The following is a 144,179-nucleotide window of genomic DNA, read 5'->3' as shown; positions in this document are numbered from 1 at the left end:
GTAGGAAATCCATGATCACATCTTGCCAGTATTTTTGAAGTCTAAATTGTAGCTGCTAGACTGAGAAAGGAAGCTGAATCCTTTCAGTCTAATCATATCAAGATTGAAATTGCCTTCTGCAGGTTGCTATTTTTAAAATATATATATATAAATATATAAGTCTTTTGTTAAGAGGAAGCTTTTTAGGCAAAGGAATGTTCCAGACTGGAAACCATCAGCTGCAGTTTGTAGAGTTACCCGACCTCAACATTCAATCCTCTAATTTCCTGCATCAGTTTCTCTTCTCCCCCCCCCCCCATTTTTTTGGGGGGGGAGAGATTTTCAGGTGGCAACCCTAATTATTCCTGTACAGAGACCATACAAATTTATGTATGCCACCACAAGTGAAGACTGATTGGTCTATCAGACCTCTCTATCACCCTCTTTCTCAGATTGCTTACCTGGGGGCATCTTATTTCATTCCCACAACATTGCTCTCAGGTAAGTTAAGGTAGCCAGTGATTCCACGTCAGGGAGAATTTGCTCCACATTCCCCCAGGTCTAAATGCAACACTTCAGCCAGTATGCTGCATTAGCTCTAAGAATGGGTACATGATAAAATGGAAGCCATGATTAAGGATTCAGGATAGGCATGAGCAGGCTGACAAACGAAAGTTCATGATGATTTTTAGCTGGCTCGTTGTTTGCCAACTGAAGTTCATGGCAGGTCAACTGGCACAAACTTTCCATGAACTTTCAGACGGTTCATGGCGGTTTGTGAATGGACACATTTCTCAGAAAGGTTCAGGAGCTACGTTCCTGTGAGCTTCCACTGAATCAGAGGCCTGTGAGCACCTCTGTGTGTCTTAAGGGTAAAAGTGTGTGCAAAGGGTGCTCGCTGTGGGGAGGAAAAAGTCCTGCACCCCCTGCACACCACAGGCCCCTGTCACCAGGCACCATCTTGCCAGCCCGCTGGAGCCTGATCCTAGCAGGGCATCACCAGTGGTCTCTGAGCCTCCTTCCAGTCTCTCCCACAGAGGCAAAAGAGTTGTTAGAACTGCCCATACACCAGCAGTTACTAACACTCTCTGGAGAGGAGAACTCTGACAGCAGTGATTCAGAGGGAGGGATGGGAAGCATCTTCCCCTTCCACATCCCAACTCCCTGTTGCTGCTCCTGCCTTGACTATACCCCACTGCGGCTCCTTCCAGCCCAGCACCAGAAAGCAGCTGTGCCTCCCACCTTCTCCAACCCTGGGGCCCACAGTCTGGAAACATTTCTGCACCTTCCCTAATGACCCCTGTGTAGCAGAGTGCCAGGTGTGCCATGCCCATGTCTGGAGGAATGCAAATTCCCAACACTTGTCCTCCTCCATCCTCTGCAGGTTCCTGAAAAGGATGCACCCAACTATGTTACCGCCCCACTGAGAAATTTCCTTACTGAGGAAACCACTTTACCACTTTATTTTTACCCTCCAAAGAAAATCTCCCCCTTCCTCAACACTTACTTCATGAAACAACACCTACCTCATAACAAAGCTACCTCATGAAAGAACATTTACCTCATAACACAACACTTAACTGGGATCCCAGAAATGAAATCTGCCCCCAACTTGAAGAGACTGTAGAGGAGAGAGCAGCAGGGTAAGGTTCTCTGTGTATTTGGTTTGTGAAGCTTGCAGGGGTTCTATTTGACACACTTTTGCCTGACATTTCCCCAAAAGCACTTTCCTGGGGGCACCTTCTTTAGGGGACCATAACTTAGACCTCATGAATACAATCATGGAGGTCAGGTAGAGGTCACTTAGCCAATGATCCTAAGAGTTTGGTGTCTAGCACATCAGGGGAGGTATTCTACTGAATAATGAACCAAAATGGTTCGTTTGGTACCTAAAAGTTCATGATGGTTTGTGGCTCACAAACTGGGTGTGCCATGAACCACGAACCAACAATGAAGCACATTTTCCCAGATCATGACCCTCCCTATTAAGAATAGCTTTTCAATGGATGTACATGTGGCAAAAGACATGTACATGCATATATGTTGGTGTCTCTTCTCCTTCCCACCCCCTCCCCCATAAAAGGCCATAGAAGCCTTAAAGGAAAATAATTGCAAGGTAGAAAAGTATAACGTACAGCAGCATGTGGACTTATTGTTCAGAAACAACAAGGGACTATTTCTGAGCCTTTCAGTTTTCCAGGCTTTGCATTCATCACTTGCAGCTTTTGTAAGATACTAGCACTTTCACGCATGCTGAAAAATACACTTTCAATTCACTTCAGTGATCATTTGCAAGTGGATTTTGGCTTTTCACACAGTGAAATCCAATTGATAAGTGCATTATTCAGCATGTGTGAAAGTACCATGGGCTTCATGTTTGAGCACTACTCCACTCTACCACCTGAGCATTCTTGAGCACTAGCCCAGAAGTGCAGGAAGCAACAACAACAAAGGCAGGGGTTGTTTTGTAGAAAAATAGGTGGTGGAGCTCATTCAGGGATTGTTATGCAGCTGCACATACTACTCAATGGACAAGGAGGTGGAACTCTCAGAAAGGTGCAGGAGCTGTGCTCCTGTGAGCTCTCACTGAATCTGAGGCCTGAACAAAGGATATTTCCAATTACGTCCTTTTTCTGTGTATCATTCCTATGCTTGGGCTCGGTTACTTGTCTCCACGGTTCTGCTGGTCTGAGTTCTAGTAGAGTTCAGCAACAGTAGGTTGTGCATAACTGCAAAGAAACAGTTAAGAGGGGTTTTATTTAATTTTAATAATTTCATTTTTTTACTCCATCTTTCTCATAGAGATTCATGGTGGATATGGCTGATTCAAGTCCAGGAGCACTTTAAGAGACCAACATGATTTTGGGGGTATAAACTTTCACGAGTCAATGCTCCCTTTGTCAAGGAGGATATATAAATGAATAAAGAAGTCCCTGATTAAAACTGCATCTGAACCCTGACCTCACTCAGGTTGCTTTATGCAAATCAGTGTTTTTTCAACCCCCAGTCTGTACAACTATAGGGTTGCTGCTAACCATGATTTTATCAATGGATAGATCTTGAGTGGTGAGTTAGATGTGAATCTGCAGCCCTGCCATTTTAGACAGAGGTACAAAAATTCAAAACATATCAAGGTCCCAAACAACCATTTATTTCTGTTTCCAGGAGAAACCAGTTGCAGAGAGCTGAATGGATGAGCCTGTGTATTTATAACTTTGCACTGGCTATGTGAGTATTGATTGGGTGGTACTTTCATTTAACAGCTGCCAAAACACAAGAGCTTCGGGGGGGGGGGCTTACAACCAACCCAGTCCTGCATAGCAAAAGTAAGCACACCTTCCCAATTGCACTGTGTAGTGGTGGAACCAAATCTCTTTGGATCTATCAGAGCCCCTGACAGCTTATCCAGGTGAGCAAGTAATAATGGCAGCTAGCAGTAGGAACAGCAGCTGCAAAAAGTCTCTTAGATGCTCAATTTCTCTGAGTCATGGTGTTAGCTGCTGCTCCTAGTAACTTGCACTTTTTTGTTTGCTGGCTGAACCAATCAGAGGAGGTGGTACTGACCTTGATGGATCAATAGTTGGCATAAGGCAGTTCCACATGATTAATGCCTACCTCCTACCTCTGTCTGAATGAGGAAACAACAAATGAGGTGGGGCAGGTGAAATGATGAAACCCGCATCGTATTTAGTGAAAAGAAGCCACCAGATGGTCTTTAGATCAGGGCCCCCAAAACCCAGAGCTTGCCTTGACTCATCTCCCTGTATCCAGATTTGTTTTAAAAGTCTTGAAAATAAATTTTTATTTTCTTTAAAAAGATGCTGGAAAAGTGCCTTTAAAGTCAAAAGCCTGTCCAAAGAATCAAGAAAATTCTCAATGAAGTTGTAGTCAGGTATAAGTGCTGAGATATACAACACCCCACCATTTTGGGGAGGGGAGAGACCTCAGTGGGGTATAATGCTGCAGAGCCCACCCTTCAAAGCTGCCATTTTCCTTGGGAGAACTGATCTCTGTAGTCTGGAGATCAATTCTAATTCTGAGAGATCTCCAGGCCTCCCCTGGAAGTTGGCAACCCAATGACCAAAACTGCAATCAGGTAATTTAGCCACAAAAAGCAGCTGGAGAAGAGGAGTAAAGAAATGCCTAGAATGAGGTCATAGTGCTAGGTGAGGTGGGGTTAACTCTTTTCTCGTGCACAGCTGACCCAGTGAAAAATCTGCATACTCATGTCCCCAGTGGCTTTCAGCCCCAATAGTGAGTGAAAAGGGGAGGAACAATATGCATCTTTCCCCCTTTCTAGAGCTTGAAGTAATCAGGGGAGGGGCATCTCTCATTTAGAAATGGCCTGTTCCTAATGTTGCCAACTCTGGGTTAGAAAATATCTGGAGATTTTGGGAGTAGAACCTGGAGAGGGCAAGGTTTGGGGAGGAGGCTCAGCATAGTATAATGCCATCGAGTTCCCCCTCCAAAACAGCCGTTTCCTGCAGGGGAACTGATCTCTGTTGTCTGGAGATCAGTAGCAATAGCAGAAGATTGCCAGTTCCCACCTGGAGGTTGGCAATTATATGTGTTCCATAATATGGCCCTCATTACATCCTCCACAGCTGTTTTTAGCATATCTGGAGTTCCAGTTCCAAAACTGCAGAATCACATGCAACCATTAGGAACAGTCTGGCTTGGTCATAGTGAGTGTCTCTGGGAAACACCCCGAGATACCTTTTCTGTCTCTGCAGCTGCCTGACCTTAAGCTGGCTGGTGATTTCATTCCCATATCTTTCCCCAGGCTTTGCTTATCTTGTCCCTTTGGACCATGAGGTTTCCAGAGTCTGGATGACCTCCAAAGGGCCAGATCTTAGTTGGGTTCATTTAGGCCCTTCCTTCCTCCTTATCCAAATAATGACACTAATAATTGTCTTTTAAGGAAGAGTTATGCATATAATTAGAACCTGATTAGTTTGCGAGTGAGAATTTAATGATGATCACTATCTCTGTGCAGGCATGTGGAACCTCCCAGGATCGTGCCATTAATAATTGCAGAGCAGTTCCTTGGAGAAATGCCTTAGAAGAGGGAACCCTTGAGTGGTTAAAACAACAGCTCCGTTCTTATTTTACGAATATCTGCGCAGCCATGCTGAGTTTGTGAATCCATTGAGTATTTTTTTTTATTATGTGTGACTCTGAAGAATAATATTTTCTTTGTGAGAAAATGAGATTAAACTGAGAGCTGGTCTGGTCCGATGAATAGCATGTTGGACTCGGGAAGCATTATTTCAAATCGCAGCAAAGCCAGCAACTAACTGGGTGGCCTTGGGCGATTCACTGCCTGGCAGTCCCAATTCCCTTTCTGTCAAATGGGAATAATAGGGATCTACCGCACAGAGTTATTGCGGATGCATAACAGCAAGATTGCAACTGACTCGGAAGGCTATAGCTACAATCCTCTGCATGATGGACTGGATACCCAGATCTCCACGACTTGTTCTGCGCACCCGAGAGGGCTTTGGGGGCTTTGGGCTTCCTGGAACAGGCTCTTGCCAAGCATTACGGTAAACGGCTTTTGAAACCGAGGGGGACTTATCAAAGCAGCTTGTGATGTGAGCGTGCCATTCAAAGAAAGAAAGAAGCCCTAATAGGCTGGCTCCAGCCCTTGAGTTATGCCTAAAGCAGTTCTTTGGAATCCAGGCTCCCCCCCACCCCGGCCCCATGTCCTCACACAGATAACTAACAGAGCAATCCTGTCCCCATGCTCTGCTTGCTGGCTGGCTGGGATAGGATCACTCCTCAGTCTCCCTCCCCCTGCCCCCCCCCCGGGACAACAGTGCTGTACCAGCAGGAAAGAAATGCTGCTGGCAGCACAGTCTTCTGCCGCTGGAGGAGGGGGAAAGCTACTGCCTGCTGCACACCACCAGTGTGAAGAGCAATTAGTGGGCAGCACAGTGTCATAATATGTGGCAATCGGGGGTGGCAATCGGGGGTGAGCTGTCCCAGAGTGCACACTAGATTGTGGGGTGCCTCAGGGAGCAGTTCTCTCACCGATGCTATTTAATATCTATATGCGCCCCCTTGCCCAGATTGCCTGGAGGCATGGGCTTGGGTGTCACCAGTATGTGGATGACATCCAGTTCTATCTGCTAATGGATGGCCGGCCTGGCTGCACCCCAGGGAATTTGGACCTGGCACTGCAGGCTGTGGCAACTTGGTTAAGGCTGAGTGGGTTCAAGCTGAATCCAGTGAAGACAGAAGTCCTTTGCATGGGTCGGGGCACTCTGGGGAGGGAAATATCTCTCCCAGTTTTTGATGGAGATGGGAGCACCGGGTCAGGAGCCTGGGAGTCCTACTGGAGCCTTCACTATCAATGGAGGCCCAGATAGCAACCACTGCTAAGTCAGCCTTTTTTCATTTGAGGTGGGCAAGGCAGTTGGCCCCCTTCCTAGAGTGTCAGGACCTGGCAACAGTGATTCATGCAATGGTCACCTCGAGACTGGATTACTGTAATGCCCTCTACATGGGGCTGCCTCTGTGCCTAACCTGGAAGCTGCAGCTGGTGCAGAACGCGGCGGCTAGGCTGCTATTGGAGCTCCCAAAATGGGAGCACATACAGCCAGGGCTGCGCAGACTGCACTGGTTGCCAGTTATATACCGGATTCCTTACAAAGTGCTGGTAATCACCTTTAAAGCCCTATATGGCCGAGGACCTGCCTACCTGAGGGACCGTCTTTCCCCATATGAACCCCAGAGAACACTGAGGTCAACAGGGAAGAATCTGCTGACCATCCCCGGGCCGAAAGAGGTAAAACTACAGAGTACCCGCACGCGGGCCTTCTCTGTTGTGGCTCCACACCTATGGAACCAGCTCCCGGAAGAAATGCGAACCCTGCGGGAGTTTGAACAATTTCGCAGGGTCTGCAAGACCATCCTTTTTGAGATGGCCTTCACCGATTAAAAGAGAGAGACTGCTTAAGTAATTTTACCATCTGTTGAAATAGCACCAGGATGTTAATTTTATTAATTTTAGAATTTTAATTAAATTGTTAAATCAGTTATTGTTTTTAAACATTATTGTATAACTTAATGTATTGATCTAATGCTGTTAGCCGCCCTGAGCCTGCTTCAGCAAGGAGGGCGGGATATAAATAAAATGATTGATTGATTGAAAAGAGCAGAACCAGGGATTTTATGTTCTCTCGGGGCTCATTTCTTCCCCCACAACGGAGTAATATTATACATGCATAAGGTGTTGCACAAGTTAAAGCACCACCACTGGAGTCAGTGAGTGGCCCCAGACAATTGCTTCCTATCTCCTCCCTACCTCTCAGTTGCAGTGAAGGAACCCAGCTAATTCCACAGCCAACCACAGCACAATCACTGCATAGCATCACTGCAGATTGTCTCCCCACATCCCTTAGAGGCTGTCAGAATGAAAGACTAGAGCCTGGGAGTTTCCAGGTCTTTGGGCTGAAACTGGAAAGGGATTTTGTGCCACGTTCCTAAAGAACAGGATGGGTAGGAGCTTTTCAAAGGTAGCCAAGCCTCCATTTTGAGCCTTCTTGTTCCCTGGCTGCAATCAGAAAGGGTCTTGACTACCTTTGGAAAGCGCTGCCTTCAAGGGAGTCCCTTTTGCCACTAATATCAGAATACAGCAGAGCTCTGTGGAGATACCCAAGTCCCTCTCTGATTATGGCCAGGGAAGGGTGGAGAAGCAGACAACAATCACTGCTGGAAGCAACCAGACCATGAGACCAAGTGTTTGCATTACACACACACACACTCCACAGCAATTGCTCATCCCCTTCTCCTCCCCTTCATAGCCATAATCATAGAAGGACTCCACTATTTCCATAGAACCAGTGTTGATATTAGGGGTGAGATGGTATTTTCCATAGATAGCATTTTCCAGTTGCAGTCAGGTAGAGTCGTGTCAGCAGATAGCAAAAAGGGCTGAGATCAGGTTGCTGTTGTTCTTTTTAAATTGCAAAGCCTTTACCTTTAACTTGTCCTGGTTGTGCATGGAAGTGGCATGGATGAGGAAGGGTAGCAGAAGCCTCCTCCCATCTTTGTTTCTGCTGCTCAGATCCAGGACCTTCTTGCAGGGTCTTCAGGAACACAGAGGAGTCTCCTGTTATCCTGGCTGCCTTTGCAGCCTGCCCTGGATTCCAATGGCAGCAGCACAAATTGAAAGAAACTCCTCCCTTTCCCTCCATGCCACTATTGCTGTCATTGCTGTGGAACTCACTGAGATGGCATGTGAGAGTGGATATTGTGAAACAGCTGAATGGCTTGAGGAGGCCCTGGGCACCCAACATAGGTAAACTAAAGAATGGAAGACCAGACCTTCAAGAGGAACAGCTCTATCCCTCACCTCAAGCAACCTCCAATGGGCAGAGCACACATATGCCCTTTGACCTATGGGCCATCAATTTGCAACAGAAGTATGGTGACTCCAGTAAGATGCTTTCAAGGTGTCATCCGCAAACATAGCCCCTTTACTGCTTACTCCCAACTTCAAATAATTAACAAGTTAAAAAGCATCAGGTCCAGTACTGAGCCCTGTGGTACCCCACTGTTTACCACCCTCGTCCAACTGATGGACGAATTAAAAACTAATAAGTCACCGAGTCCGGATGGCATACATCCGAGAGTTCTGAAAGAACTCAAAGTTGAACTTGTGGATCTACTAACAAAAATCTGTAATCTTTCATTGAAATCTGCCTCCGTTCCTGAGGACTGGAAGGTACCAAATGTCACTCCCATATTTAAAAAGGGTTCCAGAGGAGATCCGGGAAATTACAGGCCAGTAAGTCTGACTTCGATACCGGGAAAGTTGGTAGAAAGCATTATCAAGGACAGAATGAGTAGGCACATTGATGGACACGGGTTATTGAGGAAGACTCAGCATGGGTTCTGTAATGGAAGATCTTGCCTCACTAACCTGTTACATTTCTTTGAGGGGGTGAACAAACATGTGGACAAAGGAGTCCCAATAGATGTTGTTTACCTTGACTTCCAGAAAGCTTTTGATAAAGTTCCTCATCAAAGGCTCCTTAGAAAGCTTGAGAGTCATGGAGTAAAAGGACAGGTCCTTTTGTGGATCAAAAACTGGCTGAGTAATAGGAAGCAGAGAGTGAATATAAATGGGCAGTCTTCGCAGTGGAGGACGGTAAGCAGTGGGGTGCCACAGGGCTGGGTACTGGGTCCCATGCTCTTTAACTTGTTCATAAATGATTTAGAGTTGGGAGTGAGCAGTGAAGTGGCCAAGTTTGCGGAAAACACTAAATTGTTCAGGGTGGTGAGAACCAGAGAGGATTGTGAGGAACTCCAAAGGGATCTGTTGAGGCTGGGTGAATGGGTGTCAATGTGGCAGATGCAGTTCAATGTGACCAAGTGCAAAGTAATGCACATTGGGGCCAAGAATCCCAGCTACAAACACAAGTTGATGGGGTGTGAACTGGCAGAGACTGACCAAGAGAGAGATCTTGGGGTCATGGTAGATAACTCACTGAAAATGTCAAGACAGTGTGCATTTGCAATAAAAAAGGCCAACGCCATGCCGGGAATTATTAGGAAGGGAATTGAAAACAAATCAGCCAGTATCATAATGCTCCTGTATAAATCGATGGTGCGGTCTTATTTGGAGTACTGTGTGCAGTTCTGGTCGCCACATCTCAAAAAGGATATTATAGCATTGGAAAAAGTCCAGAAAAGGGCAACTAGAATGATTAAAAGGCTGGAACACTTTCCCTATGAAGAAAGGTTGAAACGCTTGGGACTCTTTAGCTTGGAGAAACGTCGACTGCGGGGTGACATGATAGAGGTTTACAAGATAATGCATGGTATGGAGAAAGTAGAGAAAGAAGTACTTTTCTCCTTTTCTCACAATACAAGAACTCGTGGGCATTCAATGAAATTGCTGAGCAGACAGGTTAAAATGGATAAAAGGAAGTACTTCTTCACCCAAAGTGTGATTAACATGTGGAATTCACTGCCACAGGAGGTGGTGGCGGCCACAAGCATAGCCACCTTCAAGAGGTGTTTAGATAAAAATATGGAGCAGAGGTCCATCAATGGCTATTAGCCACAGTGTGTGTATATATATAAAAACTTTTTTGCCACTGTGTGATACAGAGAATTGGACTGGATGGGCCATTGGCCTGATCTAACATGGCTTCTCATGTTCTTATGTTCTTACCCTCCACTATGAAAATTGCCCATTTATACTCATTCTTTGTTTCCTATTACTTAGCCAGTTTCTGATCCACAAGAGGCCTTGTCCTTTTACCCTATGACTATTGAGCTTACTGAGGAGCCTTTGATGAGCAACTTTATCAAAGGCTTTCTGGAAGTCAAGGTAAACAACATCTATTGGGTCCCCCTTGTCCACATGTTTATTCACCCCCTCAAAGAACACTAACAGGTTAGTGAGATGAGCTCTTCCCTTACAGAACCCATGCTGAGTCTTCATCAATAGCTTTTGTTTATCAATGTACCTACTAATTCTTTCTTTAATAATGGTTTCCACCAACATACCTAGTATTGACATCAGACTGACTGGCCTGTGATTTCCTGGATCTCCTCTGGAACCCTTTTAAAAGATGGGGGTGATGTTATCTATTTTCCAGTCTTCAGGAATGGAGGCAGATTTTAATGAAAGATTACATATTTCTGCCAGGAGACCCACAAGTTCACATTTGAGTTCTTTCAGAACCCTTGGATGTATGCCATTTGGGCCTGGTGATTTATCAGTTTTTAGATTGTCTATCAGTTGTAGGACCTCCTCTCTTGTCACCTCAATCTGATTCAGACCTTTCAACACCCCTCCCAAAATTAGTGGTTCTGAAGTGGGCAAGCATTTCTCACCTTCCACAGTTAGGATTGCCAATCGCCAAGTGGGGGCAGAGGATCCTCCAGTTTGGAGGCTCTCCCCTCACTTCATGGTCATCAGAAAGCAGGGGGGGAGGGAAATGTCTGCTGGGAACTCCATGATTTCCTATGTAAACTTATTCCCATAGAAAATAATGGAGAATTGATCCATTGGTATCTGGGGCTCTGGGGGGAGTGTTTTTTGAGGTAAAGGCACCAACGTTTTGTTATAGCATCCAGTGCCTCTCCTCAAAATACCCCCCAAGTTTCAAAAAGAGCAGACCAGGGGGTCCAATTCTATGAGCCCCCAAAGAAGCTGCCCCTATCCTTCATTATTTCCTATGAAAGGAAAGCATTGAAAATGTGTGTGGTTCCTTTAAATGTGATAGCCAGAACTCCCTTTGGAGTTCATTTATGCTTATCACACCCTTGCTCCTGGCTCCACCCCCAAAGTCCTCAGATACTTCTTGAATTGGACTTGGCAACCCTGTCCACAGTGAAGACAGAGACAAAAAATGCATTCAGCTTCTCAGCCATTTCCCTATCATCCTTCAGTAATCCTTTCACCCTTTGGTCATCCAAGGGTCCCACTGCCACCCTGGCTGGTTTCTTGCTTCTAATGTATTTGAAGACATTTTTATTGTTGGTCTATGTTTTTTGCAATATGTTCCTCACATTCCCTTTTCACCTGCCTGATCACAGACTTGCATTTTATTTGACAAATCCTGTGTTCCCTTTTATAAACCTCACTGGGACTAGCTTTCCACTACTTAAAGGAATTCTTCTTATCTTTTACAGCTTCCATTACTTGCAGGCCTTTTTTTATACCTATTTGTGCCTTTCTACACCTGCAGTATATATTTTATCTGAGTTTATAAGATTGTAGTTTTAAATAGTCTCCAAGCTTCCACAAGGGTTTTGACCCTTTTAACTTTTTCTTTCAGTTTCCTTTTCACATGCTCCCTCAAAGAAGTTACCCCTTTTAAAGTTAAAAGTGGTTGTGTTGGTCTTTTTGGGCAACTCCCTGTTTATACAAATGTTGAACTCAATAACATTATGGTCACTGTACCCAAACAGTGCAATCACTTTTACATCTCTCACCAGTCTTGAAAATTACTTAGGATCAAGTCCAGGATCGCCTCTCCCCTGGTAGGTTCTGTGACTATCTGTTCCATAGCACAGTCATTGAGTGTCTAGAAACTCAGTCTTTCTCCCAACTTGAACACATATTGACCCAATCAATGTGTGGATAGTTAAAATCACTTATTATAATACATTTCATTTAGCTGCTATCTTTAATTCTTTCATCATTTTATAATCATCCTCTATCTTTTGATCTGGTGGGCAATTACAAACTTCCAGAGTTAAGCTTCCTTTTGGGTCCACTATTGTGGCCCATAGCATTTCCAGAAGCAAATCTAATTCTTTTACCTTCTCAATCTTACTGGACTGTATACCCTCTCCGACATACACAGCCATGCCACCTCCAACCCTTCCCCCCATCCTTCCAATCTAATTTCTATCCAGGAATCACTGTGTCCCACTGATTTTCCTCATCCCACCAAGTTTCTGAAATGTCTATGTTTCCCCCAAAAACTAAGCATTCCAACTGTCTGATTTTACCTCGGACAATTCTAGCATTTGTATATAAAAATCTATAATTTCCCAGGCATATTAGGCCCACAACCTTCCTCCGGCTGCTTCAAGACCTTGCCAGGCAGTCCATATTGTTTATCACCATCTCAGTGGACAACTCTAATTCATTGCACTGTAGAAAAGTAACAACTAACCCTTCATCTCTTTGAGATGAGCCATCCCAAACCAGAGACATTTCATTTCCTGTTGGCTTTCCCCTAAGATTCAGTTTAAAAATTGCTCTGCCACCTTTTTTATTTTAAGCACCAGCAGCCTGGTTCCTTCTCGGGACAAGTGGAGACCATCTCTTTTGTATAGCTCTCACTTGTTTCAAAAAGCATCCCAGTGCCTAACAAACTTGAACCCTTCCTCCCTACACCGTCCTCTCAGCCATGCACTGAGACTCCTAATTTGTACCTTTCTCTCCGGCACTTCTGAGAAGGCTACCTTGGAGGTCCTGGCCTTGAGTCTCCTGCCTTGTAGCCTAAATTTTTCCTCCAGTACCTCATGACTGTATTTTCCCACATCATTGGTGCCAATATGTACCACAACCACTGGCTCCTCCCCAGTACTGTCTACCAGCCTATCTAGAACACGTGTAATGTCCACTACCTTTGCACCAGGCAGGCAAGTCACCATATGGTCAGTAGGAAGGTTGCCACCAAGCTGTCTACCAGCCTAAGGATCAAATCACCAACTACCAAGAACCCCTCTCCCTCCCTGTCCAGAGATTGTTCCTTGGTGTGAAAGGATACCCATTCACCAACTGAAGAAGAGGCCCCTTCTGAGGGCACATTCCCTTTATCCTTAGCACAGGGCCGTTTCTTCTTGATCCTCACGTTTCCTGACCGCAGCAGAGCTGCCATTTCCAAATGGGACACATCCAACAAGTCCCCAAAAGTCTTCTCCATGTGCCTGACTGTCTCTGCTTCTCCAGTTCAGCCATCTCATCCTCAAGGGTGCGAACTCATTCCCTGAGAACCAGTAGCACCTTGCACCAAGCACACACCCAAGACTTCTGTCCAGCAGAAGATCAAATTCTTGACCCTTCTTTGGAAATACAGAGATTATCAGTGTCAATGGATAAAGTTCACTTAGCCCAGCTGGATGATACTTCTATTGAAGCTTTATCCCCTTTAAAGCGGTGTCCATCTGCAACACAAGATGTGGATCCCTTTACAGAGTCTAAGGTCAGCATGGGCCATGAAAGGAACGTGCAACAATTGGTTCTACAGCCCAATAAGGTATGCATCACAGTTTGTCCTCCATGCTGGAGAAGTAAACTTTTAGTTATATCTCATCTCTGTGAACTTCTTCATCTGAACTATCACAAAATTGACTTGATTACCATCGAATCTCTTAATGATCAGTCTCAAATGCAGAGGGTTCTGCTTACCTTTCAATCTGCCAACATTCCTTCACTAATTTTGAGGCGAAAGAATTACTTATGGTCGAAGGGGGTTTTCCCTGTGCGATCCTTTATTGACTCTCAAACTAATGCTCTGTTGCCTAGCCTGTCCGCAAGAGACAGTACGCGAAGTAATCCTCATCTTTTGAAGAAGGCATCATCCTCAGTGGCAAAATATAAGGTTTCCATGTGTTTTAAGGTATCCAGAGCATGCTCTGGTCAGTCCCAATCAAACCCCGAGTTGGATAATAATTCATCAGTGCAGCCCTCTATAGATGTGATGCTTAGTCCCCTTAATGTTTCAATAGAAGATGACTTTGTGCAGTCATTGGGAGCCTTTCAGCAAAAGAACAACAGGCGATCCTCATAAGACTTGAATGTACTAAGCGGCAGCTGCAAAGGTCTTTAGAGCTGGGGAAATCAGTTCCTTCAATCAACCTGGATCCTGCAGGCAACCCTCTGTCCCCCTTGTCCCCCATCGGCTGACTTAATTGATCTGACTATGGAACCCTCTCTAACTGGCTCAAGGGCACCCCAACATAACAGCTGTATTTTCACTGATGACGCCAGGGTACTAGAAAGGATATCCATTATCGATTGACTACCAGCTAGGGAAGCCACAAGGAATATCCACATTGTCTCCTGGAACATAGCTGGGTGGAAGAGTAAAGTGAATGACTCAGATTGTTTGGACTTTTTGAAATCCTTTGTGTCTTCCTTCAGGAAACATGGACAGTTTCAGTCCGATGGATTTAAAAGTTTTTAATCTCCCTGCTTATAGAACTCATTCTAAAGGTCGCAGTAAAGCAGGCCTGGCTGCTTTGGTGTAATCTAATTTACCATTTAAGGTGGTCCTTTTGAATCCTTGCCCACCATTTGCCCAGGCTTTATTGCTGTCCTCTCCAGCACTGACTCTAATCATGATTAATGTTTATTTAGTTCCTTTTAATGGAGCGCTGGAGTTTGATGCTGTCTGGGAGAAATTTTCTGATTATGTGATGTCTTTGTCTAGGAAATTCCATATTGCTCAGCTCATGATTTTTAGTGATTTTAATACTCGGATAGGCAGTAATAATCAGAAATGGATCTCTCATTTTGGCTTTGAAGTGGCTGAATCCCTTCCACTACAATTATGTTTGCCCCGTTGTTCTAAAGATACTTTAACCAATAAGGCGGGTCTTAGATTAATTGAATTCTGCATAGCACACAATGCTATAATATTTAATGGTCTCTCCAAATTTCCAGCTGCAACTGATTTTACTTTTTTTTCCACATGGGGTTGCAGTGTGATAGATTTTTGTTTGGGTTCACCCAGCCTTCTGTTATATATCGATAACTTTTACATTGATTTGCGCACAGAAAGTGACCACTTGCCCCTAATTCTATCTTTAAGAGTGGATCTGAAGGTTAATATGGTATCATCTTCCCAATCTGTGAAGGCCTCTGAGAATATTCTTTAAAAAATCAAGTGGTCCCTGGCCCTAGAAAGGGAGTTTTCTTCCCTCTTTGGCTCTGAAGCACTGTGCAGATTAAAGGATTCAATCATAAATTCCAATTCAGATGATACAATCTTTTCAGGATTCTCATTATTAATTGATTACTGTAGTGCTAAAGCTAAACCTGTGATTTTATCTAGATCTAGTTTCTCTAGCTGGTTCAATACAGATTGTTTAGCTTGGAAACAAGAACTGAGAGCACAATTTAAAGAGGCCTGTCACTCCAAAGACCCAACAAAAATTAAAGCCTATATTGCTTGTAAAACAGCCTACCTGGAGCTTAGTACATCCAAAAAGAAAGTTTTCTTTCAGAATAAATGGGACCAACTTTACCACTTGATAAAATCTAATGATAATAAGGCTTTCTGGAGAATCATTTCAGGTAATCTGAAAAACAATTCTGTTACTGACCCAAATATTTCTGCGCAAACATGGGTTGATTACTTCTCTAACATTTTTGCTGCTCCATGTATATCCCCTTCTATCTTAGCAAACCCCACAGTTACAGATATGCCGGTCTGGCCTCCAGTAACTCTAGAGGAAATCAGTGATTTATTGAAGGATTTAAAAGCGGGTAAAGCACCAGGCTCTGATGGCCTTCCCGCTAAGGTATTCACAAAGTTTGCCGATTTGTGGCTTTTGCCCCTTGCAAAATTGTTCTCTTTCATTGATCTGCAGGGCTCCATCCCAGACTCTTGGCTTGATTCTATAATTATCCCAATTTACAAAAAGGGGGGTTGGAGTTACCAGAAAATTTCCACCCCATTAGTTTATTATCTATAGTGGGCAAATTGTATGCCAAACATTTAGAACTCCGATTAACTGACTGGATGCGCCTAGGCAACATCATAGGTCCTGAACAAATTGGCTTCTCCAAAGGCAAATCTGCTATGGACCATTGCTGCACTCTGGCCTTCCTTGCTGAAAAATATATGCATACCGGGACAAAAAAATTATATGCTGCCTTCATTGACTTAAAGGGCACATTTGATTCAATAGATAGAGCCCAACTATGGATTAAGCTAGGTTACCTGGGAATGGACCCTCGTCTGCTATTTCTCTTGAGGAAACTTCATTCTAATACTTTTTGCCAAGTGAAATTTTCTTCTAGTGGTGATGTGACGAGCAAAATCCCAGTGTTAAAGGGGGTTAAACAAGGTTGCGTGCTGGCCCCGCATTTATTTTTAACTGACCTGATACAATTTTTGAAGCCTATTAATGGTCATCTGCCTAAACTAGCAGGCCGAGCGGTCCCCTTATTACTTTATGCCGATGATACTACCATCTTCTCTTGCACAAGTGTGGGCCTGCAAAGGTATTTGAATGTCTTCTATGACTACTGTAATTGTAATTCACTCTCTATCAATTATGCCAAATCTAAAGTAGTTGTCTTTTCAAATTGCTGGCACCCACAGAGATGGTTTATTGGCAACTCAACAATTGAGCAAACAAAATTTTTTAAATACTTGGGGATTACTTTTAATCACAAGTTAAGCTGGGTTTCACATCATAACAACACCGTCAACTTGGCTAAATGTTCAGCTGCTCAAATTAAACAGTTTTTCTTTGCAAGGGGCAGCCAATTAGTTTCAGCAGCAATTAAGGTCTTCGAAGCTAAAACGCTAGCCCAAATTCTCTATGGTATCCCTATGTGGATCTCAGCATTTACCAGGAAAGTGGAGGGCATTCAAGCCTCATTCTTTAGACAAATTCTTTGTATGCCAAAATGTGTGTCCTGCTTTGCTCTCTGCTCTGAAGTGGGTCAGTCTTTGGTGGAGAAAAAAGCCTGGATTGCAGAGTTTAAATTCTGACTCAAAATTCACTTTAGAACAGATCCTAACAGCCTTCTTGATTGTATGAAATGAGACCCATATATTTCATCCTGGACAGCAGTGCTTATGTCCAAACTTAACCAGTTGGGGATAGAGGTTGATGATTTTTTTACTTCTGATGAGTCATATATCTTCAGATGTATTAAATTGAGACTGTGGGAGTTGGAGGAAACGAAACTATGGCCAACAGACCCTTATATTTGATCCCCAGCTTCTTTAGGTCTTTATGCTTTCTGCGGCAAAATGCCCCATTATCTATCAGACTTAACCATTCCAAGTCATTGCAGGACATTTATGTTGGCTAGATTAAATGCGTTTCCCTCCAAAGTTTTACAAGGAAGCTATCGAGTCCCTTTAGGCGACAAACTCTGTTCCTGTGGAGCGAATATTCCCAATTCAATTCAGCATATATTGCTTGATTGTTCCTTTTTATCATAATTTTCGTAAAGATTTATTTTGCAAGCTTTTTTTCTCCCCAGATTTATCTATTTTGCCACCCTGTTATTATTTATTGAATGATACTGAGGGGGATGTTAGCGAGGCTGTGGCAAAATTTTTGGCTGACATCCTTAAATTTAAATCTGACTATGTATGAATGCATCTGTAAGCTCGGTTTCATTTTGATTTTATCTCCAATGTTTAAATTTTTATATTCTGTGTATTTTTTATTTGCAACTGTTATGCCATTAAAGGTTTGGTATGGTATGGCATTACCTTTTAGATCTCACAAATCATAATGTAGGATAGCATTTTTATCTTGATATAGCAGATGGAAGACTAAGTTTGGGGGAAAGTATCCACAGCAGATGCAAGATTTCAACCAGGGGCTTCCTAGTTCACACCTCACTGTCTTAGCTGGAGTTCTACATCTGTGTGCACATATATCACTAGTAGGACTCATTCCACCATAGTAAACACTATCCTTGTTCCATCTGATCTTCTGGCAGCCAACAGCTAGGAACCTCCAACCTTGTTACTCACCTCCAGATAGGACAGTATACTCAGAAAGGAACAGTGAGTTTTCCGCCATGGTCTCCCATTGGAGCTGTAGGTCATCATCATGGGCATGAACTTGTCAGAGAATGAAAAAGGGTATGTAAAGGAGAGCTCAACAACTTGATGCCCTTTGATACACTCTCCTCTTTGTTACTTCCAGTAAGATACAAAGTCAAGCATTATCACTGCCTTGATGATGCAGGAGAAGGAGAAGGAGGAGATTGGATTTATACCTGCCCTTCACTCAGAGTCTCAGAGTAGCTGACAATCTTCTTCTCTTCCTCTCTCCACAACAGACACCCTGTGATATAGTTGGGGTTGAGAGAGTTCTGAGAGAATTGCTCTTGAAAGAACAACTCTGAAAGAACTGTGACTGGCCCAAAGGCATCCAGCATGTGAAGGAGAGGGGAATCAAACCCAGCTGTGCTTCTACATTGGCTTTCATTTCTCCAACTATTGTTTTTTTGGTGCTGTTTCTGCTGCCGACTGAGTATAAGATTGGGACTATCTGATGGTGTTATTAGCTCTGACATGGTAGCTGTGATCCCATTGGATCACCTTGTCCCACTTCAGTTCTGGCACAAGACAAAGATATTTGTGCTCTTGCTGGACCATTTGGCAATGGCAGAAGCTGCAAGTCTAGGGATACCAGGCTCCTGTATTCTGATGGTACAACTTCTGGAACTGTAAACTGATGGCAGTGCAACCACTGTGCTAGAGTAGCTGTTGGTGGGTCCCATCCCAAATATTTAGTTGCTAGCACAGAAGTTCATGGACATGCTTTTAAAGAACTATAACTGTAGCAGCTCTCCTTTAAATAAAAGGTCTTGGATTTGTAGTGTAGTTGCACCCTTGTAAGCCCACGGACTTCAATGGATTTAGAGAGATGTAAATGTGTTTACAACACTTGGTTCTCGCCTCTTGGTTCTTGCTTCACAGCCACAATGAAACTTAGATGGAGGCTCATTTCTGGCATATTTACAGTTCCTTAAAAACAGAAGAAATTTGATAGAACCTTTCTTGTTCTATTCCATAAAATGAGATACTTCCTTAAACAGTCCTATAGCATCAACCTGCGGAGACTGCCAGTTATTCTAAACCATCCACAATCCTTTTAATATCTTGATATTATATTTAAGGTCTGCCCCATTTGCTGCTTAGAGTTTCAAATCTCACCAAAGTCCTAGTATCACTATATAAACCTGAATGGAAAAAAATTCTGTATTCTCAAAATCTGTATTCTCAAAATCTCAGTTCTCAATAATCTGTATTCTCAAAATCTTCAAGTACCTGCAGATTTATTGGATGTGCTCATCCAATATTTCTTGGTTGTGCAAGAACCATAACCAACCAAGTTGCACATGATTTTTTAACATTTTGCGTTTCATGCGGTCCTATTATTTCAATGTCATAGGATGTTCACATAATGGCTTTCCCAACTTCCTTTTAAAAATGACTTGACCATATGCTGCCATTGAATTCTGCACTCAAGGCCACAAAATCCAACAGAAACTTGAGCATGCTCCTGTTTGTTGAAATCAATCGGCTCAAGTGCACTCAATGTTATATTGGATTGTGGCCAAAGACTTTTAAACTGTTTGAAGTTCTTCCAGGTGTTGGTAACCACAAAGGATTTACAAGGTGTAGGAACCTGTTTCTCCTATCTCCAGGGAGTTTACAAGGCATCTAGCAAATAGGACTTTGAACTCAAAAGCAATAAAACAGAGGAAAATGTTACGGCTAGTGTAGAAACAGAAACTTTCATAGTCCAAAATATTTTAAGAAAATAACAACATATAATTTAATTTGAAGTACAAGATGCTTTCTATACTTTTTCGTGGGTAGATTTCTCCAATAACTATCAGTTTTCCATCATCCCAACTGGCAGCACTGTGGAATTAATTGCATAAAATTCTTTATTTCCCTTTAATATACACTTCTCGATCAGTAACTTCTTGTTATCAAGAGATTTATATCGTATCTTTATTTTTTAAAATGAAGTTATGATGCAGATGGCATATACAATTCAAGACACTGCTGTCAAATGCTAATAAAGAACAGAAACATTATGCATATATTGTACCAAAGCCTTGTTGTATTTATTGGAATTATGTATGATTTTTATTAAGAATTCAAACTCTTTTTTGTTGTTTTCTCAGGGTTATCAAGGACAATCATTTTATCTTATTTTTTAAAAGATCCCTCAAACAAAATTTGTTCATGGAAAAGTAGAGATCTGTAGAGTACTAAATTCCTTTATTTAACAACACAGAAATATCACAAAAGAACAGTTTTACTGGGCAAATTAAATGGTTTTATACAGTTTTGTACATGCCCCATAAGTGATTTGAAATAAATACACCATTTTCCAAAACTGTTTTTTTTTTCATAATTGCACAAGCATACATACACCTGACACAAAGATCTATTAGAAAATTTAATAGATAACTGCACAGTTCAGAAATAGGAGAACAGTGTGAAAGGAGTACATTTTTTGTGGCCCATGTGTCTGAGGGGAGAAAAAAAGTAATCCTAGCTCCCTGCAATTGTGAAAATGGAATATTTTCTCACATTTGAGCTGTCTCTTGTACGCTAGGAATCAGCACATCTCAGTGTGAAACTGCCAAATTTAATAAAAACAAAATCTGAAACATTTAGCGGTTACATGAGAACCAACTGTTTGATAGCACTGTGCATCCAGCCATGATCAAAGACCCACCACTGCCTTTTTTGCGGGATGTATTCAACCCTGGATGGTATGTTCATTTAATTACTTTCTTTTTTTCATTATTTGATTACAGACATAGCCCGGTTTAAAGACTTCATATTCTTTAGTGTTAATTGTATGACTTACATACCAGGGGTTCCAATCAAAAAGGGAATCTTTCCTTTCTCTTGCAGAGTTGTCTATTATTAAATCCCATAATGCCTATGTGTGCTTTCCTTGCAGACTTATAATTGAGCAGGTTTATCTGGGGGATAGTAAAAAATATCATATTCCAGTTTGGCATACTTAGCGCTCAGTTCAGCAAGACATCTGAGTTAACATGCTCTTGTCCCAGCTGTGAGCCCTCCACACATTTTGAAGCTCATACTGAGCTCCTGCATGAGACATGCTTTGCTTCAATGGAAGAGGAAACCCTGAATGTGCGTCCCTTGGCCCATATAGAGTTACCCTTTTGACTGAAAGAAAAATAGAGTCCATGCAAGGAACGGCTAAATCGGGAGACTGTATATTTGCTCTTAACAATGCAAATAAAGGATTAGCATTTCATATTAGATTTTCTAGGTTATTTAAGGAGGTTTTGAGCAACACAAATGAGATTAGACCCTGACAATAATCTAGGTTACAAATAATCTGATGCCCGAAACATGAGAAAAGAGGATAAGAGGCCAGAAAAGAGATTTCCTTCTTCAACACCAATAATCAAAATATGCTAAAATACATCATACAAATATTGTGCCAGTAAAAGGGGAGGAAAAATCTTTGCAATGTTGTGAAACGATACTCAAAGCTTTTAAAAACATTTTGGGAATCAAAGTAAAGATATCTGTGTCTTTTTTTCCCTTTTTAATAAACAAGTTTGGTATTTTTAACAATTCAGATCTGACATGTAAAACATCACAATTTACAATATACAAATTCATCAGTTCTTTAAAATCAAACCAACCCTCCCCCCCTCAGAAATGAATCCACATTCAGACATGCAACATCAGGGTATTAGACAGTAAGTACATTGCTATGAATCATCGTACACCTAATGTAGCCTGGACTGAAGTCTGTCCCAAGATTTGTTAACCCATGATCACTAAATTCCTTCTGACCAAGGCAAACTCAGCAGCCAGAAGGGCAAATAAGGCTTCAGACATTGACTCTACTGGTACTCAGTGATCAGCTTTTTGTTTTCATTATTTTCCTCTGCCAAAAGAAAGAAAGAAAGAAAGAAAGAAAGAAAGAAAGAAAGAAAGAAAGAAAGAAAGAAAGAAAGAAAGAAAGAAAGAAAGAAAGAAAGAAAGAAAGAAAGAAAGAAAGAAAGAAAGGCATTCCAGTTCCCACTGCTCTTCAGTTAAGGTAGAGAAACATTAAAAGGCTTGTCCAGACAGCACACAGCCAGGAGTGCCAGAAATGTCCTGTGAGGCACAAGCACCTTTTCCCTTGGGACATTCTCATGAGCACCAGGGGAAGCCAGTTCTATCATACTGTACAGCCTGATGCAACCCTTTACAGTCAGCCATCCCGACTGGCCAGCTCCTTGGCTAGCCCCACTATGCAAGCATTCCAATCAGTGATTTGGGGTAGTGAACTCTTAAGGGTGGCATGTTTTGTGGACTGAGTTCACTGATGTGATTCAATGTCAGTCTGAGGGTTATAAGGGAACCTACAAAGTTACAGATGTCAGCAGATGCTGCATGCAGTCCAAGAGATGAACTCTAAGATGCCTTCTGATGTCACAGAAAATCTGTGGCATACCTCCTGGATCAGGCTAAAGCAGCAAAATCTTGAACAGGCCCTGGCAGAAGTCAGCACAGGCCCCTCAGGTCAGGATTCCAAGACCAGGCAAGTTCAAAATAGCTCTAGTCTCCCCATTGGCTGCTGTCTGGAAGTGCCCTTCAGCTGAAGGTCTCAAAATATCAGCCAACATACAATGTCCAACTTAGAAAACATAACAATTTTTTATGTATTTTCTTATTGAGCATGGAGAGTTGTTTATTTTCTGCAGTTATGGATGTCATGCCACATTGTCTGCTGCTAAGAACTATATACCAGCTAAAGTTTTGTGCAAGGTAACAGGTGTGTCTAGTCCTGTTTCAGCTCATCCTCATCTTTTGGCCCCAGATATCACACAAACACAAGCTGTTATTCCCTTCCTGTCTACTCATTCTGTGCGGGGTCTTGATCATTTCCACAATTTGTCACATACTGGGACCATTTCCACAATTTGTCACATAAAGGGACATATACATGAAAAATAAGCAAGATGCAGCTCATTTGAGAGCTGAAGGAGGGATGTGGGGACCACTTTTCTTACATTAGAATTTAATATTTTGCAACTCCTCATGAGATGGCTTTCCAGTAGAAAACCATACAACAAATGCCTTAACAGATGTACAAAATTGCTGAGCTATGAAAAGATTCTTGAGCCCCACAAAAACAAAATCATATCAAAAGTTAAGGCCATATAGATCATAAACACTGATAGGTTGTGTTTTTTAAAAACCTTCTAGTACTTAATTTCCATTTATTACAATTAAACTTGAGTCAAATGGTCAAGAATGAACATTTTTAGCTTGTATGGTGGTTTTGGGGGCAGTTTTCTTAACACCCCCCATCACACTCTTTGCCTCTTTGCTAGCTGCTTGTAGTCATGATGTCAACTATGTTCTCCATCCCCCTGCCACTTGGCCCATCCACAACAAAGGCACGAATGACTACCCTCACTCTGATTTGGCTTCAAATATTATCATATCACCAAATCTGATTGGTTACATGGTTCTGCTATGAAGCAAAATCAGGGTGAGGGCAATGATTATTTGTCTTTGTTTTGAGGTAGCATTGTGCTGCTAAAGGGGGGGGGGGGTTAGTATGGAGCAGCACCAAGAGAGTAGTCAGCAACTCTATCTGTAAGCTGGTTGAACACTTCACCTCTCTTGACAGAATCTCCCTGAAGAATGGTCAAAAACCAGGCTGTTACAGTTCAGCCCAAATTTCAGTGTCACAGGGCTAACTTTCTTTGGATGGTACACAGTGTTCTGGCTATGTAGAGAAACAGCACCAATTTCCTGTACTGATGTTCCTTTACAACTACTACTTTCAGGGTTCTAAACTGTCAAAAAACAACAACAGCAACAACAGCAACAACAGCAACAGACAAAAAAAAATCAACCTTGATACAAAACCCAAAACTAATAAATTCTCAGTTTTGAAGGCAATTGAAATTATTTATAGCGATGGCCATTCCTACTGTCCTTAAATCATAAAGCTTCATGGATGTCCAAAACCTGCAATGTTCTTCAAGCATTGGCCCTGGACTAGGACAAAATGAAAAGGGAAACAAACTACTAACATTTGGAAAGAAAATGCTTTGTAGCTGTGGTGCCCTTTTACAGTGTCAGGGTCCACCTCAGGATTCTCTGTTGAAAGTCCCATGTTTTGTGGCAAGGCAGCCTGCATTCCTCAATAGGAATACATTATGCATATTAACTAACTTTGCATATATTTGCATCCCTTGCTCCTGATGCAAAATGTTGGGGTATTTTTTCCCTTCATGTGGGCTGGGGAATGGTCTGATAAGGACCAGGACCACTAACAGAAATATATATATACCTATACATAAGACTACACCCTGTTGCTTTAAAATCAGTTGGCCAGCAATATTTTGGTACTCACTCTTACAAATGTAGATTAGAATCTTTACCCTCAAGTCTGTATAGAAAGGGAGGACAAGCTAATCCTTTGAGCATAATGGGGTGAATTTAAGTAAAACAAAGGAACTTTAAACATAGTAAGAAGTAACTCAGTGCTGCTAAGGAGTCTTAAATATATATCCCTGGAGAGAGCAGGGGTGTAAAAGAAATGTGAACTGTCTTGAATATTGAAACGGCACCATCCATCACTGCCATAGGTACAGAAAACCCCATTCAAACAACTACTGATCTTCAGCAAACTATGAGCATGTTCTGGGGGTGGGGTGGGGGTCACTGCCAGTAACAAGAATTATGAATTTACTCTTTAAAAACAAAACATAATTTGCCTGAGATTTTTCAGGATTCTGTGGAAGTTCTCACACTCCACATTCAAACCACACTTAACAAAACTAAGGCTAGAAACCTTGAATACACATTTCCCTCCATAGCACTACCCTTTCTATCTACTCACTAGCACAGAATTTCCTCATAGGTGTTTTTTTTATCACTTATATAGGTAGCATGTGGCAGGACTTTCTTTTGGTGAGATAGCAAAGGCAATAAAGAGATCTGCATGAGATAAAAGTCACTATCCTACATACCTTTTGTTTTATTTATGAACGATTTAACCATAGCCACCTCATCAACAAAATCCTTTTTAAAAAAATGCACAGCTAAAATTCTGTGTTGAAGAGTTCAAGTGATTGCCAGAGGGGGCCAGTAGGGGAAAACTGGGTCAGGAAAAAATGATCACTCTTTTCAACTTTCGCTTGGTCAAAGGGAAATGGTACACTTTAAAGGCTTTCAGGACCACTGCAGAAAAGATCCAACTCCGTCTAAATTTACAAACTAGCCTAAGAACTAAATGTCATACATGGGGTGAAAATAAGTTCATACTTTATAATTTTTTAAAATTTCCTATTGAAAGGTCTATAAAGCAACTTTCAGCATTAACTTTCAACACTTAGATTCTTCCCCCCACTGATACAATACTCTTTTCATTTTGTAATTTAAAACAAGTGTCATATAACTCTCTGTAAAACTGATTCTGTATGCCCACCTTGCTATAAACTCTACTTCAGGATACAGTATAAGGTCAGCCAATGAATGATAACATGCTTTGGAGGGATCCTGTTCAGTAAAGCTCTTTCTGAAGCAAAGCAAGTGCACAATTGCTACTCTAAGTATAGTGCTCATAAAGATTAACTTTATGTTTTAATTCTTTATTTCATACAACAGTCTGGTCTGAAGGAATCTGGTAGATGCATCTCAATCTTTGCTCTCTTGCAAACCTTTGCATTGAGTTACCATGGGAGGATGCATGATTAAAAACAGTGCTACTTCTGCTGCTGCTATTGATCAACCGGCCAATAATAATAATTAAAGCTTGAATTTATTGCTCTGGGTTTAATCTGCAGAACCACACTGTTGTGTACAAACAGTTTATCTCCATAGACGCTCAGACGTGATTGTCTTCTTGTGTCTAAACACACAAAATACAAGCGGCTATCTGTACAGTTTACAGTACTGAAACACATATATTGGAAAAATGAAGTATAGATATGGTACTTTGTAAAGATACATTATTTTATAGCAGGGGTTTACCCAAACTTTTCTTTTCTTTTTTTTTACAGCCACTTTAAAAATAGACAACAACTTCACTAGTATAGCTAAATTACATCAAAGAAAGAATTGGTGTACTGACTGTGAGTAAACTGGCCAATTCCCCAGGGCCCCAGATATGGTGGTCTCCTGATAAGAGAGTGCCCCTCCTGAAACAGGTGAGGGTTCTCTTATGTATAGTGTTCTCTCATTCAGAGGGCCTTTAGAGAGAAAAGCAAATGAGGGTGAGTCAGAATGGAAGCCAGTTGCAAATAATGCAACTGTGGTCATTTGGGCAGAGAGTAGAAGATTGATTGACTGCAAGAGGCTTGTCTGAATAACATGAAAACAGAAGGCAGTGGACTGTGATGCATGGGGAGGGCACATTGTTCAGAAGAAGTCAGACTGTGAACATGACAGGATAGGTGCTGAAACAGCATTATCTTATGTTCAGGCTTTTCAGCAGGGGAAATTCAGTTTCATCCCAGATGTGTTCTACAGTTCTGCTTTGATTCCCCCTCTTACCTGGAGACCACTCTACTTAAGAATTTGTTTTTGAGGAAACCCCTATACATAAATGAAAATAGTATCTGAATATATTCTTCAGTGGTGGACTAAGCAGTTTCTTAAAACAAGACTTTAGCTTGCCATTCACTTCAGGCTGCCTTGAAAATAAGATATACTACTGCTTAAAAGAACCATCGGAATGCTTCAGCGCTGGGAACAGGTGTTCTCTATAAAAAAAAGCAAGAAAACAAGTTAAGCTTTCTTTCCATTGCATTGAAAGATCTGTTCTTTTTTTGTTTTGTTTTGTTCTTCCCTTACATTTTACTTATATTTTGCTTTTAAAATGTATTACTTTTCCTTGTTTATTGAAACAACTACTGTGAACCCCTGCCAATTACCACAAGCTCCACCAGCGGAACCAAAATGGTACTCAACTGGTGAATCCATGTATTGGGTTGCATTTTTTTTAGCCACAAAACACACATATGGTAAAATATTATTAAAATGAAAGAGCAATTTTTAATGTTAAAAAAAATCACAGTATAAATTCAATCAATCAAAAATCCATGGAAACTTAAAGACAAAGCACATAGGACAAAGTTATTACAGCATGAGCTTCCAGAACATACTTTACCGTATGCATGAGTTCATGCTGTGATATATATGTTAGTCTTTGAGGAACCATAGGATTTGTTGGGTTTTTGCTATTACAGACTTCTACAGCAACTCTTCTACCAAGTAAATTGTGACTCGGTGTCTCTTTCTTGCTCAAGCTAATTCAAAACTTTCAGAAACCAATTAAATTGAATGTTATCCTGACCCAAGAGACAGATTGTTTTCTCTTTCTCAGTGCTTAAGAAGAAAGGCCAAAATGTTCACCATTGACCAGTTCTACTTTGTCAGACTGACCCAGATCCCAATGTGTGTTGTACTTAGAACTTTCAAAGGTACAAATTACTCCATTCACTTCACTGGAAGAAGCAGCTGTGTGCGTACATCTAGAATGACTTCATGCAAAACAGATTGGTGTTCTGCAACCTTTCCACCCAATCAGGGTCCACAAAGTGACAAACACCATTTTTGTGTTGCAGGGGTTCTGAATAGCTGTAGCTGCTGAAATTTGTATGCATTTATGAAACGTATGGAAGTTGCTGCAATCTGACAAACATTATCATGCACTAACATGGTACATGAAGAGTTTAGATTAAGGGGGGAGGGGCTGCTGAACTTCCTCACTTTGTAGGCCTGGGTGATTCATTTAGTTCTTTAGCCCTATCTGGATTCAGCTATAGCAGCACTTCTCTACATCCAGTCCTCAACCACAGGTATCAGGTAAGCAATAAAGCTTCAGAACTCAGCAAAATAAAAAAAACAAATGCCAGATTTCAGCATCATTAAAAAAAATTGGTTTGTATCCTATCACCCCACAAAACAAAGTTTGAAGTCTTCCAGCCTAAGAAACCTCCCACCAACTTAAGTGGCTCCTCCTCCAATGGAAGAATTTCTTCCAGCCTAAGGTAAGATGCCACCCACTGACATCTCACACACTGACATCATAGTACTTCAAATTTCAGCACATCCCAGCAGACGGCAGATATCTGGAAATAGTGCAAGTTTCCATTAAGATGACCTTGGTTAGATACTGAGTGCCTAATCACTGTCAAAGACCATCAAAGAAGTTGCAAGATTAAAAGGATAAGATTTTTGCAAATTTATTTCTTGACATAAACTGTTGATTTAGGCATAATTCTGCTCACCGTTAGACTGCTTAAACCCATTAATTTAACCAGGGTTTAAGTAGTTTAATTATATGGAGGACTTTATTCAGTCCACAAGAATAATACCATTGTAGTCGTTTATTCTGGCCAAAGTCAGGATAGCATATTATTAAAAGCCAGTAGGACAACCCAGCTATTCTTGAAGCAGTTGCCCATCCCCCAAGAATCCCCCAAATGAACATTTAAAAGTTAAGTAGAAGAGGGGACTTCAGCAGGTGCAACTTTTCCAAACATCTGTAGCACAATAACATAATGTGCTCTTCTGAGCAAACATTATTAACAGTGCATGGAAATAGGAAGAAGGTTGGCCAAAAATCTGTGCCAATATCTGATTCTTTCTAGCAGAACCAAACAGCTGTAAGCATGTGTGGTACCTACCCTTCCAAAGGGAAGCACGAGCCAATGGGATTTGGTTTGCTGCTTTGTTGGTTTTCATGTTTGGAAATCAAAAATTAAATACATAAAATTTAAAAGAAACAAGCATTGATATAACCCAGCCAGTAATATTGCCAGATTATCTGCCTGGAATTTTCATTCTAGAGCCTTAAAGTTCTCTGATTTTGCTTAGAACTCATATGGACAAAGGGAACTAAGCATCACCTTTAGCTTCCTGTACATATTTTTCGGGGACAGAAACCAGTTCAGGTAAGTGCTTTGGACAAGGCAAAGTTCCATAACAATCTGCCATTCTCATCTCAAGCAGTAACAACCTCAGTCCTATCCACTACCCTTTATACATCTAGCTGGAATGATTCCCACTTTTCTCATCTGTTGAAAAAACCTCACACTTTCTACTTTGCTAGCAAGCAATCTGCAGTTTACTTACAAGAGTGATCAGGGCCACATCTAGGGGGGGCAGAGGGGGGTGCTTGCTCTGGGTGCCGACGGAGAGGGGGTGTTAAATTGGGTATGGAGTTCATTGTATTCTATGGGATCATAAGATAGAATGGCCCAAAAGGGGGCATTATTTTTTAATTTTGCCCCCCCCTCAAAAAACATGTAGATCCGGTCCTGTATTCAACCTTTCCAGACATGGGCCCCAACTTTGACACTCAGGAATTAGCATGGGATAGGAAGTCACAGCAGGTCTATCAGGTCTCCTATGGTGGTGGGAGAACTCTTGCTATTGGCCCACTGTGCTTGTCAATGCTTGGCAAGCAGGCAGGTGAAAAATGGGTAGGGAAAGTGCCACCGTGTGTCATTTCTGGCACAAACCCAGAAGCAGCGTCACCATAAAAGTGCAATGCTCTATGATTCACTCAAACCTCTATAGTAAAATCATAACATTTTGGTAAGATTCTAGAGTGTCATGATGACCCAGTGACATCACTTCTGGATTTCTGCCAGAAGTGATGTTCTGCATTCCACTATCACTGGTTGCCAAACACAGTGATATGGCAGGAAGAAGCAGAGGCAAAGTATCTGAACCTGCCTGAGCTAAAAAAGAATCCTCTCTACTATTTAGTAACTTCACTTTGACCTCCTGTTCCTATTACCAGCAAGGAGGCATGGCACCTCTATGAACAATTAGCAGCAGGTCTTTCCAAATAGCAAAAACTGCAGTTCTAGAGGGACTGAGTCATAACCCAAAAGGTATGGCTCTGCAATCACCAGTTGGTCCCAGCATATGGGTCGAATATCACTGGCCTACAGAAACTGAAAGGAAATAATGGGAAGGGTCACATCTCACTGGTAAATCATCTGCTTGGCATTCAGAAAGTTCCAGTTCAATCCCTAGCATCTCCAATTGAAAGGACCATGAAATGGGTAATATGACAGACCTCTGCCTGAAACCCTGGAGAGTCACTGCCAATCTGAATCGATAAGACCTTGATGGATCAAGGGTCTGATTTAGTATAAAGGCAACTTCATGCATTCTCCCACACAATCTGCTGGTGCTCTAGTAGGAAATGGATATCCAGCTGAAATTCTCATTTGCACAGCAACAACTGCAGCATAGCAGAGAAACCCCTCTCCAGCCATCTCACATTCTTTCGTTCATGCTGTTGCTCATGCTGTTGCATATTGATCACTCTGGGTACTGCTTTAACTGCTACCATGCTGCTCTCTCCAAAAGAGTTGGCACCAAGATGATCACTGCTGTGAGCAAATTCTTGTGTATTTGATTAGGAGGGCCAAATCAGCCGCCCTGAGTTTGCTTCAGCGGGGAGGGCGGGATATAAATCAAATCAAATAAATAAACAAATAAATGAAATGCTGGAAGTTCTATTAACAGGATTCTCAGCATTAAAAAAAATAATGCACAGGGCCCAATTCAAAATAGAACTATGTGTGAGGAGAGGGATCATTTGAGGCTCTTCCCCTGCACTGTTTTCTCCCTGAATGGTCTAAATTCTTATTACATTTCCCACAACATGTATTGTGAGTTCTATGCTGGAAACTTATTCCAAGGCACATGCAAGCCTAGAATTGCCACATCCCTGCTGGTGGCAGATCTCTTGCCTCCCATTTCCACTCAGCTAGGTGGCAGGAAAAAATGGCAAATGAAATGGGGGGTCACAATTGGGATCCTTGCCATGATGATGCAACTAACAGCATAACATGGAAGTAATGTTATCATGTCAGATGATGGTCTAGTATTCACCCAATAGTCTATGATTACACCCTAAAGTTTGGGAAGAATGCTAGAATGTGGCCCTTGGCACAATGACATAATGTCCTGCTTGTGCGAGAAGCCGCATCAACATGCCAGTGACACCAGCTGTACCATCCTAGCATAAGTCCCTGACTCCCCCATCTCCTGCTGGCTGCCAGGCCATGCTTGGTTGTGTCTGAAAACCCTGTGCAGACCTGATTTCGTCTGGGTCCATGGCACCTGAAAAGAGGGGACTTAAGCCTTCCCCCATGCCATTCTCCCAAGCTGACACTGTTTAACCCTTTGGGGAAACCTAGGGGTACCCTAGCAGTACATGTGGGACATCCAATGGGGCAAACAGGAAACCCAGGGCCATTTCAGGTCAGGAAAACGGCATGGCAGGGCGAGTTGAATCTTCCACCATGGCCCTAATCTGAATTGGGTCCGCTCATATCTGTAATATTGAGGGCAGGGTTTGGGGAGGCGAGGGACTTCAATACCATAGAGTCTAGCTTCCAAAGCAGCCATTTTCTCCAGGTGAACTGATCTCTGTCACCTGGAGATCAGTTGTAATCCCAAGAGATCACCAGCTACCAACTGGCAGTTGGCAAGCTTAAATAACTAGGATTAAAATTCCCAGCATGGAATTTGTAGTATGCGTTTGATCACATGCAAACCCTGAAAACAGCACTGTAAAACTACTCTGCTCCACTGGCGCAACTTTGCAAAAGTAGACAACCTCAGATATATCTCTTATAAAGAGTTTCAGAGAGTAGCCATGTTGGTCTTCAGTGGAACAGTTAAATTTAAGTTCAGTTACACCTTTGAAACCAACAAGAGTTTCAGAATACAAGGTTTTGAGAGTCATCAGACAAAGGGGAGCTTTGACTGTTGAAAGTTTCTACCTTGAAACTCTTGTTGGCTCTAAAGTGCTACTGGACTTGAATTTACCTCTTAAAAATGAAATGCCTCGAATGTGACCTTATAGTTTTTGAACTGTAGTTGACTTTTAAGCTCCTAAATAATTTTTAAATTCATCATGAACCTAGCAAAGTGCAGGTTCACTGCTAGTTGCTTAAACTTGCCTCTAATTCTAGCAAACTGATAACTCAGATACATGGGATTAGCTAAGAGTTCCATGCTGGGCACTTAATCACACACACATGCAGACTTGAGAAAATGTTTCCTTCTCAAAATGTGATACCACGTTAAAGACTGAGGGCAAGCTTTGCAATCTCAGGATCCATTTTGTGTGCAAGTGTGTTCCAGGGTGGGGTTTTAGCTCCTCTCATTATCCCCGTCCAGTGTGGATGCATATACATGTTGGAAGGTAGTTACTGGTAGTAAAGCTTTGTCAAAGCAACCAAGAGGACAGCACACAATGCTGCCAGACTTCTCATACAGCACCACAGTGGCTTTAACATGGCTGCTGACACAAGGCACAGGAACATACAATACATAAAGGAACATAAAAGGAAACTGACTTTAGAATGATGCTGATCAGCTTGTGTGAATTCTAAACAAATTCAAAGGACCTTTTAAAAAGGTACATATCAATGACACTTTTGTTTGAGCAAGTTACGGAAAATAACTACAATCTTCTTCCTCCCTGCCAAAAATGAAAAGATTTAGAAAGGCATTTTCCCTTGCTGCAGAAAATTTAGTTGTCCATGACAAATCAGTTGGGGAGTAAACCACTGACAGTGTGGGGTAGTGGTTACTCAGAATAGGACCTGGAAGACCTTGGTTCAAATTTGGATTCTGCCATGAAACTCTTGGTCTGACCACTTTCAGTTTGCCTAGCCTACCTTACAGGGTTGTTTTTGTAAAGCTAAAATGAGGGAAAGGGAACCATATTTTCTACCCTGAACTTCTTAGAGGAATCCTGGGATTAAAATGTGGCAGATAATTGAAATGCCAATTGGGCAATGCTTGGAATGGTGATGGTTGGAAAGTGCTGTCAGCTCACAGCTGATTTATGTTGATCCTGTAGGGTTTGATGTTCAGAGGTGGTTTGCCATTGCCTGTGGCCAAGAACTCTGGCTAGACTAGGCTATCCAGGCCAGGGCTACTTGGAATGAAAACACCATTATTTCTCTGTAGTAGAGCTAAATGCAGAATGTTTCAATGCAAACTGGCACACGGCAACTTCCGAACCCTCTCCAATTCGTCTCCCTTGTTTATGGAGAAATGACAAGAGCTGGAGGGAGAATGTGTAGATGAAAAAAAAATCCCAGCTTCTTTTGCCTTCCTCCCCTTAGATGGGATGACCAGTGCAGTCACTGCATGATGTCAAAGTACTTAGCTGGAACCTGTGCTTTGACTTTTTTGCATTTTCCCCAATGTGTGCATTATAGTAAAGATCAATTAAACTTTTCATATATGCTGTCTCTGTTTCAGCTCCATGGTACTCAGTTCTGAATAAAGAAATGTACAAAAGAAAGTGGAAACTATAAACCTCTATATTACAAAAGTATGGGTTGGATCCCATAGATTCTGTCCTGCTAAGAGTGATGACTTCTTCAGAGGATAGTAGAAGGGATTGCCATTAGTGGATCCTACCCACGGTAACAGGGCAGTTTCCCCACTGCGATTCAGTCATGGATTCACTAGCTAGCCTTTGGCAAACTGGGGCCAGCCTAGAGACTGCAATTGCTAATTTTGCTCCACAGGCAGTTTGGACATAGCTGGGCCAATTTTCTCCACATCAATAGAGCTGTCAAAGATAAAAAGCTGCGTGCAGGCATAAGGTACAGTACCGCACGACAAGCAAGCAACTTTACCCTCTGATTACAGCTGCTACGTGGTGCGATTTCCTTGTGGCAACTGCAATGTGTAGACTGGCCTGAGGCTGAAGTCACACGTCCTGCTTAAAAGCACTTTTCAGCCCCTGTCCTTCTGCTGGGGTCTATGTGTGAAGAACAGAACGGCAGTTCCAAATGCGTATCAGGTTTCTGACATGGGAAAAACAGGAAGCCATTTGAACTAGCTGACAGTCATGGAAGAAGGCTGATTTATGATTGCATTTCAACCTTTCTCCACTTTAAAATGTACATGGAATTTCAGTCTTACTCTCCTTTCTGCCTTGGCCCGCTTTCAAAATGGCAATCGCAGAGATCTGCCTCACAGGGTTGCTGTGAGCCACAGTCCAAATAACACTTACATGGCAATGATTGACCCAAACATGGGAGGCTTGCTTTCAAGTAAATGTGATCAGAGGTGCAAGCTGAAATTCTGCAGCCACTGACACACACATGTCCTATTGGTTTCTGAAATCCTGCAGCCACTGACACACACATGTTCTATTGGCTTCTGAAATCCTGCAGCCACTGACACACACATGTTCTATTGGCTTCTGAAATCCTGCAGCCACTGACACACACATGTCCTATCGGTTTCTGAAATCCTGCAGCCACTGACACACACGTCCTATTGGTTTCTGAAATCCTGCAGCCACTGACCCACACATGTCCTATTGGTTTCTGAAATCCTGCAGCCACTGACACACACATGTTCTATTGGCTTCTGAAATCCTGCAGCCACTGACACACACATGTTCTATTGGCTTCTGAAATCCTGCAGCCACTGACACACACATGTCCTATCGGTTTCTGAAATCCTGCAGCCACTGACACACACGTCCTATTGGTTTCTGAAATCCTGCAGCCACTGACCCACACATGTCCTATTGGTTTCTGAAATCCTGCAGCCACTGACACACACATGTCCTATTGGTTTCTGAAATCCTGCAGCCACTGACCCATACATGTCTTATTGGTTTCTGAAATCCTGCAGCCACTGACACACACATGTCCTATTGGTTTCAAGATAATTTGCATACACACGCACACACACACAATCTGTAATGGGATTTACTGAGTCCAAAATTCTATGAAAATTATTATTATTATTATTATTATTATTATTATTATTATTATTATTATTATTATTATTATTATTATTATTATTACAACAGCTTCCTGTTTGTGAAACTGAGAATTGTTGCTGCTTTTAGTGTATGGAAGAGGGTACATTTAAAAATAATATCCAGACAGACTTGGAATGGAAAGGACAGACTAAGGTCATTTCATCTCAGTTCAGGAAATGAATTCTTTCGTTCTGCCACAATCAACGGGCAAAGGAAGAGCCAGAAGAAACCTTCGCACATTTCAGTGGCTGAGCACACCAACGTGGGAAGCTTACGTGCCCCAGCCTCCCGGTTGTACAAATTCAACCGTCCCTGCTGGGGAATCAAAGTCTTGATGAGATTACAGTGCGTTTCTGGATTCTCGGCTACGCTTGCAGGAGGATCATTATCCTGAGTGACAGGGAAGACAGATTCCTCTGGAAGTGAGGGGGATGGGAAGTCAGGAATAAAATTGGAATTGATCAGCATTGTTTAAGGCAGCCTTCACTGCTCATGCAGGTGCAAATACTGACAAACAGCAGCATTGTTCCCCAGAGGAAACTCAAAAATCCTGCTGTTCTGGCTTCTGCTAAAAGGTAATGCTGTAAAGCACTGGCATTCGAGAGAATTTGCCACAACAGAAGCCTGATAACCTTCATGCCTGCAATTCCCAGGTCCCCCCCACCTCCCCCTTCTTGATCAGTTTCAATGGAAGGCATCTCCCCACCCCCTACTTAAATAAAAGAAGGGAAGTATAAATGCATACAATTTTATTTATATTGTTCACAAAGCTCACTGGGTGACTTAGAGCCAGTCACTAGGGCTGAAACCTTAGGAGCATTGGGTTAGGGGAGGAGAGAGACTTCAGTGGGGCATATAATGTCATAGGCTGCATTCAGTTGAGCAATTTGGCCCAACCCAGCCATCCCCACTTCCAGATTTAAAAGGTGTATTTACACACAAACATCTGGGCCCCAAGCTGCAAGTGCACCCACTTCATCTCCAGCCACCTCAACTCTGCCTCAAAAAGTCAGTGGCAAACTGCTGAAGAGCTTGCATGGTGCATTTCTGGGCTGTCTGAATGGCCAGGGTATGCCATGCAAGTGCGTTCCAAGTGCACAAGAGATCTCCAGCTATGATCTGGAGGTTGGCAACCCTATTTTAATGGGAGTCTAACATGAGTCTCACCCTGAACTGATCCAAGTGGGTAGTCATGTCGGTCTGAAGCAATAGAATAAAGTTAGAGTCCAGTGGCACCTTTAAGACCAACAAAGTTTTATTCAAGGTATGAGCGTTCGTGTGCACACAGATAAAATGAAATGGAAGAAAAACCATTCAAACTTATAGACAGAGGCTGAACAGCAAATTAGCATATAATATGATGAAGCTATTCTGAGACAAAACACGAATAACAAGTTAAGTGTATAGGGTTAACAATTATTTGGATTTAATTAAGGGGGAAGAAGGTCTATACATCCTCTGTATTTTTATTCATTTCTTCTCTTTTCTTGGAATAATATATTGCAATACTGTTTGTAATGCAATGCAATATATAAGAATAGATTTTCTGACATAACACCTCAAAAGAACAATATATTCATATAGTATTTAGAACAACATATAGTGATGATAATGTAATGCAATGAAACTTGAAATATATTTCCCTAGATAATACTGCACCCCACCCCAACCTCAACAAAAGAGAAAAAAATGCTGTTTGTTACCTTCATGCTTGAGAGGAGATGAGTGGGGCATTGCAAAGGAGTCAATTTCCCCTACGGCTGCCAAGTCCCCAGTCCGGACAGGGAATTCCCTGCTCCAGAGGTTTCCAACCCGCTGGCCCACATTGGGCCAGCGGGGGGAACCTCCCCCTGTGTCGCCAGCGCAATGACATCACCCGGAAGTGATGTCATCAAAACTCTATGGTTTTCCCAGATGCTCTAGCCATTTGGGAGGTAAAACTCTATGAGAGGTAAAACTCTCTTTTGTTGAGGTTGGGGTGGGGTGCAGTATTATGTAGGCAAATACATTTGTTGCGTGGACGTGAATGTCCCCTGCTGGGACTTGAAGAGGACTTGGCAATCCTAACTTCCCCTTATTTGACATATTTATTGGTTTAATTGTTGTACCCCCTTAATAAAATCCATACAGATGCTGGCCCTATACACCTAATTTGTTATTCTTGACTCAAAATATCTTCATTATGTTATATGCTAATTTGCTCTTTAGCCTCTGTCTATAAATGGTTTCCTTCCATATCATTTTATCTGAAGAAGTATATGTGCACATGAAAGCTTTTACAGTGATTAAACTTTGTTTGTCTTAGAAGTGCCACTGGAATCTAACTTTATTCTTCAACTGCAGGAATTTCTTTCATTGGTTCTTGGAAGCTAAACAGGGCTAGTATTTGGATGGGAGACTTTCAAAGAAGTTCAGGGGTTCCTATGCAGACGACAGACAATGGCAAACTACCTCTGCTTATCTCTTGCCTTGGAAACGCTCTCCTCCCTTCTGCTTTCCAGCAGTTCTCACTGGGCTCCCTTTCCTCAAACGAGAGTTTGCTTTTACATCTGAATTGGCAGGCACTGGCTTGTGGCACTGGCTAGCCCTCCACACTATTGTCAAACAATGGTTTGCAGTTCTGCTTTGGATTGCAAACACAAGCCACAGTTGCCAGTTTGGATCTTCTGGCAAACTGCAGTTTGCTTCCAGAAATGAAAGGAGGAAACTGCTGTGCATGAAGAACAAAGAAAGGTAGATCGTGCAAGCCCCAGGTTCTAGCAGGCAGCCCCAACCCATGCTCTGCCATTGTGTCTGACTGGAAACTCTTGCTTATGAGGCATTGTGAGAATAACATAAAACATAAGATCTCATCTGTTCTTTGAGAGAAGGGTGCAATAAAAGTTGAACATAATTAAAGAGACAACTAAATAGGCTGTTTTCATATCAGTTAACCCAGCTATTTTCAAGCTATGGTCTGAGACTCTCAGGTGGGTTGCACACCTCCACCTGCTGGGCTAGGTATACTTATAGAGCCACCAATATTTTTGGAATATTGTGCAATACAATTTCCTTGTCTTTGCTTATATGCTGAGAGAAACAGCAGAGCAAGCAGGTCACTCACTGGCAGAAAGGATTCTTTTATAACGCAGGCAAGATTCTGCTTCCTGTCATATGACTTTATCATGTGACTATGTTATTTCCTTTCACATGCTTGTAGTTAGTGGGAGTTAAAGGTGTGTATCCTGTCTGGACATGCTGGACATTGTAGCTTAAACATCCCAACAATCGATGGAATTACATATGGCTTCAACCTTACAAACTATAGGGAATACAACTGAATTTTCTTTACTGGTATAAACATTATTTTTTAAAAAAACTCTTTTTAAGACTTCTGTTTCTACAGTTCATTCCCAAAAGAAGGCCACACCTAGTTGTACTCCAAAATAATCTATAAATGCTTGCTCTGCTTGAGAGTATGTTCAAAAATCAGTTGAAATATGTTACTCAACTGACTCAGAGAAAATGGTGATATGCCCATCACAGCTGCTTTCAAATTATGTGGTCAGATCCAAAGTCTGTGCCAAACCCATTTTCTCTTCTGTGTCATAAATAATATGCCCAAGAGTCAGGGCTGTCCCATAACAGTCTCTCTCACACACCCCTGCCTCATATATCAAACCAAATGATCTGCTGTCATTATTGTTATTCCTACTCACAGACTTTGCTTCAACCGCACAATAGCTTTGCTGTGAGAAAGCAGGATTTTTAAAGTGCTTATTCTGTACTGGGAGCAGCTCAAAAGCTATCTAAGCCTGTGGCAACAGCTAATTGCCTTTTCTAGAAATAATTATCCATAGCATCAAGGTAAAAAATGTTCCATATTTCAAAGAGATTAGAACAACACATGAGACCTAAACACCCAATAGGGGGAGGGGAAAAAGGACAGGTTTCTTACCTGTAACTGGTGATCTTCGAGTGGTCATCTGTGCAATCACACATATGGGTAATCCGCAGGATTGGCCCCGACCTCGGAGAGTTCAAAGCAATCTTGATCGTAGATCTGGCGCGCCTCCCGCTTGTCCTGGGAGGAGTCAGCTACTGCGCATGCCTGGAGAAGGGGGAGGTGCTTAGCCACTCAGTTTCTTCCCGCCGCCGGGTAGGTGGAAATAACTGTGCTAACTAACTTCCAGCAGCGGGGAAGGCTGGGTGGGTCTGTGTGATTGCACAGATGACCACTCGAAGATCACCAGTTACAGGTAAGAAACCTGTCCATCTTCTTCGTGGTCTCTGTGCATTCACACATATGGGTGATTAGCGAGCCATTTCTTCGGAGGTGGGTGCTGGATCTGTAAGAAAAGGTAGGATTAGAGTGTAACATAATGATAGTGTTACTCACGGTGGTTAGTCGAAGATCGATCGTAGCACCGCTTGTCCGAAGGAGGCGTCTCGCCGGGCACGAACGTCGAGGGCGTAGTGCGAGGCGAAGGTAGATGTAGAGGACCAGACGGCTGCGGCGCAGATGTCCTCTATAGGTATGCCTTTCATGAAGGCGGACGAGGTGGCCACGGCTCTGGTTGAGTGGGCTCGTATATGTTGAGGGATTGGTTGTTTTGCCAGCTGGTAGCAGAGTTCGATGGCAGCAACAATCCATTTGGAGAGTCTCTGGGTGGATATTCTGCTGCCCTGATTATGGGTAGCGTAAGTGATAAAGAGTCTGGGGTCTTTACGGATTTGGCGGGTTCTATCTATGTAGAAGGCTAGGGCTCTCCGTGCATCCAAGTTGTGGAGTGCCCTTTGTCCCGCGTCCGCGGGGTGCTGGAAGAAGGCTGGTATAATGGACTGTCTTCCCAGATGGAAGGGAGAGACGACCTTGGGAAGAAAGGTCGGGTCAGGTCGGAGGACCACCGTACTGTTATGAAATGTCGTATACGGTGGGTCTGCTCTGAATGCGCAGATGTCACTGGCCCTCTTACCTGTGGTGAGGGCCGTAAGTAATGCCGTCTTCCATGACAGCAGGTGCAGTGGAATGGAAGCCATGGGTTCGAAGGGCGGTTTCATGAGTTGGCTCAGGACCAGAGATAGGCTCCAGGTGGGTAGAACTTGTTTGATTGGTGGGTGAAGGCGAATGATGCCCTTGAGGAAGGCTCTAGTCGCATGGTGAGAAAAAACCGTTGTGCCATCGATGCGGGGGTGGAAAGCAGAGATGGCTGCCAGATGTACCTTCAGGGAGGAATACGACAGACCCGCTCTAGAGAGCGTTAAGGTGTAAGTTAGTACCTGAGGTATGGTGGCATAGTTGGGGTCGAAGTTGTGTTGTGAGGCATAGTGTGAGAAGCGTTTCCACTTAAGTAGATAGGATTTCCTAGTAGATGGTTTTCTGGAATTCACTAGGACGTGACGGACCTCTGGGGGGAAATCTAGAAATTGATTCTCCAGGCTGTTAGCTTGAGTGACGCCGGGTTGTGGTGAAGGACCCTGCCGTCCTGTTGGGAGAGGAGATCCCGTGTTTGAGGGAGCTGGGCGAAGGTATTGTTGGACAGGAGCAGCACGGTCGTAAACCAGGGTTGGCGCGGCCACCATGGAGTTATGAGGATGCAGTTTGTGTGGTCTACCTGAATCTTCTGTAGAACTCTGGTGATAAGTGGGATGGGGGGAAAGAGGTAGTGCAGTGTTCCGTTCCAAGTTTGTAGGAAGGCATCCCCCCTGGAGAGGTGGGATGGGGGACCTCTCATGTAGAAGCGGGTGCATTGGGCATTTGATGGTGAAGCAAATACATCTATCTTCGGTTGTCCGAAGACGTTGAAGATCTGTCGGATGTATCGACTGTTGATGGACCACTCGTGGTTGTTGGTCGAGTGGCGACTCAGGGCGTCTGCCTGGGTGTTGTCGGTCCCTGGTAGGTGCACGGCCGTGAGGAAGATGCCCTGGCTTATGCTCCAATGCCACAGTGCGAGGGCTCTCCTGCAGAGTCTGACGGAGGCGGTGCCGCCCTGCCTGTTGATGTAAAAGACTGTGGCGATGTTGTCGGAGGTGACCTGGACGTGCCGGTTCTTTATCGACGGGAGGAAAGACCGCAGGGCCTTGTGCACTGCGATGAGCTCCAGGCAATTTATGTGGAGAGAGCGTTCGTAGTCTGTCCATTGGCCCTGCACCGTGAGGTCCTCTAAGTGGGCTCCCCATCCCCACTTGGATGCATCTGTGGTTACGATCACCGAGGGCGGTGTCTGTTTGAATGGCATGCCCTTGAAGAGGTGATGTTGCTTGGTCCACCATTTGAGGGATGGCACAATGTGTGGTGGGAGGGTGAGTAGTGTGGATTGGTGTTGTGTGTGGGGGCGAAAAGTCCTTACGAACCACATTTGAAGGGGGCGCATGTGCAGCTTCGCAAACCGCAGAACTGCTGTGGTTGCTGCCATGAGGCCTAGCATTCTTTGGAAGGTGAGCGCTGTTTGGGAGCGCTGGGCGATGATAGTGTTGGCCATTGACAGTATGGCGAGTGCTCTGTCCTGAGGTAGGGAAGCCGTTTGCGAGAGCGTGGAGATGTCCGCCCCTATGAACTGAATCCTCTGGGTAGGGATTAGTTTGGATTTTGAGAGGTTGACTCGGAGGCCTAGGGTGGCCAGGGTGGAGAGGGTGGTCGAGACGTCCAGTTGTAGTTGCTCCCTGGAATGGGCGACGATCAGCCAGTCGTCTATGTACGGGAAGATTGATATCTGTTGCTGGCGTAATGTGGCTGCTACTACTGCCATGCACTTGGTGAAGACCCTTGGTGCTGTGGAGAGGCCGAAGGGGAGGGAGCAGAACTGGAAGTGCTGCCTCCCTACGGCGAACCTTAGGAATCTTCTGTGATGATGATTGATTGTTATGTGGAAGTAGGCATCCTGGAGGTCTATGGACGCCATCCATGCTCGTTCTGGGATGAGCGGAAGGATTGCCTGAAGCGTGACCATACGGAATTTCTTGTAGATTATGTGTAGGTTGAGTTTGCGGAGGTCGAGGATGGGTCGGAGTCCTCCGTCCCTTTTTGGTACCAGGAAGTACCGGGAGTAGAAGCCGGTGCGATGGTATTGGGGTGGGACTGGTTCTATCGCGCCCTTGTCCAGCAGAGACGCAATTTCTGTCTGCAGGGGTGCGGACGGGGGTGTGGTGAGGAATCGGTGGTGCCTTGGAGTGGATGTAAACTCTATCAGGTAGCCTCTTTGAATGATGGTGAGGACCCAGGCGTCTGATGTTATGGTCCTCCAGGCAGTGTAGAATGGTTGTAGTCGTGTTGATGGGTTTGGCTGATGAAGGGGGACTGGACGGCTCGGGGCAGGGAGGTCAGAGAGATGGTTTGGATGTGGTTGGAGGTTTCTTGGTTGTTTGGCGTCTGTGCTGAAAGGAAGGCTTGGACTGTGGTGGTTTGCGCTTCCATGAATCCTGTTGTCGTGGGGATCTGGCCCCTTTGTATTGGCTGGACCTCCAGTTCCTTTGTCGGTTGGATTGTGTCAGAGGTTGGGAAACTCCCAGACGTTTCGCCCTCTTCCTGCCATCGTCTACTGACGTGAGGATGTCATCTGTAGATGAGCTGAACAGGCCGAGGCCATCAAAGGGCAGGTCTTCCACCTTGTATTTGATGTCTGGTTGGAGGGAGGAGGATCTGAGCCACGCGTGTCTACGGAGTGCTATGGCTGAGGCCAAGGTTTTGGAAGAACATTGTGCAGCGTGCCGTGCAGTGTTGATTTGCTGTTTGCTCACTCTGGCGATCTCTTGCAGGGTAGTGGCGGCTGACTTCTGGGACGCCTCGGGTAGGGATGGTACCAGTGCGCCGAGGGAAGTGGTCAGGTTGTGGGTGTATGCGGAAAAGCATGCCATGTAGTTGAGGATTTTGGTTGTGGCTGTAGTGAGGGCGTAGATCTTTCTCCCGATCGTGTCGAGTTTCTTGCCCTCTCGTTCTGGTGGTACCGGGTGCCTAGTCTGCTTCGATTTCGAAGACGAATGCACGATGATCGAGTTCGGAGCCGGGTGAGTGAATAGGAACTTGGATTCAGGTGCATGTATCTTGTAGAGGGCTTCGACCTTCTTGGATGTCGGCGGTACTGATGCCGGTTTGTCCCATGCTTCTCTGAGTGTTTCTAGGAGGACGGGGAGCATGGGAAGAGATGAGCTGGATGGAAGATCCGCATGCACCAGATCGAATACGACGTCCGAGACTCTGGGGGCGTCCGTATTGAGCTTCAGGTTCAGCGAACTTGCCATGTTTGCCACGAGGTCGAGGTAGGATTTCGGGCCCTCGGACGGCGATAGGTCTGCTGGCTTGGCTATGTCGGATTCTGGGGATTGTAGGTCCGAACCCGAAGAGTGGTCGGAGTCGGAGAGTTCCTCCTCGGATCCGTCGTCGGTTCCCTGGTGCAGGTCGGGCTGGGGCGTTGTCTTGGGAGCCGTGTGTAAGGACTCGAGTGGCGGCGGGAGTTTCGGTTCGGCGCCGAGATTCGTAAGGTCGTCATGGTGAAGCGGTTCGACCGATGCGGAATGGAGTCTGTGTGAGCGATCTCGGTCGCGAGGAGACTCTTGGTAGCTGTGGTAATGTCGATCGTAGGATGGTGATCGTCGGTGCCGTCTTCGGTTCCGTGGGGATGGAGACCTGGATCTCGATGGAGAGTAGTAGTAGTGTCTCCCCCTGCGGTGGCTGCGGGAGCGACGGCGGCTGCGGGACCTGGTGCGGCGGCGACTGCGGGACCTGGTGCGGCGGCGGCTGCGAGACCTGGTGTGACGGCGACTGCGCGACCTGGTGTGCCGGCGACTGCGGGATCTGGTGCGTCTGCGACTGCGAGACCGCGGTCTGGTCGGGAGGACTCTCGGGGTCGAGGGTTCTCTGGTGAGCGCGTGGGCGTCTACAGGGTGCGAGAGATCTATGAATTTAGATGGGTCGAGGATCCCAACGGATGCGGTAGAGTGCGTATCCAGCAGCTGGTCTGGTGGGGAATTCGGAATGGACGGTGACTTGGATGAAATGCGGATGATTTCCAATGGAGTGATTGATGGTGTTGCTGTCGACTTCGATGTCGGAGTCTTCGGCAGCGATCCGGAGGCAGTGGCGCTCGGGTTCGGGGTCTTCGGCTTGGTGGTCGGGTTCGAGACCGAGTCGAGAGGTCGGGTCTTGTGCTTCTTGGAGCTCACGCTACCCGTCGGGTCCGAGTGGGCGGAATCGGAACGGCGGCGCTTCTTGGGGTCGTCCGACTTCTTGGAGTGCTTGCCGGTCTTAGGCTTACTGGGACCCTGTGCCACGGAAGCTGCCGACTGCGTCTCTCCCACGAGGTGTGGGGAAGATGGCGCGGGTTGTTTTTGTCCGCCATGCGGCATGGCCGGTCGGAGTGTGGTTTCCATGAGGTGGCTCCTGAGTCTCGCGGCGCGGTTCTTGCGGGCCTGTTTGCCAAATTGGCTGCAGTGCACGCAGGAGTCTGGACGGTGGGCCTCTCCAAGGCAGAACAAGCACAGAGAGTGACCGTCGGATGAGGGGATTTTGGATGAGCAGCTGGTGCAGCGTTTAAAGATTATCTTGTCCCTTCCTTCCATCCGCCCGGGGAGGGGGGGGGGGGGAGGGGAAAAGTCCCGAAGAGATAGTAAGAAAAGGCTTTTTTTTTTTTTTTTTTTTTTTTTTTTTATACGATACCAGGTAGAAGTAGAAGATGAAGAGTTGAGGTTGAAGAGAGGTAGTTGTAGAGATTGCAATGAAGAGGTTGGAGATCAACGAGGAAGGTGCGATCCGGTCGGCGGTAAGGAAGAAACTGAGTGGCTAAGCACCTCCCCCTTCTCCAGGCATGCGCAGTAGCTGACTCCTCCCAGGACAAGCGGGAGGCGCGCCAGATCTACGATCAAGATTGCTTTGAACTCTCCGAGGTCGGGGCCAATCCTGCGGATTACCCATATGTGTGAATGCACAGAGACCACGAAGAAGATCCCTATAGATACCTCTCTCCTATAACGCTTGTGTGTTGTTATACTTTGAGGGTGCATTTCCACAAACTCACTGAAAATAATACTAGAATACATTCCAAACAGGTTGGGGGGGGTGTTTTGCTGAAAGTAATACACACATCTAGTTTTAAACCAAATATGCAGGTAATTTTTCCATCCATTGCACATTCTGAAGACTTTTAAAATGTCATTTCTGGTTAAAGCGATGTAAAGTCACATGGACTTGAAACAATGACACATGCATCCTTATTTTTCCAATGGAAAAAGCGGTCATTTGAATGAACACACACACAAAACAAATCCTATGAAATAATTTCTCTTCTGGAATGAGTCCAACACTTTTAAGACAAGTTTTTTACAGAGTAATCTTGTGCAGAACTATTCTAGTCTGAGCCCATTGACTGTAATGAGGTTGGAATGAGTCCCCATAGGATTGCACTGCCAGTTATCCAAAATGCTTTTTAAGAACAGTAGTATGAAGAATTCTAGGTAAGACTATAGCATCTGATAACGATAACTTCTGTGTACCCTATAGACACAGGCAGGGCTTTTTTTGTAGAAAAAGCCCAGCAGGAACTCATTCGTATGCGAGGCCACACCTCTGACATCATCAATATTTGCATACTAGACCACACCTCTGACATCACCATAATTTGCATACTAGGTCACACCTCTGACATCGCCATAATTTGCATACTAGGCCACACCTGTGACATTACCAAAAGTGCCATAATGTCTTTTTTGAGGTGTGGTAACAATTCTGGTCATCACACCTCAAAAAAGATATTCTAGCATTGGAAAAAGTTCAGGAATATATAGCCATATACATATACAAAGCCATAAATATATAGCCATCCCAGAAAAAAAAAAAACCAAATTCCAACATACTACTGGATCACAAGAGCCGGCATGGTGTAGTGCTTAAAGAAAGAAAGAGAAATAAAGCAAATAGACAGGGGAAAAGACTGACTGAAGGAGGGAGGGAGGGAGGGAAGGAAGGAAGGAAGGAAGGAAGGAAGGAAGGAAGGAAGGAAGGAAGGAAGGAAGGAAGGAAGGAAGGAAGGAAGGAAAGGAGGGAGGAGGGAGGGAGGGAGGGAGGGAGGGAGGGAGGGAGGAAGGAAGGAAGGAAGGAAGGAAGGAAGGAAGGAAGGAAGGAAGGAAGGAAGGAAGGAAGGAAGGAAGGAAGGAAGGAAGGAAGGAAGGAAGGAAGGGAGGGAGGGAGGGAGGGAGGGGGAGTGGGAAAAGGCAAACATGGAAAAAGAAATATTGACAGAAAGACTGACAGAAAGAAAGAGTGGAGGAGTGGAAAATAAAGCAAATAGACTGAGAAAAAGAAAGACTGACAGAAAGAAAAAATGAATGAATGAAAGGGGGAGAGAGAAAGAAAGAAAGGAACACTGACAAAAAGAAAGAAAATAATGAATGAATGAATGAATGAATGAATGAAAGGGAGGGAAGGAGGGGGAGACAGTTGGAAACAAATAGAGAAAAAGAAAGAAAAAGAAATGAAATAGGAAAAAAGGAAAAAGGAGGGAAGGAGTGAAAAAGGAGGAAAGAAAGAAAGAAAGAAAGAAAGAAAGAAAGAAAGAAAGAAAGAAAGAAAGAAAGAAAGAAAGGAAGGAAGGAAGGAAGGAAGGAAGGAAGGAAAGGAAGGAAGGAAGGAAGGAAGGAAGGAAGGAAGGAAGGAAGGAAGGAAGGAAGGAAGGAAGGAAGGAAGGAAGGAAGGAAGGAAAGGAAATAAAGAAACTGAAAGAAAGCAACTCACCTGTAAAACTGCTCTACTCCCAAGAACCCCAGGCTCTGCAGCTTGACCCCCAAGCCCCGCCAGCCAGCTAGACGTCGAGAGGCCCTGCACAAGTGCGGCTGGCCTCTCTGAACCCTGCCAGACAGTGGGACATCTGGAGGCCCCCGCGCAAGCGTGGCTGGCCTCCCTGAACCCCGCCGGACAGCAGGATGTCCAGAGGCCCCCGAACAAGCCTGGCTGGCCTCCCTGAACCCCGCCGGACAGCGGGATGTTGGGTGACCCCCGTGCAATCGTGGCTGGCCTCCCTAAGCCGCACCCAACACCCAGACATCCAGAGGCCCCGCACAAGCCTGGCTAGCCTCCCTGAACCTCACACCAACACCTGGATGTCCGGAGGCCCTGCGCAAGCCCGGCTGGCCTCCCTGAGCCCTGCTCAACAGTGGGGGAAGCTGTCCAGGCTGAGCCAGAATGCCGGCCAACTGAGCCGGAACACTGCCCGGGCCAGCCAGAACGGTGTTCCGGTGCGTTCCGGCTCAAAAAAAGCCTTGGACACAGATAACATGTTTTCTAGACTATGACATACTAGAGCAGGGGTGTCGAACTCATTTGTTATGAGGGCCAGATTGAACATAAATGAGACCTTGTTGGGCTGAGTCATGTTGGACCGGGCCATGTGCATACCTATTTAAAATGATAGCAAAGATATAAATTTTATAAAGGACACAGATACTCACAAAGGGTTTTGGGTTTTTTTTAAAGCTAGTGTAGTGTGGAGGTAGTCAATGTTTTCCATGTTTTTATCTGTTTCCAAATCTGTGGATACTCCTTGATACTTATGGGTGTATGATGATGACTATTGAGAAATATGTTTCCTAAAACATTTACAGTTTGTATTTTCAACTTTTATTATTTTCCTACTCCGAACTGGGGAAGAAAACAGATGTATGCAAACTCTGTTTAGTGCAATCCTAAACAGATTTATAGCCTTCTAAATCCATTGACTGCAGTGGAGTTTGAAGGGTACAACTCTATTTAAGACTGCACTACCAGCCACTTGCAATTGCAAATGTCCCAAAGTACAGTTTTATATGCTGAACTTGAGTCTTCTTAAAACAGTAAGTTTCAAGTCCCCCCCCCCGCCCCCTCAAAAAAAATTCAATTTTTTTCCAGGAAATTTTTTTTTACTTCAGATTTTCTGAAAAACATATGTCTCTAGCAAGTAATCACACAAAACTCTCTCACCCCCCCCTCCTATTTCTTAAACTAGACGTACATTGAGACCTGTGGGGTCTGCTTTGGAGAAAACCTTGCCACAAATGCCTTACAGCTGTGGATCAACACATCTGGAATTTCCTCCTGCTTTCTATGGCTTTCCTTACTCACCTTCTGTTACCCTAAGACAAAAATCCTTTACTTCAAAATGCAGTCTCCAGGTAGTGGCTGGAGATCGCCTGGAATTACAAAGATCAGTTCCCCTGGAAAAAATGGCTGCTTTGGAGGGTGGACTCTATGCAATTATATTCCATTGAGGTGAGGTCCCTCACCTCTCCAAACCTGGCCATTCCCAGGCTACAGTCCCCCATATTTCCAGGGATTTCCCAACCCAGAGTTAGCAACAGTGTAGACCACTGGTCTGATTCAGCAGGCAGTTTTTAATGTTCTTCTTTACTGTTGCTCCAATTAAACCTTAGCATCCATTGGTTCATACAAAAAGCAATAACTCGGCAAACTGATTCCACGCTTCCAAAAGGTGTTTAAATGTTAGGGTGCCAATTAGAATCTACATTAGTGACTGAAAAGACACTCCTAGTTTGAAATGAAAAGAAAGATTAACAAAGGATTATGGATCTATAAATATGTGTGGGAGGAAAGTCCATTGCCTCAATGCAAACACACACACACACAAGCACAGCTGAAAGCTTTTTGCTAACTGCAGAACGCCCAGAGCCCCTCTTCCTTCTGTGGAACAGATGGTCAGTGTGCTGATCACATGAACAGGGGGTGGGGGTGGGGGTGCTCACAGTTGGGCAACAGGGGCTGGGAGAGGATCAATACTTCCAGAGCTTGAAGTGTAGATAATCTAACCAGTACTTGCTCACACAGTGTAAAATCTGAATGCAGGATATTCTCTACCAACTACCTGCCTATTATCTATTAACTGGGGGGAAAGCTCTGTGCACAGAAACTGTATGAGTGGTTGCAAGGTGCTACCAGTTCTTGGGCTTGTGAGAACCAAAGCATGTTAAGGGGCAATTTGACTTTGGCACCTGACCCTGAGGCTGAATCCTAAATCATGAGTGATTACAATCTCTGAATAACAGGCAAATCTAATTTATTGCAAGGGAAGAAAAAGGAGAGCTGTTTCTTCTGGATTACTGTATGATCTTCTGTAGGTCTCTAAATAGCAGGAAGATACAGCAGTTACTGGCCCGGCATCCTGAGAATTTCATCCTTTAGGACAAGTTTCTAGCCCTTTTAGCTACCAATGCCCTAGGGAGAGGCTGTGGCTCAGTGGGAAAACCCCTACTTTGCATGCAGAAGGTCCCAGGTTCAGTCCAGTTTAAAAGGACCAGGCAATAGGTGATGTGAAAGACCTGAGGCTTCAGACCCTGGAAACAGCCCCGTAGCTAGAGTCCACAGGGGAAGGGGGCCATGGGGGGGGGGTGAAAGCAGGAAGCTGAAGAGGCTGAGTGCCACCCCTCTTCCTCCCCCCATGTGATTTAGAGCCAGCCAATAAAATGACTGATTTGCCCTTTAAATGGTCCGGGACAGGCTGTGACCGCTCTTGAGTGCCCCTTGTGTGTAATTAAATTGCACTGGAGTGGGAGGAAGAGGGGTGGCCTTGGGATGGAGGGTGAGGGCCCCAAAAAACTGTCAGAGGGCCAGGTCCTGTAGGCCCCTGGTTAGCTACGGGCCTGTCTGGAAAGCCACTGCCAGTCTGAGTATACAATACTGACCTTGATGGACTCATGGTCTGATGCAGTATGAGGCAGCTACATGTGTGACCAGGTGTGGCCTCTTGAAGTTAGCCTCCTAAGGACATTATTAAAGCTTTCTAGGAATCTCATCTCAGTGCCATGTTGAGATTTTTGCTCCTCCCCACAAAGCAGATGATTAATTTATGCAAAGCAACATGAACATGCAAAGTAGCATAATGTATGTAGATCACAAAATCATTTTTTCTTGATACAATTTTTTTTTGGTTTGATACACAGTTCAAATGCTCACTTTAGAATATGTCTTATGTGAACTTCAATTTGAGACCTAATTCTTTTTTTAAAAAAAATCTTCTAAATTGGTTCCAGGTCATGGATATTGCAATGTCCTGTAAACTGTCAATTCAGAATCCTCAGTATTTAAATCTCCAGGACACATGTGCATTTCAGGGAATATACCTCTACTTAGTGCAATATTGCTTACATTGCATGAGATTCAGAGCTGATATAATGTGTCTGACTTGTTAAACTTTACTTGGGACTGCATCTTGTGTCAACAGACATCTGGATTATTCTGAAAGGAATGACCTGAGTCTAAGGGCTACCTGGCTTCCATTCAGCCATCCTTTATTTACTTCTAGGTTCTCCAGTAAGAACTGTCCAGTTGGGCACTCCTCCTACATCTTGGCATTTATTATGGATTAATCAAGAAATCAATAAGTGGAAAGAGAAACTGTGTATCCAGAATTGTTCCCTCTTTTGAAAACATTTTTCAGCAAAGGACAATTTGAGGCATTCCACATATTCAAGCCAAGGAGAAAGTAAATCACAAGCCTCTTATTTTGAAAGAGAAGGAAAGTTCTGGCAGAGTCCTGGGATTTCCAAATGATTTTTTAAAATAGAAAAATACATAGATGTAGGGAAATTGCTTCTTCAGCTCAGTTGTTATTGGTGCTTTTTCCAGTTCCTTTGTGCTTGTGGATGATGCCAGGCAGATGAAGGAGGGACTCAAGGTTATTATGCAGAGCCACCAAGCAGAGATGCATGGAACAGATAATTTAAATTGGCTAAGTCCTATGGAAACTTCCAAGCAGGTCTTCTGGACAAGTAGGCCATTATTTCCCATGTAAGGTGTTCTTCACAAAACAAGACACCTGAAAGGTATCTACAGATGGATTTAGGAGGAATGTAGATGGGGCATTTTGTTGCAATCAGTTTCGTGAGGGATATTTTTGGGAGAAGATTAAGGGAGAAAAAAAGACACAAAGGTAAGTCAGTTAAGAAAAATGCTGTTCTGTAATGTTCAGATTATCTACAATCTGTACAGTTGCCAGCTCTGAGTTGGGATATACCTGGAGATTTTGGGGGTGGAGCCTGAGGAGGGCGAGGTTTGTGGAGGGAAGGGATTTCAATGGGATATAATGCCACAGAATCCACCTTGCAAAGTGGCCCTTTCTCCAGGTGAATTGATCTCTGTCGCCTGGAAATCAGTTGTAATAGTGGAAGATCTCCAACCACCATCCAGAGGTTGGCAATCTAACAATCTGGGACATGTTTTTGAAACAAGGGATGCTGTATAAATTAAAAGACATCTTTGAACAGCCTTTCCTCAGTGAATGCAGACCAGGTAGATTCAGGCCAAAACACTGTTAAATGTAATCAGAGGAAAACTTTCTTCCTATCAAAACTAGAATTCATACCACTGCCTTTCTAGAGCGAACTGCAATCCATTCACAGTTATAATCTAACTTAATTTTGCAGGAAACTTCCACATTAGTTTCTTTGCACTTTCCCTCTTGACCATAGCTCCACTTCAATGGGACATTGCTTAGCTTGTGGAATGGCAAATCAGACCAACATTTAAAAAGAGAAAACAACAATGTAAAGAATCTTCTATGTAAAGCTCTAGACACTGGCTGCTTTCACACACAGTGAAAAAAATGTGCTTTCAATGCACTTCAGTGATTGTTTGCAACTGGATTTTCCAGTGTGAAAAGGAAAATCCACTTGCAAGCAGTCACTAAAGTGTGTGCACAAGCAGCCACTATGAATAAGTAGCATCTTTGCCATTAGTGGTGTTGATATTGTGAAATAAAGGCCAATTCTGTGCAAACTATCTTTTTATACTATTTTGAGATACAGATTGCCTTCCTAAGTCACAAGTTAATAAATCCTTTGGTACACTGACAGGATACTTTTTTCTATGCTGGCATATATAGAGAAACTAAAAGATCTCTCTCTCATTTGATCTGATCTTGGAAACCAGTAATGAGCAAAATGTTGCAGGCAAGCTTCTATATGTTCAAGTTACTCCTCTGGTTCTCATGTTCTTTGGATAAGCAGGTAAAACAACAAACAATAAGAGCTGCCTTTCTGGTTTAGACCAAATCACCTTCTAATCTAGTACCCTGTCTATAAAACGATTACTCAGATTACAGATAAGGCATGATAGAGTTTACTTGCCTCAGATATGCAGATGATACCACTCTAATGGCAGAAAGTGAGGAGGACCTAAAGAGCCTCTTGTTGAGGGTGAAAGAAGACAGCACAAAAGTAAGCTTGAAACTCAACATCAAAAAAGCTAAGATCATGGCACCCGGCCCCATCACACCATGGCAAATAGAAGGGGAAGACATGGAAGTAGTGACAGACTTCACATTTCTGGAATCCAAGATTACTACAGATGGTGACTGTAGCCATGAAATTAAAAGATGTTTGTTCCTTGGAAGGACAGCTATGGTGAACCTGGGCAGTATAATAACAAGTAGAGACATCACCCTGCCAACAAAAGTCTATATAGTCAAAGCGATAGTATTCCCAGTAGTAATGTATGGCTGTGAGAGCTGGAACATAAGGAAGGGCGAGTGCAGAAGAATAGATGCTTTTGAGATGAGGTGCTGGAGAAGAATCTTGAGAGTCCCTTGGACTGCAAGATCAAATCAGTCAGTCCTAAGGGAAATCAAACCAGACTGTTCCCTGGAAGGTCAGATGCTGAAGCTCAAATACTTTGGCCACCAAATGAGAAGGGAGCACTCACTGGAGAAGATCCTGATGCTGGGAAAGACAGAAGGCAAAATAAGAAGGGGACAGCAAAAGATGAGATGGCTGGACAGCGTTACTGATGTAACAAACACGAATTTGAGCAGACTTCGGAGAATGGTAAAAGACAGGAGGGCCTGGCATGACTTTGTCCATGGGGTCACAGAGTCGGATTCGACTGTGCGACTGAACAACAACACTACTTACCCAAACAGGAGAATGCCTGCCATAACTAATATTTCTTGATTGGCAGATCTGCCATAGTTTCCTCTAATATTGTACAAAATGAGGCCCAAACCAGGATCCATCATTAGATGCTGTGTCAACAAATTCCATTCATTGTAAAAAATACTGTGGAGACCTACAGACAATCTAATGAACCAGATCCAGAGGAGAAATGAATCATACTTATAACCTGTTGAAAACAGTTGGACCAGCAAATCTTAACATAACCTGTCTACTTTAAACCCCCTTAATTTAAATATCTAACAGTAAAGTCATAGACATACATGTGTTTAAAACTATTGACTTCAATTGATTTTAACAGTGTAACTATGTTTAGGATTGCACTGCAAATCTAATTTCACCACCCTCCCATTATTAAAATGGAACTTCAGCACAACTAATTTATTCTAGATCCAGGCCAATGGGTTCAATGCAACCGGAGCACATGAAGCAAACCTAAAACAAGTGAAATCAAATTCTTTCCCTATTATTACTGCTGGATTACACATTTCAATGATTTGGCTTAATATGAAATCAGTTAAAAGTACCATGAGATTGGAAATTTGAGGATTCACATACAAACACATGCACAAATTGCAGTATTGCTTGGCCTGCTGTTTTTTGAGATAAAAGTACTAAGAGAACTATATACATGTTTCATGTACTTCAATATATACATCAAATTGCTGGCACATTTCTGACTTGGGACCCATTCTCCCTTTACTTTTGGTAATGCTATATATACACAATACACATACCAAGGTTTGCCAGTTCTGGGTTGGAAGATTCCTAGAGGCTAAGGAAGGCAGGTTTTGGGGACTGGTGGGACTTATGTAGGATGTAAAGCCACAAAATTCACCCATAGGGTTTTCAAGGCAAGAGGTGAAAAGAGGTGGTTTGCTATTGCCTGCCTCTGGACTTCCTTGGTGGTATCCCAAGTTCTAACCCTAATACCAGAGTACAAAATAAACATGTGATATGTCAGATGTGAAGTCCTCCTATGTATGATGTTGTTGTGCATGACTCTGAGCAGAACCCAACCCTTTTGCATTGGATATATTTTAAATGTGATGCATGCAAAGACAAAAAGGCCACCTGCATGTCCAATGCACTATTTATATTTCTTCTAATTAAATGTTCATGATACCTGAGTGCCAAAAGGCACACTAAACCTATGTTGTACTTTATTCAGTGCAGACTAAAAGCATGCTTGAATGTAAGTTAAAATCAGCAGAGCACTTCAGTAGAGAAAGCTACATATATGAACAGCTTTCTCAATGTCTGGCTGACAGATGGCAAAGCAGACCATTGCACCCATGTTGTGAGAGGGGAAATATGAAAGCATTCTTTCAATGTACTGGCTACCTTTTCATCGACTGTGGGAAAGTCCTGCATAGTACCAACCCCTGCTCATTCCCCTCTTCCTTACTTGAGATTTGCCATTGATTTTTAAAAGTGAGGTTTGTTTGCATTGAAAAGCCATGAATCCATTCCTTGGCAGCTATTTCCCCTCTTCTGTTACATGTTGTCTATATTTTATTTGACAGAAACCAGATATGGAAACTCATCTGAATTTCAGCTGCATTGAGTTCACAGACATAAAGAAAATATAACTTTTACTTCTGCACAAAACCCAACAAAGGATTTGACTTTTAGGGTCTCAGACTGTTCTTGTATTTTACTCATAGAGTAATCTCTGGGATTGCAGTGTGATGATGTGAGGAATAAGATACTCCCTCCTATCAAATCCTAAACACATTTATGTTTAAATAGTTTAATTTGGAATTCCATTGGTCTAGTGAAACTTTCTTCTATATATACACACACACTGTGGCTAATAGCCACTGATGGACCCGTGCTCCATATTTTTATCTAAACCCCTCAGATCCCCTGGTGGAGGCAGGGGTCCACAGCCACCATACCCTGTCCCACCAGCTGCCAATCAGCTGGCCAGTGGAGGGGATTTACCAGTAGAAAGAGGATGTCTTAAGTCACATTGTCAGTGTTACGCAGGAAGTGATGTCATCATCATATCAGCAACTTCTAGATGATGATCTGGTATTTGAGTAAAAACCCTATTGTAGAAGCCAGTTTTACCATGACAGTTTTTGCCCAAATACCCAAGCATCACCCAGAAGTCACTGACATGATGATGTCACTTCCTGTGTGATGCTGGCAACGTGGTCTGGGATTTCTCCTAGTAAGTCTCTCCCCATCCCCTGCTGGTTGTGAGGAGGAACCTGGCAACCTTACTTGGTAACCCTACAAAGGAATTCTAAGCAAGTTTACTCAGAAGTAAACCCAATTGTACTGAAAGGGGATGAACATATGAAGCTGCCTTATGCTGAATCAAACCTTTAGTGCATCAAAGTCAGTATTGTCTTCTCAGACTGGCAGTGGCTCTCCAGGGTCTCAAGCAGAGGTTTTTCACACCTATTTGCCTGGACCCTTTTTTGGAGATGCCAGGGATTGAACCTGGGACCTTCTGCTTCCCAAGCAGATGCTCTACCATTGAGCCACCGTCCCTCCCCTACCATGGGATTACCCATGGAAAGTGATTTTAGGACTGCAGCCACAAGTACACAACCAAATCTGACTGGGTATGTAGCATAATGGTTTTATATACCGTATATACTCGAGTATAAGCCGAGTTTTTCTGCCCAAATTTTGGGCAGAAAAACCCCCTCCTCGGCTTATACTCGAGTCACTATCCGGCCTGCCCATACACCTGCATATTTTATTGATTAATCAGCCGCCTGCCCGGCCAGAAGCGTGGCTGGCGGGATCCCAGGCGGGGGGCCGTGGGTGGTTCTCCGCCGCCGACTGAGCTTGAGGGGGACAATGGCTGGCAATCCGTCTGTCCCTCTCTGCAGCTCCTTGGCTGGGGAGGCCTGCCTGCCAGTACGCTTGCTCCATTCCCCGAAGGCCTCCGGGTGAAGCAGCCACAGCACGCCGGCCTCGCCGGGAAACCGCTCCCCGGCTTCTTGTTTCCGCGCCCCAAGAGTTCTGCCTCCCTCCCTCCCTCTCGGGGGCTCCCTTCCTTCCTCCCTCTTTCCCTCCTGCTTCCTTCCTTGCAAGTGGGCGGGGGACTCCTTTCCATGCGCCGTCTTGTAGGCCCTGGGAAGCCCGAGAGGAGCAGAAAGGAAGGTCCTGCCTGCCCGCCCGCCTACAAAGCAGCTGCTGGTTTCCCACGGCTTCCCCGGACACACGGGTTGGGGCCTAATGTCGTTTTATTGGTATCTACCAGTATTTTAATTTTGTAATTTACCAGTAACTGCTGCGCTTCCCACCCTCGGCTTATACTCGAGTCAATAAGTTTTCCCAGATTTTTGGGGTAAAATTAGAAGCCTCGGCTTATATTCGGGTCGGGGTAAACAGATTGACTAGAATCACTCTCAGGAGTATTGGAATGACTCTGAAAAATCTGATTGGATACACAGCATTGTGATATTGTTATACTGATCAAATCACATTGACAGGAATCAGCCTAAGAAGCAAAAGAAGCCCTAATTTTGTGTGTGTGGGGGGGAGGACCAGCACAGAAGTAGGAGCAAGGAAAAACAAAGAGCAGTGAATACAATTTTTTAAAACATAACTACTCTCTCTATTTAAGTTTTTTTTCCCTGGAAATATTCCAGGTACTCCAAAACCTCCACTTTTTGCCTACAGATCAAAACAGACAAGCATTCAGCATAGGCCAATTTATGGCCAAAACTACACAATATGCTTTTAAAGAATTGGGTCTGGATTAGCTTTTCCTGCAAACTGACAGATGCTGCAAGGAACATTGTATTTAAAATTGCAGGGCCCCTGCTAAGTTCAAGAAAATTGCAGGGGCCCTGCTCAATTCAAGAAAATGTAGCCCCTCCCCCTGTGCTGCAATCCTGAGCTGAATCAGGACCCCCTCCCCAGGCTTTACAAATGACATTTCCCACAGCTGTGTGGTTAGTGTGTGGCTTCAGAGGAAGTGAAGGAAATGTACTGTGCAGTTTGGCTTTTGAAAGCAAAGCAAAAATTTTGGAATCTGGTCTGACTGCAACATAGAATTCTTAAAAATTACTATGGGCGCATTCACACAAACTAAATAATGTACTTTGCATCTGGATTTTTACTGTGTAAAAATAGCAGAATCCACTTGCAAACAGTCGCCATGTGAAAGCACCCTATGACAAATTCCAGCACCACTAAACCCATTCTTTATTTAATTCATTTATATCGACATGACAAATCTATCTTTTATGTGCACAGCTTGCATTGTGTAATCCTACATCTTCATTTTCTCAACCTTAAACTTTTTAAAACTTTCAATTAATGGGATTAATTTAAACTGATAAAACAGTAGCACCACATCTTTATGCTTAATCTTTTTGAACAAAACAACAATGAAATCCTGGTTCATAAAGAGTTTATAGAATCATAGAATCAAATGATTCTATAAACTCTTTATTAGAATATAATCTAGGACTGCAACCTGTTACGTTTTGGGACTATGATCCAGCTCTTTCAGAGAAAGAATTCACAGCCTTAGACTAGGAACACCCATAGGAGGCAGCCCTACTTGATGAGACTCTGTCAGAGGAGCAGGAGGAAACCCAGAGGACAGAGTTACGCCATCTGCTCTCCCTGATTCAAGAATCCTCAGAACCATCAGCAGCCCAGGAAAATGCCTTTCCCTTTCCAACTGCTGGGAATAACTGATATAGTTAATCCAGTATTCCCTCTCAATTTAGCAAGTGCATTTAGGCTACATGCAGCAGCAGAAGAAGACAACAGCAGATTTATATCCTGCCCTTCTCTCTGAATCACAGAGCAGCTTACACTCCTTTATCTCCTTCCCCCATAGCAGACACCCTGTGAGGTGGGTGGAGCTGAGAATGCTCTCATAGCAGCTGCCCTTTCAAGGACAACTCCTACTAGAGTTATGGCTGACCCAAGGCCATTCCAGCAGCTGCAAGTGGAGGAGTGGGGAATCAAACTCTGTTCTCCCAAATAAGAGTCCGCACACTTAACCACTACACCAAACTGGCTCTCTGGTCTAAGTTCTGACAGAGTTACAAAGTCACATAGAGCCACATGTTAGATTCAAGACTAATAGTAGTCCTTTTATTTAGGAACTACATTCTAGAGATTGAAGCTTAGAGATAAAGACAGAGTCTAATCTAACTACTTTGGATGAGGCCAGATGCTGGGGAGGGAGTGGGGGAGGGAGGAAGGAAGGAAGGAAAAATAGATGCGGAGGGAGAGGTTAAAAGAAAGCAACTTTAAATGTATTCTCCAAGCTACCAGCTGGCTTGGCTTGGAGAAGTGGTTTAAAGTGAGAAATGCCTTCTCCAAGCCGGCCAATGGAGTGATGGGGGCTTCGGGAGCCACACAATATGTGTGAAAGAGCCGCATGTGGCTCCCGAGCCACAGTTTGGCCACTCCTGGTCTACAATAATCCACCACCTATCCATATTAAAAATACAAAGAGCTGTAGGCTGAGCACAAACCATGGGGTTCACACAATGGTAGGTTTGCTTCTGGTAATCCAGGTCACTATGCCATACTTAACTGTTTCTTCTTTAGGCATTGTTTTCTCATGTTCAACTGGAAGTCAGGCCAATTGTGCCCTGTCAGCTCTGATTTTTCAGTACCCTTTTGGTTCAGAGTTTCTGCTGTAATGCTGAAGGCACAGTAAGTGTTAGTCTTCTTATTGACACCAATGGAACTGAAATGTGCCATTAACTGCTCATGGCCCACTGGTTACAATGGGACAATCACAGTTAGGAACTGGTTCCGATGTGCCTGTTCATCACTTCATGACTACAGCATTCAATGATTCTTGCATGTGTGACCAAGCTACTATGCACAATGACACAGATAGAATTGTCATATTGCCTCACAGTACCTCAGACACAAGGCTTTTCAATGGAGTTGCATTCAACAATGATTCATCATACGATAAGTCAAGTAATAAGAAATCAAGTGATATGGGTATGTGTGAACCATTTGGCTTCAGACAAAAATAGCACAAAGGAGAAATTTCATGAACACTGGGATGAACAGATAATCATAATATATTTTCTTCATCTTCTTGTCCTTTATCAAGAGAAAAATAACTGGTTAACTGGTTAAGAGTGACACCAATCCTATTCAGCTCTGTCTCTGAGTTTTGCAAGTGGCCTTCCAGCAACAGACACACCTGGTAGGCCCTGACTCCTTTTCACCATCCGTATCCACTGGCTCATCTTCTCCGGTGGGCCCAATTTCCACATAGAGCAAAAGGGAGAGTGAGCAGGCAGCAAGAAATGCTTCTTTTTTCTCCTTCTCAAAAGACAGTATTGCTCCCTCAGAGAAAATGTGCGAGTTACAATGGCGGCAGCAGCAGGACCCCACCCTTCCCCGCAAGGCTCTAACACTTAGTAGTAAGTCACTCCCCTGGTGGACTGATGGACCTCCATAGGTGCCCAGCAACAGGGAACCCTGACACTAGGCTTTATCACTTTTGCTGAGAATCAGAGCTCAGCTACTAACCTACCCACCTGCTTGTGAGACTCACACCAGCTTGTGAACCTGCTTGTGACCCACTGGCTGTTGAATGGTGGGAGGGGGTGGGGATGGACATCACTCCAATGGCAAGACATCTGCCAGCACAATCCCAGAAAAGCCATCTCAGTGTTGGACTGATGGTTCAGGTATATCCCCAACACTCTAATTTAGGCAAGATCTTAGAATGTCATATCAATGTGGTGACATCTCTTCTGGGGTTGCAGTGGAAGTGACATCACACCATCGAAGGAATGACTCTCCCCCTTTCTGCCACCACACTGCCCAGTGACAGCAGAGGGAGCAGCATGACAGCAGAAGGTCTCCAGCTGTTGCAGGAGACCTGGTAAGGCTATTTTATGGGTACTGTTCACTGCTTGGAACCCAGAGGCAGTCTTAACCAAAGGGCAATAGGAACAGCTGTCCCAGGCCCCATGCTGGAGAGGAGGGTTGACCATTCATGGCCTGTTCCCTGATGGAGGTGCAACTGGCTTGGATGCAGCAGCCACTTGTGCCTGCCCCATGTGGGGCTCAGATAACCAGCTTCCAGAGATGGTAGCAGCTCCCACTTGCCTCACATGAGTACATGATGCAGGAAAAGTTAAAGCCTCCGTGTAAAAACAACCTCAATAAAGATTCAAAGCTGTTCTTACAAAATATTTAGTACTGTGATTTGTTATAAGATATTCAGTAAAGCAGATCTCCTCTATACAAAAAGCTCTACAAAGAGAGGCATACAAAGGCAGACCAGAACAGAGAATCCAGTAACAAGTAAATCCATAAAACGGATCTCCTCTCTACAAAAAGCTTTACAATGAGACACTTTTTGGACCAGGTTGTTGGATCATATTTGTGCCTTTTGGGACTCAAAAATTCTGGAACAGAGACTTTCCTATATTGAAAAACCCTGTGGGGTTTATACAGGAACGGACTTCTTTGTTACTGGATTCTCTGTTCTGGTCTAACTTTGAATGCACCTCCTTGTAGAGATTTTTGTATAGAGGAGATCTGTTTTATTGAATATTATATTTTGTAAGAACATTTCTGAATCTTTACTGAGGTTATTTTTACATGAAGGCTTTGACTTTTCCTGCTCCATCTATTCCCTGTCACTCACTTGTGTTGCTCACATGAGAAGAAGGTAAGCCCTCGCTTGGAGCAAAGCAGCAAAAGGTAAACACACTGTGCATCCCAGCAGGAGGTGGCAGTGGTGCTTGGGCCCCATCCTGGATTTTTTTCCAAGGCCTCAAAATCACAAAGCCTAGGTATGACTGAAGTTAGGGATTGAAAGGCACTAATGATTTTACTTGCTGCTCTGCTTTCCCCTTGCATAGGAAGTGTGCTGTTTTAACAGATATTTTCCCACAGGAAAATAAATCAGCAGAAAATAGAACTTTTAAAACATTGTTACAGTAGAGCAGCCATGTTGGTCTGCAATGGAAGACCTAGATTCAAGTCCAGTAGCACCCTAAGAAACCAACAAAATTTTCAGTGTATAAGAGAGCCAAAACTCCCTTTGGTGCTTTGACTCTCCCAAGCTTATGCCATGAAAACTTTCTTGGGCTCTATGGTGCTCCTGGACACACATCTAGCTTTTCAGAATCATTGTTGATACATAAAGACTAGGTTTATTTTTCTACATGTAGTCATAATTGCTGACTAGATTATCCATTACCCTTCCAAATGTGCTATTTTAATTCCAGCTGATTTTATCCCCAGCCATTTGGAGAGCAAAGCTGATCAAATTGCCTGTGACAGTTACCCCCCCCCCAGCAGCCTACACATAACACATATAATAATAAACAATATCATCACTGTCATAGTAACTCAAAGCATCTCATTTTCGGGAACAGGGCTTCTGTTGTTGTTATTAATAACAATTATTATTATCATCATTATTTCATCTCTGAGGTCCTCCCCCCACAGCAGTTCCTGTTTCAGATACTCCTGCACTCGATGCAGAAAACAAAGTATGCAGAATTTGTAGCCCCGCTGATTCCTGAACTAGGATGATGGACTGGTGACAGGCCTAATCCCTATATTTAAGACACCTGGACTGCCCTAAGATTTCACCTGCTTTTTTGAGTTAGTTCCTCTGAGATATTTTTGTACTTGGGCATGTGTACTTAAGTACAAAATACAGAAACAATGCATCAAATATGAATGGCAACTGCAAGCATTATTATCCCTCCTTAAAACACATACTCTCACAAGGCAATTGGGCCCGTGAGTATGAGTCTTTTAAAGATGTATGCAGAAAAGGCACACACCTGTCATTTACATTTGATATGCAGCTAGTAAATTTTGTACTCCACTATAAATACCCCAGTACAAAAAGACTTGTAGAAATCTCTCCTATAAAGTTAGGAGAAGGAACCCTGTTCAAGTAGGGCCATAGCACGGTGGCAGAGCATCTGCTTTGCATGTTAAAGGCCTCTCAGTTCAATCCCCCTCTTTTCCAGTTTACAGATCAGGTAATGTGTGACCTCTGCCTGAGACTCTGGAGGGCCACTGCCAACCAGAGCAGATTATACAAACCTTCGTAGACCAAGGGTCTGACTCAGTATAAGGCAGCTTCATGTGTTCAACCCCTACATTTTAATATGCTTGGAAAAGACTGAGCTTTCAGATCCTTCTGGCCAAACTTTGGAATAGTAATGACTTCTTTAGAGTTAATGATGCCAGAGAAGGGTTTGGGTTTTTTTACATGAACAGAGGAAGAGGGGACAATCTGACTTGCCTAAGTCTGGTGAAGAGGCTGTATATGGCCAGAGGATAAAGATAAGGAATACAGCAGAATGCCCACCCAGTTCTAGGGAACAGGTCAACCACCTCCTTAGCTCAGCCTATGCTTAGCACATCTGGTGGTAATAGCGCAAGCAGAAGATTGCTCAATAGCACTGATGCTTTTAATTATTTTTATTCTAAAGTAACAATCCCCATTATCTTTTGTGAGACTGAACAACTGATGACTATACAGCGAAAAGATTCTTATTTTTTTCTACATCTTTTTCTTCCTTGTCCTTCATGTTATGATGATGAATGAAGACCCTCCCACCTTTCTCTGTTTCTCTTGAACATGTTTCTATTACTACCAGGATGCCTTCAAAATTCATTCCCAATTTTTGTTTTCCTGCTGTCACTCTTGGACACAGTTATTCTTTGATCTGAATGGCATGATGCCTATAGATCTGTATACCCAAATAAAAAAAGCTTTTCTTCATTCAGTCATGTTAGGAACTTGAGCTTGCAAGCAGCTGGAGGGAAAATGTGGTCGTCTATCCCCCCTTTCTGTGGCACCTGCATAGCTGGTATGCCTTCTTTAGTCTCCTGGATAAATTATCCTTCAGGAAGCTGGGGATGGGGCAGGGTCTAGATCTGTTCTTCTTGAACTGCAGCTGCCCTCCCCTTTTATGTCATGTGATAAACTACTTTTAAACTGGATGGTTTTTAGGTAGGGCTGCCAAGCTCCCAGGCGGGGCAGGGGTTCTCCCACTCCAGGGGTTCTCCCACTCCCAACCCATTGGCCCGTATTGGGGCCCTCCTGACATCGCCAGCATGATGATGTCACTCACAAGTGACATCATCATGCCAGCAACATTGTGCACTGACCGCTCTAGGAGCTTCTGGGAAAACTATATGGTTTTCCCAGATGCTTTAGCAATTTGGGAGGGAAAATTGGAAGGGGAACTTGGCAACCCTATTTTTATGGTTGCCAGCATCCAGGTGGAGTCTGGAGATCTCCCGCTTTCACAACTGATCCCCAGCTGGCAGAGATCAGCTTCCTTCGAGAAAATGGCTGCTTTGAAGGGTAGACTCTATGGCTGAGGCCCTGCCCCTACCCAAACCCTGCCCTCTCCTGGATTCACCCTCAAAGGCTCCAGATATTTTCCAACACTGACCTGGCAACCCTAATAGTTTTTCCAATGCAGTTTGGAAAGCCAGGGCAGGACAATCAAGGAAAATATCGACTCCAAGCTCAAAAACTCACCCCAAAATTTATTTTATTGTTTTGAGTGCTAAACCTGAACTTAGAATCTCTTTGTTGCCTTCAACCTGAATCAAATTGCAGTTCACAGGCACTTCTCCCCCCCAAGCCCCCCCCCTCCCTGAACTAGTTCTTGGGCTTTGATTCAAACTCAGTTTGGCTAGGATTGGGAGATCCAAATTCAGCTCCTTGCTTTGTTATGAAGCTCACTGGGCCAGAAACCCTTTCTTAGCCTAACCAAAAGAAATGAGAGAACTGTACATGCCTGAGCAGGCTTCATGGAGGAATGGGGTAGAATAACAGGTGATCATGTGGCAGATGGGGGAAGGGAGATGTCCAAAGTGGGGAGGAATAAAAAATCTGACTAGGCTAACATAAACTCCTTGTGTGAATACAAGTAGCAATTGGGTCCCAGCTAATGTCTATGGGCCTGCTCAAATGCCTTTCAAATCAACCTTAATACTCACTATTCTTTATTACTTTATCTAAAAACATTGAAAAGACAGTGTGCTGTGACCATCATTAAATACAATTAAATATCAGGATCCCTTATTTATTCCGCTTCTCTCTCTTTAGCCTAAGCAAAGAATAACTGCCTATTTTTAAAAGATCTCTCATAAGCCAAATACTTTAATTTTTCTAGCCCAACTTTTCAATTTTTCCCCCCCATAAGATGACTTTCTTCAGGCAGTTAATAGAATGGTGCCAGGTCTTCATGCAAATAATCTCTTATTTTCTTTCACTTGCTTTGAATTTCTCTTTCAATGTTATCTATTGCACCACATTTCCTAAGACCAAAGGCAGTAACTGGCTGAACACTCTCCTTCCATGGCCTGTGTTTTTCTTTACTATCAGGCTGTGCTTTCCCCCATTGTTTCTCATTCTGTCCTTCCGATTGCAGCTCCTGGCAATGCCGTAGCATCCTACTATAGACATCTATCTATGGCAGAAGTCCATTTCCAATGGCAGAATGGAACTTCACTTCCTCCCTCTTCCCACTGCACAAAATGCTGTTCCTGGGGCAAAAGGGACCCTGAGGAATGACCTGAAAGGGGTGTACTGTGGGAAGGACAGATTGTCACACAATAACAATTTAGCCTGTATTCAGCTCTGTATCTGGGACTGCTTTTACATGAAATGGGTCTATTGACATTCAGTTACATGCACTTCGACCCAGTGAGGATGTTACAGCCCTGTCTGAGTGGGCATTTAGTCCCAGGGGAGGGATGGTGCACTTGATGAGCAGAGGTGAAAGGTGCATCCTCCTTCTCCCCACATCATGTAGTGGCCCAGTCCATATTGTTCAATGTAACCCAGGGGTGGCCAAACTTGCTTAATCTAAGAGCCACATAGATTAAATGTCAAATGTTTGAGAGCCACAAAACAAGATGATTGAGAGCAGGAAGGAAGGAAGGAAAGCAAATAGATGAGGGAAGAGGGCGGGAGAGGTGGAAGAAATTTAAAGCAACAAATGCCTTCTCCAAGCTGGCCGACGGGGCCGTGGTGTCTTTGAGAGCCACACAATATGTTCAAAAGAGCCACATGTGGCTTCCGAGCCACTGTTTGGCCACCCCTGATCTAACCCTCAGTTTCTGAATGGAGAAGAAAACTCAGCATGGTATGCAAAACAGTTCGGCACATATGCAAGTGATCTATATTGATTTACACTGTGGACTTTAAAAAAAAAAAAGATGCTGGCAAAGAATTTTTAATTTTTGTTACAACATTTCAATTGCTGTGTCCATTCTAAACCCCTATTAATCACTCAGGTCAACACGTTCTATCAACCAGAACCAGTGGCCAGGATATATTTTACTAGATGTATTGCACTATTTTTAGCAATCATGTTGCCACTATTAGGATATGTTCTTAAAATCTGCTAGGATTATGTTTGTATCCACTTCTTCAGGAACTTTCTTTCAAGCCACATCCTGAATGGTTTTATTCAGTGAAAACATCTTGGTTCTCCTTACCATAACCTTCTTAGCAAAGTGTTCTGTTATAGTATTAAAATGCTAAGTGTCTGAATATTTTGAATGGCAATTATGTTTGGTGATAGGAGTCCTGAATCTTGTCCTCTCCTGAGCTAGTGAAGGAGATTTCTAAAACTTTGGTAAATAGTTCAAATCACCAATGAGGGCTGTTTGAAGAAGGGAATCAGCCATACAGTTACAAAATACTAACACATTTCTCCATGTTGCCTTCACAACACAGCACACAGAATGAAGCCAGCTAGTTAAAACCTAAAAACAGAGAATTTTTTAAAAGGTAGGAAACTCAACAGGCTTACCACATACCTAGCTATGGATTTTTATAGTCTTAAAATAAATTAATCGGAAGCCCATGGATTCCAAGGAGGAGAAAATATTTCCCATAATGTTTCAGAGCAGAAGTTAACAAGCCTGCTGGGATCTTTTTAGCCCCTGCAGAGCTAAGGCTTCAAGATTATTAAATGGCTGTCGCATCTGAAGTATGGTGCAACATAACTCAATAAACAAGAGAAAACATATGACGCCAAGTGGGGGAGGCTTTAGATTACCCTGCAGAATAATTCAATTTGAAGACAGGTGTTTGCATGTGAGGGAACAAGATTCAACAATATGAAAGCTCCACAAATAAAAGCAACAGAAAGGAAGGCAGCCACATGTACACAGACGTACATACATATACATGTTCCAAAACAAGCCAAAGTTAATATCTGTGGAGAATGTGCATATTTACCTCAGTGCATAACACTTAGCGCTCTAAGCATTGTAGCAAGAAAGAAAATGCTCTCGGTAAAATAATATCCCACACTGTTCCCTACCTTAGTTAAAGGCTGGACAATAGAGCAGGCCATGGCTATCGCTTGACATCTGCTCCTCATGGTTGCTTCTTCCCCTCCCTCCTCTGTCTCATCTCTTGTTATTGGCTGATCTGTTTTCCTCTCACAGGGCTGGCTGTTAGCCTTGCAAATGATTCAACTGTTTGACTCTAGGTCTGCGAGGCCCTCTGTGGCGTGAAAGGTCCTAGGTGTCGCCACTCCCTCCAGCTGCTATTAGCAAAGCTGTTCAGATGTCACCAGGAGGGGCCTAATACCTCAAGCAAGAAAGCCAAGGGCTCAAGCAATGGGAAAGATTCCAAATTCCAAGGTCCGCTGTCAATTTACAGAAAAATTAAACAGCGTTGGCATTTTTTGAACCCTGAAGGCTTTTCAGATAACGCCTTCATGGTCCAAATCAGTTTAGTCTTAGAGGCTTTCACCAGAACAGAGAATGCACTTGTGGCTCTTAAAAGCCAAGCTCTTAAAAACTACAATCAATAAATTAACAAGGTCTTGTATTTTAACAAATGTTAGAAGTTCCGGCATTTGTCTACGCTAGCTTAGCTTTCCCATTTAAAATTCCTATGTGTTTTTTTTCCCCCAGCTAGAGAGCCAGCTAGACAAAAGCACAAGAAATGTGTGAACAAAGTTCCTGAAGGATTTTTTTTTAACCATTAAAAGCAGATGTACTAGTGGGAATGTCCACTGAGCCTATGGTACAGGAGAACAGTGGCTTAACACTTTCCATCTTTCTTCCTGAGGCAAATCATTTCCCCTTTCTCATAGCTCTGATTTTTCCCACAGAAAGAAACAAACAGTACTGGAGACGGGATCAAACCAATGGTCCATCTAAGTCCAGCATTCTGTTTTGCACAATGCACAACCAGCTGCTCTGGAGGGCCAACAAACAGGATATAAATGCCAACACCTTCCCCAAAGTTGCCTCCTAGCACTGAATGCTGACAAAAGGAGAAAAAAGGACAGAGAAAAAAGTTTTCCTCCTTTCCCCCATATTACAGTTTTGATCTAAATTGCTACCTTTCCCAAGCTGCTTTTGTTGTTCTTGTTGTTTTAAACAGAAACTTATAAATGTTCAGATCTTTGGGGATCTGCTGATGTTCAAAGAGCCATGCTTCATCCCTCTTTCTTCCAAACACCCAAATTCAAATGATTCTTTTATGCTAATATGCTTTTTAATGCTTTTTTAATATTAATTTTTAGCAATCGCATTTTTTAAAAATCTATTTCATCAATTGATTCAAATGTGTTCCATTATCTGAAGCACTAACAACCACTTATTCTCAGAAGTATGAATATGCTGGCATGATCCTGTATCATTTTAGTTTCTCTCTTCATGGCAAAGCATTCAAAGGAACAAGCATGAGCCCACAAAGACTTGAATGGGGCATCTCATTTAACCCTCCCTCCCTATTTCCTCTTTATCTTCCCTGGCAGCCCCCATAGCCTCTCTTTTTCCTGCAACCCACAAGCCAATCTACCTTTATATGCCCCCTTGTCCTCCGCTTTCCCTCCTTCCTAGTTGTGTAGTGTTGTCCGCAGGGCCGGTTGCATGGCCCCCTGTACACCCCTCCCCCCACATTATTTTCCCCCTTCTCCTGCCACCCCCACACTCTCACTTCTTCCTGGTTCTTTCCTTCCCTCCCACCTTTTACCTACCCCCCAATTTTGGCTATAATGGAATTTACTTAATTTATACCCTGCCTTTATCCATGCTTAGGACTCAAAACAGCCCTTATAATTCTCTTCTCCGTTTTATCCTCACAACAACCGTTTGAGGTGGGTTAGGCTAAGGATGTATGACTAACCCAAAATCACCCAGCAAGCTTCCAAAGCAAAGCAGGAACTCAAACCTGGGTTTCCTGTGAAACTCTAACCATGACACCACAATGGGTTTTGTGAGATAGCAGGGCCTGAGTGAGTCATGGAAGTCATGTGGTACCAAGTTGCCCAGTTGTTGCTGGCAGGCCTTGCCCTGAAGAGTCCCTTTCAAAGGCCAAAACAGTACTGGAAAGGGCCTTGCCCCCTCCTTTTACTAACCAAAACCAAGGCTAAAAGACTGACAACACTGTTGTGGTTGACTAGCAATAGCCATTGAGGGCATTCATTTCTTAAGCCTACAGGCACTGCTTCTATAATTGTGGAGGGATCTAACCTCCCTGTGTGTGCTCTGTGTGTGTGTGTGTGTGTATGTATGACCTGATCTGGATAGCCCAGACTAGCCTGATCTCATCAGATCTTGGAAGTTAAGCAGGGTTGGCTGTGGCTAGGAATTGGAAAGGCAATCTCCAAGGAATACCAGGGCCGTGTTGCAGAGGCAGGCAACAGCTAAACCATCTGAATTGTCTCTTGCCTAAAAAAAACTAGTCTAGCTCTCCACCTAGTGGTGCATAATACTAAAGAGCTAGAACTTCCAGATGCCTGACAATCTTAGGATCTCCTGACTATACTACACACAATGCCATATGATAATTACTAATTGTGTTTGTATGTTTCAATGTCTTCTGCAAACCTGAGGCTTTTTCAGATTTGTAAAAAGATCTGTCTTACTTATTAAAGGTTCAAGTCTCTAGATTTAAGCATCTGCAAATCTCATCATATTGAAAATTAGGGATACTGATGTTAATCTTGTTTTTGTTAAACAACAGGGTTTCAAAGGAGCCTTCTTCCACTCTATGCAGTCCAAGTTATTTATTACATCCTGACTCTTTCCTCCCCACCCACTATGAATGTTTCCATGCCATTCTCCTCTCTTTTAAAGAAATCAACCCATTTCTTCTCTGGCACCAATACTTTTAAAGTAAGCAACATGGCCTGTTAATTTTTTTAAAAAAATCAGGAGTTTCAACTGTTGCTCTTTCTTTAGACATGTTCTTCTCCCCTCCCTTCAGTTGGGAGGCTGTACTTCCTTCAAGATCCCATGGATACTTAACAGAAACATGGTGGTGGGTTACTTCTTAACACACACAACTTCAGTCAGCTATTCTAAGCCATTAACCTGTTGAAGACTGGTCAGACAATATTCAAAGAAGTACCATCAGTGAGATACTTGGTATGCACCTTTGTGCTAACACATCCAGCGAGAGAATATAATGACATCCTATGACACAAAAGAAACAAAGACAGCAACATAATGTTTAAAAATAGAACACAAAAGACAAAAGAAAAGTCAGACAATATGAATATGCCTCTACTTGAATTCTGACTGGGGCACGGTCAAAAATGTTTAACATTTGCTGTTGTACCCCACAGCTCAAATAACCAACTTGGGAAATACTCGGAGTTGAACTGAATCAACAAGGAAGCATTTTCCCCCACATCCCGAAAATGCCTGATTATAGAGCTCGTGCAACATATCTATCAGCCATGTTTTTCTCCATTCCTTCCACTAGGAACTTAAGGTGGCTTCCAGAGCTCACCTCGCCTCCTTTTTGCCCATACAACAATCTTATGAGAGGCCAGTGAAGAGAGAATAGCAGAGCCAGGATCACCCAGAAAGCTTTATGACAGAAGAGGGGTCTGAATCAGGATCCCCCAGTTCCTAATCTGGCACACTTTCCACGGCACTACACTAGCTTGCAACTGGATGTCTCTATGAAATCTTATAATAAATCACACTTTATTCTTTTGAAAGAAAAAAAATCAAGTTTCAAAAAAATCTAAAGTGCTGTGGCAAAATGGTATTTGTAGACAGAACCTCTAAGAGACCATTTCTTTTGTATTATTTTACAGTGCACAGAGAACTTTGCCATTCTGATTCCCTGTGGTCACACAGTGACTGTGTGAATCAGATTACACTGGGAAACAGTGACTTCAGCAGAAGAACTCAGTGAGCATGCAGTTGATCAGAACTGTGCCTCCCACAGCCAGACGCACACTATCCCTTTCAGTCCAATGGCTTCCTTACTCATTCCTTCCCATATATTATAGATGCACATCAGTTCATACATACAGCTCTCATACATACAGCCAGTCATCAGGGCTTTCTTTCTGGGGGAAACGCAGCGGAACAGAGTTCTGGAACCTCTTCATAGGAACAAAATTCTCAAAAAATGTTTAAAAGTTCATGAAGGGCACCCATGTGTTTCTCCTTTATTTCCCTCTTGAGAGTTCCAGCACTGCTTTTTTTGTAAAAAAAAAAAAAAAAAGCCCTGCAACTCATACATACAACAACTGATCATACATACAACCACCTCATACTTACAACTCTTACATACATTCTTGAAAACATACATCCAGGCATTCACATGTATGCAAACACACTCTTTATTATACGTGCACATACTCTAACCCCACACATACAGCAAATACAGGATAAAAATCTAATTATTTTATAATCGGTCAAAATAAGCTCCAGTGTTGCTTCATCAGAAACCAAGCCTAATTTAATAACAACGGTGAAAGTGTATGCTTGGATTACCTTAAGAATTGAACAAGAATTTCTAGGAGGGGAAACAACAACTAGGGAAGTCTGTGTTCATTCTAAATCTCACCAGATGACCTTGGCCTGGCCAGCATCACTCAGCTTAACCTATACTACAGGATTACTGCAAAGATAAACAGGGAGAACTTGTATGTATATTCCCCTGAGCAATAAGGGAGGATAGGATAGGAATGTGACAAATAAATAGCATGCAAATGTTACTACTGAAGGACAGAGAGCATGAAAGACACTTTCAAACTGAATGGGTAGTCTTCTGAATGCAACTTTTACATCAACATTGCAGACACTGAAAATATTAAAAAGCACTTTTTTGGTGCTTGCGTGCAAAACAGAGACATCCAGTTTTACTGTCTCAAAAAGAGTACACTCCATTTATAACATACAGGCTCAGCTGATAAAGTACAGCTGCTAATCTAGACAAAAGATGATATGCCGTACTTGGCAACGGCTGTGGCTATGGCTTATGATTTGCATCAACATGTCTGATACAAGCACAGCTCTGTGCAAGGAGAGTGGAAAAAAAAAAACCCTCTCACAAAATGGAAAGAAAACAGCACTGCGTTCCAACCTGATCCTGCCTACATCCACTTTAGAAAAAACAAGGAAGCAATGCAACTTCTTTTAAACATGGGTGCTGCCACTGCTAGAAAGGAGCAAAAGATTCGGAACCCCACATATTTCAAAGCAATGGGACTTTTCCCATTGACTTCAATCAGAATTTCTGCAAGCTCAAGCTGCTCAAATTATATGATAGGCTCTGTGTCACAAGTGAGAGATTTCCCGAGACAAACAGTTCATTTAGTATACTGCTCCTGGAATGTACCACTGCAGACTGTGGGCAACGTTTGCATGACTGAAGGCTTCTATATGAAAACAAACTAAAAATCTAGGGAACAGAGATGTTAGGGAAGCTAGGCTGCAGTCATTCTTCCTGAAATCTGGTTTTCTGTCTGGAAGGAGATTTTTTTAAAAAATACACATACAGTCTGAAGTGGTACAGTCTAGGAACAGAGCTGCTGAGAACCTCTAGGTTAGTTGCCAGGCTGAGATCACCATGGAGAATGAAGCTGAACTCAACAAGGAAAGAGACAGTTCTATCACCCATTCTCTGGAGAAAAGACCAAAAGCAACATGGAGCAACAGAAAGAAAGAACACCTCGTGAATAAGACTTTTGAATAAGACTTTTTCCCCAAAGGCTTGATTTACTCCTAAATTTTCTTGGGAGTTGATCAACAAACTCTGGAATCACTCTGATCAACAAACACTGGAATCACTTCCACATATCTGCTCTCCCTGTGCATTTTTGCATTTGTGGAATAAGTTTATTTTCTTCCATACATGGCTTAAATAATGACAGTTTTCAAAGGAAGGTGCTGTAATGATCTGTGTTGTTATTGGTGGCATCAGAGTATTTCCCCCCATTTTTTTTAAAAACCCAAATATTGATATATTGCTGTAGTGTTGTAATGACGGTTTAAGCAGGTTCTTTGAATTCCCAACTTTCATTTTTAAAAAGTAGGTCTCCATTCTTTTCCTTCATGGAGATATAAGTATAAAGGCTTAAGTCTGCAAGGGAAGAAGCTGGAGACTTACTGTGTAATCCTAAAACCACTTTCCTGAGAGTAAGCCCCATTGAATAGACCTTAGTAAAATTCAGAGCAGAGCTTCTCAGGATTGCTCTCTTACTTAAAAAAAAATAATAATTCCTCTTGAGGGGGAGAGGGAGTGGTTTAATGATGATGACAGTCCAATAATTGAAAAGTGGACTGGAGATGGGTGGAACAAAGAAAACTGACAGATACATTAGGAAAAAGCTGACTCATGGCTTCCAGAAAAATAGCGGGATAAAAGTGGTCTCATAAGAGCCTGAAAAAAATCTGGTGGAAAAACAAAAAGCTCAAATGAAATGAAAGCTCAAGGCAGAAAAATGCATGTGGAAATCAGGGAATAAACCAAAGCAGTATTGGGTCAGAACCAGCAGAAAAAAAACATTTACACAAAATTGCGAAAAAAAGAAAATAGAAATTAGCAACTAAGCCCATCACCACCTCATCTATCCTGCTCAGTAAGAGGTAGAAGAAAGACCACAACATTTTGCAGGTGTGGTGAAACTAACAAATAATAAAGTATGCTGAACTGACTGTTGAGTTCATAGCCATGATTCATGGCCCATGAAGCCAACAGGCCAAGCAATGCTCTCTGGGTAGCTAGAATGCCAACCCTTCTTTCATTGTAGATCAAACCAGATAAGGCACACTAAAGCTTAAAGCAGGGGTCTCCAACTGGTAGCATGTGGACTAGCATTAGCTCTTTTCAGTGCTGGCCCTAGAAGACTGGTAAAAGATTGTGAAAAGATCTGCCTAGGCTTAAAAAAAAAATCAAAAGATTTTTCACTGTTCTTCCTAGGCTGTTTCTGTGACCCACAAAGCTTGGTAGCATGGCAGGGCAGGGGAGTATTTAGATATATTTTTCATTACTCAGATGTAATCCCCATTAAAGAAAAGGTTGGTAACCCATGCCTTACAGTAGATGTATACTACAAATTCCAGCCAGTTTCAGCCTGCTGAACAATTATTCTTAGCCCTTGAATCTAAGAGTTCCTATAACAATATGGAGAACATAATTTCTGTAGTGACTTACAAGTTGGTTCAGGGGCATGTAAAAAGCCCTCTCTATGCAGTTCATCCCTATGGTTTGTTTACATAACAAAGAACAACTTTCAAGGGTCCAAATCCTGTTTGCCTGTTATGTAAACAAATGTGCCAAGATAAACCATGTGTGCAAAACTTCTTAAGCATACTTGGACAGCTACAGAAACAGCAGCCAGGCCAGTATAAATAAGGAAACATAATTATAGCTAAGGACTAGTGATCTTCAATACCCAAGAGACTTGGGAAACTACAGTTCCCAAGGCTCTTTGAGGGAAACTATGAGTATTAAGGGAATTTCAATCCGATTTACATTTGTAGATGCCTTGAGGCTACCTGTTTCCATTGTGTGTATTCAGCTGCACAGAGGTATTTTGGACCTGGGCATTTGACACCTATTGTGAATCAGCCAGGAATCAGAATATGGATCCATAGTGGCTACTTCTGTGATGCTTCTGTGGAGCAACTATAGTGAGATAATGACTGAGGTTTAAATTAGATGTTACCTCTGGCACAAGTCAAGATTTTTGCACAGTCAAGTGTGATGCTGGAGAAACAAAGTTTACAATCATTCCAAAGTTTCCAATCATTCCATCCAGGGTTGCCTTAAACTGGCAACCCCCAAGATGCTGGGGGGAGGCACAACTAGGGATCATGCAGCAATGTCACTTCTGGTTGCACAACCATAGTGCCATAGTGTTGCTGTAATGCACTAGCAACCTTCCAAACCTCTATGGTTTTCCCATTGAGATTTGTGGAATTGCTAAAGCATCTCAGCAATGTGTGACATCACTTCCAGTTATGCAAGTGGAAGTGACACAGCAGCCTCACCACGATGGCACTCCTCCCATCATTTTCCTCCCATTGCTGCACTGGACAGCAGCCAGTGGATAGAGGCAGATGGTCTCCCATTGTACCAGGAGACCTGTTTTCCCTGAATCCAGGGTCTGATTAGCTTGGAGCCAAAATAGACTTGGAGAGCCCTATTTGTACCTATGTGGAACTCCATGAGACCTGGACACTGTATGCAAAGCCTTAAAAAAGGACAAGTAGAGCCTCTCCAAGGCAAAATGGTATAGGAGAAAAGACTGAGAAGCCGCTCTTCTCCTAAGGTTGCCAGCCTCCAGGTGAGGCCTGGAGATCTCCCGCTTTTACAACTGATCCCCAGCTGACAGCTCCTCTGGAGAAAATGGCTGCTTTGAAGGGTGGAGTCTATAGCATTGTACCATGCTGAGGCCCCTCCCCAAGTCTCTCCCTCTCTTGGATCCATTCCTAAAGCCTCCAGGTTTTTTCCAACATGGACCTGGCAACTCTATCCTCTCCACCATGCCATGGTCTCAAGCTAAATCAGGCCTACTGCTGCCCAGTTCCCTTACATTATTATTTGCTATAAAATCTGTCCACATAGCTTAGCGGTCAACAACTCCATACATGACTTCAGAACACATATGAGAATACCTTTAGGCTGGCATTTGTGTATCCTTCCTTGGAAGTAAATCTCATTGAATTCACTGGGAATTATTTCTGAGTAAACATGGATTGGTTCAGGCTGTATCTGTTTAAAGTAGGCCTATCAAAGTCAAATGTATTGCATAGGAATAGGGAAGACTTTCTGTATACAGTGGAGCAACCAAGTCACCACTGATTTAAGCAAAACCCATCACACTTTGGATACTACTGATCAACAGAATTCCCCTCCTGTAAAAGTCTAATTAAAATTAATAGGATTAGAAGTATGATCAGCAGCTCTGATCATTTATATATTTTGTTTTTATCCTACTCTACATCCAACAAACTAAGGCTTATGGTACCTCCCAGTTTTATCCTTATAACAATTTTGTGACACAAGTCAAGAACTGGTGACTGGCCCAAAATATTTTGGTAAACCTCAAGACATATTGGGGTTTTGAACCCAGATCTCTCTACCACCTTGGGCCAACCTAGACATGATGTTTGGCATGAATCCAGCCTGGGTTCCCTCCAGCCAGCTCTCATCTGTCACTGCCAAATGTTATATTGAAAAGTTCCCAAGTGTGCCAGACTTCAAGTCAGTTATGGGCTGCAGCAGAAGGCGAGGTATGAGTGAAACAGCCCCTAAACCAGTTATGAGGATGCACATGCCCTAAATACTTAATGCATAGCCCCCCAGCAGAGCAAATTATAAAGCTGAGGCTCCTTCTCCCCTGCCCATGATCCTGAGCCACATTGAGCCCCAGAGCACTTGAGGATTTTCTCTCCCCAGCGTAACTGTTGGCCATGACATAGACCAGAGTCAAACATCACATCTAGTTTGATTCCTAGTCTGACCCTTGTAAGATGCCATTTTGCATTCAACTTCATATGCATAAATTCCACTGCTGTCATTTCAAGTTATACATAGAGATCTCTGTGCAGCTTAGGAACTTTAATGAATACAGCAGAGTTGAAAAACTCAGGCACATTCTGGTAGTGGAAAGTACCATCAAATCTCAGCCAATTTATGGTGACCCCGTAAGGGTCTTCAGGGCAAGAGATTAACAGAGGTGGTTTGCCATCGCCCGCCTCTGCATAGTAACCCTAGTCTTCCCTGGTGGTCTCCCATCTGAGTACTAACTAGGGCTGACCCTGCTTAGCTTCTGATATCTGAAAATATGAGGCTAGTCTGGGCCATTTAGGTTATGGCAAGCACATTCTAATGAAACAAAACTCTTTATGTAATTTTCATCTGAATTAAGTAAACAGAGTTCATGCAAAGAAGTAACCCAATTTTCTTAAAACAGTTCATGGAAGAATATAAAATCACTTTACCCCAAAATATACACACTGGTTTGATTTGCCAGTGTTCTACCTAAAGATAGCATTTTAAATACTTGCTCTGGAACAAGGGAGATTCAACAATATTAATCCACTTCCTGCATCAAACTAGAAAATACCAACTTCAGTGGAATTTCACCCATTTGAACCTTCTGCTGAATTAGCTATTTTGTTTTATTACCATCTTCTAATGGTATGATCCTGAAATTTATGCATAGTTTAAAATGAAAAAGTATAGCTGAAATTAATATTCCATACACAGGGAAAATTTAGATTTCTGTAAATGGGAACAATGCCTAAATTTAGATTTTTAGCATATAAAAAACACCAGTGTAGCAGATTCTGCAACTCTTAGGGATTTATTGTGATGACCCAGATAATCTTTTGAAAGTGTTTTGTCTATGGAAAGAGCAATCCAGTTCATACAACTGTATGGCTGGAATGCTCAGTGACCTCCAGGAATTATTGGTAAGGAAGTTACACAACATTGATTATAACTGTTGTGTGTATGCTGTAATGCAAATTCCAAGCACTTAGCAAAGAAAACTAATCCAGTATACTTCCAGTATATAGGTCAGGACTTGACAAATGCCAGGTGCCAGGGCACCATGGCACCCAAATAGTTTTATTGTGGCACCCAACATTTTCAGCTGTTCATTATTTTAATTGTCTCTTGGTGATACTCAGTAAAAGTACAAACTCTATTTAAGTGAAGGATAAAGGTTAGCTTTTAGTTGTGATGACAATCGACACTACCCCATATTTATTTATCTGCTTCAACACTTTTGTTATAACTTTGAAGAAATGACCAGAAACTGTGAAGAGTTTTTGTGCAGCAATAACTAGAAAGCACAGTCACTAAAATATAGCCTTCTGAAGGATGAAAAGTAAGTCTGGCTCCTAAACCTTTGGAGGTGGCTCTTAAAAACAGAGAAAATTTATCAAGGACTAATAAGGGAAATGCTCTGAATGAAATAGCCCAGGCAAGCCTGATCTCGTCAGATCTCGGAAGCAGCCCTGGTTAGTATTTGAATGGGATACATCCCAGAAGCATCAGGGGTACCATGCAGCTGCAAGCAATGGTGAACCATGTCTGAATGTCTCATCTTGAAAACCCTATGGGGTTGCCATAAATTGGCTGCAACTTGATGGCCAAAAAACGAGGGAGGGGAGGAACATATCAAGGCAAACATATTTGATCCAACCTAAGGCTGTAACTCTACAAATACTTACTTGGGACTTGGCCTCATTATTCTCAGAGATTTACTTTGAAGCAAATATGCATAGGATCAGAATGTATGAGATATAAGCAACAGAGTATGGGTTGGATCCAAAGGGATACTTGAGCATGCTGAAGGCACTTCTGCACGCACAAGTTGGGTCTACAATTTTTATTTGAGCTGCACCCTTGCTGCATACCACACTGTTCCTGAGGATCCCCTGACCCTCTGGGTCAGCTTCCGTGGTGATATGGGGGCCTACAAGAAGATGGGAAGTGAGGAAAGATTCATTCTGTAAATAGCCTTCCACTTATGGTTCTCTGATCAAACTTGCTGAACTCAATCCATGCCTCAATTTCATTCATTGCAATGGACTATAACCATGCATAAGTTTGTGTGCTATAACCCTAGTCACAGCCATGCTTGGCAATTATAATCTCCATTCCTCAAAACTGGATCACCTTAGTAATACACAGTGAACACTAATAGATTTGAAAAATCACAATGCATCTCAGCTGTGGGGCAAAAGATGCCATCAATAGCTGGCCTTCACCATCTTCCTGAAGCAAATATTAAACGTGTATTCTTCTAAAAGTTCTGTGAAGGGGCTGTGGCTCAGTGGAAAAGCCTCTGCTTTGCATACAGAAGGTTTCAGGTTCAATCTCTGGCATCTCCAGTTGAAAGTAACAGTAGGTAGGTGATGGAAAAGATCTCAGCCTGAGACCCTGGAGAGCTGCTACCAGTCTAAGTAAATAATATTCTTTGATGGACTGATGTGATCTGATTCAGCATAAGACAGCTTCATGTGTGTGCATCCAAAATATTCAGCAAAAACGAAATGCAAGCAGGTTATACAATTAGCTAGGCAGGATTCATTTCAAGCTAGTCTTACACTGAAAGCTTCTTATATCTAAATTGTTTTAAAATTATACTGGAAACACAGAATGTGACAGGGAGAGCAGAACTGCCACCATGAGGAAGTCAGGACATGTACCAATGCATTATCACATGGAAATTGCAAGAACAGATTGTGTTTAATAGATGTTTATTATAGTATTTATCCATTTGACTCATTAAACTGTCCATCTCAGGAACCAGCACTGTTGCAATTTTACACTGACTAAGAGCCAGCCAGTATGATAAAGCATGAGTGTTGCTGAATCTCTTTCCTGATGGTCCTGCACTCCTTTCTTCATTCTCTGACCTCTCATTCTTTCACTGTATACCCAGACTTCATATATTCTCCTACTTTTGTTTTTTTAACAGCACTGCTTTTGCTCCACCCCTTCTTTCTCTGCCTCTGTTTTTCTCTCTTGTCCTTCTCTCAATGCCATTCGTTGATATGCTGTGATGTCGCAGCATCCTGGAAGGGTTGTCATGGCTCTTATGTGCTGGACTTAATAGCAGTCCAACTCCATACATCCCTTTAAACCGGAAACAGCCTGCATTTTATAACCACATTCCACCCAGAATTCCATTGGCATGAATGGGAATAGCACAACAAAACAAAACTGTGCTCTTATAAAATTCATTTCCATTTATATGAAGCTTGTTTGGGAGAAGTTCCTTTTTGGCTGTGCACTTTGCACATATATACAAATAATCTACAGTGACATTCATGCCATATTTACATTGCACATAGCACAAGAAAGTGGAAGGGGAAATTTTGCTTTCACTGATTTCAAAATATCATGCATAGGAATCTGCAGGAATAGCCAAAAAGTGAATGAAGAGGATTAAATTTCAGCTCTCTTTAAGAGGATATCAGGTCCTTTAAGGATTTTAAAGATCAAGGAGCCATTAGAACAGATGATCAGCAATGAGGCTTCGCAGATCTGTGGCTTAATCCATTGGTCTGACACTACCAGGTGCACAGTGTCTCTTGTGGAAATAGTTTAAATCTCTTGTCTGTCCTCCTCCTCAAAAAAAAAAAAAAATCCAGGCTCATGGAGGAAAATCCAGTGGTTCATTTATTTTTCTTTAAAAAAAACAAAACCAGATTAAAGTTATATTACTGTCAAAGTTTACGATGAATCCATTAATGTCAGGAGTGGAAAATACATCAATTCAAACAGGCAGCTTCAGTTAGACCTCAAATAATTATAACCTGCTTATTAATTTACAATCCATACATTATCACACATACTGATGGAGAATGCTTTTTTTTTTAAGTTGGATCCAACCTGCTTTTGTGCTTAATCGCACCTAATTCCTTTCCTTATAACAGCTCCTGTTCTATGTGGTTTTTGTTCACGTCAGTCCCATATAGCCTATATGAGTGGTCAAAGAGGAACCTATCTTCCTTTTTTTTTTACTAGCAGATAAAGCTGGTTAGACACAACCCATATGCTCCCAAATCAAACCTCATATTTTCTGACAGAGCTTAATTTAAACAAAAAAAAGTGGAAAACTCAGGTCTGTGTTTTCCCTGCAAAAGAAACCAAAACTAACTTTTACAGCAGGCAAGGTGAGCATATCTGAAAAGGGCTCTGCCCCTTAATACTCTGGCTCCATCCATAAAAGGACAGATTCCAAAAATAGTATAAGAGCATTTTGCTACAGTGCAAATTTCACTGGTGAGAATAGGTTGGAAGAGCTAGAATATGAGCCCAGGCATTGCCTTATAGTCCCTTCACAGTAAGCAACTAGTGCATTTCAGGGCCAGAATGCCAAAAGGGATGGGGACAGTTGGCAGAATATTTTTCTCTCTGCAGCACACTCTAGAAGCCAGAAAACAGACCATCTTTTTTCTGCTGACTTTCCAGTTAGTTACCCTAATCATGTTAGCTGCCTGTTCCATTTTACTCTACCATAATCTCCCTACACAGCTGATTGCCATCACAGAATGCAATATACAGCCAGAAAGACAACGGGAGGGGGGTGATCTCTCCTCTGAGGTGCTTCCTAATTGACCCCTAACTGTAGTCCTATATTAACCATGTTCCCTTTTACCAGAAAAGCAAAAGGGCAAAAGTTACACTGCTGACCAAAGAATCTTTTTTTCCCTGGTGGAAATATCAGATATTGCAACAATTTAAGGGCCAGACCAGTGCCATCAGGAGAAGGCCAGATTGTGGCTCTCATCCAGCTTGTTCTCAAATCCCTGTTGGCTTCAATAAGAGCAGATTTACACCCTGGTTCTAAAAAATGATATTATGCTCATAAAATCCCAAGTGGTCTCATATTCACCCTTGAAAGTTAAGTCCCTTTATCTCAATTGGAACACCTCTGCAATTTAGCATAGAACTTTCTTCTGAAGATGATCAGACCTTAAATGGTCCTAAAATTGGAAGTGTATTTTTCTCATATTGAAATGTTCAATGACCCACAAATGCCCCAACAGAGAAAAATTAACACACTTAGCATGATTTGTTTGGAAATACTGTGGCTCTGTCTAGGTTTCCTAGCTCAAAGTCAGATCCATTGGATCTGATGTTGGAATCAAGAATGTAGCTTTGGTTGTGATGCCATCAAAGTCAATGCTTTTGGACAAAATATAAAATAATGGCATACAAAATCAACCTGAACCAGCCCAATTTTTTCCCATGTGTGAGAAAAGCTATGTTACCTGTGCCCCTTAGCCTGTAATTTACAGTAGGAATTATTTTAATGTACACTAATGGGAAGCAAATAAGTAGTCTCTCTGGATAAATAATGATTATGCCTTTTTAAACATACCATAAATCTAAACGAACACTGCGGATGGGTGTGAATATGCAGGGCTCTACGTGATATCAATCTTATTTTATGTATTTACCACTATTAATTGCATGTGTCAGATTTTCTTATTATTATGTGTTAGGTTTAAAAAAAACCCCATTCAATAACAAGAGTAGATTTATATACAAAAAATGAAACCAGTTCTTTTATTTTCCTTTAAATATATGGAAAGCGACACATTATTCAAAAGTGTATAAGTCAATAATAATAAAATATCCACCTTTCCTATTTTTCTTGTGGCCAGTAAGAATAATCTCTGGGACAAAGAACATTAGTTGTAGGGAAGGGGGGTGGGGTTAATGTTGATGCTATGGATTTACAACTAATGACTTATGCTGGTGTGCACTGAATCACACTGTTCCTCTGACAAATCAGCATTCCCATTTGTGGACAAGGGAGTTGTGATCTCCATCAATTTCCCTCTCCCCCTTGAGACCCCCATTTTACCCCATATGCAGTTTCTGAAGGTCCAATAACTGCAAGATGAAAAGGGTGGTGGTGGTCAGTGAGCTGTAGCAACAGTAGAAGCAGAAAAGCCTCAAAGTCTGAGAACGGCCAGATACACACCATTGGTACATGCAGGCCACACACCCCAATTTCAGGCCAGCCAAAACTGTGTTTCTGTGCATTCCTGCTAAGAAAAAAAGTCCTGGATACATGTTAGCAGGAAGGCAAATTTGATAAAATACTGTGGGCTAATAACTTTTCTGAACTTACTTGTGAGCTTGGTGCATCTAAAATTGGCATAACTGTCAATGACTCATCAACTGGCCACCTATGACTTGACCATGGTAAATTATTTAATGAAGTCAAGAATGCCTATTTTAAGTGCCAGCTTGAATGAATGAATGTGCTGTCAAGTAGCAACTGACTTACAGTGACCCCAACCACAGGGTATTCAAGGCAAGAGATAAGCCGGGGTAGTTTGCTATTGCCTTCCTCTGCACAGAACCTCCTCATGTTTCTTGGTGCTCTTCCACCATGTTCAGCCCTGCCTAGCTTCCAGTCTTTGAAAAGCTGAGGCTAAACTGGGCAACTTGGGTTACTAAGCAGCAGCTTACCTTACTTATCCCATTATGGTGTCATTTGATAGCAAAAGCTGGAACTGGGGCTGCTTCCTGCTGACCTCACAGCAGTCAGAAGCAGACCTAGCAACACAGCATAGCATGTCCTGCTGGTTGCTTCTTCTAACTGCAAGCATCTCCACACATGAACACAACCAATGACTAATGGCAAAGGTCACGCCCCTCCTCATACTTTAAAAGCATGCTGCATTATTTCATAGTTTGCTGATCTGATTTTGAAGTAAACAAGCACACCAGACCTACTGATGATTGAAGTATCTTATACCTAACAGAAGTGTGATGCCCCCTCCCCCGGATAAATGCCTAAGCTTAGCAACACCTGCTCATAAGCATTTAGAAATGGTGTACCAAAGTGCAGTGTCACAAACATAACAGTGTTCCAGTATTTCAGGCAACCATGCTGGCATAAATAGGAACCAATATTGAACTCCATAACAACAATCCAACGCCCAACAAAGTCTCCACAGGAGCCAGGGGATACGTCCTTCAAAGCTAGGAAACATCTCATGCATGCAATTGGATTATGTGACCAAAGTATCTTCTGTCTGTTGAATAAGCAGTCCCTTGATCCCCTACTTGTACAACAGAATTTCTGGATTGGGCCCATTGTGAAATGTATAACACTATTCAGCAGTTCCACTAATTTGAATAAGAAGACAGAGTCAAGGAATGATCTGTCTGGTTTTCATTTGAGGCATTTCCATTTTCCCCAGACAAAGCCTGTTGCATTTCTTGCTTAACTGGAAAGCAGCTTTCACAACTTACTGAAATATGGAGGACAAGAGGAAAGCCCAGAGTTTGCTGCATCAGGAGCCCATCTGCAGTGAATCATCACCAGGCTTGTAACTGACTGGAAAAGACCGCAAGCCAATCTAAAACTGAGAAGCCAGTTGGTCAGGGAGACTATTCTCACCCGCCTGCAACCACCGCAGAGGCTTCAGTTCAGTCGTGTAGGCCCCGTCAGTCTCTGACATGCTTCCAGCTGGTTGCCTTACAACCAGACCTAGGCTGCCACACATGTGCTCTAGGCATTCATGCTGTCACTATTTATTATTCAAGTAAAGCAAAAACAAAAAGAAAGGAGGGAGAGGAGGGAGATGAAGAAATAACAGGGAGAAGCCCTAACTAAAATAGAAGGTGATTCAGTTTTGAACATTCTTCTGACTGGCCAGTAATGAGCCTGTAAAGCATATTATGCCCTGACACAGTTTATGACTGGCTGTGACCCACAGCTGTGAATGTCTCCCAGTAGTTCTACAAGCTAAAAGAGGGAATCCTGCTAATCCTGGTAGAACACTCTGTGTCTGTGTGTGTTTGAGAGAATGAAGACAAGCCACTAAAAAGATAGGTGGTTCTGAAAGTTAAGATAGGCAATTCTGACTAATAAAAACCATGCACTTTTACTAGTTAACAGCCATTGAGCAATTTTAATATGTAGTTTTCTCAGGTGACAAGCCTAGACAATTTGTAAAGGTATCTTGTCAAACAAAGAGAAATTCACCCAATGTGCCTACAAACATCCACCAACCCTTCATTAAGAAATTTAGTATCTCAACTAATTCACTGATCAGACAGGTTGATATAACAAGACCAACATGTCTACTACCCCCATGAGACTTTACAGACATACATTAGGGTTGCAGTCCTAAGCATATTAACTAGGAAGCAAGTTCAATTGTATTCAGTAGGACTTCCTTCTCAGTTAACATGCTTAGCATGGGGCTACAAATTTAAGAAAAAGTTTGCTAAAAAAATGATAAAAGATTGCAAAAAGCCGGTGGGGAAACAACTTTGCCTTAATCCAAAGGTAACTGTCCTCATGAGAAGAGAGAGATGTTAGAAAGAAACATGGGGCCTCAAGCCAGTGCTTTGTTCAAAGTGCTAAAAAGGGGATTATGCCAACTAATTAATGGAAGGTTGTAACTATGACTCCCTCCCTGAAACTCCCTATATACAAAGCTGCTCTTATACCAAGGTAGCCCAATGGTCCTTATTGCTCAGTTTTGCTTACTCTGACTTGTGGCACCTCTCCAGGGCATAAAGCAGAAAAGGGTATTTCCCAACATATTATCTGAGATCTTCCATTGGAGATGCAAAGGGACTTCCTGCATGCAGAGCTTGTACTCTACCCCTCCCTGAGCCCACTGCAGATCCTGACCTTTCCTCCCCCACTCTATTTCAGCACCTGTGGTCTATGGCTGCAATCTCTGGAACACTTGCTTGGGAGTAAGCTCCAATGACAAGGGTGGAATTTGCTTCTAAGAAAACATCGAAAAGATCAGGCTGCTTGTCCCACTGTAACAACGGAATTTGAGTTATTCACAACTAACCTTGTCCACTGATTTAAAAGGGTCATGTAGATGGCTCCAAGCCAAGATTATCCAGAAGCAAGTTCCACTGTTCTTGTATGGAACTTCCTCCCAGTTAAGTATGCTTGGACTCCACTCTCGATAACTTACTTTAGCAGGCTTGGGGCCAAAGTGTCTAAGACTATCATTGTGTTGTGTGACTGGGACTACACTTTATGCCAGCAAAGGGGGGGGGGGGGCAAAAATAATAATCTTTTTTAGTTATGGTTTAGTGTTCAAATCCAGCATTTACTGTTTATTGTAAAAATCACAATATACATTCTTTGAAATGTTCTATGAAATAAACAGGAGTGCATTCGCAACCAAAAAAAAAAAATAACAGACAAATCTATATACAACTGATTTCTACTGAAATATAATCTATAGAGGTTGTCGCAGTGAAGCATTTTTTATGTTATCAATGTATGCACAATAAGCAGCTATGGTAGTTATATTGTAAGAGTGAGTTATTAAACTTTCCAAAAGGATAGTTCAGCCTTCATGGATGAAAGGAAACTAATTCATCCAAATGTGGAGGGTTTTTCCCACCTTTTTTCTTAAAGAAAAACCTTAAACTTAGTGGTAATGATTGATATCAGTATAATGGTTATTGGTTTAGAAGATCACTTCTTCTGATCACAGTGGATATCCCCACTCTGTTGCTAATTGTGGTGACTTTGTACCTCCCAGCAAGTTAACAAAAGAGCACTCTTCCATATCAAAGAAGCTCTCCCTTCATGCCCCCTCAAACACCTTCAGTCTTGTCTGATAAGTTCATCTAACCAGCAACGCTATAATTTTAATAATGACAGGGATTTAAATATGATTACAAGTCTTTCCTCTTGTTTTGCTCCATCTAAAAATAATGCTATTAGTCACTTTACGTCCCCCCCCTTCGTTGTCTGCTAGACTAAAATACATGAACTGAAATTTCCGTAAGATCCTCTCTTGACTGTTGTCAAGTATGTTGTTGGTATGTCTAACCAAACTTGAAAACTTTTTTTTTACAGCTCTGTGATACTCAATACATTGTCAATTCTGGACAGATTTAAAAAATAAATGTATATACATTTCAATCACACATAATAATTTCAGGCATAGATGTATTCTTTTAGGAAAGAAAAGGTCCCCTGTGCAAGCATCAGTTGTTTCCGACTCTGGGGTGACGTTGCTTTCACAACGTTTTCACGGCAGACTTTTTATGGGGTGGTTTGCCATTTCCTTCCCCAGTCTTTTACACTTTCCCCCCAGCAAGCTGGGTACTCATTTTACCGACCTCGGAAGGATGGAAGGCTGAGTCAACCTTGGGCCGGCTACCTGAATCCAGCTTCTGCCGGAATCGAACTCAGGTCGTGAGCAGAGAGTTCAGACCACAGTACTGCTGCTTTACCACTCTGCGCCACGGGGCCACTGTATTCTTTTAACCCAGTTGTAAAACATACCATAAGGGGTAATTTGGTAAGAATGTAGCAAAAAAGGATAGCATTTTATAGCATCCTTCACCAGCCCCTCCACTTCCCACCACAGATACAACCCCCCATTCCTTGCACTAAATTACCACCAAGTCATCCCCTAAGAAGTCACCCTAAAATTAGTTAGCTATGACTTTGTTCTGAAGATATGACAATTCTCCAATCAGGAGTTCAGCTGGGGGGTGGGGTTTGAGAAATCCTGCCCTACTCTCCAAACAAAGCAAAAATCCACACAGCAGGAAATAAAAAGGGGGGGAGAGATCCCTCATAATGACCACCATTGATTTAGAAATTAAAAAAATGCCTCATGTGCACTCAAAATATCTCAGTTTTTTTTAAAGATTCACCCTTCACCATTGGTTTCACATAAGTAAAAAATAGTTTACATGTCACCAAGACAGAACTCTTTATAATAACAGATAAAATATACAGACTTTGTTCAGATCAATTTATAGTGTAATTTATAAGTGTAGAAGTGATTTTTTTTGTTTAAATCTTCACGATATTTTTGGTTTTCTTTTTTTAAAAAAATCCTTCTTTCTGGTGTTAAAGGTTTTGTCAGACTTTTCATTTCCAAATCACAAGTACTTTTTCCACCCCTTTGGATACACCACCCCCATTTTAAAGCCGGCCGGCTCCTAGACCCCAGGCGTTCCTTTTCTCACAGGGGCTTTGCGCCACCCCCCTTCCTTCCCCCTTCAGACCTGGGGTGCTGGCGGGTCCAAACCAGTGGCTTTGTTTTGTGGGACTGGGGAGGGCAGTGCAAGAAAGAGGGAGAGGCCCTCAAACCGGTTTTTCCCCCCAAAAGGGGATTGGTGGGTGCTCCCCCCGTGTGTCCCCCCTCACAACCTGAAGGAGGCTTCAGAAAAGGGATGCTGCATCTTGAAACTAGACAAGAAGCACTGCAGAGGCGGGGGAAGGGGGTTCACGAGGGACGGCGGGAGGCTGGGAAGAAAGAAATCATCTCCTCTGACCTCTAGCGAAGTGCCAGGTTTTTTCTTTAGCTCTTCACATTTCCTAAATTTGCAGATCTGGTGTCCCGTTTTGCGGTTCCTACAACTGCTGCAGACTCCACAGTTGATAAGCCTCTTGCAGGGCACGCAGACCCCGCACCGTTTCCGCTTCTTCTTGGCCGGGTTGCCCGCCCCTCCGCCTCCACCGCCGCCACCACCGCCTCCTCCTCCTCCAGCGCCGCCGCCGCCGCCTCCTCCCCCTCCCCCGCCTCCTCCTCCGGCGGCTCCCAGGGAGGAGGAGGACGAAGAGGCGGAGGAATGGCTCTGCGGGCAGTCTGCCAGATTGGCAATTTGAAACGCGCTGTCTGTGACGGCTGCCGAGGCTGCTGCGGGGGAGTGCAGGGCTGTCATGACGATGACCCCGGGAGGTAATGAGATGCCCCCTAAAGCCGGAATAGCGGAAAAAGTCCCCACGCGCTCGGGGAGATTCATTATCTCTGCTTCAGCGGCGCCGCATTTGAGCTTGTTCATGCATTCCCCAGCCAAAGGTCTGCAGTGTTCAGGGGCTAAGGTGGAGAGGAAATTATTATTTGCCATTTGCAACGCGGGCTGCTCGGCTGGCGCGCAGCCAGGCTTGCCCAGCCGCTGGGACTCGTTCCGATGGTGCAAGCCGCCGCCGCCGCCGCTCCTGCTGGCGGCGTGCAGGGAAGAGGCGGGCGAAGAGGCCACGGACGACGCCACCGACGACGCCACCGACGAGGCGGCGGCCGCGGCAGCTGCGGCGGCCGCCGCTGCCGAGGCTTTGCGGGCCACCACGCCGCCAGCCGCGGCCGCCGCGGGGTTGGGGCCTCCGACGCCCGCGCCGCCGCCCCCCGCGCCGCTGCCCCACAGCATGGCGGTGGCGGCGGCGGCCGTGGCGGTGTCGCAGTTCCAGGGGGACATGCCGATGCGAGCGGCGGCGGCGGCGGCGGCGCTGGGGAAGATGGGGGTGGTGATGCGTGCGATCTTGGCTGCCTGCGGGAAGGCGCCGCCGTTGGTCTTGTAGAAGGTGGCGAAGGAGCGGTACCTCTCCATCTCCGAGTTGTAATCCACAAGGCTGTTGAGGGCGCCGTCGGGCAGGTGGTTCTCCTTGGGCAGCCCCGGCGCCTCCGGGTTGGGCCCCGTCTCCACGCACACGTTGGTGTTCATGGTGCCCAAGGGGTGGGGGTGGGCCTGGGGCAACAGGGTGGGGAGGAAGGGGGGGCCGGGGAGGGCCAGGGGAGGGAAGGGCAGGGCGGGGAGGAGGGCCACTGGAGCCGTCGGGCGGGCCGGGGGGGCGGCGGCGGGATCAGCAGCGGGGAGGGGAGCCCAGCCGTGCCCTTTAATCCTCCTGGGGGGACATCGCTGCGGGCGGCGAAGGAGTCTCAGGCAGCCTCTGCGCTCGCATTCTTCTCCCCGGGAACCGTCGCCACTGCAAGAAAAAAAGTCATTCCCAAAAAGGTGCACAGCCCAGGCATTGTGTTGTCCCCGAAAAGGGAAAGCGCGCACAAGCCAAGCACGACATAATAATAACACACGCAGGGGAGAGAGGCACATCAGTAATTCCAGCTCGTTTGCATAACAATCAATAAAGACATGATCCGACCACCGCAGCCTCCTCCTCCCCCTCCCTCCCTCCCGCTCTCCCCCTCCTCCCTCTGGCTACCTCCCCTTAACCTCCCCCCTCCCCGGTAAATGCTTTAATAGCTGGGAACAGGGAGGGAGGGGAGAGCTGACAAATGCCAAGGGAAAGGGGGCAATCCGAGTGCTAAACACATGCAAATGACGGGCGGAAAAGGGCTCTAAATCCTCTAACCAGAGGGCATCGGAACACCAGGAAATGTGTGAACAAGGGCTGCCGGGGCAACACAGCGCCGAGAGGGGGGAGGACTGGAAGGAGAAAAGCCACCAGGAAATTAGCAAATGGAAGGCAGGAGGGGGGGGCAGTCTTACCAGGCGTTAAAAGTAGAAGCCCAACAGAGTCTGCGATCCTACATCTGAACGCTGTCTAGAAAGAGACCCTGACTCTTCAGCTCTTTAAGAGAATTAGCTGCTGCCACCCTGTGTGTCCTTCCCTGGCTGAGGGTAATTAGTTTGGCTCCCACCACTTCTGGCTGTGGCACAGGGTCCCAAGGCCAGGTCCCTTTGGTGCAGGGGGAACCCAGTCCATGCTCTGGACCTTCCCCAACCACTGAGCACTCAAGAAAAGCCGTCCCTATAGAACCAGACAGACATAGCAAGGCATTTGCACAAGTTTTCATCGAAGATCCTGCACTTGCATTGTGGAGGGAATAACCTGGTACTCTCTGGCCAAGCTTTTCGCTCTGAAAGCCAGGGCGATTACACACAACTTTAGATGTACAGACTGAGAACCTCCTGGATGTATTCTGTTGTTGAGTTTTAGAGGGGGGGATTTGCAAGGTTTCCTGCTACATACACTATTCATACAACAGAATAGTCTTTTGGGTTTATTCCTTTTGCAGTTGGGGATTTAAAAATCCTGAACCCATTAGGCCATCCTTACAACAGTGACTGTGTGGAGGGGGTTAATTTTCAACACGAAAGTGTACACTTCTGACCTTTGGAGAGGAAAAATAGACCATAAATCCCAGCCACACAACACAGTTTTACCTTTTTGTAAGCCAGAACGTGTTTTTTGCAACAAATGTTTTATCTCTCTTGGTAATGTTCTGCTTCCTTCCAACCTTTCTTTTAAAAAAAAAATCCAAATAGAAGATTAGATTCTTCCTAGGCACTAAATGGGGGCCCAAATACAGCTTTATACCCAAATACCTTGCGCTGAAAAAAATAGTTATCAATTATACTAATTGCAGTCATAATTAGACTAATGAACCATTGCAAACTCATCTACCAGCTGCAAAAACTTTGTCTAACCAATAAAATGCACCCAAAAAAGAGAGAGATAAAGTAATGGGATTTAGATCAGAGAATCCAAATTATGAAGGAGCAAATCCAGAAAACAGAACCTCAACTGGAGCAGGAACCAACATTCATCCTTCAATCATTGAAAGACCCTAATCAGACAAGAGCCACCTCTGCATTTTCACATCAGGAAAAAAATTGAAACCATTCCTCCCTGTAGAGATCTGATGGCAACGAGATCTTCTCCCTACTGGCTTAAAAAAAATCTAAACACAGGAGATTCTATGTATAAAACAGCCTCCCCCCCCCCCAAAAAAAGAGAAACTGTAACTTCATGTCTATTAACTACTTAATATCACTAGTTTTACTGATTTAGTGTGTATAATCCCATCCAATGGAAAGGGACAACCACTAATTTGAGTCTTTTTTAAAAAGAGAGAGAATACAGGCTGAAAATAGAACAGGCACTGGTGCCCCATTTTCATAGCATTAAAGTGGCTTTTCTCCACAAAAGCTTTCTTTGCTACCATTCCAGACTCAATCCTTTCCTCCCCCCTTCAATTCCCCTGCAAGGTTTATTGCTACCAGAAACGAGAAAATTATGGTGCCCACCAACCAGGTCATTATTGTTTAATCGATGTATCTCTGGAGCACGAAAAAGGTGTCTACAGCATCGCTGTTGATTTACTGTTTTTTTTTAAAGATAAAAACTATAGCCCAGGGTTTTTTTTAAAAAAAATCATTTTAAAAGATAATTAAAAGCAACCAAGCCTTCCCGATTTTGCCTGCTGTTTCAGCCAATGTGACTCTACATGTTCAATATTGCATGTCTGCTCTGCCAGAGACAGAGAGATCAAAGGTCATATTTAACATTCAGGAGGAGGGGCTGGTGCAGATTAATTAATAAATTAATACAGTAGCGCCTTTTATTGCCCAAGCCCTCGCATTCATCTACTTTAACAACCCCAGCGGTCCAGGAGGCGGAAAAAAAAAATACAGCGAAGGGGGGATGGGAAGAGGAGGAGGGAAGGAAAGAAAGAAAAGAGAAAGGAAAAGATTTTTGTTTTAAAAAAACACGATCACTTACCAGTCTCTGTATTTGGGGGGGCTTGGATTTGCAGACGCTTAACCCGCCTGTCTGTCTTTAATTAGTTGCACATCACTCCCTAACACAAAGAAGAAAGGGGTAAAAAAAATATCCTGATGTGTCTTTGGCAGCTCCTCAATTACAACTTTGATACTTGTAAACAAACTGTAAAGGGCGGCGAATGGAGGGGGGGGGGTTGGTGGGAAAGAAATAAAGACGCCGATCCACTAAGCAAATACCTGTAAGTGGCTTTTTTTTTCTTGTTGCAGAGAAAGGAGGAGGAGGGAAGGGGGGAGAGAGGAAAGAGCAGGCACTGCGAGTGAGTGTGTGCGTGTGTGTGTGTGTGTGTGCGCGCCTGAATGTGTGAGAGCGCTCGCCTTGTGTGCTCGGTGGTCTCCTCTCCCTGAGCGCTGCGCTCCGTCCGTCTCTCCAGTCGCTGTGTGCGAGGGAGGGAGGGAGGCCGCCGGGGGAGTCTCTTCCCTCTCCCCCCACCTTCGCTCTCTGTTTGTGTGCCTGTGTGTGTGTGTGTGTGGTTGCGGGGGGAGGGGAGGGAAGCGAAGGGGCGGGCGGGGTGTGTGTGTGTGTCGGGGGGGGGGCGGGGGAGAGCGAGCGAGAGAGGCCGCGCCGAGGAGGTGAGGAGGATGCAGGGGCTGTGGACACCTCCTGATGATTGGCTGCAAATTACACCGGGAACAAGAGGCGCGCACGGGCCACCGCTCCGCTTTGCCTCCCCAATCTCCTCCCTCCGGCGCGCTCAACGCAGCAAGCGGCCACGTTTTGCCGCCCCTCCTTCCTTCCTTCCTTCCTCCCCTGCTTCCCTCTCTCCCTCCCCGGCAGAGAGAGCGAGAGAAGGGGGCGGGCGGGAGGGGAGAGCTGCCTGGAGGCTCATTTGTAAGGAGCAGGCACTTGCCGTGGACTCCAGCCTCTTTATTCCCCATTAACTTGCCTCTGTGCGTGCGTGCGGAGAGCGCAAGGGAGGCCGGGGCAGGGGAGGGGAGAGAAGGGAGGGGGGCGAGCCGGCGGCTGCGTCTGCCGAGGGAAGGCGGCGATGGAAGGCAGAGCCCCAGCCGCAGAGCGCAGGGGGGAAGGTCCGGGCTCGTTAGGAGGAGGATGCTTTGCAGGAGCGCCCTTCGCGTCTCTCCCGCCCTCCGCCACCCGCCTTAACCGTTTGCAGCAGGCAGGGGGCCGGGAGGGAGACGCCGTTTGCTCCGGAGAGGCTTTTTAGACCAGCGAGCTGGAGAGGGAAGGAGGGAGAGAACGAGAGTGAGATAAGGCGGCGCGCCGGCAGGGCTCCCACTTGCACGGAAATGATCTCCGACCCAGAAGTTAACAAGGAAGACCCGACAGGTTATGCCTCCCGGCCCCGAGGAGCCCGTCTGGCCCTCCCAGAGGAATGGAGCCTGAGAAGCACATGGAAATGTGCTTCCGAAAGCGAACTTGGAGAGTGATTAATTCTCGCTCCAGTGGAGTGGGGTTTCCATCTGGTCTGCTTAGCTGTCTCCTGAGACGCCGGGCAGGGTAATGGGCAAGCCCTCGGAGGGCGGGTGACAGCCCCAGCGTCCTGCTGGGCAGGGGACTGCAGACGAGTGTGTTTGGGGCAAAGGAAAACGCTGGTGCAGCCCCCACCGACACACGCACGCACTTGCCATCTATTTTCGCCTCTTTGCGAGGATCTCTAGTTTTAATGACGCACTTTGCATGTGCCTCTCTGGCAAGGAAAGGTTAAAAGCGGAGCAGGAGAGCGGTGATAAGGCAAGCGTGCCCTGCACACCTTATTCATTATAGAGAGGGAGAGACCGGCAAGTGGAATCATCGTTATTTAAAGGGCATGTTAACCAAATATTTCGCTAAAGGATATGTGGCTGGAGAGCCAGTCAGAAATAGCTGGGTTCAAAATTACATGGTCTGACATAACGCCATCCACAATTTTCAGCTAGTTCATTTAATACATCTCTGCGATAGCAGATAAAATGAGGACTGCTAGGGGCCAGCAGCACAGGTTTTGGCTAATATTTATGCCAATAGCCCAATCAACTGATCCTGACACTACCTTGGTGCTTTCTATCACAGTGTGTTCTCTCAGGCATGATCTTAAACCCCATCTCTTCTTTCCTCCTATCCCAGAGGTCATCACTCATTTTCCACCGGGTATTTTCAACCTCAAACAACACAGGGTTCTCTTCCTTCCTCCCTCAGATTATATGTCTCCATCTCTTAGATTTCAGATCTTTCTCCTCTGCCCTAGAGCTCACTTGGTGCTGGCAGAAAGTGTTGTCAATTCCAGCTGACATGGTGGCCCCAGAGGTTTTCAAGGCAAGAGACAATCAGAGGTGGTCTTCCATTGTCTGCCTCTGTGTCACAATACTAGACCTCTTTGATGGTCTCCCACCCAGATAGTAGCCCTGTTTAGCACCTGAGATTTGATGAGATTGGGCTAATCTAGGCCATCCAGGTCAGGGCAGATCCCATGGATCCTCTCAAACTCCAACCTCACCAGGAAGATGGGACATCTTTTTAAGAGTAGCTTAACAAAATGAGACCTATAATGACTAAAGGGGGACCCAGTGATGCTTACAATGTTGCACAGAGAAAATGAGAAGTGAACTTCTCAAAACTTTTGAGGTATGCCAATAAAATGGATTAGCAGTAGATCCAGAACAAACAAAAGGAAGCAGAGTTTTTCAGAACTCAAAACTAATTGACACAATTTTGGCAGCTACTAGGTAGTGGGGGAAGGTATAGCCAGATCTTCTCAGAGCTCAGAATTAAACAGAGCTGGTTTTTTATGGTAGATCATCAAAGAAGACTCTGCTTCTCACTTGCCTTAAAAGCCCCTTGCTGGGTTCACTATATTGGTTATAACTTATGTAATATTGTAACAGGATGTGATTGGAGAGCACACATCTTTGCTGAAGCTCAGAATGTGTGTATGTGTGTAGCCAATGTCTGGCTAGGAGACCTGGGAATCCTATGTGAGCACCTGTGGTTTCATGATGACATAATATAAATGCAGTAAAGAGACTTCCAGCACAGCTGTTTTAAAGGACTGGGTATAATTTGTTCAGGACAAGTCTATCAATAACTGTTGGTCATAACAGCCAAAAGCATATCTTCCAAGTCCAAAGGAAGTCCCACACTGATTGCCAGGTGTTGAGGACAGACAATGGGATACAGCTTCATTGCCACTTATGAATATGCATGGAGGTAATAGCCCCTCTTCTGTATATAAAAACACTGCAAGATCTCTCAGGCAGGTTCCTTCTGCTGTTTCTACACTATTCATGCAATTTAGGTCATTTACACAAGCAAATGTATGTCAGCCAGGAAAGATGAAAATATGGACATGTTTTAAGTTAACAGCTTTAGGTCAAATATTTATTTATTTATTTACTTGCTTACTCATTTTATTTATACCCCATATTTCTCCCAAATGGAGACCCAAAGGGTCTTCTCTATTTCAACCTCATAATAACTCTTTGAGGTAGATAATGTCAAAGGTCACTCTGGCCCAACATTATCTGGCAACCTTCCATGGCAGGTCTCTACCAGATCCTGTTCTGATCATCTGACTCTCATTGTAAGAGCTTAACGTGCACATCCTAAATCAGTGTCAAAGGAAGGAGAGGAAGATTAAGGCAAGCCACCCTTCCCCATTCTGAAGAGTTTATCAGCTCAGTTAGTGTTTCTCAATGGGACCCAGTGAGCTGACTGGATAGAAGAATCATGCACGTAGCAGCTATTTACATATTAATGCCCAGGAGTTTGTACATATGGCCCCCAGATGGATTGGGACAAGCTAGGGTCTTGTGCAAGTTAAGTATCGTGTACCAACCTGAGTCTCTGGACTGTGTGCTCTATCACTTTACAATAAAGGAGCCACTATTGTGACCACTGGTTAAGTCACCCAAGGTATAGATTTCTTAGTTTGCAAGTCATGCATCTTTTGATCCAAACCCCATTTTTCGACAATAAATCCCATTCATTTCCTGTGGAATGTAGTTTGGCATAAGTGTGTTTAAGTCTGAGACCTTGGAGGGAGTTCTTGACAGCAGGCGTTAGTGCTCAAGGCTATGGATTCAGCATAAGGAAATAGATGGCAGAGAAGTGTGGAAATGAAACAGTCATTGTCTGGTTCAATTTTAAATGAGCCTTAAATCACATTCCTTTTGCTTATTGTAGGTGTCTCCATGTCCCTATCGTAGTCAATCGTACCAGCAGTTAGCAAAAACTGGCTTTTAAGCAAATGCTTCACAATTTTTTGTGGTTTACTACAAATATTTATTAGCCATTTCCCCTCTCACACCCAGACAACAGACCCCCCCCCCCCCGAGCAGCTGGGTTCGTATAATTAATAGGATTCTAGTTCTTGTTTTTTTGTTTTCCAGAGGAAAATTACTTGGATCTCCTTATATATCACAAACTGTATTCACTTAATCAAGCACTGATATCTAACACATAACATTGTATCATTAAGGATTACAAAGACAATAAATTTCATCACATTCTATGAATATGATTGTAGGAAATGCTCAGAATATTTTACCCCCATCCATCTTACTTTGAGGATTTGATCTACAGTACGAGCAAAAGATGGATGCTCTGGTAGAAGGCACCTTCTGCCAGTGGAGTCCTGTGTACCAATCCATTTTGTACAGACGCAGTCTCAATTTCTATTGACAGTTTTTCTTTTAATTATCCTCACCCAGACAGAACACAAATATATGTCATTTAGTGTGATCTACTGAAACAGCTTGACTGGCAAATTAAAACAGAAAAACTCCCATCAGCCTTCTCAGCAGGCAGGTTCTTGAGGATTTCTTTGATATATAAAATTTACGTTTAATCATTCTGAACAATTAATTAATTTGTTTAGAAAAATACTTTGCTATGATTTTTCCCTCCCCGAAGACTGAATATAATCTCATTCATGAAAATGTGGGATTGTTGGTCTTACTCATGAGTTGACACAAATTGAATCTTTTACTTGACTCTTCTCATCAATGGAGTTCTCTTCTGAACAAAACCATAATATAGGAAGCAGACTCAGACATGGTTTAGATGTAACACTAAACCATAATATCCCACTACACAGGGAGATCCTCAGACTAGCATTGCTCTTTGGCAGGACCGGATTTTGGTGTGTGTGGGGGAAATTAAAAAATGATGCCCCCTTATGGGCCCATAGAATAGAATGGACTCCATGTGGCGCACCGCCTCTGGTGGCACCCAGGCAAGCACCCCCTCTGCTCCCCCCTAGATCTGGCCCTGCTCTCTGGTCTTCCCATTTCTCCCCTCATGCACATTCACATAACAGTGGTTTGATCCTTATTTGCAGGTGAAAGTTGAAGGTATAATTTATAAGCTTGGCTTGCTGTGAATGAAATGGCCATCCAGGGACTACAGTCAGTCTGTTCTGGTCAGGGTTTTCTTCTTTAAGGAGCATATTTGCAGGCTGGGGGATGGTATTAAGACCAGGTCTCCAGATGGTGGTGCAGATCTCCTCTGCAGCACATCTAATTTGTCAATGGCAGCCTTTCTTTTCATGGCATGATTTGGCCACCATTATTCGTAAACTGCTTACTGCCAGCTTGAACTATTGTGGTGTACTTTATGTGGGGCTGCTTTTGGAGACTGCTTGGAATGTTGAGCTGGTTCAAAATGTAGCAGGGACTCAGCATCAGAAGGAGTGTCCATTTCCTGGTTGAGATCTCCACCAGAAGGCCTGTTCTGTGCCCCCCCCCCCCCACTATTTGAAGCAAGGAGGGCTAGCACCAGAAAAATGGGATCTTCCCTGTTGTCATGGAGAGATTCTCAAATTCCCCAGAGAGATTCGCCAGGCATCAAATGCATTGCCCTTTTGGCTCTAGGTGAAAACTTTTATTTTCCCAAGCCTTAACTTCCCTTTATTTTATTTTATTTATTTATTTCGATTTCTATCCCGCCCTCTCTGCCAAAGCAGGCTTTCCCCACCATGTAATTTTAAATTTTCTCTTACCCCTCAGATCATGTTTAATAGAGATTTTTCTATTACGCAAGAATGTCCTATGACTGTGTGTCAGCTGTTGTTTTTTTAGGCTTTTAAGAGCTTGTTTTATGATCTGATTTTTAGGTATCTGTTGCTTTCATGCACCAAATTCATTTTTGATTGGTCTGTGTTAATCCTTTGTGCTGCTGGGTCCCTTTTGATGCTTTTATGTGTTTTTAATTGTCGTAAGCTGCCCCAGGCATGGTTTCCTGAAATGTGCAAGATATAAATGTTTAAAATAAAGAAATAACTATTACCAATTAGCTGGAATCCCACAAGCATGAGTGGGGGTGGGGGTGGCGCACCAGCCTGAGGATCTCCCAGCTCATTAACATAGAGGCAAACCATGATTTGTCTTTATATCAGAATGATGCTTCAGGCACTAGGCTACAGGGACAGTGCCAGAGATCCACATATTCCCTCCCCTGTCCTTCCTTCTTGCATGCCAATTCCCTCCTCCTTTTCTGGATTGATCTTATCATACAGATTCCTGTTAAGCTTTTTTCTCCTATGGAAGATATAAGGGGAGGAGTAATTCAAAACAGGACAATTGTGTACAGGAAAGGGGTAACCTTTTTCCCCTATACTGTAGTTCCAGTCCAAATCACCTATCCCACTCTTAAAAGACCCTTAAAGATGGGGAACCTGATGATGGATCTCTCCCTTCCATCTAGCTTGTTGTGTGTGTGTCAAAATAAACTAAATGATAACGCCCAACAGTATCAGGACTTGAACAAAGCAAGAGTCAAGTGCACCTTTAAGACCAACCAAGTTTTATTCAGAACGTAAGCTTTCGTGTGCACTTCATCAGACGAGGGGATCAGGTATTGTGGGCTGAAATATAAGCAGTTTGTTGATTAAGTATGCAGACTGATCACATGGTAAACCAGTGTGGCTTGGCCATTTGGTCTGAATAGCCATAAAAGGTAATAAAGTCCTCTGCCAATTAGTGTTTCTGTAAATCTAGGTGAATCAAAAGGACCTGTATTTCCTAATAAAAAAACACCAATTGGCAGAGGACTTTATTACCTTTTATGGCTATCCAGACCAAATGGCCAAGCCACGTTGGTTTACCATGTGATCAGTCTGCATACTTAATCAACAAACTGCCTGTATTTCAGCCCACAATACCTGATCCCCTTGTCTGATGAAGTGTGTTTAGAGAGCACACGAAAGCTTACGTTCTGAATAAAACTTGGTTGGTCTTAAAGGTGCACCTTGACTCCTGCTTTGTTCAACTACTTCAGACCAAGTGGCTACCCACTTGGAAATATCAGGACTTGCCAGCCCAAATAGCTGTGGGTCTTGCAACACTGTTCAAGCCTTGCTGATTTGAAGGGTGTTTGACAGAGTTGTGGTGGAGCCATTGAGAGAACTCCACCTATTCCTGCTGTCCTAATTATGCCCAATAATGGAGCTCAGCTTCAATCACATCTATGGGATACAAAAAATTAATTGAGTATTATTTGGCATGCTGGGGTCAAGCCTTAAAAATTATGAAGAGCTTGTACTCTAGCCTTGTGTTCAAAAACTGTGTTTTAATTGGGTTGAAGATCTATGATAAACATTACTAGTTTAACTCAGTACCTTGAAGTCAAAAGACTTACGGTAAGAAAGGAATTAAAATAAACTTAAGTGACACAATACAGGGAGTCGTATATCTGAAGGAGCTTACCTTGTGAGCCTGCCTGTCAACCAAATCCCAGCCAGCAAGGGCTTTTGACAGTTTTATTCCTCTGCCAAGTTGTCATAGTGTGCTAAGTTGAGACCTTCCTTTATACTGGCCCCAAGCCACTAGAATTCCTTTCCGAAGGAGGTTAGAAGAGGCCATTCTCTTGTCAGTTTCCATAGGGAGTGAAATAACTTTCCACTATGCATATGACTGAGAAGGGTTTCCTTTCATTTCGTATTGCATTTGACTATTAGGATTTTACGGCTAGGATTAATTTTATGGATTATTGTTTTTATTGTCTTCGTATTTGCAAACACCTCAAGTTTAAGAAAAGCAGCAGACAAATGCTGAAACAAATGCTGGTATAAAGCTGGGGATTTTTAACACTTCAGGCACTGGGGACTTAAATTCAGCAGTTTCTCCTGGCACAGCCATTTGAGGCATGTCACGATAGTTAGGTGTAACCATTCCATAGTCGATGGGCACACAGAGGATTCTTAGCAAAGCAATGTGCTGCTATGGAAAGAAGACTCCCAGGCTGAATTTGACACCCTTAGTGAAAATTGATGTGGGCTGTCATGCCTCAGTTGCTCTGCGAGAATCATAAGATCCACACGAGGAACCACAGCTTCATGCGTGTACTTTCATTGAACTCAATCACTCGGGTACAGCTATTTTCTGCTATGCACACAAACTCACATGAGATTCTCCAGCATGCGGAGAGAAGGTCTTGACTTCTGTGCATCAGGCTATCTGACATGGAATTATTTTGTATGCAGAAAAGCAGAGCATCCACAGGAATACAGAATCTGAATCCACTCACTTTCTGTCTCCAAATATGCACAAATGTTAGAAAGCACAGTAGTTACTTAGAATGATTTTTCACCTCTGACCTCAGGAAAAAAGTTTCAATGTCTAGTCCACATTGAGTTCTGAATGGTTCTCTGCCACCAACTTGGGTCTTGCAGTTGCTGCATCTAGAACTGCACAGATGCTGTACTATTTGTTCCAGAATTATTTTTGGAAAGCATTCAAATGAGTAGATTCTACAAGATACAGATTTGGATCCTGCCAATTTTTTCATACTGTCTTCCCCCACTCCACAAGGCTTTTGTCTGTGGACATCCCATAATTCCCATCAAGCTTCTGGGTTTGGGGGTTTTTGTTGTTGTTTTGACAGTCAGAGAGGACCCTTGCTATATTTACCCCCAACTGAAAAACTTGTTGGATCTTTCCCCACTATCATTCCCCATTTAAAAACAAAACAAAACAGACACATAACAAGAAATTAAAATAACAGAAGTATTAGATTTCACCAGCTACAGGTATGAGAGAGGCTTGTCTACTTATATATGCTACTGATTATTTCTCTTGCCTCTTTGGCTTATTGACTGATTTTATTATGTCAATTTTTATCTACTGATACTTTATCATAAGCTGCTTTGCATATTATTTTACAATTGAAAGGTAGAATAGGAATTTTTTCTAAACAAAAATAAATACATGTAGATCTCAATTGTCCTGTCCTTATTTTTTCTTTTCTTGAATCACATATGGCCAGTTTCTTCTATTTTGCCCTTGTATTCTCTGCAAATCTCAATCTTTTGACATGCCTTCCTCTGAATCCTCTACAGTTTGTATGTGGAAATGAAAATCGGATTCAGTAGTTTACTGGAGAGCTAACCAATGCTGAATGTAGTGGAATCTCATCTGTCTTACTTTTGATGGTCTTTTTAATACTGTCCATGTGTCAGCCTTTCTTCACCAACAGCACAGTGAGCCATTACTTAAATGCAAATTAATAAATGTATTTCTATGTTCCTACTCTGTTCCTACTGTTCAGATTCATAACGGTGCAGCAGTGAGCCCCTGACAGAGCATACTCCAGGTAAGGTAAAAACAAACCAACTTTGCATTTCAGGGTGTGCTTTTTTATCAGCAGATCAATGCATCATCATCATTTGTAAAAAAAAAAATGAAAAATAGGGTTTGGATCATTGACACTGCAATCCCAGGAGACAGCAGAATAGAAAAGAAAAAACAGGAGAAGATCACAAATAGTAGGAGTGCATCTAGGCGAAGAAGGTTACCATCATGCCAGTTGTCATTGGAGCCCTTGGAGCAGGGCCTAGAAGTCTCAAAAAACACCTGGACATTCTGGGCATTGAACAAATAACACCAGCTCAGCTCCAGAAGATCATGTTACTTGGACCAGCAAGAATCCTGCAAAGATACCTCTGAAATTTCCCAGAACTTGGCTAGATCTCCAATTGCAGAACACATCATCCAGTCAAATATCTGACTGTGACTAATAACAATAACAACAATAACTCCTGTTTTCCAGTTCAGGGAATGCCTCTTCCCTATAGCTACATATCCATTATCAACAACATAAGTTAACTCTTGATTCTCACACATTTCATATACATGGTATAATTCAGGGAGGAATGTTGAAATAGAGCATACTGTTGATCCTGCTAAGAATGCAGGATCTATGAGGGGTGTGAATTGCAATGTTAGTAATCCTACTATTGATGGGTGATCCTCTCTAGGTTCAAATCAGAAAGCGATCGATCAGTTAAAAGTATCATTGAAGTACTTTTGGGAACATCATTATTTCAGGGAGTTCTAAACCTGCTCATAATATGTGGAGCCCATTTCCTGAACCCCCACTGCCCAGCTGTGGCACTAGCAGTAGTTGAGGCAGGCAGGAAAAGGTATAAATCCACACAGATCCTTGGTTATCTTGTCCTCCCACATATCTCAAATAACAGAGCCCTAACTCTAGGAATGCTGGGAAAGTGGATATTGAATAGGTTTCCCTAGTGGGGAAAATAACAATTTCTTGGGGCTGCATCAGATTAGAAAAATAGCATGGGGGAAGAGGAAGGCTTAAACTACCCCCCTGCTGCCACAATCCTGATCCAATTAGACCCCCCCCCCCCCACCTACATCTCACAATTAAATTTGAAAAATACTGGGAGGAACAGGAACATGCACATCTTGTTTGATTATATTTTATGCCTTTTGGCACTTTAGTTTCTGATGGGAAGAACTAGAGGAATTTGAAGCTGGAGAAGAACAAATGTGCAGTGCTCATCTTTGTACTGAGAGGTGAGTATGATGAAATGCCAAGTATATGTTCTGAGCATATAAACTTGGGCAACATCACTTCATCCCAAAGACACTTGCTGGTTAACAGTGCCTTTTCAGAAAGCATGTCCTGCTGCAGCATTTATGTAATTATTCTAGGATGTATTGTATATAGATAGGTGGCCAGTCAACCATGGATCTTGCAGTGGCTGAAGCATAGAATTCAGACATTTGAAACCACGGAAAGCACCCAAATTATATTTTTTTAAAACCTCACAGCATTGACAGGTCAGCAGCAAGTCAAGTCCCTTGTACCCATTAAATGTCTGCTGACAGCAGTCAGCTTAAATACCTTCCCAAACAATTTCCCTAAAAAGACCCATTGAGTTAGCCAGATGAACATTGCTTGGTAAGAAGAGCTGCAGTAGAAAACATGGGGTACTTTCACACAGCAGCTGTTTGCAAGTGGATTTTGCTGTTCTTACACAGTAAAAATCCAGTTGCAAAGTGTGTTATTTAGTGTGTGTGAATGCACCCATGCTCTGCTCCTCATTCTCCCCTGAGGCTCCCATATGTGAGGATAGGTCACCTCTTTAGGTCTCTTTAACCCAGACAGTTGAATGCCCAGTCAAAAATACCCACTTTGAAATGGGCCTGGAAGCTAGAGAGCCGATGCATCTCTCTAAGCACAACTGTAATTTTTTTTCATAGGGTCCCCTCTTGGTTGCCTTATTCTGGCCCAGCTGAACAAAGGCTGCTGAGAGAGGCCAAGTTCTCACAAACAGCAGATGAAGACAGGTCACCCAGCGTGTGAAATGCACCACTTCAGAGCTGGCATCTCAAGTGATGGAATGACCATTTTTAAAAAAAAAAATGCACATCAAGAAAAGAGTCAAATTAGAATTGTTCTCCCTGGTAAATAGTATTTTACATTCATGGCCTCCCCACCCCCCACACCCATGGAGAATAATTCATCATTTGAAAATTCATCATTTGAAAATCTTTCCCTAGTTCAAGCATAGTTTTTTCTAAAGATTCCCAAGTGTTTTAACCTTTTTTCATTCTAGTTGCCCTTTTCTGGACTTATAGCATTGGAAAAAGTCCAGAAAAGGGCAACTAGAATGATTAAAGGGTTGGAACACTTTCCCTATGAAGAAAGGTTGAAATGCTTGGGGCTCTTTAGCTTGGAGAAACATTGACTGAGGGGTGACTTGATAGAGGTTTACAAGATTATGCACAGGATAGAGTAGGTAAAGAAAGAACTACTTTTCTCCCTTTCTCACAATACAAGAACTTGTGGACACTCAATGAAATTGCTAGCAGTTGGGTCAGAATGGATAAAAGGAAGTACTTCTTCATCCAAAGGGTGATTAATGTGGAATTCACTGCCACAGGAGGTGGTGGCAGCAACAGGCATAGCCAACGTCAAGAGGGGATTGGATAAACATATGGAGCAGAGGTCCATCAGTGGCTATTAGCCAGAGTGTATTGTTGGCACTCTCTGGGGCAAGTGATGCTCCATATTCTTGGTGCTTGGGAGGGGCAACAGTGTGAGGACTTCTAGTGTCCTGGTCCCAGTGATGGACCTCCTGATGGCACCTGTGGTTTTTTTGGCCACTGTGTGACACAAAGTGTTGGACTGGATGGGCCATTGGCCTGATCCAACATGGCTTCTCTTATGTTCTTAATGTTTTTGTTATTTGTGGTATCTAGGTATGCAGCATCATAAAACAGAGGGTTGGACAATCAAAAAGGAAATACCAAGTAAATCATTTTTTTCACTTAAGCTAAATGCAAACTCCCACAGGCCTGCATTTAGACTTAGAATTCCCAGAGTACTTTTTTCTTCATCCATTCTATTTTATGCCATCACTGATGTCTGACCTTGAAAAAGTTACTTGGGGAGAAGACACAGGCAAAACTACCCTGATCAGAATTTGATGGATGTGAAATTCAAAAATAAGCTCCAAATTTTAAGGGTTCCCTCCCCTGGCAAATATCTTCTCATTTCACATCTCCCACATATCCAATAGCTAATTTGCTGCAAGTGAACACAACTCAGTGACTTCCAAAGGAAAATAAGCAACTTTTCACTTGACAACTAAGTGTTTTCACCTGCTGTGTGACTGCCCTTCCACTCCCTGTGAATGGCATCCATTACTGAACCGCTGAGAGGTGCCCTCAGGCAGTGATTCTCTGACCAACTTTTTGGTGGTCTCAGTTTGCAGCCATCAACACTTATTAAGTGCAATCAACCAGATGCATAAAAGCAGGTGCTTGACAAGGCTTCTCTGGCAGGAGTTGAAGCCTGGCTCTTTGGTGTTTCGATCCCTTCTTTGTATGCCTATATGCATAAAGAGTTCTATGGACCTGTACTGTGGGGCTGCCTAAGGCCAAGGTTGCTTTGAGGAAGAACTTGGCTGTGAACCATCAGATGCCCGACCACTGTGATAGTTTTCCAGCGTATACCCTCAAACACCTTTTTCTGGTTTGCATGCCAATGGCCAAGGCTAGCCTGATCTTGTCAGATCCCAGAAGCTAAGCAGGGTCAACCATGGTTAGTTCTGGGATGGGAGACCATCAAAGAAGTCCGGGATTCCTACCCAGAAGCAGGCAATGGCCAACTACCTCTGTTCATCTCTTGTCTTGGAAACTCTATGGGGTCACCATATGCTAGCTAAGACCCGACAGCACTTTCCACCACCAGTGCCTTGCTATGTGTGCCATAGAAAGGTGTCTTAGTTTCAGAAGGTAACCATGTTGGTCTGCAGTCTCACATAGCTGACCTTGATTGATTGCTGAACTTGAGTTCCTTCACAAGCTCAGAAAAATGGGCTTCCCCGAGGCTGAATAGGGACACAGGATTCTTATCTTAGTACAAACACTAAATTATCTGCCTCCAAGCATTTCCCTTCTGCTCTCGTCAAGCTGATTACAATGTGCAATGTACCTCTGCATCCTCAGTTGCTTCTTTGCAATACCCCTCCCATCTTCAGAATGGGATGTAAGGACTCCATTCAATTGGTATCTGAAGAAGGGAGCTTTGACTCTCAAAAACCTATCCCGCCTCCATACATATTGTTGGTTTATAATGTCCTATTGGACTCAAATCCAGCTATTCTGTGGCATAGACTCCATGGAAGATTTCCATACAGAGGGAAAGCATTTCAGTCAATGGAACATGACTTTCTTCTCCCATTTCCTACTGCAGCTGGTCCTGGGGTAAAGGGGACCCCCCCAGGAACAGCATGAGAGAGGAACCAGAGATCTGCAATGGGAGAGGAAAATTGACAACCATCACCCATCCATGGAAATCTACTGGGGAACCCAACCTTTTGCTGAAAAAAACACAGACGCTTTATATTACAGTTTCAATGTAAAGGAAACCAGAGTAAAGATCCTTTTCAGACATCCTGTGCTGAGAAGGGTTGAGAAATTTTGTATGACTCCTCTACAGAATGAGGCCTCAAGTCAGGTACACCCAGTCCAGTACAGAGTTGTCTGAAAGAATACCAACTACAAAAGCTTGAACATCCACAGGGGGCTTAAGCACAGAGTGCTTACCTGATGCCTCTGCCTGCCACAAGGCTCATGATATTCCTAACAGATACAGGTCTTGAATATTCATAGATACACTGTGGCCATGACCTTGGAAGCAGAATTGCTTGAAGTTCCTTAATGCACGTCTACTGCATTTTTGCAGACACACATCTCCTCTTCACTTTTTATAAAAACACTCCTTACCAAAGCAAATATTAGTGTGTACACACTGCATAGATCATTTGGGAGTCCTACCTCAATCCAATTTCTGGAATCTCTTTCTCTCTCTTTTTACATCATCTCTATAATGAGATGGACCCACAGAAATACAGCCACAGAGACCAAGAAGAAGCCTTCATCCACATCTTACCCTGTCCCTAAAAGCCTTCTGTAGTACGAACTGCAGTTGGGTTCTCACACTGAGCAAGTGGGCTTTTTTTGGAGCAGGAATGCACAGGAACGCAGTTCCGTCTGGCTTGGTGTCAGGGGGTGTGGTTTAATATGCAGATGAGTCACTCTTGGGCTTTTTCAGCAAAAAAACTCTGTGTGGAATAATGGTGATGTTAGGGGTTGTGGCCTAATATGCAAATGAGTTTATGCTGGGCTTTTTCTACCAAAAAAGTCCTGCCTATAATATAGTGGGTTCAACGCAAGGAAAAAGTGAGGTGGTAGTGATCATAGCTCTTTATTAAGTACAGCATAGTATAGGGCTACATTAAAAGACTGAGGAACTAGGCCAATAGGGCCAACTTCAAGGTTCCCATGCTAGCACGCCATTGGATCATTCAAACCAGCAAGGGGCCAGTGATTGGAGCAGGGCAGCAGGTATTTGGATCCTGCTGCCCATTGTTCCTGAGTCCCCAGGTTGGGTTCAGTCCTTATGGCTCCAATGAGCCAGGCAGGAACACCCATAATAGTCTTCACATTGGTCCTCATACATAACAACAGCGTGAATTTGTATCCAGTTGGAAAGATGATGACTTCCTCAGGTCTTGTGTTGAGAGAACAGCCAGTGTTAATCTGGGACATGGACAATTTTAATGTACAAGGAGCAGGATGGTTGTATGCTGTACTTGGGGCAAGCATTTCCCTTCTGCTCTCATCAAGCTGATTACAATGTGCAATGTACCTCTGCATCCTCAGTTCCTTCTTTGCAATACCCCTCCCATCTTCTGAATGGGATGTAAGGACTCCATTCTGATTGGGAGTCTGGACGTCATGGTTTTAATCAGGAACAATTTATAGCAAACTCCAGGGTTACTTAAGAGGATATTGTCCCATACAAAACATTCTGATTGTGCTTAACAATGCAGTCCTATGAAGAGAGGGTATCAGGACAACAGTTGTATCTGCATACTAAAGGCAAAGTGAAGGAAGCAAACAAAACAGGTCCATGATTTTTGCAGGGTTGCAGCCTGAGTTTTTTCAATACAAAATGCAGGAATCCAGAAAGACATTGGTAGGCACACACCTGGAATATGGTAACTTGCTAACAGAAGGAGTTACTGTCCTGCTGTCTTCTGCATGTCAGCACTATTAGCATGGCTGGCCAGAGAGCAGTTTTGCAATGACCAGCTTAGCGGGGGTCAGCTGGCTGAAAGGACTAATGGCATCACACCTGATATTCCACTTGTGCCTGTGCTTTCATTACTTTTTTCATGTGCCTATGCTTTCATTACTTTTGTCTCATGGCATGAGATCACAGGCACAGAGGGTGTGAGGGATTCCACATATTGTGCATACACACCAGTCCTTCTTCAGCATCTCCAAGTGTGTGTGCCATTACTGAGCATTATCATGATGAAGGGGTCATCTCGTTTAAGATGACCGGCATACTCTTTTTGCAGGGGGAATCAGGTAAACTAATGAGCAGTGTATGTGACATCCCCAGTGCAATTATTTTGAAAGAAGCGCACATTCAGGAGAAGAGAACTGAGAGGAAGAAGCAGGAGGGGGCCTTAACCCTTTCCTCACTCACTTGTTCTGCTCTATAGCATTCATCTAGAAGCATACATAGCCGAGATGTTCATCCCAAGACAAAATGCTCATCATGGTGTACTAAAAATGAGTAAACTGGATTTTTTAGTATGTTTCTGGTGAGCATCACAGTGTCACTCCTCTGGACTTCATGGTTTTAATCAGGAACAATTTACAGCAAACTTCAGAGTTACTGAAGAGGATATTGTCCCACGCAAAAAAATTCTGATTGTGCTTAACAATGCAGTCCTATGTAGGGATAGTCCAGTCTAATCCAATTTAAATTAATGAGGTTTAGACTACAGCAACTTTAGATAGGACTGTGCTGAGGGGATCTCTGTTTTTCATTATTTACTTGAGCCACAGCATCACAGGTTGAAGCCCTAGTTCTTTGAACCACAAATAAATGGTTCTGACTCCAGATTTTATATCAGCAGAAAGAGATCGTAAGGGCATGCAAAGTAGCAGTTCTTAATTTTTTTAAAAATGAACTTAGAAACTGCAGTCTGTTCAGTGGTTTTTGCCCCTAGCTACTGCAGTGCTAATAATTTGCTGTGCTTTTTTAAAGAGCACTATCATCCCACCCCCAAAAAGGAAATTTGCTAGCATCTGTCTCCATCAAAATGCAAAAGTCATAATAAGGCAACAGCCTTTGAAAGAAAGTGAGGGGTTTGTTTTCTCTGATTGTAGATTTTTAATGACTCAATGCAGAAGATCACAGTCATTATATAGTTATTTATGAGGACAGCATCACTGTTGTTGTCTCAGCTAATTGAGGGTAGTGTGTGCTGCCTAAAAATTTAGCGTTTCTGGAAAATAAATGCTACATCTTGACATTTCCCTGCTATTTATCTTAGGAAAACACTCCCCCCTGCCCCTGAGGCACTAGAATGAGGTCTTACTCTGTGCATGCTGGTGATTGTTCACTTGAACATCCTGTAGGGTCTTCAGCCTTTGAAATTGCTTTTAAAAATATTATTTTTAGTGCAAATTGCAAGAAGTGGAGCTGCATTTTAGTTTATCATGTGTTTTGCTGCTCTGCTGCATAAATGAAAAAAATGAAATTGACTATAAAGCATATGCTTTTGTGTACGATGCTTATCATGAATGTATTGCAGACAGCAGAGAACAGAAGTAGAGCATTCATTTCAAACCAGAAGACATTCTGCAATTCTGCACACACAATCTCCAGTTCTGCATTTTGAATAAATTATGTATATTGGGATAATTCTGGATAATTATACTTTATTTTACTTCCACAGGTTTTTTTTTTTGGGGGGGGGGGGAGTGTGTTCCTACAAAATCTGGATCTTAAAAAAAATCATAGGAATGGGGATGTCCCTGGAATTAAAAATGTATCCTTTCTGACAAGCTGTCTGTACAGTGTGTGTCACAAACATCAGTTGTAATCACAGTTAGCAGTCTGACCCCTGCCATTTAAGGATGAAAAGAGGATGAAACCCATCCTGCATTCTCTCTTGATGCTTTAGACTACATTTAATTATTTCTGAAGTGCATCCCTTCATGTTTCTTAAGGTATAAACAAGCAATTACAACAAATAAACCCTAACACCTTGGACCTAAATGTTGTGAGAAGGTCCTTCTCTCATATGAACCCATTGGGGTTTTCAGCAGAGTGCTGAGTGAGCACGCAGTGTGGTTTTACTTGCCAATCAGCTGATCGGTGGGGAGGTGCCTTTGCACAGCTAGGAGCGGCGCTCAATTGCCCTTCTGCACATTGAAATCGACCTGGGGTGGGGAAGGGAGGGAGGAGGAGGTGGGGGGGCAAACTAGGCATTTGCCTAGGGGGGAGGGGGGAAGGTCAAATTCAGTGCCCCCACCCTTCCAGTGCCCTACGCAACCACCTAGTTTGCCTAGTGGGCGAGCCAGCCCTGGAACTGCTCTGACATTGATTTGGAATTGAGTTTATAGAAACTGTGGAAATTAAGCTGTTTATTCTCAACTCCCATACCAGCAAAAATCCAGAATCAGCAAGTGTTTAGTTTGACTGTCAACAGATTCATATTTTGAGTAAAAGGAGTTTTAGTGACTGGTTTCACCAAGAACAGAGACTTTTCAGTTGTGGCTCCATAGCCTAAAATTAGATTAGATTAGATTAGATAATTTTATTTATATCCCGCCCTCCCCGCCGGGGCAGGCTCAGGGCGGCTAACAGTAACAGTAACATTCCATTGTATAAAAACAAGGTTACATTCAACATTAAAATTCTAATAGATTTAAAATTAATTACAGTTATAAAAGTGCTAATGCTATTGCTATTTGTTCTTTATTATGATGGCGGTATCATTAGTACTTAATTTTCTACATCATCGAAAGCCAGTCGGAAGAGGAAAGTCTTGCAGGCCCTGCGGAATTGTTCAAGATCCCGCAGGGCCCGCATTTCCTCTGGAAGTTGGTTCCATAAGCTCGGGGCCACAGAGGAGAAGGCCCGATTGCGGGTGCATTGCAACTTCACCTCTCTTGGTCCGGGGATAGTCAGCAAGTTTTTTCCAGCTGACCTCAGTGCTCTCTGGGGTTCATATAGGGAGAGACGGTCCCTGAGGTAGACAGGTCCTCGACCATATAGGGCTTTAAAGGTAATGACCAGCACTTTGTAACGAACCCGGTATATAACTGGCAGCCAGTGCAGCTCGCGCAGCCCAGGCTGTATGTGCTCCCATTTAGGGAGCCCCAACAGTAGCCTGGCCGCTGCGTTCTGCACCAGCTGCAGCTTCCGGGTTCGGTACAGAGGCAGCCCCATGTAGAGGGCATTACAGTAATCCAGTCTCGAGGTGACCGTTGCGTGAAGTACCGTTGCCAGATCTTGGCGCTCTAGGAAGGGAGCCAACTGCCTTGCCCGCCTCAGGTGGAAGAAGGCTGACTTGGCAGTGGCTGCAATCTGGGCCTCCATTGATAATGAAGGCTCCAGTAAAACTCCCAGACTCCTAACCCGGTGCGCCGCTTTCAGCGGCGCCCCGTCGAAGACCGGAAGAGGTGTTTCCCCTTCCCGGGCGCCCCGACCCAGACAAAGGACTTCTGTCTTCGCTGGGTTCAATTTCAGCCCGCTCCTCCTCAACCACATTGCCATATCCTGCAGGGCCCGGTCTAGATTCTCAGGGACGCAGTCAGGCCGGCCGTCCATTAGCAGATAGAGTTGGGTGTCATCTGCATATTGATGGCACCCAAGTCCGTATCTCCTGGCAATCTGGGCAAGAGGGCGCATGTAGATATTGAATAATATTGGTGAGAGAACTGCCCCCTGAGGCACTCCACAGTCCAGTGTGCGCCTCCGGGACCGCTCGCCACCAATTGCCACCCTTTGTCCCCGATCCTCGAGGAAGGAGGAGAGCCATTGTAAGGCAGACCCCCTCACCCCTATATCGGCGAGGCGGCGGGTCAGTAGCCGATGGTCGACCGTGTCGAACGCGGCCGACAGGTCTAACAACATCAGCACCGCCACACCGCCCCGATCCAGATGCCGTTGGAGATCGTCTACCAGGGCGACCAGTACTGTCTCCGTCCCATAGCCCGGGCGAAAGCCGGACTGGCAAGGGTCTAGGATGGAAGCGTCATCCAGAAAGCTCTGCAACTGCGACGCCACTGCCCTCTCAATTATTTTACCTAAAAACGGTAAATTAGAGACCGGTCGGTAGTTTGCCAATTCGGCCGGATCTGCTGTAGTTTTTTTCAGGAGGGGTCGGACCAAAGCCTCTTTCAGGGATGATGGAAAACGCCCCTCTGAGAGGGATCTATTTATGATGTCCCGTAAAGGACATTCAAGCTCCCTCAGGCAAGATTTAATTAGCCAGGAGGGGCATGGGTCCAGATCGCAAGTTGTAGGGCGCGCAGAGGAGAGGATTCCGTCAACTTCCTCCAGGCTGAGCGGGTCGAAATGATCCAGAGTTAAATCAGAAGACAGGCAAGGGGCCTCGGGCTCATGTACTGTATCTAAGGTGATGGGCAGGTCCTGGCGGAGCGACGTGATTTTGTCTGCAAAAAATTTCGCAAAAGCCTCACAGCCTATTTCTAATTCTCTTACGTTTGGTCTGCCTTGGGGCAGAGTAGTTAAGTGTCCAATTATTTTGAATAATTGTGCCGGGCGCGAATTTGCAGACGCAATCTTGGCCGCAAAGTACTTCTTCTTTGCGGCCTTGACTGCCATCTCATACGACCTCATAAGCGTTCTGTAGGATGTTCTCGCCGCTTCGCCACGAGTGCGCCGCCACTGCCTCTCTAGTCGTCGGAGTCCTTGTTTCAACCGGCGTAGCTCCAGGGTATACCAAGGAGCCAGCCTTGAACGAGGGCGCAGAGGACGTCGGGGTGCGATCTCGTTGATTGCCCCAGATAGCCGGTCTTCCCAGGCATCAACCAGGGCGTCAAGGGAATCACAAGGGGGCCAAGGATCCCGAAGAGCCGTTTGGAACCGTTCCGGGTCCATCAGGCTCCGCGGGCGAGCCAAAATAGGCTCTCCGCCCTTACAGGGTTGTGGTAGCGTCTCCATACGAGCCTTGAGGGCTAAGTGATCCGACCATGGTATCGCCTCCGTTGCGATTTCGTTCACTTTAATCCCGGCCGCAAAGATCAGATCTAATGTGTGCCCCGCCTGATGCGTGGGAGTCGTAACAAATTGGGAGAGTCCTAGTGTCGCCATGGAAGACACTAGGTCCATCGCCTGAGTGGAAGCCGCGTCATCGGCGTGGACATTGAAGTCGCCCAGGACCAGAAGCCCCGGGCACTCCAACGCCCAGCCGGACACCGCCTCCATCAGGGATGGTAAGGCGCTGGCCGGTGCGTTAGGCGGACGGTACACCAGCCAGATCGCCAACCTCTCCCCGACATCCAACGCAAGGCCGACACATTCAACACCATCGATCTTTGGGGCCGGGAGGGCCCTGAAGGAGTAAGCCTCCCGTATGAATATCGCCACCCCGCCCCCCCCGCCCGCTAATCCGCGACTGGTGGAAGACCGAGTAACCTGGGGGGGGTCATCTGGGAGAGTGCCATTGTCTCTCCCTCTTGAACCCAGGTCTCGGTCACGCAAGCCAGGTCTGCATCCTGCCGAAGCAGGAAGTCCTTAATGGTCTCGATCTTATTGTTTATATAAAATCTTCTGTAGTGAAGCAGAGAAAGATTAGTTTTGATAACTTCTTGGCATTTTTCAGAAACATGTAAGAAGTTATTTGCATTCTTACAGGCCTTCAGGAATAAACTAGGATCAACCTAGTGTTGCTCTGCTTTGAATTGTTTTGAACTGCATGGTTTTACATGGCTTTTTTTTTAGTCAGCATGTAAACAATGCAAGACAAATAACAGGACTTTCCCCACTGTAACACCTTGATTGTGTAGAATTCTTTGCCCTATAATATATTGGACAGGATATGAAGCAGTTGAATTCAGTTATGCTTTCCCTGGATTTTCAGAGTCTGTAATAGATTATTCTTGTTATTTTTGCTACTGGTTTTAACTTGTTTGTTTTGCATTGAGTAGTACTTTTATTGTTTAATTTTGCAGATGTATTATAAAGACTGATACAACTGTCTCAGTTAGGTGGATAGGCCACCTTTCTTGCTAAAACAAAACTAAGGGTTGAAAACTGGGATTAAATAAAGGAAATAAAATCAAATAAATTCTCTACGATACACTTTGGTGAGCAGCTTGCTCTAGAATATATCAAATAGCAGGTCTTTAAACCTTGCTGTGAATCTCAGTCTGTTTCAGATCCACACAAATCTCCTCTCCCTGTTCTAGAAACGTGACATTATGCTTCCCAACTATGCAGATGCAGGAAGAATTTAATCCAAGCAGCCATCCTGTCACATTTTCTTCCTCACTCTTCCTCCAAAGAATGCAGAGTTTTATGCATAACTCATACTTCTTCTATGTTATCCTCACAATCCCGGGAGGTTGGATAGGCTTTGAAAGAGTGACTGAGCCAGTGAGCTTCATGGCTGTGGGGATCTGAATCCTGGTTTTCCTGAGCTTAGTACAGTACTCTACCCCTTTGCCACATGGAGGGCCCTGACCTGTATGGCCCAACCTAGCCCAATTTTAGGGAGACTGGTCTCTGGATGGTGGGATGCATGTGGGGATCCCCAAGAATTACAGCTCATCTCCAGACTACAGAGATCAATTCTCTTGGAGAAAATTGATGATTTGGAGGGTGGACTCTATGGCATTGTACCCTACTGAGGTCCTTGTCCTCCTCAGGTTCCATCCCCAAATCTCCCCAACTTGGATCTGGCAACCCTAGACCTCCATCCCACACCAGCGGCCGGGGGGACCTGGAATCCCTACCCAATCTTGTCAGATTTCAGAAGCTAAACCAGGACAGCCCTGGGTAGTACTTGGATGTGAGACCACCAAGGAAGTCCAATGGTGCTATGCAAAGACAGACAGTGGCAAACCACCTCTAAATGTGTCTTGTCTTAAAAAAAACCCACGGAGTCACTATAAATCAGCTGTGACTTGACAGAACTTTACACTACCACCATGCCACTTGGGCTGTCTGCTGCCAGCAAACGTCAAAGAATGAGAGAGAAATGTCTAAAGAGGGACTGGTTTCCATATGAACCCACCTGACAGTAAAGACTGATCAAAAAAGACCTACTGTGTTATCCCCTGTATTTGAAGACGGGGTGGAGCAGAGCTATCTCTGCCATTCTTTCTCCAAGTAGTCAGCCTTGTTGGTCTGAAGTAGTAAAACAAAACAGGAGTCGTTGCACCTTTAAGACCAACTTAGTTTTATTCAGAACATGTTTGCATTCTGAGCCACTGACTACCAGCTATGTGTGGCTTTGCTCACTGTACCGGATTCCTCGTCTGACGAAGTGTGTTTAGAGAGCACACGAAAGCTTACATTCTGAATAAAACTAAGTTGGTCTTAAAGGTGCAACGACTCCTATTTTGTTCTATTCTTTCTCCACTTCAGTCTGTCAGATGTGCCTGTTAAATTTAAGGTACAAAGATTCCCCAACACCACCTTCTTGATTTGGTTTTCTCGGTATTTCTCCCTTATTCTAGAATATTGCTGCCATTTTGTTTTTAAATTTATAGTGACCTGGTTGCTAGTTTTCTACTGACGGCCAGTTTTACTTGCTCCATTCTGTGAGTTGATTAAATACATACATAGGTGAAAGAACTCAACTGTGCTGCTAGAAGGCTCATGCATACTTCTTTCAATTACTAAGTTATTTAGCAATAACACCCATTTTTGTCTATTACCATGAGAACATCAAACTTACAAAGTTCATATTCTTAGTAGGGTCACCAGCTGTTTGGAGGGAGGAGAAGCCCTGTTCTTTTAATATAGGTTTAATGAGATGTTATTGGGGGTGATGGGGACTACCTTTACCATTTTTATTTACAACCATGCCATGAAAAGTTTCAGCTGCCCATTTCTGCACATTAAGCCACTGTTAAAGGGACAGGGCACCTCCCCCCCCCCCCGGCTTTTTTTTGGCAACCCTAATTTCCCAGGACACTTTTTAAGTGACAGAATCATGCTTCAAAGGCTCAGACCAAAGCAACGTTCTGTGCCTTGAAGCATGATTAAGGTTATGCAGATTTCTGGAGGGGCCTTGACTGGTCTATCAGGCTCTGTAATACATTACAGAAGGATGAGCTGGCTTTGTCTGGGTTAACAGCCACAGCCGCTCTGCTTCTAAGCAACCACCCAGACAAGCAGAATAAAGGCAAAGCAAAAAATGATTGTGCTGGCTAGGAGAATTTCACTGGCTGCAGTCAGAGGTAAACAACCCAGAGCCCTTTAGGAAGGGAGAATACAAAGAATGATTTTTTTTGGGGGGGGGAGGGGGTATACATGTTTTTCTTTCATAGAAACCTTGTCTAAGAGGGAAATCTGAGGGGTACCTTACCTGACACAAACCGCCTACAAGGAAGTGGATGGCCTGCATTTCCTACAAACACCTGGAAGCATTCCTGTGCAAGAGACCAAATCATGCAGCAGTGTAAATATTTGTGTGGCACCAATTGCAGACAAAGTCACAGACATGTTTATATAAAAAAGAAATCCTTATATGTTCAACGACCACCGCCCCCCCCTGCAAATATCAGCATAGCATCCATCCATAAAAATGGATCCCCCACAAAACGGTGGGGAAATCTTGTTTTGAGCAAAAGGCATTCACTTCTTCCCAATAAAACATTTCAATCTCATTGATTATTTATCTGAAGCCCTGAGATGGGCTCGCTCACTCACTCACTCATGTACCAAGACATTAAAAGTTCTGGAGTGTTTTCTCACAAACTAGAAAGCCACAATGTGGTACACACTCACACAGCCTGAGACAGCCCAGTTATCAGAAGAGTCTGGAAACTAAGCATTTGTATATTGTTCAGTTCATATGTGGGAAACTGTGTGCACCCCAAGCAATCAACTGGGAAAAAATAAAACTGGACATATGCATAATGTGAGACAGATCCTGATTCCTAGAAAACCCCAGAAATTTGGAGTAGGGATGGACACCAACAGGCTGACAAACAAAAGTTCGTCATGAATTTTGGCTGGTTTGTGGTTCACAAAGTGATGTTCGTGAACTGAAGAGCCACTGATTTTGATGCAGTGTGTGGAAATTTCCTAAAAGCACAAAGCAAAAAAGTTTCAGCTATCTGCTCTTCACAACAACAACCAGCTAAGCTGTTTGGTTTAAATGGCTCAGAGTCATTTAACCCCCTGCTTTTTGTTTGCTGCCAAAAGCAGCAGCAAGCAAAAAAAAAAAACTGGGGGTGAAATGGCTGGGACGTATTTCACCCCCTGCTTCTACTCACTACAAAAAGCCATGGTGAGCAGAAAGCAGGGGGTGAAATGGCTTAGAGCCAGTTAGCTCCCTGTTTTCTGCTTCCTGTCGCTGTTCATGAGCAGAAAGCAGGGGTTTAAATGGCTCACAAACTAATACGAACTGGTTCAGTTCCTGAACCAGCATCTTTTTATGATATGGGTTGTGGCTCTACCATGAACTGGACCACAAAAATGTAGTTCACGACCGTCCCTAATTTGGTGTTTGTTTTCTATCTCATGCAAAACTCATGATGATAGAAAGACTGATGATAGAAAGAGGCCAGCGTGCCAACATAGAACTCCCTAATCCACATACGGGATTGAATGTTCTACTGTAGGAATTCAGTTTCCCATATACAGACCTGAATTTGCTTCAGGTGGACAGAATTTCACTGGTAGCCAGGAATCTAAATTTGAGAACAGAACAAGCCATATGAGCAAATGAATGGTGTGGGTTTGAATTTACACATTTTAGCAATCTTCAGATAGTATGGCAATGCCATTGGCAGCCTGGTAAATTGATATGCTAGCAAATTATTGCCAAATTATGTTTAAAACCATTTAAGAACAGAAGAGAAGAACAGAAGAGAAGCCATGCTGGATCAGGACAATGGCCCATCCAGTTCAAAACTCTGTCACACAGTAGCAAAAAAAAAGCAAACAGGTAACTGGGCTTCATGAAATGATTAGTGAAACATTTAAATTGTTAATAAACTTGTGCAAAGGTTAAAAATGAGGCATACATAGTCCAAGGCAACTGGTTATACAAAATGTCTGGGAATAGTTAAACATAATTCAAGATGTCCTGATTACTAGAGAAGTCTGAACATACACTATTTTCAGACTTTCACGGACTATGTGCATACCAAATTCCAACTTGCTGTTTATTGTGTTAGTACTTTAGCAAATGATTTTGACAGTATTAGACGACTGTGTAAGCCGATGTCTTATAAAGATAGGGTGGAAACTGCATACACAGGTCCATTTCTGACTGCTACTATTTTAGGGTTGCCAGCCTTCAGGTGCAACTTGGAATTCTCCCAGAATTACAGCTGATCTCCAGAGTATTATGATCAGGACTTCAAGAGAAACCACAGAGTCTAGGACAGGGATCTCCAACATGGCACCAGTGGGGGTCATGTCACTCACCAACACCTTTCCTGGTGCCTGCCAAATGTTTTTAGGAAATTGGTGAGGCCAACAGAGCTTCTGATTGCCCAGTGGAGATCTGGCAGATACTGCCTGATGAGTGTTTCTTAGCTAGTTCAATAGGTATACTTGCATAAATGAAAGAAAATGTTTTAAACAATATATTCATTTTAAAAGGCACCAAGTTTAAGAGAGCTTCTGCCTGAAATTACCGGCTGTATATTAAGAAACACTCTTTTACAGCCAAAGTAGTTCAACAGTGGGATCAGCTACTGAAGGAAGTAGTGAGCTCCCCTTCACTGGCAGTCTTTAAGCAGCGGCTAGACAAACACTTGTCAGGGGTGCTCCAGACTGATCCTGCATTGAGTAGGGGATTGGGCTAGATGGCCTGTATAGCCCCTTCCAACTCTATGATTCCATGATTCTATGATAAATGTTGAAGAGCTATAATCATAGTTATGCATAACGACCCTTGATTTCACCTCCCATGACACCATCCTGTGTCAGATTTCAAAAGGTGCTCACTTACTCAAAAAAGTTGGGGACCTCTGGTCTAGGAAAAATGGAACCCCTAGAAAATGGAAAATGGAAAAATGGAATATATTGAGCAATAGGTGTTATCTAATGAGGCTCAGCAATTAGACTTGTCAGACCCATCTTTTGAGTTCCTTAAGCATATTAACAGCCATGTGAATAAGGGAGATCTGTAGGGTTTCCGCTTCAGAGTTGAGAAATTCCCAGAGATTTTGGAGATGGATCATGGGAAGGGGAGAGGAGGAGTTCAATGGGGTATAATGCCACAGAGTCCACATTCCAAAGTGGCCATTCTCTGCAGGTGAACTGATCTCTGTTGCCTGGAGATCAGTTGTAATCCCAGAAAATATTTAGCTACCACCTGGAGGTTGGCAAGCCTAGTTGATTTGGTAAACATTCTGTTCTCAAACTCTCATCCAAAGAACACAAGGAAGACAACAATATTTTAAAAAGAAATTTCATATGTAAAAATACAATCTAGTTGAAAGTCAGAGAGCTGCTCCTCCAAGACACTTCTCTTCAGAGGCTAGAAAACACCCTACTGTTAGGAGCTGCCACTGCTTCCAAACATTTCCAAGGCCAACTATACTTCTTCCATTTCTCATAGATCCAGTCAAAAAGTCTGATTGGAGCCAAGGCCTGACTGGAGTAATTTCATTTACCACAGTTATCCACACACTTGGGGAAATAAATGGGATTTAATAATTTCATTAATTTTAAGGAAAGCACAAATTCTATAACTTCTCTCATTACAACAGTGAAACAACAACAACCCCCCCCTTTTATTTTCAAAGATGTTTACCCTAGTTTGGGACTGGTGATGTCCAAGAAGAAGAGCATAGCGGAGGGAAAGCAGAAAGGTCTGGGTAGTGGTGATGTAGAACTTGGGCACATAAAAGAGTCCAGATGTTGCCTTAATGAAATTTCATCTGATAGAATAAGGATCCCTAACAGGTGGCTTGCCAAGCAATGTTCCCTCTAAGTTGTGGAGTCTTGTGAGCAAAAACTCTACTTTGTGAGCTTCTGGCATTAAAGTTGTGAGTGATTTGGCTACTGCATGAATTAGTTTGTTCTGCAGCCGTTTTTTCTGAGCTAAGACAAAAATGTGTGAGCTGGAGCCTAACAAACTGTGAGCTAGCTCACACCAACCTCAGCTTAGAGGGAACACTGCTGCCAAGTGTTTTTAGAAAGTTGGTGGCTCCAGGTGGGGCTTTTGTCCAGCAGGGCTTCTGGTGGTTACTGGAGATCTGATTGGCTGCATAGATTTTTAAAAATGATTTCAGAAGAATGGCCATTTAAAAAAAATGGCTTCAGCAACAGCTGCCACCACAGCACAAGGCTCTTTCACTGTGTGATTGCAGGTATTTTGTGTGTAAGCAAGAAAATGCTTTTAAATAATGTGGGGTTTTTTTAAGGCATCCTGTTAAGCAGAGCTTCTACCTGAAATGTTGGAGACTTAAACCAGTTTACATTTGCGACGCAAAAGCCGCGGGACTTTGCGGCTCTTCCGGGTTCTGCGAAATCCGCGCAGACGCTGCGCGGTGAAGAGGGATGTCGCTCCCGAGTAAGGTCAGTGCAAAAACGCCCTTATTATTAGAGTTACGTATGACCTTACTCCCTGGCATTTTGTGGCTGGCTACAACCCTTACAGCAGCCATTTTGTGGTTTCACACACTACCTTGTGTCAGAATTCCAAATGTGCTACAGACTCAAAAAGGTTGAGGATTCCTGTGCTAGAAAACAGCAATAAATATACTCTTACTGGTTCTGGATTTGCAGCTCCAAAGAATGAAACTTCATCACACTGTCTTTAAATTTATCCAACAGCGACAGTTAACAAAAGCAAAGTGTAAACTTCTGCCATTTGACCTATGTGCCCAACTCTCAAAGACTAAAGGCTCCTTCTACAAGTCAGCTGATATTTCTACCTCCCATTACCTGTCCAGAGCGTACCTCCCCCAGTAGCTGATCCTTTTGTTACATGGTTGAGTGGTACTTGCAGACTGGCAGCCAATGAAAGCACAGAAGGTATGATGACAACAATGGCAATTATGATGACAGTAATTATGATGTAGGGGGCATATGCAGATCATTGCCCACTCATTGGCTAGCCCTGAGATGACATGTCTCCATATCAACATTTTAAGAAAGACAAGAAACCAAGTTATACTGCTTCCATAGGTCATGCCCCTTGATAGAATCCAACTTTCTATGGTCCATTCTGTTAGAAATTTGGGAGCATGGCTCGATTCTTTGCTCTCCATGGACAAACAGGTGTCCTCAGTGACAAAGCCTGCATTTTACCATCTACACTGGGCCAGCCAACTGGCTCCCTATCTATCTTGGGAGGACCTTGCCACAGTAATTTATGCAACAGTCGCCTCAAGACAGGACTGCTGTAATGTGCTCTATGCAGGGCAATCTTTGAAGATGCTTTGGAAACTGCAAAGTGGTCCAGAACACAGCTGCCAGTTTGCTGACAGGAGTGTGCTGGTCAGTGCATATAACACCTATCCTACAGCAGCTGCACTGGTTCCCAATTAGTTTACAGTGCCAGTTCAAACTGTCAGTAGCTTTTACAGTCCTAAACAGCCTGGGATCCTCCCAGCATGATCCTCCCCATCTTCTCCAGTCTTCATCTTGGCATTTATTGAAGGTCCCTGGTTCCAGAACTGTCCTCCTTGTGTTAACAAGGGTGAGACCCTCCTCAGTAGTGGTCTCTGTCCCATAGAACCAGCTGCCTGAAGAGGTTCATGCTTTGTAGGACCTCCCTAGGTTCTCCAAGGCATGCAAGGCGGCTCTTTTTGAGGCAGCCTTTGGGTTATTGTGATCCACTAGGCAGCTGATATATTTCAGATGTGTCTTTACCATCCATGAATCTTATCCTGCTTGGTAGTAGCTAGATTTTTTAAATAAAGTTTAAATAAAATTTTACTTACTTACTTACTTACTTACTTACTTACTTACTTCCTTCCTTAAAAGAAAGTTGGTATACAGAAGGAAAGAGTGGTTAGGGGGAATAAAAATTAATCAAAAAGCTTTCAGATATTATGATTAGTTACATACAACAAGGGAAATCAGCTATATTAATACAAATACATTTTTCAACTATAGTAGCAGATAATAACACACCATAATTACAATATTCAAGAATATTCTCTCTTTTTTGAGCCCGCTTCAGCAGGGGAGGGCGGGATATAAGAATAATTTTTATTATTATTATTATTGAAATAATAAATAAAATGTTTCAAAAAATCAAAAAAACCTAACAGAAATAAGAAAGGTTACATGCATTTGTATTATTATTATTATTTGTATTATTATTACATGTATTATTATTATATTATTATAATATTATTATTATTGAAATAATAAATGAAATGTTTCAAAAAATCAAAAAACCTAACAGAAATAAGAAAGGTTACATCTCTAACATTAAGATAAATACCAACACTGAATCTGAGCCTTCATTATAACCTATTATATTATTATCTTAATCATTGATCACATTGTAAATCTTATTCATGCTAAATATTTTAAATACTTAAAGGAGTATTAAATGAAAAAATAATGCTATAATCAATCTTCTCTTCAACTTTTATATAATAATCAAACAGATTATAATGGGGATAGATGTTTAATCATTTTATATTTTTAAAGTTTGTTTATAGTATCTTTTCTATTAGTTTTATCAGATGCATTTTATACTGTTAGCCAATCTGAGTCCTGTTTGAGGGAGAGGGAGCAGGATATTAATTTGGCAGCAGTGGCAGCTGCTGCTACTGCTGCTACTGCTGCTGCTGCTGCTGCTGCTGCTGCTGCTGCTGCTGCTGATGATGATGATGATGATGATAATGTCTCAATCTATTGCTCTTAATGAACAGATTCTCAGCCAAAAATTAGACTTTGTCACACCTGATAACATACCATTTTATTTGATTTCACAGAGAAAAAGTGGGCCTAATAATGCCATTAATTGAACTACCTTATCAGGTGAAGATACACAAGTTTCATTGTTCCATGGACTTCCTAGCAAAATTAAGGAAATGACTGCTGTTTCATTTTTTTAAATTGTTGTTATAATATGATCAATGTATGGAGCAATTTACACAGTAACATAAGCAAACCCCTCCCCTGCCATAGATGCCCTGAGGAATGTATAAATCTTAATTTAAACAGTACAAAGGACAAGGAGGAGAGGAAAGAAGAAATCCTGGGAATGAATATACACAAATTGGCATTGTTGCCGAAGATTACAATGATCTAGTTTCAAATATGAATTTTAACACACAAGCCTGACTTATAATGAGTCAGTCCACTATTCTAGCAAGGTCAGCATTGTCTACTCTGACTGGCAGCCGCTCTTCTGGGTCTCCCATAGAAGTCTTTCACATCACTACTCTACATCCATCCCTTTTCATAGGTGATGCAGGGGATTAAATTCTGAACCTTTGGTATGATGCCCTACAACTGAGCGATGGCCCCTCTGCAGCTTGTGCTATGCAAATACATAAAGGCTCGAGTACCATTTTCTCCCAAATGTTTTTTTCCCTTGGAATGTCAAACAAACATCTGCAACATTTTGTGCATACATGGTCTGCATTCACCAAACCAGACATCCAAAGCCAGCTGCTTTGTAGACACATGCACAAAAGTCCTTTGATGTTAAACCACTTACTATTCTTGCTGAAACTCTCATTTGTGGCTATGAAGTCTATGAACTATAAAGCCTGATGTTTCATAACCTTAACATGCAAATGTTATTTAATGTGCACCCGCTACTCCCAGGGAAGCTTCTGCAAACTAGATGACTGGACCACCACACCAAGCAGCCTTTCATTGCATTTCTTTTCTACTTGGGTCAATTCTATTGACCGTTTCTTGAGAACAGTTTTGTGTGATTGTTGTGTGATCTAAACTCATCTCTTGTTCTTCCTGGGTGTCTTTATTTTGGGAGACAGCACAGGTGAATTTTCAAATAGCTCCCTTCTATTGCTGATTCTGGGAACTAAATTCCCAGGGGACAATATGAAAAGCACACATACACAGCACAATGAATATATAAAGCTGCCATACACTGAGTCTTGGTCTATCAATATCACTGCTGTCTACTCTGACTGGCAGCAACTCTCCAGGGTGTTGGGCAGAGAGGTCTTTCACATCACCTACTACTTGATCTTTTAAACTGGAGCAGCCAGGGACTGAATCTAAGACCCAAGGCTGGCCTTGCCACTAGGCAAATTAGACGACTGCCCAGGGCTTCAGCCCTCTGGGGGGGGGGGTGCCAAAATGGATGCCCTCCCATGCAACTCCATAACATTTCCAGTGCAGGGGGGCCACCAGAAGTTAGCCTTGCCTAGGATGCCAGACAGTCTAGGGACCGTCTGCAGGCAAAACAGATGCTGGGACCGTCTGCAGGCAAAACAGATGCTTCATCACTGACCCATGAATTCTCCCAATGTACTGAGATTATGAACTGGATAGAATGTTCAGAACAGACAATATCCTCCCCCGCCCCACACACACACACTTCATGGTCTCCAAGAAAACTTGCAACTACTGAGCTGGTTCCAAATCAAGTAAAGGAAGTTTGCTCATAATAAGTGCAAATTTGGTTGTGTGTGTTTAAGCTTTGTTCCTGTTGGGAGTGAAGACTAAGGAGTTAAGGCTTTCCATACAAATGGCAAAGTTAGCAACAGGAGTCACTTCAGGTAAATACGGTCATTATTAACAAGCCATTTGCTCATCAGATAGTCATGACAGTCTAGAACAGGGGTGTCGAACTCATTTGTTAGGAGAGCCAAATCTGATATAAATGAGACCTTGTCAGGTCGGATCATGTCAGGCTGGGTCATGTGTGTACCTATTTAAGATTAATCCCAGTAGGCAGCCATGTTGGTCTGAAGCAATACAACAAAGCAGTAGACAAATACACCTTTAAGACCAACTAAGTTTTAAGTTCTATTTAAGATTAGGTAGCAGAGATATAAACTTTATAAAGGACACAGACAAACACAATTTTTTTTAAAAAAAAGAAACTTAAAACATTAGCATTCATTGGTCTTAAAGGTGCTTTCTTTGTATTTCTCCCATGGGATCCAGGGAATTGGGCAAAGGAAGCTCTGACTCTTTCCTTGCTTCCCCAGGGGACCAGAAGGGGGGAGGAGCTTCAGCCAAGAGAAAGAAGAGAGGCTCGGCTCAGTAGCTCTTCTGTGCAACTGAGAGAGCCTGGCAAAGCAAACTATTCCTCCTCCCCCCCCAGGGAGGAACCTCAGCCAATGGAGAAAATAGAGGCTTTGCTCTGTAGCTCCCGTGTGATTGAGCAAGTCTGGCAAAGCAAGCTGTGATACAGAAGGAAGCAAGAGAGAGGGAGAAGGAAGCAGATAACAGAGAGTTGTTTGGAGGCCTGATAGGAGCCCCCCGAGGTCGTATGTTTGACACCTCTGGTCTAAAAGAATGAACTCATGTGGATCACTATTCCCCACCAGAGAAAGTGGCAAATTCCTGAGGCCATTTTAGATGGGGAAATTGATGCAGAAGGGCAGGTTTAATTCCCTAAACACTTCCCTCATGCTGTGCTCCTCCTTAAAATTAGTCCCCACATGCCTGAAAGTTAGATTTAAAATCTGGGGAGCCCCATTCATACAAATCCCAGCTTTGTGTGAAGCTGAGCCTATCTGACTGACATTGTGTTTGGCCAGGCAGTGTGGTAGGGCCACATGACATTTCTAGGTCTTGTACATATTGATTTGCTTATTCAGGATTTCAGTATGGATTGCCTCGGAAACTGTCCTACTCTGCTGTCAGTTCTTATTATTATTGAATATAACATCACCAAGGTAACAGTCATATCAGACCATCATTTCATTAGGTATTATAGGGATCAATTCCTCTCATTTCTGGAGTGACCTAGTTGTCTTTGGAGCCCACACAGATAAAGTTGCACCAGATGGTGGACAAAAGAGCTTATCTGTGTGACTTTGAACATACACAATGTCTCATGTAAACTGTATCACCACACATATAAATGTTACTGCATGTGCAATGTTAGTACACCCAGATTCTGATTACTGGGGTTACTAACACTGAATGAATAGTTGCTGATTGTCTGGTTTAAATAAGATGTTGGGTATGTCCCCTATCATACGGGTAACTTCTGCCAGCTTCGCATTCAATTCAGACTTGAATTATGCTGAAATCCCAACTTGCTAAAATCAATGGGGCTCAAGCTAGCCACAACTGGAGGTGTAATGTATATTCATAGCACATTTTCCTTAAAACTGGGTGCTTCCATTTTGCAATGAGAACTTTTGAAGCAGAATTCAAGTTGTCAGCTGTCAAAAACTGATTAGAATTGCATGCTACCTATCAAATGCTATAAACTGGAAGTGTAACATACAAATGTTATATAATGATAAATGCCTGGCAAATAATGTCAACTATGATATACTAATGGCTTTCTATATACCATACCAGTGGAAGTTTATTGGGGGATCTTCATGGAAAAGACCTGTTGAACAGTTGTTGCAGTGACATTCTGTGCACTGACATTCTATACCTCCCTACCTATCTACTTATCTATCCACTTATCTGCCTCTCCAAAAGACCTGATCAAAGCAGCTCACAAATAAAAACAATGCAATAAACCCCTAAGAATAGCATTAAAAACAAGCCATTAAAAAACATCATTATAAAAAAACACAGCAGCCAAACATATCCATAAAACAGCCATTAGACTAGAACCAGACCATAAAACAGCTTAAAAAGATAAAACACCTCAGAGTCTGGATAATAACAAATGTTTTGGCCTGCTATGCAAAGATTACAGTAGGTGCCCGGCAAGCTTCAGGAAGCTGAGCTCAGTGAGCTCTCCAGAAAGGAGATGGCACCACTGAAAAAGCCCCATCTAGTAATCATTCATCTCACCTCTGGAGGGCTTAGACTAGAATAACTCTGGATAGCATGAGCAGGATTACACCCTTCCAAGTCTACTAAACTTAGAAAGGGGTACCTCTGCATAGAATGGCACTGTTACTTTTACTACAACCACACTTCCTCTGCAATGTACAGCCACATGGGAGTGGAAGAAGGGTGTTCTTTGACACTGCCTCAAAGTCTTAATGGATGATGGTGAGAATATGCCCCAGAATTCTCTGCAATACTTAGGAATTCTGTGACACTTTCTCTGCAGTTCTGTGGCAGTTATTTGTATGGAACGTGTTCTTTGAAGGTAGAAAGTGTGGAAACCAGCCATCAGTACGGCTAAGAACTAAATATAAATGCAGAGTTACCCCTTTCTAAGTTCATTTCAGCCATCTTGATTGAGAAAGGGAAGGGAAATGTAAAGTGAGAGAACTGCAATATGAGAATGTAATACCTTACATAATACATAAATGAAATTCCAAAGAGAGAGCTGCGCTGGTCTCTTACTGCAAAACAAAGAAAGATCTGTATAAGCGCACGTGACAGACTGCACTTTTAAAAGCTTAGAAGTGCTGTACTAACAGGTAAAGGATAGTGGGGGGTTAATTCTTCACAGAAACAGAGCCTTGAGTGACAGGCTGTTCCAAGAGATTTGATTGGTTAGCATCAGCTGAACAGAGAGAGACTTTAGAGCTGAATGCTGAGAAGGAGAATGCATTCAGAATGCTGAGGAGGAGAATGCACTTGGAATGCATTAAACTGAGAACAGTTTAATGCAGACAGGAGAAGTGGAGAAAGTTGGCAAGGATGGGTGGGTAGTTACATGGAGACTCCCATTTTGGCCAAGGAAGGGAGATTGATCTTCTCAGGACTTTTGTTCTGGGGGAATGTGATGGAACAGAGTTCTGGAATCTCTTCTTGGAAACAAAATCATCAAAAATGTTTAAAAATTAATGAGGGACACCAATGTGTTTCTATTTCATTTCCCTCTTGAGAGTTCTGGCACCTCTTTTTCCAGAACAAAAGCCCTGGATCTTGTAGAGAGGGAAGAAATTTCTCTACCCAGTCTAAACAGAGAGTTAGCTCTGAAGAGTTCAGAGACCCTTTGGTCTGGTGTGATTAGAAAATGCCTTTAGAGACCTTAAGAATCAGTTCAAAACTTGAGTACTGTACCAGTTTCTCTACTGGTGTTTCAAAAGAAGGGGTTTGGGTACTGGAAAGAGTGCATCAGCCTTCTGAAAGCCAATAGAGTTAGAGAATACTCAAAGAGAGTGTACTGAAGTGTTTGGCGAAACACTTGAACAAAAGCCTCACAACATAAAGATTTGAGCAAGCGTGAAAAGCTTAAGAAACTTTCATTAGCTTTAAACATAAGAACTAAAGTCTGTGCATGTACTGGCTTTATCTCAGAGTTATCTATACTGAGTTACCTCAGAAATTTTACCCCTGATTTTCCCTCTATGTTGAATAAAATATTTTGTTATTTTGAAATATAAAAACTTCTCAAGTACCATTTAAGTTATATGTTAAAAGAAGCACCCATTTGTTCCCTCGGATTCCTAGGCTGAGCAAACAACTGAAATATCATACTGTGACAGGGTGGGACAGCCAGAGTTCTTCAGCAAAGAAGAAATTGCTAAGGTGGCTCAGTCACAATAGGGAAAGAAAAACGGAGGGAAAATCTTTCCTCTGAGGGAGGGAAGTGGACGGGGGCATCATAGAGCATTAAAGGGGAATATACATTTATGTTTCTTTCAGATAACTAACAATTCCCCTCCCTTTTCTGAAATATATGTTGCATTCACAATCCCCCTGGTACTTTTTTTTCTAGCACTGCTGGTGGATAGCAGGAGTAAAGAAAAAGGCCTCAAAACATCTCAGCTATTTAACTTAGCAAAACATCTGGAATTCATACACTATGGGATTTAACACATCATCATTTCAAAAGGCATATGAACAAGCATCTTTTCAAGTCATTCAGTTTGACACACATCAATTCTACTTTTTACAGGTGTTGAGCCAAACCCCTGAACTGCTGCATAAATCATTAAGTGGCCTTTACTCTAACTTTTTACCAGGAATCCTATAAGAAATGGTTGCCACATTAATTTTATATATGATAGTAATATTTCATGGCATTCAAACTTTCCAGCCTAGCTTTTATCTCATAGCCAGTTCTAATTTATGGTTTTTTCAAAAATCTGTCATGATAACAACATATTTAGAAACAGCCCTTAAAAACCAACATATAGAATGTGTGCGGGAAAAGGACCCCAAGAGTTCCAGGAATCCATTTGTTCAGTGTAAGAAAAACAATGGTGTAAAAGGCAAAACCCTTATATCATTGTCTGTACTGGGCAAGGAACAAAGGGGTGGGTTAGAATTGCTGTGGCAACTATGGGGTGAGAGACAGAGGAGGGAAGGTTCTGAGGTAACTGCCTTCCCCCACTTTGACCTCTCCTGGAGATTCTTTATACCCCACCCACCCATAATAAAATAAAAAGGGGGATACAAACTTTGAATAAAGGATTGGTAGCATGTGAGCTATGCATTCCCAAAAGTCTCTTATTTGGAAACCTACTAGACCCAGGCTATACTTATTTGTAAGGTAAATAAACCTTTATTTGGACAGGTTTCCCTTTCTCTGGACAGGCTGCCTCAGCAGGTTCAAGGCTTTCTCTCACAGGCACTTTTCCACAGAACCTATACACACAATTCAGGAATGATGGGCTTTTAACAGAATGCTTGTTTATCACACTAAAATAAGCTTTCTTCACTAAGCTGATCCCCAAACCCTAACTAAAAGCCAAATAAAAGCCTGGCTAAACTGACGCTCCTTTCCAGAGCCACAAAATCCCTATCAAAAGGGGTGGGGATTCACCCATCTTAAACTGAGGCTGATTCACTCCCTTTCATCCTGTGGAGTTCCATAGGCTGTGACTGGCTGACAATCACAAGATGACTAGTTATCCAAATCCACCCAGTTGTGTGTTCATGCAGCTTTTAAAAAAGATGACCTTTCCCAAGGTTTTGACTCATAACTGTTGCCTCCAGTATCAATATAAATTGGGGAGGGGCTGTGATTCAGTGGCATGCAAGTTCAATCTCCAGCATCTCCAGTTAAATGGACCAGGTAATAGGTGATATAAAAAGACCTCAACCTGAGGCTCTGGACAGCTGCTGAATAGACAATACTGACTTTGAAGAACCAAGTGTATTATTCAGTATAAGGCAGCTTCATGTGTGTCCATGTGGCTTTTTAAAAACATAACTTTGTAACCGAAACTACTAAACTACGGTATTTTGTGTTTACACTTCCACCACAAAAAGGAGCATCCCAATTCTAGCAAAAATAGCAATGCTGATACATATAAAAAACCTAATGGATTAACACCACTATCTTCAGCTGTTACATCCTTCTAAACCCATGTATTTCAATAGATCATGAAGGTTGTAACTCTGCTTAAGATGGCACTAGGTTCTTATATATACTGACTGGACACTTTTCTTTCAGCTCAGTCTCACAAGTGGAGCAGATCATCCCATCAGAATTAATTTTTTTTCTCCACATATTTTTTTGCAAGTAAATAATTCTGGTATTAGATTGAATCTATTTTGTTATTGTATATGTATATGCACATGGGATGTGTGTGTATCTATCATCTATCTATGTACTTCTTGATATTAAATATTAGTGAAATTATGCCTTAATTACAGTAAGGACGTATTGTTAAAGCATAACCTTTTTAAATAATAAAAAAGCTGTTCTGCAAGACCAGCTAGATGGCCATGTTTCCCTTCCCCTCTGTTTCTTGAGGAGAGGATAGTGTTAAACTGACATCCAGTAAAAGCAGTGATTTTATGTTGAGGTCTCCAAGTCAGTGAATTTACATTTCGTAAGAACACCCTGAGGGGCTTTCAGCTACTTTGCTTAAAAAGGTAGACTGATACATTTACAGCAGCAGAGGCAGAGCTCTGTGCCTTAGCATGGACTCCTAGTATACAGCCACACTCTCGTGGTGGCACATGTGTGCAGAGGGTGACTTACTTTTAAGTGGGAAATGTACATGGACACTGTTATGTGTTAGCTGGGAATAGCGCATGGTAAAGAATCTGACTGTAATTACCAGTAATGAGGATACACATTTCTGGTCTCTGCTTTCTTAGCTGAATTGTGCTAGCATTTCTAAAGCATTTACATTTTCCAATTGCTTTATTTACAGCTTCACAGCAAAAATCCTCATTTTTCAACCATGCCAGATGATTTTAACCCTTTAAGTAATAAGAATAGATGCTCTTTTCAGTAACAAGAATAGATGCTCTGTTTTTTCAAAGACATTGTAAGGGTTGTACCCTACAGACATTCTGTTGGGAGAAGCAAAGCTTTGCTTTCTCTTGTCTCCCAGCAGCCTCCTATGGTCCCACCCTCTAAGGCAATGCTGGAATTGAAGTACCTTTGCCAACAAAAAGCCATACAGCTATTGGAATGATAAAGAGGAGGGTGGTACCCACTTCCTTCTCCTTCTGTCAGTAGGATATCTGTAGGATACTGCCCCTAACTAATATCTTTTGAAAAACTGGGTTGAAGTCAGTGTTACTTGCCATCTTCTCTTATTCTTATCAAGGCCTTATCAATAGATCATTAGTAGGGGATAAATATCGTATCAAATGAGAAACTTAAAAGCATGTAGAACAAGATAGTCAGCTTCTGACACAGTGTTCCACAACATATACATTTAAGGATTCTGGGGCATGAACAGGCACCTCATGAATTAAGGCTGCATACAAGCGCAGTCAGCTACCTGAAAGGTCTTGACAGGGCTTTCAGGCATAGAAGGGAATCCAAGTATATCACATCAGCCCCCCTGCAACTGGTAATGGCCAGACAGATCTAAATATCATGAGAATGATACTAGGCTCAGTAGTGGACTTTGAAAGGAAAAAAGGACATGCACTGAGAAAATTATTGTTTTAAGAATTCTCAGATACACTATCATGTCATGAAACTTGTTGGGTTCTATTTCTGTTTTCATTAAGAGCAGATTGGATGTCTGCCCATTGTTTTCCAAGCACAGAAAATGGCAGATTCACAGACTCTAGTGAATATGTTTCCAGCAGGTGAAAGTTTTAAGCTTTTTGCAAAGGTTGTAGCATCTTTGATGAAAGGCTGTATTTTCAGCGTCTGCTAAACACTCCAGTATATGTTCTTAAATTAACGTACTCTTCTCTAAACAAACTAGCGATCACTCTTCTTCTTAGAGCTATATCCCTTTTCAACTGGACAGGGTATTACTTCTCTAAACTAGAAGCTCTGTCCCCTTTTCTGGCCAGGATGGGGGTCTGTAGCAATCCTCCTACTCCTTTCCAACCTTCCCAGTTCTCCATTAGCACTAAGCTGAATTCTCTTCAGCGGTCAGTTCCCAATTCTTCCTTCTCAGCTGACTCTATCCAATGAAATCTGAGCAGGCTGTAACGCTAAAGCTGTTTGGCTCTGTGAGGCATTAACCCTTCACAGCCTGTCACATGTCTGTACAGTACTTATGAGCTTTTAAAGCACAGGGATTTTTGGGGTGATTTCTGAGGTCTCTCTGGGTTGCCCCTAACTGCCTGTTATCATCCATTATGTTCCTTTTGCTGCTGTGACTGTCGCTGCAGTGCAGCATCAGCAAAGTTTCAACATGGCAGATTCCTTCTAGTTTTCCTACCTCAGTCCCTCAGCTATGACCATTCCTTCCCTCCTACCATGACTAGAGCTTTTTCTTTTTGCTTATAATTGAATACAGTTACAGTGTTTCAAAAACTGTATCAGCTTCTCTGAATTCCTAAACTGTATCTGAATTCCTAGCTTTCATTACCAAAAAACAAACAAACATGACAAACCGTCTAGTTCCTTTCATTGTGGATATATGCCTTTCCTTCCTCCACAACATAAGGGGAGAGAGATTTACCTTTTTAAAAATAAAAGCCGGGAGGACTACTGTACCACTGTCCAACTGCAGCAATATTTTTCTTCAAATGTTGGGGGGCGGGGGGGGGGAGTCCATTTTCTTCCCAATGAAAAATCTGAACCACCACTTGATAAGGACGTTCACAAAATGGCACATCTTACCCAACGGAGAACTTTCCAGGGTAAGAGTGGAAATGTAAATTATTTCTTTCCCCACAAATCTCAAGGCAGCTGCTTTTTCATCTTTTGTTCAATCACAAGCCTATGAAGATACTTTTTTTAAAGAGCACAAAAAAGGCTGTCTTTTGTACGGCCCTAGAGCTGTTTCTCTATCTTACTGCTACATATTTTTGACAGACTCCCAGTCCCCAAGTCATCTACAACCCCCTTTTTTAAGACTTAAGGGTCTCTCTTTGTTTTTTTGATGTGGCAAGCCAATGGTGCGTGTTCCTCAAGGAAACAATCATAAAAGGGAAACTGTAGAAATGGATGCTGACGTCCTCTGTATGTCCCTTGTACTAAAGGAAACTGGGAAGGTAGCCTAGTGGCAGCTAATTCCCTAGTGGCAGCATTTCCCCTTATTTGGGATAATCTGCAGGTCCCGTTGTTCAATTGATTTATCTCAAGTCAGAATATAAAATCATGTTTTCTTTTTTACTTGTTATTATTAGCCACTACTTGGTGGCTTTGGGCTGAGTGCTACTGCCCCTCACTCTGGGCCGCACTGAGTGAATAGGGGAAAGGGAAGTACTATTTTCTTCAGGCATAAGCATGGCTCCACCTCCCAGCAGCCGATTGGCTTTTCTGACTTGACCTGGTTATAAATGCTTCTACTGTCCCAGTTCTTTTTTTCTGTGTAGTGATTGAGGTTAAGCCTTGGGTTTTAACTAGGAGATGTCCAGGAGGGGGACTAGGGGAGTTGTCCCTCAGCAGTGATATGATGTTACTTCCAGGAGAACCCAAAAGTAGTGTAACACTTCTGTAGGAATCTCAAGAAACTCTATGGCTTTACCTTCCAGGTTTTTCCCAGAAGTGACATCATGCCATTAGGCCAATGGCCATTGGAGAAAAAATGTTCTTAAGCTGTTGCTCCAAGCAACACTGGGAAACAAAGAAGGGGAGTCTCCCACTCGCACTAGGGGGACTGGCAACCAGAGTTTGGTCATCCATCTGGTTCGCTGCCTTTTTACTCTTTCTAGCTAGTGTTGTTTACTGAAGCACTGGAAACTCCTGAAGATTTGGATGTGGTGCCTGTGGAGGGATTTCCCTTAGAATCTATGGTATACCACAGAGTCTGCTCTCTGAGGTTGCCATTTTCTCCAAGTATACCACAATTTAGTCTGGAGATTAGTTTGGAAGGATCTCTTTAGTCTGGAGATAAGTCTGGGAAAATTCCAGTCACACCTGGAGTTGGCTACTCCAGCTCACTTGTTTCTCTTTATTCTTGTGTTCCAATCTTTATTCCAAATCAGGAGTTCCAAAGGATGATTGTCACTAGAAAAGATTATATTCCAAATAATGTCAAAGAATGGAATATGGAGCAAGGTCCCTCCTCCTGATTTGAGAAGGCAGGGAAGAATATAAGGCATTTTCTAAGACAAACAACTTCATAATGATGATGCTAACTAAACATGTTTAATATCAGTTGAGCTGGCAGGGGATTGACTAAAAGAATTTTAGATGGTCCTTCCTCTGTCCTTCTTCTTCATCCCCTTTCTCCTTCCCCTAGATGAGCAAAGCCCCTTTCCCCCCTAAACACCTGGCCTCAATGCATGGATTTTGGTATCCTCTCAGTGGACAGAACTTCAGAATTAGATCTGCTGATTTCAAGTCTTCAAAGCACTTCACATATTTTATCTCAATAATGATGGCTTTGCACTGGGACATATACTTTCACATCTGTTGCGACTTGGGAGTTGCTGATACTTTAGTTTGCATTTTTAAATAGCCTGGATCAAAAATATAAATGAGAAATGTCTATCTTTCCATTCCATCTGTATAGTGTAGGCAGCTGAGTGATCAGTATCTTGCAAGTTTGCATTTTCTTTTACCAGCATATATACATTCAGCATCACCTTATCCATTCTGTGAGTCTTAAACTATCAGCTAGCAATCTTGCTTGAACTGAAAAGTGTTCTGAAAAGGCGTCTGTAAAACTGCACAGGTCTTATTTTCATTTGGAAGACATTTGTGGAATTATGGAATTCACATTAATTTTTTTTTTTTTACCACAGCCTTAACTTTAGCTTGTGTTCAGAATATGCTGCACTTAACTGCAACATTCTCCACTTCCTTGGCAGTTTTATCTACGCAGAGACTGCTGATCATAACAAATTGCATCAAATTGTGCTGTTGGGACAATTGTCTGTATAGCATGTAACTATCACTTGCTGTGATTTAAAAATGATGACAGGGCAGCTCTCTATAGGTGAATGGCTAATATTTTAACATTTTTTTATTGCCAAAATTTGAGCACTTTCTTTAGATATTGTTTTTAAAATGCAGCCATTTTTTTATGACTGCATCTAAAAAACATGTGCCTTGGAATAATAGTGTCTGACTTTAGACCTTCCAAATGCCTTCCCTTCTGGGAACTTTGCTACTGGGTTATTTAACAAAACTCTGTTAACATCAGTGGGAAGAGATAAGAAGAGCACAGTTTTGCAGAAGGGAAAAGACTGTAGGAGGAGTTATTTCAGAGCAGTCGATGCCATACCAGGGAAAAAAATGTTAGCTAGATCACAAAAGGCTGACCATGCTTCTCTATAGATGTTTTCAAGCTAAGTAAAAACCACCAGCTCTTTACAAACATGGGAACAAATCCTAACTTCATTCCCAGTTCAGATGACCAGCGACAATGCAAGAAGGATCATTCTATTACGGTAGTTGATTCTCAGCACATTTTGTGAGACAAATGGATATTTAATTCTTTGGACTAGGGCAAACAGAATAGCCTTGTACATTAAATATTTATCCCCATCAGACATCAAATACATGATTTTTTTTATCCTTATTGAAGAATAAAATATTGCTATGGAAGTGTTAATTTTGATAGGGTATATATTTTACATTGCCTAACATGAAATAGAAGAACAGGTTTCTTAAAACCAATTTGAAAACCTGTTAAAACGGTGACCTGTGTTCTATAACAATATTTTAGTCGCCTTGATAGTAAAATAGCTACATAAATCTATAACTATCCTCCTTGGCCTGCAAAACAAAAGTTCAAAATTCATCCCTGAGTGGGGTTTTTTTTAGTAGAAGGATGTAATATAAATCTTATCACAAAATAAATAAATAAATAAATTGCTTTACGGTTTCCAAGCCATATTGTCCTTTTGCGTTAAGTTCTTACCTTCTGTAAAACATCTTGTGGCCAGCTGTTGCTATTGTGCTTGAAGCAATGGAAATATTCCTACTGGTAGCAAAAAGTGTCATCAAGTCACAGCTGACTTATGGTGACCACATAGTGTTTTCAAGGTAAGAGACATTCAGAGGTGATTTGCCATTGCCAGGGCCATGCCTACCACTAGGCATACTAGGTGATTGCTTAGGGAGCCAGCCTTCTGGGACCACTGAATTGGGCACCTACCACGTGAGTCGGTGACATCAACAGTGCGGGGGTGGGGTGCCAGAAGTTAGCTTTGCCTAGGGTGCCAGACAGTCTAGTGCTGGCCCTGGGCATTGCCTGTCTCTTTGTAGTGACGCTGGTATTCCTTGGAGGTCTCCCATCCAAATTCTAGCCATGCTTAACTTCCAAGATCTGGTGAGATCAGGCTAGCATGGGCTATCTAAGCCAGGGCAAATATTCCCATTACCTAGCTAAAAACATTAATTTTTAGTCTGTGTGTCATTTGAATATTAATTCCCCCATTGTTAGCTAGAAAACTTGAACAAATTGCATGTGAATATTCATGCATGGGATTATAACTCCAACCTGCATTAAAAAAATCAGCAATAGAAAGAGTTGGGTGTTCTGGTTTTGCCAGACAGACCCAGGTGTCCTGATACAAACAGCTGTTATGAGGAACAGCAGTTTGATTTTTAAGAGAAACTTTAGGATACACTGTGAATGTTTAGGATGATTTGTACTTATGCCAGTCCTTCTAGCCTTTAACAACCAAACAAAGACATTATATTAGGAAGAATGCTGTAATATATATGAATGCATGTCTGTGAATGTTAGGAATGTGGCAATTGATTTATTAAAACCTTAATTATCTATCAATTAAAAGATGCTCCTGATTAACTGGGCAGCAATTAAAAAAATAAATTATTTAAAAATAAAACTACTTACAACAATGCAGACTAATGCCATGTTAGAAACATTCCATCTTTCATACAGGAAGGCGTGCCTCTTTTTTATTTTTATGGAAGCAACCATAAGCAAGTCTACTAAAAAATTCTACTCATGTCTCAATGGGTCTTCCCCCAGGAATGTGACTTTAAGATTGCTCTGTGTGTCTACTAAAACATATGTGCGAATCTTATAAAACTAACATGCTTTTTTTGTTTCACACACCTATTGTTTTTACTTATCTGTGAGTTTATGAAAATAGAATTAAATTGGGTCTGTTGAACTGAACTTTTATTAACTGACTGGGTAGCAGTGTGCATGAACAGGATCTTGGATTATGGGTGGACCATAAATTAAATATGAGCAGCCAATGTGATGCAGTGACAAAAAGGGCTAATGTGATCTTGGGGTGTATCAACAGAGGCATTGTTCAGGCCATACCTGGAGAATTGTGTGCAGTTCTGGAGACCTCACTTCGAAAAGGATGTGGACAGAATGGAGCAGGTGCAGAAGAGAGTGACGAGGATGATCAGGGGCCTGGAGACTAAGCCCTATGAGGAAAGTTTGAGGGACCTGGGTATGTTTAGTCTGGAGAATAGAAGGCTGAGGGGGGACATGATTGCTCCCTTTTAAGTATTTGAAGGGTTTTCACTTAGAGGAGGGCAGGGAGCTGTTCCTGCTTGTAGCAGAGGAGGGGACTCACAATAATGGGTTTAAATTAAAAGTGGGAAGGTAAGGGCTGGATATTAGGAATAACTTTTTTACAGTAAGAATTGTATGTTCAATAGTAAAATCAACCGCCTAGGAAGGTGGTAAGCTTCCCTTCACTGGCAGTCTTTAAGCTGTGGCTGGACAAACAGTTGTGGGATACACTAGGCAGAGGGTTGGACTAGATTTCCTGTATGGCCCCTTCCAACTCTGTGATTCTATGATTCTATGTCTGGGGTTTCTTTAAGTGAGTAACCACTGTAGTATGTGTCTGTGCATGCGTGCTGTAATTATTTAGACAGATAAGCAGATACAACACGTACATGAATTTCTTATATGCTTTAACCCAGTGCTATGATTGCCAGGTCCCACCTGGCTGCCATTGGGGGGACTTCCATGGAGTCACAGAGTTTTATACCAAAATGCTAGAGCATCTTCATGCAATGTGCCTGACACAATTACATCATTTCTGGGTGACATCATTGCACCAGGAACGTTGGCCACCATCAGAGCTCTTCAGGGGTGGGGCTCCCCCACCAGCCAAACCTGTGCTGGCGGGTTGGGGGCCCCGAGATCGGGGAAAACTCTACCCCCACTGGGAGGCTGGGAACCCTACCCAGTGCAATTTTTAAAATGTTGCTTTGGTTTGTCTCTTTTAATATCTTTTGACCCTCATTAGTTCCGTTGCTACTTTTCCTTTGTTTGAGGTATGCAAGAGCACAGACCAGAAGTAGAGTAATAAGAGCCAAAGAGACAATGAAGGATAAATCAAAATGGAAGTGTGGGTGTTTGTTCACAGATGTATTTTACTCATGAGAATGCAGCATGCCTGAAGGTGGTGGTCCTTCACAGTGCCCTCACAGTGCCTGTCCAATTGTCAACTTAGGGAACAGTGTGTGAGTATTACAGTGCAGTTCTGTGCTGAGTGTCTCCAGTCTAAGCCCACTCATTTCACCGCTGGAGGGGCTATGCTGGGATAGGGCTGTCTTTAATGAAGAATTAACTTAATGACAAATTATAGCAACAAATGTCAGCATTGTTGCTGATAACTGGTTGATGAGGGGGGAGGGGGGGCTCTGATGGTCCATCTCTGCTATCTACTGGGGGAGCTATAATTATACAAAAAGATGGATTCTGCCTGGGAATATAAATGAGCACCAAACTACAATAACTCCTCCTTCCACTTAGGGTGCAGATCTGTCCTTCAAGAGATAGCCAATGGTAAGGCATATTATTATCATTAGAATTCTGTCTAAGCAGCAACAGAGGCTCTACTAGTGCCTGGAGAAAAGCCAGGTAACTCTGAAGATATAACTTGTGCAGATCATCACTTGGAGTTTTTTCCTTGGAAGTTTTTAAACAGAGGCTAGATGAACATCTGACAGCAATGCTGATTCTGTGAATTAGGCAGATCATGAGGAGGGCAGGATGAGTTGCATCAGTGCTCATTTCTTGTGGCCTTTTCTCACACACCCAAGAAAATGCTGATTGACATCTTGGGGTCAGTCAGCAATTTTTCTCCGGGCCAGTTTGGCAAGATATCCCGGAGGTTTTTTACCATCTTCTGGGCATGGAGCAGGGGTCCCTGAGGACGTATGTGTGTGGGGGAGGTATGTGTGCAGTTCCTGCATTGTGCAGGGGGCTGGACTAGATGACCCTGGAGGTTCCTTCTATGATACTCATTCCTAGATTCACCATTCAAACCCTGGCCCAAACCTCAAAGCTTTCTCTCATTGGTCATAGCCAAGTCAGCAGGTGTGGATACCAGCACCTTCTTCTAAGGCTACACATCTCTTTTTATTTGTGAACCACAATGCATCAAAACATTTTTCTGGTGAACCACCAGCTTAAGCAGTCACTCTGTGCCTATGGCCAAATGTAATACTGTCCAAGAAGCTTATACACAAATTTGACATCTGTCTTGTTCCAATGAGGACAATGAGAAACCTAGTTGAGGGGTTGGAAGAGAAAGCAAAGATCACATAGAGGTTGCTGTCTTCAGGCATCTTCATGGTCTAGTAACTGTCCACATGCTCTGGATGCCCCTGTTTACAAGGGGACAGTGCCTATATCTTGGTCCCTGACCCTGATATATCACTGTCCTTGTTTTGTTTATGTTTACTTCCTTGGGGAGATTCCTTGTTAAAATGCTGTTCTTATGAACTAATTGAGTTATTTTACATGGTTTGGCTTTTTGCCCCTTGCCTTAAGTCTCTAGAAGTCAAGGCTATGAACAAGAATGGATGTGTCACCTCAAGTGTCAATGAATGTGCATATCTACTAAGGCACTGTGCATTGCTTCCATTTCATGCACTACAAATACAAAGATATATTTTGAACTTTTGATAACCCATTAGAGGACAGTTATGTTTTTCTATTATAATTTAACATAAAGAAGGAACACCCTCCTGGCATTTAAATTAGTAAAGGTAAAGGTAGTCCCCTGTGCAAGCCCCAGTTGTTTTTGACTCTGGGGTGATGTTGCTTTCACAATTTTTCACAGCAGACTTTTTATGGGATGGTTTGCCATTGCCTTCTCCAGTCATCTACACTTTCCCTCCAGCAAGCTGGGTACTCATTTTACTGACCTTGGAAGGATGGAAGGCTGAGTCAACCTGGAGCCAGCTACCTGAACCAGCTTCCACTTTGATCAAACTCAGGTCGTGAGCAGAGGGCTCCAACTGCAGTACTGCAGCTTTACCGCTCTGCGCCACAGGGCTCTTATTCAAATTAGTAGATGGTTGCAAAGTAAGTTAATGCAGCATGCATATGTGGAATAGAGCCATAAGAAATGTGACAGAGTGAGAAGTCAGGAACTGGCTCCTGATCCTTGATATGAGAATTGGAGCATTAAGAACTGTATCTCTATTATCATGTTGGAGGAGGATATGGTTGTCCCAAGTCCCTGCGGAGCCACCTATGCCATCCATATTTTCAAATCTACGGTTCTTCCCCTTTTTTTTTTCATTGCAACTGGAGTTTCCTGTTGGTCTATTCATTCTGTATTTAGTACAGCACTTACCATTTTTGAGGAAAATATGACAGCTGGTCAGTTTAGAATATAGATCTTGATCTGAACAGTAAAAGTTGTTAGAAATACATTTTATTTATTTATATTTATTTATACATTAGACTTCTAGACTACCGCCCCTTTTGGACAAGGCTCAGGGTGCTAAGCAACAGATCAAATAAATACATCACAAATCAGATTAAATAATTTAAAATGGTAAAAACAGCAAAGAACATAAAGCAATTTCAGACAGTGGTAAAAATAGGTCAAATTGAGTCAATTTCCCCATGTGGGAATGGAGAGAAAAGGGAGAAGCTAGGCTAGATGAATGGACACCACTGCTGTCCTCAAACATTTTTTGATAATCTGTCATTAGTGTGTAGTGGCTCTGTGGTGCAGAGTGATAAAGCAGCAGTACAGTACTGTGGTCTGAACTCTCTGCTCACGACCTGAGCTCGATTCCAGTGGAAGCTGGATTCAGGTAGCCGGCCCAAGGTTGACTCAGCCTTCCATCCTTCCGAGGTCGGTAAAATGAGTACCCAGCTTGCTGGGGAGAAAGTGTAGATGACTGGGGAAGGCAATGGCAAACCACCCTGTAAAAAGTCTCCCATGAAAATGTGAAAGCAACATCACCCCAGGGTCAGAAACGACTGGTGCTTGCACAGGGACCTTTCCTTTTCCATTAGTGAGTGCTTTTTAAAAAGCAGAGGCCTGCATGTAAAAGCAGAGGTCTGCTTAGTTCCATGCACTTGTCTAAGCAGCCATGGTGTAATCCCCCCCCCCTCGTAAAAGCAATGCTAAAAGTGAATTCCTGGGATTTGCACTTACACAATAATGGCATTGAAGACCTGATGCTTGTTGAAATAGACAGCACTGGGCTCAGCCAACTGATGGTGGACTGCCAGTCTGGTCCAACAAGGCGTGCTTCTGTCCGGCAGCTGAAATGTCTTACATGACTGCATACTAATGAAGAGGTCTTCCTGCCTTCAAAACATATAACACACCTTTCTCTCTAATGAGTTATTAAGCATCCTTGCTAAAGGCTTTCTCGCTTTTCTTGATATTTCCTTTTACAATTCTAAAATGCAGTTAATCTGGGGCCTTGCACCCTGTTAGTATTTAATAGTGCTAATAAATAGCTTTAACTGCTTGACCATCTGGTCCTGTGAGATCATAAACATTTCACTTTTTCCATAAAAAAAAAAGTTGAGCTCAGTTTCTGGGATGTAACCTTAAGATTCTTTCATAAAAACTTAGGCAAGAATATTCTATCAGCTTCTTCGTAATACTGGCTTCATTTGTCAATGACTTCCCACTCTTGCCCCTTAATGGCCCCATAGATTCCTCATTTACTGGTGTGCTTTTAATATGTCGGGAAAAGCTCTCACTTGGTTGTCTTCATTTCCGTTCATTTTTTTCCCCTTAGAAAATGCATTTCCTACTTCAGCGTTTCCTGCCAATCTTCCTAAGTGTTTAATTTTGAATGGAATGTCATATCTTTTTTTGCCATCAGGTAATAGCAGACTGATGGCAACCCCATAGGGTTTTCAACAAGGCAAGAGATGTTCTGATGTGGTTTGCCACTGCCTGCCTCTCTGAAGCAACCCAGGACCTTCTTGGAGGTATCCTATTCAAATACTAGCCAGGGCTGACCCTGCTTAGCTTCTGAGATCTGACAAGATCAAACTAGCCTGGGCTGTACAGGTCAGGGCATGTCATTAGACCTGTTAAGTAGAATAAGGCAACAGAAGGAGCTGAAAAACTGTATCCCAAAAATTGTTGCTGAATGATGGATTGAAATGACAGAAAAATTATGTTATTAACATCAAGGAAAATTGTATTTTTAACTCTGGGATATTTATCTCAGTGGCAGGGGATTCAGACTTCTACATAGCATCAGCCCTGGATTAACCATTAAGCAAAAGAAGTACGTGCTTAGGGCACCAAGGGAAGGGGGGCACCACAGAGGGGGTTTTGCTTCTATTGCTTACTACTATTTAGTGTTAAATAATGTTTTTAAAAAAGTTTATATTTAATATAGTTGTGGGGTCTGGCTTGGGGAATGGCCCAGAAGAAAACTGAATTTTTAATCTCTTAGTTGATCTTCAGCATTTATTGAGTCTTAATGTCTTGTCATATAAGCAATGGAAGGGCCGAGGAGACCATTGTTGGGCTGAGTTTAGGGTATCAGTTGGCCTTAATTGGGCTCTGAATAGCATAGCAATTGTAAATACATTATTTATTTTTATTTATTTTAGAATATTTCTATTCTGCCCATTCCCTGTAGGGCTCAGGGCGGAGTACAGCATATGATAAAAGAATAAAATGCAATAAAAACATTTTAAAAACAGACAGCTCAACAGCACTCAGAAGAAGAGCCATGCTGGATCTGACTAAAGTCCCACCTAGTATTCTGTTCACTCTGGGGCCAACCAGCTGCCTTTCTAGGGAGCCCATGAGCAGGATCATTGCAGCAGCATCCTTCCACCCATGATACCCAAAAGCTGATGTAATAAGGCAGGGTTTTAAACATGTACTCTGAGGTTGCTTCCTGCTTTGTGCTGGAGAGATACAAAGACAATTCCCTCTCCCTCTCTCTCTCTCTCTCTCTCACACACACACACACACACAACTTTTACTTCCTTCTCTGCAGCTGCTCCTTCTCTTTTGGGGAGGAAGGGAGGGAGAGGAAAAAGAGAGAGAGAAAACAGCTTCACGACAAAGGCATAACTCAAGCTCTTCTGATCAGCTAAATTGGGAGCTGGCTTCTGATCCACCTGAACCTCTGGCTCTTGAATGGGAACTGCTTTTGACCAAGATGGCAGGCTGCCTTCTCTGGAATACCTTGGAAGGCAAGGAAGGAGCCTGAAGTATGTCTTCCCTTATGAAATCTCCCTTTCCTGAGGAACTGGATGAGGACGAAGACAGGCCAGCTCAGCTTTATGAAAGTGGGCTTTTGTTTCTCCTACAGCTGCCACTTTCTGGGGAAAATTTGGAAATGGGAAGTGTACACTTCAACAGACAGAGGCATACATTACCAGATGCTAGGGACAAACAACAGGGGACGGCCACTTTGCAACAGTAAACCAAAACAAAGCCTCCATTATTAGATTCCTAACCTCTCAGACTTCCCTTCTGTATTAATTTCAAAACTCTTGTCGAAGCATTACTGCTGCTCACAAGGTCTCTACTTTGTAAGCCACATACTGCTTTTGCTAATGGGCCTGTTACTCATTCTGCTCTTGGAGGATTTTTTTTTTCTTTATTGGTTGTTTATTTCAATTGAGACTGCAGTTAGACTGCCTGAGCATTAATTGCCATGAGGAACATTCCTCTTTGAAGATCAGTCTGGAGTCTGTTTTTCTGCTCTTATCTGGTGCATTCAGAGTTCTATATGATTTTTATCAATAACTACTTGGTAAGTATATATATTGGCAGGTTCCTTCTGGAGAGGCACGCATCTCCCTGATCTACGAATTGATTTTAGCCTTCTTAGGGCTTTTTGAAACCATTGATTTATAGTGCAACAAATGCCCATTTGTTGAGTAGGATTCTAATGTTTTTTCCTCAAGGAAGTACTTCTTTTCCAAGGTCACTGCACTTCCTTTATATATAGGTTCTGGGGAAAACATTAGACTTCCACAAGATATGGAAGCCATTATAATGTAGAGAATCTATGTGGTCACATGAGTTTCTTTGACACCTGTTAGATAATATCCTGATATTATTAGTGATGATGAACTGCATAATTCCTCCAGGGTAGGGTTGCCACCCTCCAGGTGGGGCCTGGAATCTCCCACTTTTACAACAGATATCCAGGTGGCAGAGATCAGCTCCTCTGGAGAAAATGGCTGCTTTGAAGGGTGGTCTTTATGGCATTGTACCATGCTGAGCCCCCTCTCCTCCTCAAACCACACCCTCTTCTGAATCCTTCCCAAAAGTCTCCAAGTATTTTCCAACATAGACCTGGCAACCCTACTCCAGGGACCAGTCATGATGGCAATATCAAGGACAGCCTTGGCCTCTATTTTGTTTCTTGGCCCTCCAGGGTAACTGGTAGGCCACTGTGTGAAAGAGGAACTTGATTACGCAGACCACTGGTCTGATCAAGTGTGTCCCATACTGGAACCTGACACCAGAATACAGTTTGCAGAAATAGAGGGTCTTGCATGGAAGCTGTAATTAGGTAGCCTTGAGGCAAACTATGAAAAAATCTCTTGACATAAGCCCTGTGCAGAAGGTCAAATTTGATAAAAATGTAAACATAAAAGAGGAGAAAAGACCACAAGAGTTTGCCTGATCACAATCATGTATCAATTGACTGTCCCTTCTGTATACAGACCATACCTGTACATCTCATGCATCTAGGCTTTGAATGTATAATCTGCACTAGGGATGGGCAGAGACCCGAACCCGAACTAAAATCTGGCCTTGACTTTACCTTGTTCGAGGTTCGAACAGCTCGGTTTGAAAGTCACATGTTCAGACCAGGAAGTCTCTAAACTTTCTGTCCAGTTCGGAACCTCTTGTGCACTCTTGGCAAAGAAACTCCACCCATAGAGTTTCGTGCTGAAAAGTGGGTATGAGTGGGATATTTCC

The 144,179-nt window shown here is 43.1% G+C and overlaps 1 protein-coding gene across 3 annotated transcripts; it reads right to left on the bottom strand.

The window, feature by feature from the left end:
- Window positions 1-26,762: 26,762 nt before the first annotated feature.
- CXXC4 (CXXC finger protein 4) lies at window positions 26,763-115,153 on the bottom strand. 3 transcript variants are annotated; one of them, XM_060246966.1, is made up of 3 exons: window positions 115,090-115,153; window positions 90,909-90,987; window positions 86,374-88,370 (listed from the first exon to the last, which is right to left on the bottom strand). In XM_060246966.1, exon 3 carries the CDS (start codon window positions 88,106-88,108, stop codon window positions 86,810-86,812), a length of 1,299 nt encoding a protein of 432 aa, XP_060102949.1. In that variant the 5' UTR covers window positions 88,109-88,370; window positions 90,909-90,987; window positions 115,090-115,153; the 3' UTR covers window positions 86,374-86,809. The 3 variants fall into 3 exon arrangements, with proteins under 3 accessions (XP_060102947.1, XP_060102949.1, XP_060102948.1); XM_060246965.1 differs by lacking the exon at window positions 115,090-115,153 and adding an exon at window positions 91,148-91,464; XM_060246964.1 differs by lacking the exons at window positions 90,909-90,987; window positions 115,090-115,153 and adding an exon at window positions 26,763-26,944 and having other exon boundaries at window positions 86,942-88,569.
- Between the last annotated feature and the right edge of the window lie 29,026 nt (window positions 115,154-144,179).

This window comes from Heteronotia binoei, chromosome 9 (genome assembly GCF_032191835.1).
Source record: "Heteronotia binoei isolate CCM8104 ecotype False Entrance Well chromosome 9, APGP_CSIRO_Hbin_v1, whole genome shotgun sequence".
Taxonomy (NCBI): domain Eukaryota; kingdom Metazoa; phylum Chordata; class Lepidosauria; order Squamata; family Gekkonidae; genus Heteronotia; species Heteronotia binoei.
The sequence above is the reverse complement of the archived record's forward strand: the minus strand, read 5'-3'. Positions and strand labels throughout refer to the sequence as shown.

Coding starts and splice junctions, on each gene's coding strand:
- CXXC4 (XM_060246964.1), bottom strand. CDS start 88,495: ATGTGCCTCTCTCCCCTGCGTGTGTTATTATTATGTCGTGCTTGGCTT. Junction 26,945..86,941: donor AACCTGGCACTTCGCTAGAG/GTCAGAGGAGAT, acceptor TTTTTTTTATAG/AGAACACCTGTTCCCAGCGC.